The sequence below is a fragment of the Phascolarctos cinereus genome, unplaced genomic scaffold, assembly GCF_003287225.1.
Source record: "Phascolarctos cinereus isolate Bilbo 61053 unplaced genomic scaffold, phaCin_HiC Scaffold_9;HRSCAF=440, whole genome shotgun sequence".
NCBI lineage: Eukaryota > Metazoa > Chordata > Mammalia > Diprotodontia > Phascolarctidae > Phascolarctos > Phascolarctos cinereus.
The window spans coordinates 194,223,316-194,367,494 of NW_027556402.1; the positions used below are offsets into that span (position 1 = coordinate 194,223,316).

The 144,179-nt window shown below is 40.4% G+C and overlaps 2 protein-coding genes across 2 annotated transcripts; both read left to right on the forward strand.

Moving 5' to 3' along the window:
- The first annotated feature begins 21,101 nt into the window (after positions 1-21,101).
- On the forward strand, positions 21,102-32,975 carry GPR78 (G protein-coupled receptor 78). Its single transcript, XM_020992059.1, is given in 4 exon segments — positions 21,102-21,735; positions 21,738-22,161; positions 23,526-23,639; positions 29,734-32,975. Coding segments are annotated over 4 exon segments (1,017 nt in total). The 5' UTR covers positions 21,102-21,494; the 3' UTR covers positions 29,972-32,975.
- Positions 32,976-44,650: 11,675 nt separating this feature from the next.
- On the forward strand, positions 44,651-99,194 carry CPZ (carboxypeptidase Z). Its single transcript, XM_020992294.2, has 11 exons — positions 44,651-44,864; positions 54,499-54,531; positions 58,408-58,782; positions 60,559-60,771; positions 64,224-64,420; positions 69,452-69,613; positions 76,373-76,531; positions 90,357-90,492; positions 93,372-93,511; positions 97,198-97,297; positions 98,608-99,194. The coding sequence occupies exons 1-11, from the start codon at positions 44,768-44,770 to the stop codon at positions 98,967-98,969; spliced, it is 1,974 nt and encodes a 657-aa protein (XP_020847953.1). The 5' UTR covers positions 44,651-44,767; the 3' UTR covers positions 98,970-99,194.
- The last annotated feature ends 44,985 nt before the right edge of the window (positions 99,195-144,179 follow it).

The following is a 144,179-nucleotide window of genomic DNA, read 5'->3' on the forward strand; positions in this document are numbered from 1 at the left end:
TGGTACCCAGAGCATTGTGATAGGTCCTGAATATATAAACTCTGGTCTCAAGAAGCTTGCAGTCTAATTAGGTCTACATAAAACATACACATAAAAGAGCTCCTGGCAGTCTGGGCTGAGTGCCTTATGAAGAGCAGATAGTTAAGTGCTTTAGAATTTCCATGTAGGCAGGAATCTCAGCAAATAGATGAGATCAAGGAAGGCCTCCTAGAGGAGGTGGAATTTACAGTGAGCTTTAACAAGGATGCAGCCCTTATATCAGCTGCCTATGAAAGTGGCCCATTTCATTGTGGGACCACTCTAATTGTTAGAAAGTCCTTCCGTTAATTAAGCTCTCATCTGCCTTATTTTAATAAAGTTCTCCTTATCTGCTTCCGTCTCTTCCCCAGATATAAATATATGTATATATACATATATATATACATATATATATGTATATATATATATATACATATATATATGTATATATATATATATCATCATCACCACCATCATCATCATCATCTTTATCTTTATCCTGGACTCTCTTCTCTTACCTCAAGGATGAGATACAAACTTTTTTTTTTGGTTTAGCATTTAGGGCCCTTCACAATCTGTCTCCAACCCAGCCCTCCAGGGATGTCTTACATGATTCCCCTCCATGTACTCTTTTGTCCAGCCAAACTGGATTTTCTGTTTCTCTCTTTTTTTTTCTTTTTTTTTTTAATATAAATTTATTTATTTTTAGTTTTCAATATTTACTTCCACAAGATTTTGAGTTCCAAATTTTCACCCCATCTCACCCCTGCCTCCACCCCAAGATGGCATGCATTCTGAATACCCGTTCCTCTAGTCTGCCCTCTCTTCTATCTCTCCCCTCCTTCTCTTATCCCCTTCCCCTTCTATTTTCCTGTAGGGCAGGATTGACTTCTGTACCCCACTTCCTGTATTTCTTATTTCCCAGTTGTATGTGAAAACATTTTTTTTAAACATGTGTTTTTAAAACTTTGGGTTCCAAATTTTCTCCCTTCCTCCTTCCCCACCCACCCTCATTGGAAAGGCAAGCAACTCCATATGGGTTATACCTATGCAGTTAAATCATAATGCGAAAAACTAATTCTATTTCCCTTAATCCTATCCTGCCCCCCCATTTATTCTATTCTTTCTTTTGACCCTGTTCCTCCTCAGAAGTATTTACTTCTGATTACCCCCTTTCCCAATCTGCCCTCCTCTCTATCATCCTCCTGCTCTCTTGTCCCCTTCTCTCCATATTTTCCTGTAGGGTAAGACAGATTTTCATACTCAATTGAACGTGTATGTTATTCCCTCCTTAAGCCAAATCCTATGAGAATACGATTCCCTCATTCCCTCTCACCTTCCCCCATTTCCCCTCCACCCTAAGAGCCTTTTCTTTTCTGTTTTTTTTTTTGTGAGATAATTTACCCCATTCTACCTCTCCCTTTCTTCTTCTGGTATCATCCTCTCTCATCCCTTAATTTTATTCTCCAGATATGACCCCTTCATCTTCAACTCACCCTATGACCTCTATCTATCTATCTACATATAATTTTTCCCCTCCAACTACCCTAATACTGACAAAGGTCTCATGAGTTATAAATATTATCTTTCCATGTGGGAATGTAAACAGTTCAACCTTAATAAGTCTCTTATGATTTCTCTTTCCAGTTTACCTCTTCGTGTTCCACTTGAGTCTTGTATTTGAAAGTCAAATTTTCTATTCAGCTCTGGTCTTTTCATCAAGAATGCTCACCCACAACATTCCATCTCCCACCTCCACACCTTTGTACAGGCTGTCCCCCTTGCCTGGAATGCACTCCCTCTTTATCACTGTCTCTTAGAAGCTCTACTTTTCTTCAGAGTTCAGGTCCTACCACACATGATTAATGAGGCCTTGACTGAGCCTCTCACTCCCAGCTGCTAGCCCATCACCCCCGTCCAAAATCATGTCATCCTTAGTTTGTAAATATTCTTATGTGTACATGTCGTCTCCCCCAATAAAATTCAAACTCCTTGAGGGCAGAGATTGTTTTGGCTTTGTCTTTGTACCCACGATGCCTAGCACGGGTGCGTGGCACTTAACATATCAATGCTTACTGAGTGACTGATCAGTTTTACTCCATGAGAAAAAGTTAAAACCCACTGGGGATATGTTGACTGCCTTGGGTGCTTAGGATAATTAATTAGGGATTTATTAAATAGTAACAGAGATTAATCAAATTGCCATTTAGTCACTTACAGCTTCCTGTTGAGTTGGGAGACTCAGAGCCATATTGTTACGTTTCCAGAGATGTGCATCTGGCTTCTTGGGCTGTTGTACCAGTATCGTCTAAGACTTGGCCTGGATGCCAATTACGAGAGGAAGTCATCGAATTCTGGAACAAAGGGCATTATACTTGTAGTCTCCCTAAAACTATCCTCCTGCTTCTATCTCTCAGTCCTGAACTAACCAGCAACATGGGAACTCGTTTATTGATCTGTCTAGTGAGGGGAGCTGTTGTTTCTGTTGTTTCTGTTTTTCAGTCATATCCAATTCTTTGAGACCCTATGGGCAAGTCTGTGGGGTTTTCTTGGCAAAGATTCTGGAGTGATTTGTCATTTCCTTCTCCGGTGTGTCTCCATTTTACAGATGAAGAACTGAGGTAAATAGGAGTTAAATGACTTGCCCAGGGTCACATAGCTAGTAAGTTTCTAAGGCCAGATTTGAACTCAGATATTTCTGACTCCAGGTCCAGTACTCTATTCACTGCACCACCTAGCTGGAGGAAGTATGAAAGAGGCTAAATTCAAGGCCTAATGTTCTATTTTCTAAGGTCTAAGCTCTAAGTCAATACTCTTGTTCTAATGCTCTCTGTACTTATGTTCTTTCCAGCTCTGACATGTAAGTCTGTAAGCAGAGGAACTTACTGCCTGAATTACCCAGATGGGTAACTGTCTTCCAGCTGTGGAGAATAATCCCTCCTGAGCATGTCTAACCACTGAATAGGCACGCTCCTACTTAGGTACCATTCTTCTACTTTGAGGTCTCTGTTTTAAGATCTCCTTATTGTGGCTGCCTCCAATCTGCCATATGGTTTACGTCCCTGTTTTTCATCTACTACCTTTATTGATCCTTTGGGGCCTTCATATTCCTTGAATTCAGATCCAGGACTCTGATTGGATACCCAGAATGCTTATACTTAAAATCATAAGATCCTAAATGGGATTTTAGCCTTTTTTATGTCATGTGCCTCTTTGGCAATGTGATGAAGAATACGGATCCCTTTTCAGAATGAAATATTGTTTTTTTTTTAAATAATTAAAGGAAATGCTAAATTTCAGGTAGGGGTTAGTGAAACGAAAGATGCCATTTTTTTTCATCTGAGTTCATGAATCCCCTGATTCTATCCATGGACCCATTGGGAGTCCTTGAATCCCAGGTTAAGAACCTTTGATCTCGAGTTTAGAGGGATCACAAAAATATAGATTTAGAGCTGGAAAGTGCCCTGTAGATGATTGAGTAAACACATAACTTTTACAGAGTAGGGAAATGGGCTTAGAGATGAGACATGACTTATCCAAGATCATGTTGTGACTGAGTATTCAAACCCATATCTTCTAACTTTAAACCCAGTATTCTTAAACCTCTACATGATGCTGCCTTTTTTATTTTAATCGATCAACAAGCATTTATTAGACATTTATCATGTGCCAGGTACTGGGGTACAAAGATAAAAGAGAAACAATCTCTGACCTGGAGGACCCTACATTCTACTGAGAAGAGACAATAGATGTCTCTATCTATATAAAATATTTCATCTCTATCTGTTAATTTATCTATCAAAAATAATTTTCTATCATATGTATCATCTATCTCTATCAGTCTATTATATCATCTATTTTTCCTCCTATCATCTATCTTTCTATCATGTACATCTCTATCTTTCATCTATCAATCTATATCTCTTTCTATCATATCTACTGCCTATCATATTTGTCATCTATCTCTGTTTGTCTACCTATACTCTATCATCTATGAATCCACCCATCCTTTCTCTCTATTTCTATGTGTGTATGTGTGTATATGTATATATGTATGTATGTAATACACAGACAATAAACACAAGGCAATTTAATTGGGGTGGGGGGAGGCACAAGTAGTAATGGAGATCAGAAAAAGCTTTATACAAGTAGCAGTACTTGAGCTGAATCTTGAAGGAAACTGGGAATTCTAAGAGGTGGCAATGAAGAGGGCATGCATTGTAGGCATGGGAGATATGCAGATGGAATTAAGGATGTGATATGAATGGGGTGTGGTAAGGACTAGAAGAGCGGTACCAATTAAAGTACTCTGGTGGTTCAGAGGAAGGAGTACTGTGATATCAGGAAAGGTTTCAAGGAGCTTGGACTAAAAGAAGGGCAGAATTGTGGTTGGTGGATATTGAGATCAGGGCAAGGATATTTTAGGAAGGGAGAATTGTTTGAGTGGAAGAATGGAAAGGGGAGAACAATGGGACATATTCTGGAGAAAGAAAGTAGTTAGATTTGACTAGATTGTAGAGGAATTATAAGGTAGTAGGATAAGGTAATGGTGGAAAACTAGGTGGGGCAAGACTGTGCAGGGTTTTTAAGATCAGGTCAATAATAATAGCTCATTTTTCTATGGCATTTTAAGCCATAGGTAGGTGATGTAAAAACTATTATTCTTTCCATCTGGGAGGTGAGAAAAGTGAGATTTAGATAGATGAAATCATTTGCTAATGGTCACACAGCCAGTATTTACTCGTTATAAGTGACTATGAACCCAAGTCTCCTGACTCCATGTCTTGCACTTTCACTTCTTCTGCTCCACTCATTTGGCCTTTACTCTACAGGTGATGGAGGGCCATTGAAGATTCTTTTTTTTTTGACATCAGACTACAAACATTTACTATATTTTTGGTTTTTTAAAATACATATTTACTTTAACAAGGTAGTAATGATGTCATACTGTTTATTCCTGAATACCTTCCTAAACTTTTCAAAAATTAATTTATTTTTCAACAATCACTTCCACGAGCTTTTGAGTTTTAAATTTTTCTCCCGCTCACTCCCAACCTCCCTCTCCAAGACAGCATGCAATCTGATATAGGCTCTACGTTTACATTGCTATTAACCATAATTTCATATTAGTCATGTTGTAAGGAAGAATTAGAACCAATAGGAGGAACCACAAGAAAGAGGAAACAAAATGAAACAGAAGGAAAAAAAGAGCAAATAGTATGCTTCGATCTGCATTCAAACTCCATAGTTCTTTCTTTGGATGTGAATAGAATTTTCTATCCTGAGACTTTTGGAGATGTCTTAGATTCTTGCATTGTTGAGAAGAGCTAAGTCTATTAAAGTGAGTCATTGCACAACACAGCTGTTACTATGTACAATGTTCTCCTAGTTCTGCTCAATTTACTCAGCATCAATCCATGCAAGTATTTCCATGTTTTTCTGAAGTCTGCTTGCTCACCATTTCTTATACCACAATAGTATTCCATTACCTCCATATACCATAACTTGTTCAGCCATTCCCCAATTGATGGGCATCCCCTCAATTTCCAATTCTTTGCCGCCACAGAAAGAGTTGCTATAAATATTTTGTACATGTGGGTCCACTGAAGATTCTTGAGCAGAGAAATGTCATCCTCAAAGGAGTGAATAGAAGCTTTGCTTGTAACAACTCAAGTTCATCAATCTGGATATTCCAAGATGGATAGCAGCAGAATCTCTGAAGATGGTAGGGCTATCAGAAGCAGGAAGGACGGAAGCCCTAAGGATTCCCAGAAACAAATGCATGGGAGGTCATGTAGCTGGGGAGAGTTGAGAAACACCTGCCCCCCAGCAGACCATCCTAGGGAAGAGAGACAGTGAGCTATTGAATGTGTTCCAATCTATGGCTTCTGGTCTCCTAAGAGTTCTAGCAATTTAACTACAAAGAGCTCCAGGCTTCTCTGACATCAGCTACAATGAAAATACAGACTTCATATATATTCTGGAATACACTTCTTTTTCTCTCTGACCTTCCAATGAAGGCTGGATGATTGCTCCTCAGGGATGTTGTAGAGGGAAATCCTGATTAGATGGGGGAATCAATGTAATTCAACATACATTAAGTGACTACTATATGCAAGACTGGGGACACAAAGACAGAAACAGTCCCTGCTCTCAAGGAGCTTTCCTTGACTTGAGTGGGAATGGGAATAAAATAGGTATACAGAAAAGAAAATAAAAAGAATGTGAAATAATTTCAAGAAGAGATAGAACTAACGGTGGAGCAAGGCATCAAGAAAAGTTTTGTATAGGTAAGAGGTAGCACCTGATATGGGCTTTGAAGGAATGAGGGATTTGGAGAAGTGGAGAGGAGAAGAAAATATATTTTGAACATGACCTTGACCTATGCCAGAAAAATGCAGTCAAAATATGGAATGTCCAATATGGGAACAGCAATCTGGCCAGTTTCATAGGAAAGTGGATGCATGAAAAAGAATACAATTGGAAAATTGGATGTGAACATATTGTAGAAGGATTTAAGTGCTACGTTGAAGATTTTCTATTTTATCTTAGAGGAAATGAGAGCCACTAAAGATTTTTGAGGAGGAAAGTGATATGGTGAGATTTATGTTTTAGAAATATCATTTTGGTAGCTGTATGGAGGATGAATTGGTAAAGGGAGAGACTAGAACCGTAAGACTAATTAAGGAGTTATTGCAGTACTTTAATTGAGAAGCAATTCCCCTTAAAGTCCTTACCAGCTCTGGGAGTCTATCAATTAATTATATTAAATATTAATCATCATAACTTTTGATAAATTAGATGTCCCTGTTGGTTTATAAAAGACATTTCCCTCCAAATCAACACTCCTTCCATGTCCTTGTGGACAAATGATTGAAGTTTGTATCAAGAGCCCAGTATTATTATTATTTCTTCTTCTTCTTCTTCTTCTTCTTCTTCTTCTTCTTCTTCTTCTTCTTCTTCTTCTTCTTCTTCTTCTTCTTCTTCTTCTTCTTCTTCTTCTTCTCCTCAAGGCAATCAGAGTTAAATAATGTGTCCAGGGTCACACAGCTAGTAAGTGTCTGAGGCCAGATTTGAATTAAGGTCCTCCTGACTCCAGGGCTGGCACTCTTATCTACTGAGCCACTTAACTGCTCCAGGAGCCCTGTATTTCGAATCTTAGTTTGTTGTATGATGGTAGGCAGCTTTTCCCCCTCTCTGACCTTCAGTTTCTTCATCTGTTAAAAGGAGATCCAAATAATTTCCCTGCCATTTTCATGGACTTGTAAGGATTATTAATACAAAGTGGGTGGTATGTGGGGAAAAAACCCACTGCATTTGGAGACAGGATGGGGTCAAGGTCCTGCTTTGTTTTGTTACTTACTTGCTGTGTGACCTGAGGCAAGTTACCTCTGGACCTCCGTTTTCTCACCTGTAAAATGAGTGATTGGATTAGACAATCTCTAAGGTTCCTTCCAGATCTAAGTACAACAATCACATAAGATGGTGTGTGTGAAAGTGATTTGGAAAATTAAAAGTACTAGGGGAAAAAAAAGAAAATTAAAAGTACTATTGGAAGGTTTGGAGTCATATTGTTTTCTGGGGAATTTATTTCCCCATGTGAGAAATAAGTCTGTTTGGCTTATTCCTTCATTGGTCTAACACTGACATATGGCCAGAAAGAGTAAGATTGATCAGCTGAAATGCCCCCTTCTTCAGGAAGTCTTCCCTCATCCCCTAAGGCCTGAAATGACCTCTTCCTCCCCTGAACTTCCATTGTACTTGGTCTGTCTTCTTCTGCTTGGAAAGAGTTTGGTGTAGAACAGTAAGCAATGGGAATGAGTCAATGAGGCCTGCACAGGACTGCAGGCCATGTTGATGCCAAAGGGGAGGCAGCCAACACAGACGGTTTGGCTTGGCTGCAAACAAGAGGTGGGGATCCAAGGAACTTTATTTTCCCAAATGCAGCATATTCAGCTATTAGCAGGAAAATGTCAGAGCAAGCTTTGCAATGAGAGTAGGCTCAGAAGACTTGGGTTTAAATCCAAGTTCCATCATATGCTAGCTGTGTAGCAGAGTGGTTACAGACAAGAAGCCTCTGTCTCCCCTCTTGTCAAATAGCTATCATCTTACTTGAACTGCTACCTTTGTGGGATGGTTGTGAGAAAAGGGCTTGGTAATCCACAAAGCTCTACAGATAGGTGAGCCATTACTATTATTGCTGAAAGCAATAAGAATGATATTAACCATTTTATTTTCTGACGCTAAAATCTTTGTACCTCTCCTTCTTGGGCAACTGAAAAGCTGGTCATAGCTCATGTTTCTATAGCATTTTAAAGCTTGTCATAGACCTTTCCCCCCAATAACCCTGTCAGGTAGGTCATAAAGTTTTAAGCTATTAAGATTTTAGGACACCCGTATGATGATCCCCATTTTATAGCTGAGAAGACCAAGGGCCATAAAGGATAAAACTAACTCAAGGTCAAAATGCCAATAAGTAGGAGGAATCTGTGATATAATAATAGCTAATATGAATATATCATTATGGTTTGCAAGTTGCTATACATATCTCATTTGACAGATGAAGAAACTGAGGCAGACAGAGGTTAAGTGACTTGCCCAGGGTCTCTCCAGTCCAAGTCAGGATTCCAACTCATGTATTCTTGACTCAATATAACAACTCTCCATTCACTATATTCAAGCTTCTCAAAGCACTGGGCTTGGTGTCAGAAGACCTGAGCTAAATCCTGGCTCTGGTATTTATTATTTTTGGTGTTGGGACAAGGAATAATAGGATTATAGCTATAGACTTGGATGGTATTTTAGCAGTCAACTAATCCAATGCCCTTATTTTTTACACATGAAGAAACTAAGTCCCAGAGAAATGAAATGCTTCACCTAATATCACACAGATTGTAAGTGGCAAAGCCTGGTTATTAACCTAAATTCTCTGATTTCAAATTCCACATTATTTCTACTATGCTGCGTTGATTCCTCTTAACCCCTTAGAGCCTCAGTTTTGTCATCTATAAAATGGCAATCATAGAATCCCAAATCTAGAAGGGATATCCATACCATATCTGAGTAACAAGTTCCTTCTACAACATATCTGACAAGTGATCATCTGGCTTAATGGCCTCTAAGGTGGAGCGCAGCCCATTCACATTGTTTATGGTTACCATAGTTCAGAAGGTTTTCCTCACCACAAGCCTAAATCTGTCTTTCTGCAGCTCCCACACGTTGTTCCTAGTAGTTCCCTTCAGGGCCAGGCAGAGAAAATCTAATCCCTCCTCCATGATATTCTTTCCAAATGCTTGAAGGTAGCTATCATGTTCCTCCCAAATCTTCTCTTCCACAATATCTCAACATCTCCACTTCTTCCAACCAATATTCACATGGCATAGACTCAGCATCCTCTGGATGCTCTCCAGCTTATCAATAAATATCCTTCCTAAAATGGAGTGTCCAGAACTGAGCACAATAGTCTAGATGTGGTCTGACCACCACAGAATACACATGAGCAAGCAGCTCCCTAGACCTAGGTATTCTGCCTCTCTTAACGCTAGCTAAAACTTTATAGATTTTTGGGCTATGATATAGCAAAATGGAAACTGATCTGTATACTTTTGATCAATGGAGTAGAGTTGCTATAAGGTTACAAATGGGTAAATGGATCTAAAGGTCTTCAAAAGCTTTAAAACACCATTTAAGTACCAACTATAGTTAATGAAGTCGAGAAGACCTGAGTTCAAATCTGCTCCACTTTCCATCTGCTGCCCTGCCTGTTTTTAACTCCACTCAACAATACGCCCCTTCAAAGATAAACTCATCACTTCTCAACTCATAACCATGCTGTTAATTTAAGCTTTGTCAGAGTCAAGATTTGAATTCAGGTTTTCTAGTGTTCTTTCTGCTCTATCATGATTTTTCAGGGTCAAAAGTATCCTGAATAGTCTATTGGTCATAGTATACAAGTCCTTCTCTCTTTTTAAATTTTTTAAATAGTATTTCATTTTTCCTAATTACATATCAAGACAATTTTTAACCTTCATTTTTAAAAGATTTTAAGTTCCAAGTTTTTCTCTCTCCCCTCCCCTTTTCCCAAAATAGTAGGCAATATGGTGTAGGTTATACATGGGTTATCACGTAAAACACATTTCCATATTAGTTATAGTTGTGAAAGAAGAAGTAGACCAAAAGGAAAAAAATCCATGAAAAAGAATAATGTAAGTGAAAAAATATGCTTTGATCTGCATTCAGAGTCCATCAGTTTTTATCTGGGTATGGATAACATTTTCCTTCATGAGTCTTTGTACTTGTCTTGGATTATCGTGTTGCTGAGAAGAGCTGAGTCATTCATAGTCGGTCATCATACAGTGCTGTTGATACTGTGTACAATGTTTTCCTGGTTCTGCTCACTTCACTCAGCATAAGTTCATACAAGTCTTTCCAGGTTTTTTCCTCAAATCTGCCTGTTTATCATTTCTCATTGCACAATAGTATTCCATTACATCCATACACTACAACTTGTTCAGCCATTCCCCAATTGTTGGCCATTCCCTCAGTTTCCAACATTTTGCTACCATGAAAAGGGCTGCTATAAATATTGTTGCATATGTGAGTCCTTTTCCCTTTTGTATGATCTCTTTGGGATACAGACCTAATAGTGGTATTGCTGGGTCAAAGGGTATGCACAGTTTGGTTACCCTTTGGGCATGGTTATCTATTGGTCATATTGAGCATGTCAAGTTAGAATGAGAGGGGTTTTACAAGGGTCTGCCTGAATAAACTTTTCATTCATACTCCCACCAGCCTGCTCAGGCCTGCTTGGTGTCTGAAATTCTACACTTAGACATTTCTTCAAGGCAGTGTGTGCCATAGCATGTAGAGATCCGGCCTCCAATCCAAGAAGACCTGGGTTCAGTTTCTATCTCTGACATGTTCTGGTGTAATTTATCTTCACAGTGCTTTGCAATTCTCTGAGCCTATAAACTGCAGAGAAAGTGCCAATCTGCATAGATACAGAGTGAGAGTTCCCTATACTATTGAAATCCCAGGTCAGCTATCCTATCCTAGTCACTTCTCTGGGTGAAGATAATGCAGGTTTTTGTTAAAATGCTATTAGAACAGTTAAGTTTCTTTATGCTGTTAACTACCTCAAATCCTCTGACTTCACAGTTCTTGAGTATCTCCAGATCCCATAACTCGCTCCTCCATTCCACCTCAGCTATTCACAACAGTGTTCAAACCCTGAATCTCACCATTACCCTCCAGCATTTCGTTTCCTGATCGAAAAACCTGACATTCTTCTTTCTGACCATAAGCTCCTATCATACACCTCACTGCTCTTAAAACTATTTTTTCTGACCTTCAAACCCTCCACCCTTTAGTATTTGCCAGATCATTACTCCTGTCCTGAGACTTCTTCCTTCCTTCCTAATCTTAACCCTATAGCAAGGGTTCTTTATATGGAATCACTGAATTTAAGAAAAAAACCTTGAAAACTGGATTTCATTATAATTGATTTCCTTTTTAATCCCATACATTTTGTTTATTTTAAAAGATTTGGAGGAGTTCATTGGCTTCACCAAACTGCCATGGAACTTGATACAAAAAATGTTAGGAATCCCAATCTAAACCACAAGGGTAATCTTGAATGAGGAGAATGTGATTCTAATATAAAGAAGAGCTAGAATCAGCAGCAAGGTGACATAGAACATCATGACTATGACCAGATAGTCAAAAGACCCTGTCTTAGTCGTAGTTCTGCCGTTCGATAGTTCTTTGACCTTGGGCAAATCATTTCAGTTTACTGAACTTCAGTTTCTTCTTCTGTAAAATGGACATCCTTAACCTACCTCTTTCATACTATAGTTCAAATGAGAGATGTATAAGATTTCTTCAATATCTCAAAGACCTGTAATTTCACTGGGTTGTCCCAGGTCTCAACAGTCTTTTGTATTCTTAAGAGCAGCCTATTAATGTTTATAATCCTCACTAGAGTGATTGTCATAGAGGGAGGAAGTTTTTCGTCACAGAAACTCTCAAAAGAACATCTAACAGTTATAGACAGAATGTAATCTGTGCCTGTGGAAGGAATGCCCATACAGAGGAAATCACAGATATCTGAAATACTGAACTGTTACCACAATTGCAACTTATATAGGTCAGCTACATATATGTATGTGTATAAATTATGACTATAGCCATGATTCTGACAGTCCTGATCTCCATTTCCAAACATTTTGCATTTATTTTGTAACTCTAGTTACTATATACTTATACATGCAGTATTGTATCCTCTAGTGAGACTGGAAGATCCCTGAAGGCAGGGACTATTTCACTTTTGATTTTGTCCTCCATGGCTATTAAAGTACCTGGGACATAGTAGGTGCTCTGTAAATGCTTATTGATTAATGGACATAATATTTTAATATTTACAAAGGGCTTTCACCAAAATAACCCTATGAGGTAGATGGGACCAGGATTATTATCCCCATTTTACAGGTAAGCAAACTGAAGTTTAGAAAGGTTAAGTATTTTTCCAATAATCACAAAGCTGACAAGTGTCAAAGCCAATATTTTAATCTAATCCAAAGTTAGGGCTCTTTTCATTGCCTCACATTGTAGAAACTTATTCTAGAAACCTGCATTACTGCACACTGCAAGTCTACCACCACAAGCAGAGAATTCGTCATTCCCTATCTTTCCATTTTAGAGTCTTCCTGTCTACCTGATGAGCAAAACAAAACTATCCTGGGATCGTGCTTAAGAACAGTAATACTTCTTTATGGTATCAAGGTTTGTGGCTGTGATATTTATTATGGAGCTCATGAGTCATCTATCGCCACATTACAGAGCTCACTTAATTTGACTCATTCATTTAAATCCTAGGCCTTAAATAATCCTCTCATTTTCTATCTGTCTTGCTGTTCACAGGTCACCTAAGGCAATTCCCATTAAATCTTTCTTGAGGATGGATACTTTTTTGGCATTCTGGAAAAAAATGATCAGATCTGGTCCTTGACCAATTTGATTTTAAAAGAAGGATCAACTAAGACTGATGATCATGAAATATGGGACAGCCTATGTCAGTGTAAAGATATAAGGAAATCTGAGTAATTCTATAGCCATTCCTACTCAATACAATTAATCCAACTGAAATAAATCCACATTTTTAGCCCTTCATAGTTGACCACTTACTTATTCAATGCTGTATATTTATAAAGACCTTTGGATTTCATTGCTAAATCTTAGTGGTATTTCATAGAAGGACCAGAAGAGCCAGTCATTGCTGAGAGCAGTAGGTCATTCTATATATCAAATTTAAGGGAAAGCCACACAGTTTAACCAAATGTACCACTGAAGGGGAGGCAGAGGCAACAACAGCAGGGCGTTAAAGCAGTATCTAAACCCCCCCATCAAAGTGGGCCAGCCCATCAACCCTAAGAACTAGGGCTAGGACTGACATTTCCAAAACAAGGAAAACATTCACCCAGGGATATTGCCACACTTGTTCTGCAAGTACAATGGTCTTCATGAGGAAGAAATTGATGAATTTGAGAGAGTCTGCTGCCAAGACTTGATGAATCATTAAACCAAACCTTCACTCAGTTTTCTGGGTGCATGTTGGCATGCATAAGGGCAACTCAAGCATTAGGGCAGCTCAGCTGTTTTATAGGAAGGAGAGAGGTTTTACTCAATGGTTCCCACCTACGAGGTCACAGACAAACAAGTCTCAATCATCTAAGAAACTTGGGAGATTCCCAAGCATGAAAAATTCCATAAATGGGAGTGGGCAAAGTGGATGGTTCCAGAGAAGGCATTATTTATTGTCTAGACTTGATGTCTTCTGCAGCATTAAGCACTCTGCATACAGTTGGGTCATAGGATCCTATACCTAGAATTGAAAGATCCCTCAGACTTCATCTAATCCAATGTTCTTATTTTACAAATGAGGAAACTGAGGTTCAAGGAGGTTGCATAACTTGCATGAGGTCACACAAGTACTAAGAGATAGAAACAGTCTTTGAACCCAGGTCTTCTGACTCCAAATCCATCCCCCTTTATATATTATATTGTAGTATAATATTCCCACCAAACCCTAAGCAGAACCTTCATATTAACTAAGTTATGAACTAAAGGCTTTCTAGGGAAAACAAAAAAGGAGAATCTAGTGAAATGAAGCAGTGAGACCATTACAATCACAGAACATTTTCCCAGTGACTGAACCAGAGAAAAACAAGGATGTTCCAATATTCTCTGAATCTCTCTGAAATTATAGGACATTCAATTCCATGCCCTGGTTTTCATACAATCTGGCCTCCATTTATTGAAATCTACTCAGCTACAATAGCTGAGGCTATAGAGAGCTGTTTGGGGGTATTTTATAATGTCCTGACCTTTACAGGAGGAGTTACATCTTGAATTTGTTTCCTTTGCAGAATGAGGTGACTCACATATGCACCTCTTTGGTTAAGCTTGAGGAAGGAGAAAAGTCAACACATTTACCTTTTCAACTCCTTTTCCACAACTAGTGGGGACTGTAGTCCTTAAGGGGACGCTTAGAAGAGAATTAGCAGGGGGTACTGAGAAGAACAATGGACTAAGAAAAGAATTGAGTGACCTGGGTTCCAAACCCAGTTCTATCTAATCTCACGTTATTCACCTTAGCAGATCTTCTTTGTACTCAAACTAGATTGTTAGCTGTTCCTTCAACTCAGTATTCCATATCTCACCTGCACATTTGTATGAGCTACTCCATCTAGCTCTATGCCTTGAATGCATTCCCTCCTCATCTCTGCCTCATGCAATCCTTATTTAATTTCAAAGTCCAGCTCAGATGCCATATCTGCCAGGAAACTTTCACTAATATCTCTAGTTGTTAGTACTGATCAGTTAACAATTCAACTGGCCAACATGTATTGCGAACTTACAATGTGTAAGGCACTGAGTTAGGTGAGGGATATAGAAAAATAAACGCTAAACATCCCCCTCCTCCTCGTAAAGAATTTACCTTCTTCTGAGGTATACAAATGTATACAAATAAAAATGAGATCATCTCTAAAGCTCCTTCCAACTTCAACACTCTACACCATTTCTTTTCTATTCTCACATTCTATGTTTCTTTTAGTTCTAATATTCTCATTCTATTTTTAAAAAAACCCAACACAACACACCAAAAACACTCAAATTTTCCATTAAGTGGAATACAAGGTCAGGTCTATTTATTTTCCAATCTTTGAGCACACAGCACTCTCTTCTCATATTATTATCCAAAGCATGGAGGATACTTGAAGTATTAAGATATTTTTATCTGAGATTTAAATAGGTTTTCATCAATTTTGTAAAAAGCATTCAACAGTTCTACCATATGAGTCCTGCAAAAGAAGCTCATGTCAATAGTATGGTCATGCTACAAATAAACAGAATTGGTATACTGTGTTCTTGAGGATGAATGTCAAAGAAAGATGCAGGCCCCAGCTGTGTGACTTGCAAATGAAAATAATTTATGATAATAGTACTCTGGAAAGTTGTGTTTAAATGTGATTTGTGCTTTTCTGTAAATCTCAACACTTAGCATACTGATTTGCACATGGTGGCACAGTGGATAGAGTGCTGAGCCTAAAGTCAGGAAGACTCATCTTCCTGAGTTCAAATCCGACCTTAGACACTTACTAGTTAAGTGATCCTGGGCAAGTAAATTAACCCTATTTGCCTCCGTTTTTTATCTATTAAATGAGCTGGAGAAGCCAATGACACTCCACTCCAGTATCTTTGCCAAGAAAACCCCAAATGGTGTCACAAATAATTGGACACAACTGGAATGACTGAACAACAACAATAAAATAATACTGAATTTTCATTCATTCAATCAATCATTCTTCATTCTTTCAAGAAAAGATCTGTGGAGGGTTATTTCAATACCTTAGTAGACCTGTAATGCTACAGTGATGTGGACCATAATTCATCTGTGCCTGTCCAACCTGTATATTACTTGTCAAGATCTTCCCATAAACCATCCATAGGAGGCTCATTTAACATATTGGGGCCTTCTCCCACATTGTGTCTACACCACTGGAACATGTGCCTCAGTAATCACTTACAGTCACTAAGTAACTAGCCCATCTTTTTTTTTGTGTGGTCATACATCTCTCTGATGACATACCTTTTGCCACAGGTATCAAACACATTGCCAGTAGCCTGCATGCCACCACTCCTGAGTATGGCTTGAAACAGATCAAAATGTAATTGGGAACTATTTAGCAAAATAAATAAAAATATAGTAGGATATAAAAATATTAATGCATTTATCCAAGTCAATTTGAAGCCTGCAGGGATCCTCATGTATGGTATAGTGGCCCACATTTCTATTTGAGTTTGATATCACTGTTTTATAATACTTGTCTCATAGAATTTCTCATTGATAATGTGTTGTTGACAGCTCATGTCTACTATTTACTTCCCCTTTGCCCTGTGAGTGACCCTAAACTTGACTTCTTCAGACCTTATGTCTTCCTATCAAGAAAGCTGTATATTCCATACCCTACTTTCTCTAGGGTTGTTCACCTCCACCCTCAAGATTCTATTCATCTTTAGAATACTCAGAGGCTTCCAGAATAGAATTGCTATGATGAGCTAGGATGAATCCAAAAATTCTCTCCTTGAAGACCACTTGGAGGTTTCTCCTGATTTAGAAGGCATCAGCCTAGCTATGGGTCACAGAGCGCACACCACACACTCCATAGTTGAATTGACTGCCCATTTGTTCTCAGGTTGTAAACTACATGTAGATCAGCTAATCCAGTCACAAAGAATGGAAAAGACAAAAGTTCTGGTATTTTCTATAAGAACACTTTATTTGGAATAAGAATTTTGAATCTGGATCTGTTAGTAATAGCTATTTAACTGTCATTTCATTGGATCAAAGATTTAGAGCTGGAAGAGACCATCTAGTTCAACTCTCATTTGATATATGAGAAACTGAGGCCTAGAGGGGTTAATCAACCTGCCAAAGTTTACAAAGTTAGTGAGTAGCAGAGCCAGGATTTGAAGTAAGATACTTTGAATTCAAAGTCAGCATGTGTTCCACTCTACCAAGATAGCTTCAGCAAGTTGATCCCTTTAATTAGATGTTTATTTTATTTTCTCAAATTTCTTTTTTATTTTTAGGTACACACACAGACATAACACATAATAATATATACCCAAATATATATCCAAAAGATATACCACATATAAACATGTAATATAATATATACATACATATGTAATATATGTGACAATACACATGCATGATATACTCATATATGTAATATATAGACATATAACACAGGCAATATGTACATATGTCACATGTATGTAATATGTGTATTTGTGTGTGTGTATATTTTGGTTGTATAGCCTGTGGATTAAGAGTAGATGATGACTAATTGGATTGAGTTTACTATGGCAGTCAAAAAAGATATGATCCCAAGCTACATTTACAGTGGCATTGTTTCCAGAAACATGGAAGTGATAGTACTATTGTTCTTTACCCTGGTCATGGCCCATTTGGAAAATTTTATTCAGTTTACACTTTACAATGGAAATTGATAAGTAGGTGTGTCCAGAGAAGGGCAAACAGGATGATGAAGGGCTTTGAGTCCATGCCATATGGGAGCTGGTTTGGGAAACTAAGGGTATTTAGCTCAGAGAAAAGGGGGAACATGGTAGCTTCCTTTCATTTTTCTAAAATCTGAGGATAACTGAATCCGGATGAGATTAGTATTTCCATATACAAAATAGATAAAAAAGAGTTAGCATGAAACTGTGAATCTATACTTCGAACAGTTTTTTAAAAGTGTATAACAATTTCAACATGTTATTTTCTTTTTGTAATTTTCAGTGCCAGATTTTCTCCCTCCCCCACCTCTCCTCCCACCCACTGAGAAGGCAAGAACTACAAACCCATTACAAATATCAAGTAATGCAAAACAAATTTCTCCATTAGCCATGTTATGGGGAGAAAACAAGAAAAAAAAAGAAAGAAAGAAAACTATGCTTTAATCTGCACTTTGAGTCTGTCAGTTCTCTATCTGGAGTGAATAGTATTTTTCATCATGAGTCTTTTGGAACCATAGTAGGCCACTGTGTTAATCAGAGTCACTAAGTCTTTCTCAGTTGATTATCTTTACAATACTGCTATTTCTTTGTAAATTGTTCTCCTGGTTCTACTCATTTCATTTTGCATCAGTTGGTGTCTTACCAGATTTTTCTGGATCTATCTTCTTCATCATTTCTTATAGCACAATAATATTCCATGATATTCACATACTATAACTTGTTCAGCTATTCCTTAATTTGGTGAGCATTCCCTCAGTTTCCAATTCTTTGCCACCACAAAAAGAGCTGCTATAAACATTTTGGTACATTTTTCTTTAATGTCTTTGGGGTGTTGACCTAGTAGTGGTAATGCTGGGTCAAAGGGTACCCATAATCTAATAGCTTTTGGGGCATAGTTCCAAATTGCTTTCCAGAATGGTTGGCCTAGTTCACAGCACCACCAACAGTGCACTGGTGTATTTACTTTCCCATTTTCTTTCTAGAATTTGTCATTTTTCTTTTCTGTCATCGTAGCCAATCTAATGGGTATGAGGTGGTACCTCAGAGTTGTTTTAATTTGCATTTCCCTAATTATTAGTGATTTAGAACACTTTATATAACTATTGATAGGTTTGAGTTCTTCCTCTGAAAACTATTTATTCATATCCCAATGATCATTTGTTAATTAGGGAATGGCTCTTATTCTTATGAATTTGGATCAGTTCCCTACATATCAACACATTAATTTCAAAACTGTTCTGCTTGTCTGTGTTTCCTACTGACCTTTTTTCTGTTCTCTTCTAGGTATTTAAAAACATACTTCAATGTCTCTCTTTTCTTACTTCTTTTTTTAATGTGGTATCCTCATTATTAATCTCATAATTAATTAATTACTAATTAATAAAAGAAAAAGAAAATTATTTTAAAAAATCAGATGTCTATCATCAGACAAAACAAAGCCCTTCACCATCCTACTTGCCCTTCTCTGAAAATAACACTGTATGTCTCATTTCACACCTTCAGTCCATCACCTTTTAGCCAGAGGGTATGTAATATGTCATCACCAATCCTTTATGGTTGGCCATTGCAGCCATGTCTTTCTAAGTTGTTTTCCCCCCCCATTTACCATGTTATTGTTATTGTACACATTGTTCTTTAGATTCTGCTTGTTTCACTTTGTTGTCTTCAAATATTTGAAAGGTTCTAACTTAGAAGTATTAGATGTGCTCTCTTCAGCCTCAGCTGGCAATGAGGGGAATTCTTACAAAGGCAAATTTAGGTTTAGTGAAAGGAGAAAACAATGTTGTGATAATAAAAGATTCTTTAAGTGGGATATGTTATCTCAAAGAGGGATGAGATCCCTTTCTTTGGATGTCTTCAAGCAAAGATTGGATGATCACTGGTCAAATATGTTGCAATGGGCATTATTTTTCAGGTATTAGTTGCAATAGATGGCCACTGAAGTCCCTTCCAATTCTGAAATTATGTAATTTTATGGTTCTGAAGGGTTGTAAATATAGATTTCTATTTTATCTGTCTGTCTCTCTCTGCCTTTCTCCGTCTCTCTGTCTCTGCCTCTGTCTCTGTCTCTCCTCCCTTCCCCTGCCCCCTTTTCCCTCTCTCTTTTCTTTTGCCCCTCCCTTGACTCCTCCCCCTTCTCTCTCCCTGTCTTGGAAGCAACTATAAAGATCAGAGTTCAACGTTTTAATTTTTCGGAGGAGCAAGTGAATTGAATTAGAAGCAGAGCCCATTCAGGTCTTTCTGTTCTTTCTATATCCCACAATGTGTGACTTTCCTATATGTATATGGAATAATATGTTTGTGGGGTATGGTATCAATGACTAAGATATAACTGAAATGTTAAAGACACAGACCTTACCCTCAAAGAACTTAGAGTCTGGCTTCAATAATAAGAGGAACACAAATAATTTTCCATCAAAAAGTGATACGTGCCATAATAGAGATATAAGCAAAGGGCTATGGAGGTTCAGAAGAAGGAAAATTCACTTTTTTGGTGGTAGTGGTGTTGGATTAGGAAGGAGGAAGGCATAGGTGACACTTTTGTTTATTTTATCTATTTACGTTTGTCCAATGAAAATATGCAAACACGTTTCCCCAGAGAGACAAGTTTAATCCTTTGGCATTTTTCTCCTGATTTGTCTTGCAAACTGGAAGTTTGAAAGATATAATGCTTTTAGCCAAGCAGAAGGATCAAATTATGTGTGCTCTCAATAAGCATCCCCTCCTCCACTATTAAAACCCTCAACAAATATCTGATATCTCCACTTCTCTATCCCCTCTACCTATCTGAGGAGAGTAATAGTGGTACTATTTACTATAATAAACAAATAAAATAGAAAGGAAAAATTCTATAAACTCAAAGAATCATCACAGAAAAGTCATGTTTTAACTAACTTAAAAGAACCCACCAATGTATTGTTTCATCTTCTATAGCATTTGAGTTGATCATGCCCTATCCTACCCTCCTCTTTCTCTCCCCAACCTCTCTTTCTCAATTGAGAATTATAGAATTTTAGATATGGATGAGACCTTAGGGATCAGCTCTCTCTCTGACCCCCCCCTTATTTTACATTTCTCTCTGTCTCTGTCTGTCTGTCTCTCTCCTTCTACTTCTCTTTTCTCCCATTCTCCTCTATTCCTTATTTCTCTTTCATGCTTTATGTATTTTTTGCTCCCCCCCACTATTTTTTTCCCTCTTCTCTTCCACTTTCTTTCTCTGTTTATCTTTCTGCTTCTCTCTCTCTCTCTCTCTCTCTCTCTCTCTCTCTCTCTCTCTCTCTCTCTCTCTCTCTCTCTCTCTGTATCTGTCTGTGTCTCTCCCTTCCTGTATCCTTCTTTGCCTGTCTCCCTCCTTCTCTCCCTCCCTCCATCCCACCCTCCCACTTTTTTTTTCTTTTGGTTGTTGCCCCAACCAGGGAAGTGGGTTCTTTGCTATATAGCTTGCACTAGGTCTCTCTTCCAATCTCTTCTGCGCATGAGTCACCGCTGGCAGCCTCAGTGAAGGTGTGACAGTTTCTGGGGACCCAACTGGCTGAGGAAGATGCGCTCAGCACCCTCAGGCGAGTGAGCAGAGGTACGACTCCCTATTTCATTTGTGCCCTGAAACGTACAGAGGAGAGAAAAGGGATTCAGCTCCAGAGACTACGAGGTGATTTGGATACGGGGAGGCAGTCGGAGTTCTAGTGGGTTCTGCTGAAGAAGATGATTTGTCCAGTGGGATCCAGTGTCCAGGCGGTAGAGAGGTACCTTTCAGCACCCTGGACAGCGTGCGCATTGCCTCCTCTTTCTGTTCCCAGAACCTAAAGCGAGCTTGAGCTCTGCTAGCTCAGACCCGAACCGCTTACAACCTTATCTCCTCCTGGCCATGGGGCCCAGGGTAAGTCCGTAGAGCAATGGACTTGGCTGAAGCCCTCCTGGCGCTCCTTCTCGGCTCAGTTCTAGTCGTCTCGCTTCTGTCCAACCTGCTGGTGCTATTATGTTTCCTCTCCAGCTCCGAGCTCCGCCAGCAGGTACCTGGACTCTTCCTGGTCAACCTGTCTCTGTGCAACCTGCTGCTGACCCTCCTGAACATGCCCTTTACTCTTTTGGGTCTCCTGTGGCGCCAGCAGCCCGTGGGGGACTGCGCTTGCCAGGCGCGGGCTTCTTGGAAACTTTGCTGGCGTCCAACGCCATGCTGAGCATGGCCGCGCTCAGCCTGGACAAGTGGGTGGCCGTGGTGTTCCCGCTGAGCTATGCGAGCAAGGTGCGTGGCCGCGATGCTGCGCTCCTGCTGGCCTACGCGTGGCTGCACTCTCTCGCCTTCCCGTTGGCCGCACTTGCCTGCTCCTGGATCGGATACAGCGGTACCTACGCCTCCTGCACTCTGTACCTGCGGGTCGAGGCGGAGAGGAGGCGCTTTGCCGCCTTCACGGTGGCCTTCCACGCCGCCAGCTTTGCGCTCTCGCTCGTGGTGCTCTGCTTCACCTATCTGAAGGTGCTGCGAGTGGCCCGCTTCCATTGCCGGAGGATCGACGTCATCACCATGCAGACCCTCGTTCTGCTGGTGGATATTCATCCCAGGTAAATAGCGGGGCTGACGGAAGGAAGGGGTACACGACACTCCCCGTGAGTCACCTTGCTCAAATCACTTCCCCTCACCGGGCCTCAGCATTGTCTTCTGTAAAATAAGAGGCTGAACAAGTTTGGGATTTCTAAGATCTCCTACGGTTCTGACACTCTTCTATATTAAAGTCCTACTCACTTACAGACAGGAATGCTGTCTGTGGGAAGCAGCCTGTGATGAAAAAGACTTCAGGCTTTAGAGTTAGAGGCTCTGGGTTTGTTCAGATACCTGATCTTGTATACACTACAGTGACCCCGAGCAAGTTATTTCCACTGTACAGGTCTCAGTTTTCTCATTTGTAAAGTGTGGATAATAATCCCTGATCAGTTTAACCCCTAAGGGTGGGAAATGGCTCAAACTCTACTTCCTTTTTAAGTTTTTATTTCTTTTTCCTGGAGAGAGCAAGAAGGAGGACTCCCAGTTGGCGTTCAGGCGGGGCCAAATTCAACGTTGTTGCTTATATCCTCGGCGCATTCACATACATGCACGCACAGTACAATGCTCTCCTTTCAACTCTCATTTTTGTGCAGAGAAATGGTTGCCAGAAACTAAGTGGGTACTAGCCCAAGCTCTGCATGAGTGTGTGTAAGAGGTGGTGTGTATGTGTGTGTGACTGTGTTTCTAATAGTGAATTTGTGTGTTTGAATGTATTAAATGGGTTTACGGGTAAATGTGAATTGTCTCTGTGTGCTTTTTTTGGTGTTACTGGGGCGGGGGGTCTGTGAGGGTGAATGAGTATGTCTGAATTTACCAGAATCTGTATATCTTCGTGTATGTGTATGAGTGAATCTGTGTTCATGATTGACTGTATGTACGTAAGAGAGTGTTTGCATATGTTTGGGCATGAGTTTATGTCTTTGTGTATGTAAACGTGCGTCTTTGGGCAGCGGTGGTCCATACGCTAAGGGATTGATGCGTGGGCGGTCCTCGCCATCCATCTGGCTTTTAAGATTTCGGGATTTTGGGGCAGGTTGCAAGCGCCACCCTTAGGGACCTGGTTGACTCACTTGGTAATCCCAGGACCCCTAGCGAGGGACGCCACGGGGGACCCTGAAGCCTGACTTTGTGGCGGATAACCTGAGGTTATCGCTCCGCCATACCCATCCCCCTTCCTTTGCTAAATTCCCTAGAGGGCTTCAGGAAAGGGAATGAATGAAGTTAGTGGGGGAGCAAAGAAGAGTAAGAATCCTAAATTTTTCTTCGGCTTACTTCCTGCCTTTTCACTCTCAGCCTAAGTCCCACTATCCCAGGCTTTCCAAATTCCCCTCTCTCAGACCCGCATTCTGAACATAACAATGGAACTTTGCCCTTTGCCTTGCAGCGTGAGACAGCGCTGCCTTAATGAGCAGAAGCGGCGGCGGCAGAGGGCCACCAAGAAGATCAGCATCTTTATTGGCTCCTTCGTCCTCTGCTTCGCTCCTTATGTCATTACCAGGTGAGGTTTCGCGGACTGCTTGCGGCGCGGAGAGCATGGCTTAGCACAGCTCCCCTGAGCTCTGAAACCTGGACATAACCCTCGGCCGGGGATGGCTGCCAGTCACACAATGTTACAGCTTCCTTGAAGTGAACAAACTTGTAAGATAACAAGCACTGGTTTGCAGAATGTTGGGGGTGGAAGGGAACTAAGAACATAAAATGTTAGTCTGGGAGGCACTTTGAGACTCAGAACATAGAATCTCGGCTTCAAGAGCCTTTAGAAAAGAGGCTGTTAGAATTGTAAAGGACCTCAGTACACATCACGGAGAGTCTAAGTACATTTAGGGACCTTAGGACACAGAGCATAGACTGCAAAAGCTAGAAGAAATTTTAAATATTAGAGGCTAGAAATCTTTTATTCTAATCCCCTCATTAGATGGATGAGAAAACTACGTTCCAGAGACCAGAAGTATATTGTCGGTGATCGCTGTTTCCCTTTTATAAGTGAGGAAATTGAGGCTCAGAGATGATTTGTGATGACAGTGAATGAAATGACTTGATTATGGTCATCACTCAACTTATAGACTAAACCAACCCTGAGCAAGAATCACCTCAGTGTTATCTCCATCGAAGGCTTGTCCAACCTCTGTTTGAAAGACCAGGGATAGAGGAGGCATGATCCATTCCACTTTGGGATAGCTCTAATTGTTTACAAGATTTTCCTAATATCAAATGGAGAGCTGTCAATACAATTTCTATCCATTATACCTAGTTCTAGAAGGGAATATTTACCCAGAGATCTGTGGAGAGATTTCAGGGGGTCCATTAATTTGGATGGAAAAAAAGTACACGTTTATTTCAGTATATTTTATTTCAGTTGCAATCCCATATATTTATGTATTTAAAAACTATTCAGAGAAAAGATCCATAGACTTCAACAAATGAAGCCCACTACCCCCAAAAGATTTAAGAATCCCTTATTATAGAGCAAATATAATTGGTCTTCTGCTTGACAGCTATCCTTCAAATATTTGAAAAACAGGAATCATGTTCCCTCCCTTAGTTTTTTCTTCTCAAGGTTATTCAACATCTTTAGCTGGGTAAATCTATGCTTCAATGGCATGCTTTCCAAATGCCTCTATCATTTGGATACTTTCTACCTTATCAAAGTTCTTCTTAAAATGTGGCACTGAGAACTAAAGAAAATCCTTCAGATGTGGTCTAACCAGAGCAGAGGTCAAAAGGATTAGTGCCTTCATCATTGATTTCTTCTACTCTGCTTTGTACTTTATTCCCTTGGGGACTATAGGGAGATAAACTTAAAATAGGGAGAATTTTTCATAGCTCCCTTACTGAGTGGGTGAGTCCATTCCTCTCCCACCTTCTAAAGTAGGTCCCTTTATGGGGTTGTATAAGATCAAATGTTAACTAATCAATATTCTGCACATGAAGGGCCTGTGAGTCACTTTTGGGCGTCTGTTAATTACCATATGCCATCAAGATACAGATCTGTGTTTCTCCTCATAGTGTGAGTCTGCAGCCTTTTTCACATGCATCAGGAATGCAAAAAAATCTCCTTTTTTGACTAATAGGAACAGAGAAAACTGTAAGGTCCTTTTCTCATGGATACTTGGGCAGAATAATATTATTTCTGTGCTCTGGACATGTTTGAACTAATCAATAAATAATGAATGAGCTTTGTTTATTGTTTAACTCTTTATGTTTAGTTCTTTTAGAATATGCTTATATTCAAATATGGGAAAATATGACTAACATATTTATAAAATGTACATGTATGGTGTGACTATGATGTCCTTCTTAAAAAAAAACACAAAATCAGACACTCCTAAATGACTTATCTCCTTCAAAGTGATCACCTCAGAATTTTTTATATATATTCCAGTATTGCTGGCGCTGCTCAAAAAATAATGACAATAATTTACATTTGCATAGCACCTTTCTAGCTTGTAAGACATTTAATTCAAGCAAATAATTTATTAACTTCCAAATCCATGAAGTAGGCAGTCCAGTTAGTATGATACATCCCTCTTTGTGAAGTGAATGGCCTATAGGGATGATATGATTTGCCACGTGTAGCAGAGCAAAGATTCAACTATAAGCCTTCTTTGAGTTCGATTTATGTCTCAAGTTAGAAGAAACTGATTAATTTTATATTTTAATTTTCTTTGTAGGAATAAAAGGAAATCACTGCAGTATGACTTTGACTAGGAGTTGGCTCCTTATATTCTTCTGTGCAGACACCCCCTTCTGCATCAACACACACAGTGAGATTGTTCAATGACCAGAAAACTTTTGTCCAAAAAAAAAAAATATGTTGCAAGGTCAGCATAGTGCCGGCTGAGAGATAATTTAGGGAAGATGCTCAGCTTTGCTTGAAATTGAGTGATATGTTTTCTTTCGGGCTTTCCCTAGATTAGAGAAATGCTACTTTGAACATTAAAGTTTCAAAAGGAGCATCACTCAGCATGATGGAGTGAGAAAAGCACTGGTTATAAAGTTAGAAGGCCTAGCTCTGCTACTTAGAATCCATGTGACCTTGGGCCAGTCACTTCCTGTTTCTGAGGCTCAGCTTCCTCATCTGTAATAATATTAATAATTGACCATTTATATAGAAAGTTAGGGTTTGAAAAGTGCTTTGTACGTTAGAGGGACAGCTAGGTGGTGCAGTGGACAGAGCACCGGGACTGGAGTCAGGAAGACCTGAATTCAAATCTAGCCTCAGATATGTGCTAGCTGTGTGATCCTGGGTAAGTCACTTAACTACTGTTTGCCTCAGTTCCTCATCTGTAAAATAGGGGCACATATGAGAATGAAATAACAAGCCATCCTAGCCAAGAAAACCCCCTTGGATCAGTCCATGGGGTCACAAAGAGTTGGACACAACTGAAGAACAATGTATGCATTAACTCATTTAATATTCACAATTCTGTGAGGTAGACAGTAGGAGAATTATTTTCCCCATTTTGTAAGTGGGAAATTTAAGCCTCAGAGAAGTTAAGTTTCTTCTGATTCCAGGCCTAGGTTTCTTTCTAATATCCCACACTTAGCTGGACTAAATGATTTCTAGGATCCCTTACAGATCTATAGCTTTTAAACTATGACATCATCACCCTCATTATAGCAATAACAACAGCTAGCATTTATATAGCACTTTAAGGTTGAAAAAGCACTTTATAAATATTATATGATTTGATCCTCACAGCCACCTTGGAATGCTATTAGTGTTCCCATTTTGCAGATGAGGAAACTAAGGCAGATGAAGGTGAAGTGATTTGTCCAATTTCACATAGCTAGTAAGTGTCTGAGGCAGGATTTGAACTCAGATCTTCCCCACTCCAGGTCCTGTCCTCTACCTACTGCTTAATCTAAGAATGCACAAAAATTTCTTCATTTTTTTCCTGGCTTAACAATCATTCAGATACACTAGTGGAGAAACAAAGTAGTAGAAAGAGCATTGGACTAGAAGTCAGAAGTTGCTCAGTGGTTAGAGCGCTGGGCCTGAGGTCAGGAAGATCTGAGATCAAATCCAATTCCAGATACTTCCTAGCTGGGTGATTGGGGGCAAGTCACATAACTCCTATTTGCCTCTGTTTAATCATCTGTAAAATGGGGACAATAATAGTACCTACCTCTCAAGATTATTGTGAGGATCAAATAACATACTATTTGTAATGTGCTTAGCGCAGTGCCTGGCATAGTGAGCCCTGTATAAATGTCAGTGATTTCTGTCCCCGTTTCTGCCATCTACTAGCCTTGTGATTTTGGACAGCTCCATTTCTCTCTCTCAGCTTCAGTTTCTGCTCTCTAAAATCTTGGGGTATTGATGAGATAATGACCCAAGGTCTTTTACAACTTTAAGATTTTGTATTTTAAGTTTGAAGTTCTTTTCTAAGCCTAAAATTCTGTACTCTCTATTCTTAAATTCCACATTCTAAGGTTCCTTCCAGCTGTAACATTTCATGTTCTATGTGCTAATATTCTATGTCCTAAGAATCCACTGTCATTTTATGAAATTCTGGGAGAATAATTCTAGGTATTTTCTGATGATTAAATGAGTGAAATGCATACTCAGTGCTATTCAACCTTCTCTCTTTAAGGAGACTTTGATTTCTATTAAAATCTTATTCCTCACTGCCCTCCCCATTCCTCATGACAAGCCATGGCTCACCAAAACCCCATTATCAACTCCAACTTATCAGTGTTCAACATTCTGAAAATGTCACGGATTTACAAATTATTATGCCCTTAAGACTTAAAAGAGGGATTTGGCAGTATTAAGTTATGGAAATTACCAATTGGTTTCTCTGTGACTAAAATGAGGATAATGATACTTGCCTCCTCCCTTAGCAAGGGGATGTTGTGTCTGTATGGGTTTCATTAAGCTCCTTGGAGGGACACATTTTTACCACGGTTATGATCACGCTTGATTTCTCTTTGCTTCAAGCTGAGGAATGACTTTAGAAGTCAATTTCCATAGCCATCCGTGTACGTAGAGCACATTGTCAGAGCTGAGAAGAATCTTGGTGATAACTGAATTAAATCTCTTCATTTTACAGATGAAGAAACTGAGGCCCAGTGAGAAGAAGGCATTTGCTCAGTCACTCAGTGATTTAGTGAGGGGATGAGGACTAGAATCTTGATGTTCTGATTCTAATACTTATGCCTATACCAAGCTTTTGTTTTGGCACTCTACCTAAATTCTACCTGTCTTGGGCAGTTATCAGTCCTCTGAAATGCCCGCATTTCAGCAAAACTCCCATTTCCTCAACTCCCTAAGCAAAGAATCTTGATGGAGGAAAAAAATGTGATGAACCTATTTCTACCAAGATATGATTCTTAACAGGCATATTTTGGGCCAAGGAGATCTGGCTGACATTGTAGCTTAGTGAGGCTAGCTTGTCTCTTCTCAGAGCTTTAGTTACCAGTCATTTCTTAATATTTAAAAGTACTAACCTCCCAGGGGAAAACTATAGGTCTGAGGTCTTAAAACCTTAATTTTTAAAAAAGGAATATGATAACATTTTGATGAGATCATAAATGGAGCCTATTTGGAAATAATGCTTGGGATAGGAAAAAGAGAAGGAAGTGGAGGAGGCAGTGGAGAAGAACTAGGTGAAAATATGAGGTAATATAAAGAGGACTAGACAGCTAGACAGAGTCACAAGGTCAGAAGATGTAGGTTTGAGTTTTGGCTCTGCTATTTTCTGGCTATGTGACCTTGCCTGAATCTTTCATACTGCTTCAGAGCCTCATTAACCTCAGCTGTAAAATAGAGATAATAATTTCTGCCTAATTCATAAGGTTGTGGTAAGGAATCAAACAAGGTGAGTGTTTGGGAAGCTATGAAATGCCCTATCAATGTGGAGTATTGTTGGTGTTGTTATGGTTTGCACATTAATTATCCATCCTCCCCCTTCTACTCTCCACATGATGCCACTAACACAATTCTGATCACTTCCATGCCCAAACCACTAGCCCTATTGGGAAGAGATTGGTGAAAGAAGTGGGGGGAGGGGGGAAAGGAAGAAGTCAAAAGGATGGAAGGAAGTGGGTTACATCATCACCTGGGAATATACATAGACTACTAAAAATTATCACAATGGATTTAGGATCCCAGGAAGAATGGCAGAATGTGATTCAAGGGGAAGACTAGTGTGTGATAAACTTCAGTTCTGCCAGTGTATGACCTTGGGGGGAAAATAATTTCACCTTTTTGAAACTCAGTTTTCTCATCTGTAAAATGAGTTCTTAGGAGACACTAATACGTAGACTGCCTACCTCATAGGTTTGTTCTGAGAAGCAAATGAGATCCTGGGTGTGAAAGCACTTTGATAGTAACAACTCATATTCCTAGAAGACTTTATGATTAATAAACTGCTTTCATCACAACCCTGCAAGGTAGACAGAATATTATCTCCATTTAACAGATGAGTAAACTGAGGCTCATATTTGTGTTTTATCACACTAAGTGGCAGAGCTGAACTGAGTTCTCCCAATGACTCAAGGTTTACTATCGATCTAAGATATTTGGAGGGTGAGCACTTTAAATGAGTTTGATTATCATACCAGACTGTTCAATTTCTTTGCAACAGGCTGGTGGAACTCCTTCCATTCATTACAATCAACAACTACTGGGGAATAATAAGCAAGTGCCTCACCTACAGTAAGGCTGCCTTGGACCCTTTCGTGTATTCACTGCTGCGGCAACAGTACAAGAAGGTGGTGATCAACATTGTCAATCGGCTACTGAGACGAGATTTATACCCATCATCTGGCTACAACAGCTCTCTTGACACAGAGAATGATTACTGCCTCCATCGGCCAAACTGAACTCCACTATTAGGGTTTGGGGACTGAGAAGGAGCAGACTTTTAAATGCCCCAGCCAATTTTCAGCAAGCCTCTTATATGATGGGCTGATAGCTGTGATGGGAACCCGAGTCACCTCAGAGTCAGAGAGAGAATTCCAACTCTCTTTGGGGGGCAGCATTGAGCTCAGTAGCAGGACTTCAGTCAAAGCTAAGACAAGGGAAAGGACAAAAGGGGTGGATTTTCTTTTCTTGCTGCTAAACTGGAATTTGGAGTTTTCTCTCCAAGCTCTTAGGGCTCAATAATCAATTTTCTTATGCGATGTATTGAGGCATCTTGGAGGAGTTGGTAAAGCATTGGTTTTGGAGTCAGGAGACCTAGACTAGAATCACTGCTCTGATACATGTTGCCTATAGGACCTTGGTCTTCACTCCCTTGGGCTTCATCTTAATGGAGAGAATTAGACTAGCTGATCTCTACGATGCCTTCTAGCTCTAGATCTTATAATGAATTAGAGGAAAGCTGTGGCAGTGAGAAAGGAAGCACAGCAGGAAGATGTGGAGAGCCTTCAGAATCCTTGTCTGCCATTACTCCAGGGCTGCCTCTGTCCCTTCATCATCTGAAGAATGCCAAGGCATTGTTATATTGAAGTGGCAGCATTATGGAGCAGGAAAGGAGCTAGATTTGTGGTCAAAGTACTTAGGCACAAATCTCAGCTCTGCTGCTTACCACCTATGTGACCTTGGGCAAGTCACTTTCCATCTCTGCCTCAGTTTCCTCATCTGTAAAATGAGAGGGGTTAGACTTTATGGCCACTAAGGTCCTTTTAGCTCTATATCTATGATTTAATTCAATATATATCTTCTTATCTCCTTCTTCCCCCCTCCAAAGAGTTTGGCTTGGTCTATAGGTAAATTAATAAATTTTAGATTTGTCTACTTACTTTTACTTTGATGCCATGCCAGTCCAGCATTTCCATTTGGAAGGGTAGCCTAGAATGGTCAATGAAACAGCAGCTTTATTGCTGAAATCTTTGTCACCCTTTACTTCTGGATGTGATGTATTAGTGAAGGGTTTCATTTGGAGCAGGGGAGAGTTTTTCACTACAAATCAAGAGAGCTAAGAGTACAGTGTGTACAATAAAACAGAATGGTTATGAACTGGATCTTAGCTTCCCCATACCGTGAGTAGTGTATTTTTTAAAAAAAAATTTAAACAAGCTTTGAACCACAAGGCCTGATATTTTGATTTCCACTGTCAACTCACCCCCACCATAGTACCTCATTTGTCAAAGTATCAATGGAATAAGAGTCTGATTTGTCGTCAAACTTCTAATATCCAATGCAGCATTGATGAAGGGGGATGGGGAAAGAAGACTTGGAGTGCCAAATGTTCACAGAATCTTTTATTTGACAACATTTAGGTCTTAAATGATTATCTATAGCCTGATATGAAGATCACCCTTAACTACCAGATTAAGATGCATTGGGATACTACCATTTTCTCTCCTGTGTAAACCATGTGTCCAAGAAAAGGACTGGAAAATCCAAACCTGGATTTTCAGTTATTCCCAAAGACTTAGCTCTTCAAAAGAGTTCGACGTTAATGTGCATCACTATATACCAACTCAACTGTTTGACATTTGGGTTGCTAACAGAATGTTTCATATTTGACCCACTTTGGTAGGTTATCACCTAACTCATCCATCATTTTATTGAATTTACCTTGATTTGTTTTCAGACTATTTGCATATGTGGGTCCATTGCCAAGCCAGTCAAATATCTGTTTGGTAGCAGTGTGATGGGGTGGATAAAACAATGTTCTAGGAGTTGAGAAAACTGGATTCTGGGTCCAACTCTGCTGCTAGTCAGCTGTGAAATCTTGAGCAAGCCTCTTTACCTCTGTGAGCCTCAGTTTCCTGGTTTGTCATAACAAAGGTGTTGAATTAAACTCTCTAAGATTCATTCTAGCTCCAATATTTTGTGATTCTGGCTTTCATTAAATAAATTACAGTGATTTTGATTGCGTTATTATAAATCTAAGTTATGTTGACTGAGTGCCCACTGGGTCTAAAAAAGAAAAAGCCCAAGCCTCAAACCAAATGTGTCCAGCTAAATGGGCCACATTTGCAAAATGGAGGGAAATGGATTTTCATAAAAGAAATTACTGCAAGAATCCAAGTTGGTGAATAAAATGTGAGTGTTGGGAAAGACCTTTGAGATTATTCCCTCATTTTACAGATTCTGGAAACAGGTCAATCTTAGAGAAATGAATCATTCAAGGCTGGTAGAAGGTAGCAGAGTGAGGATTCGTACCCTGGTCTTCTCATTCTGAATTCAGTGTTTTTCTACCACACAATGATGCCTCCTTTGTTAATGAAACCAGAACTCAGTCTGAAGCTTAGGGTAGAATTAATTATTTTCAGTGATCCCTTCCCAACCCCTAATGGTGAAACCTGCTCCAGAAAACCCTCCTATAGCATGTGAGTCATGTAGGCCTCAATGCAGTAAAAATAATTCTGCTTATTTTAAATTAGAATGTGCTGTCCTGTTTTGTCCCTTCAGTAAAGTGTTTGTTCCTTGTATGTCTGTGCAAATATAATATTTAGGGGATGGGAAAAGCATTTGTGTGAAAAATATGTTGCCTGTTTTGTCACAGATTTCCCACTTACTCCCTTGGTACTTTAGGAAAAAAGTTTCTTAAGGAAGTCTGTCATCACTGTGAAATAGTCAGCAATCTTTCTTTGTGGAGGAATCCAAAAGATTTGTATTTGTTTTAGGTGAAATTGCTTTTTAAAAAATAAGTATTTTGATATAGACTGAATTTTCTCTTGACCACTGGATGTCAAACTCAGTGGATGGGATGCTCACACTGAATGTACTGTTTCTTTAGCCTTTCTTGGTCTTGATTTTGTTCTTTAGTGCTGTGAATATTGAGAAAAATCTTTCACATGTCCTTCAGTGTATCATGAAGCTATGTGGTTTTCCAAGTGATTTCCAAGCCAATAAAAGTTTCATTTAAGTGTTTGCCATTTCTTTGGTTGAAAATTAATCTAACCATACACTGTACCTATAGAGTCAATTATTGATCCAGCAGAAAGCATGGATGTATATGGAACAGCTTTGGATAAGAAGAATGATGACTCCCATCTCTAGAGGGCTATACAGTTTGCGAAGCAATTTTCCTTACAATGGCCAATTAAGACAGGTACTGCCAAGTCCTGATCAGTTCAAATAATGAATCCTGAGAACTTGTTGTATTATTTGAATTTTCACTGCACATTTCCATGGATTAGAATGAATTACTATGTAATTATAACTTTAATTGTACAAATTCCCATATTAAACACGAGACTCAGAGGCATAACTTGCTTAAGACCACTTGGCTAATAATTGGCAGAGACGATATTTGAGCTCAGGTCTTTCATGTCTAGTTACCAAGTCAAGTGTTCTTTTCAATACATCATGTGCCCTGTAATGGGTAAGAACTTGAACTGAGTCATCGGTCTAGATATTCCCACCTCCAAAACCATACAGAATATATCCTTAACCCCAACTAATGAACTTTCAAATGCAAAAGTGAGAGCTTTCAAAGTACCTGGCATACAGTAAGTTCTGTTCTTTTCTTCTCTTTTCTTCTTTCTTTTCTCTTCCTTTTTCCTATCCTCTCTCCTTCTTTCCCTTCCCTTGTCCTTCCCTTTTCTTGTAATATTTAGTTTATTGGACTACATAGCACCAGTTCATCATGTAATTCTTTAAGTCTGAGTCACACAATTGCATATAGTTTACAACAACAACATATTTTGTGTTTATGCATATAACCAGGTTTTAGATCATGTCTTCATGGACTTATGGGAAATATAGGGCTATGATCTAGAGGTAAAAAACTGCAAGACTCAGGAAGGAAAACACTGAACTGAAATGGCTAACCGTAAAGTTCATTGTAGTTTGAGAAAAGAGTAAATTGATATTTTCAATGGATGCTAACACTGGAGAAAGGGGAAAGGCATCAATATTGATAAAGTCCTACTTACCACTCCATCTAGTCAAAATCCAAAGAACAGGTGAAAGGCTTCAATGGACCAAATCTGCTGGCTGTTATTGTTCCTTAAGATCAGCAAAAATATAGTAATCAATGTTTAACTCCTCTCCCCCTACCACTTCCTCTGTGTTTTCAGTTAGTCTTCATTTCCTTTTTTTAAATTTGGTTTTTAATTTATTTCAATTAACAAAAAATTGTTTTATCTCCCTTTCATCCTCCTTTGCAAAAAAAAAAAAACTTTGAGTCCATCATGTCTCTATCAAAAGGTGGATCCACAGAAGGCATTTCTTTCATTTTCCAACACATACCACGTACTTAATAAATGATAGTTGATTGACTGACATGATTCCTCTATTTATTTAAGCTGTTTCTAATTCCTGATTTTGTCTTATAAATTTATGATCAGTTATAAACTTTCTGTGACTTATGTCTATTAACTATGCACAAAGGGATTGAGATGGAAGGAGCCAGTGAATAGCTGTAAATACACAGAATTAAAAAAAGTCTTACAATAGCTAGGGTTTCATTACAGATTTGGGAGTTTTGAGATAAGAGATTTTTATGAATATCTTTTTAATTAACTCATACCTTAAAGTTAATTTTATTCACTTTCGTTCATCTTTTTAGTAACTCATAATCTGCTAAATGATAGAGATACACAAACCACATGATTTGGAACCAATTACCCTATGACTATAGAGTTTCAGTTTGCATGGAGTGGTAGGTATCTTAAGAAAGTTTCTGGCTATCCAGAGTGAAGAGTAGAATAAAGGCATGGACCAAGGCATGGACAACCCCTGGGTCACCTAGTGACTGAATAAAGATGTGGTTTGGGAGGAGTGGCTAAACCCCAAATCCCAAAGTGAGGGTTATTCCTTCATCTATGTAGCTAATCTTACCTGTCAGTGCCACCTGCTGGTTACACATATTATACTGGTTATATAATATTATTATAGTTATATTATATATGCATAGGTAGCTAACTGTGTAATACGTGTATGAATTTCAATCAGTCAGTAAACATTTATTAATCAGTTACTGTATCCCAGGCATCATGCTAACTGCTGGGAATACAAATAAGAAAAAGAAATATAGTTCCTGCCCTCAAAAAGCTTACAATCTAATGGAGGAAGAATATACTTGGCAAGGAGTGTAGTCAAAATAATGAACCTGATGAAAAATGAAGAGTTGGCTGGTCTGGGAGTCCACATTAAATGTAGGCTTTGGGAGTTCTTTGATCATCTCTCCAATCAGAGGGTCAGTGAGTACTGAGGCTACCAGTGAGGTATGAGCACCAAAAGTGATGTTATCTCACAGGATGATGAGTTTCCTGGTGAGGGGTTTTTGTGGTGACATGATCATGGTGGAATCTAGTCCCAGGAGTGCAGATGCATTGCAGGGCCAGAATGTCTTTTCTATTGTGCTATTTTGTTGCTTTTTCTGGGTGTAATGGCTCTGTTGGGCAAGTTCAACAGTCCATAAAGTAAATTCTTAATAGATGCTTTATCTATCACATCACATCATATCTATCTATCTATCTATCTATCTATCTATCTATCTATCTATCTATTAATGAGAGATATAGTCTGTTTTGGTACTAGATTTGATACAAGAAAACCAAGTCTCAATCCAAACCCTGCCATTAACTTAGTCAGTGATCTAATAATCCAAATTACTTTTCATCTCTGATCCTCAGTTTTCTTATCTGTCAAATAAAAATAATATCCATTACTCTTCTATATATCTCATGAGTTCAAAGAGAAGATGAAGGTAGAAGTTGTGAAATCACTTTGAAAATTACAATGGCCTAGAAACTGGATGTTGCTAGAAGAGCTCTGATCTAGGAGTTAGGAAACTTGAGTTCTGATCCCATTCTTCCTACCTTCTAGAATTATAGAATCTCAGAGTTGGAAGGGTCATCTAGTTCAACTCACACCTAAACAATAATGCCTACTAATAATCCAGGACAAATCAGCCTTTGCTAGATACCTCCAGAATGCAGTCCATTTCATTTTTGTACAGTTCTAACTATCAAGAAGTTTTAAAAATTATATTAAGTCAAAATCTGCCTCCCTGTCACTTTTATTGATTGTCTACCTTCTGAGATTAAGCAGAAGAAATCTAATCCCTCTTTCATATGTTTGTTGTTGTTTTTTCAGTCATGTCCAACTCTTTGTGACCCCATTTGGGGTTTTCTTGGCAAAGAAACTGGAGTGCCTTTCCATTTCCTTCTCTAGCTCATTTTTCAGATGAGGAAACTGAAGCAGAGTTAAGTGACTTACTGAGGGTTACACAGCTAGTAAGTGTCTGGAGGCCAGATTTGAACTCAGAAAGATGAATCTTCCTGACTCCAAGCCCAGCACTGTACCACCTAGCTGCCCTTCTTCTGTATGAGACACCTTCAAATACTTAAAGAGAGCTAACATTTCCCTCCTCATCTTTTATGCAGGTCAAACATTTCCACTTCCTTCAACTGATGTGCCTATAAGATCAACATGAACCTTCCTAGTTGTCTTGCCTTCAACAGTCTCTCGCTTATCAATGTCTTTTCGAAAATTTGGTTCTAAGAATGAAATACGAGGCCTGAGCAGAGCAGAGTACTAGACACAATGCCTCTCTTAAATAAATGTAGGCTAAGATTATAATATTTTCTTCCAGTTGTCACATGACACCATTGACTTCTTTTAAACTTGTAGTCCATTAAGACTCCTCTCAGATGTTTTTTTAGATAAATTTCTATGTAGTCATGCTTCTTCCATCTTATATTTTGAAACTTATGTTTTGAACTCAAATGTAGGACTCAGATATATCACTTCCCTTTTCTGGGCCTCAGTTTACTCATCTGTAAAATGAAGAGCCTGTCCTAGATGATCTCCACTGTCCCTTCCATATTTGATGTTCCAGGGTTCTATTAGGAATCACCCTAAGTGTGGATTTCCCCAGGGCTCTGTCTTTAGATCCCTTCTCTTTGCTCTATACTTTTACTTAATGATCCTATCATTCACTTCAGTTAAAACTTTTGTACAGATAACTCATAAATATGTATGTATATAAGTATATATCCATCCATCCAATCCATCCATCCAATCCATCCATTCATCCATACATCTATGTATCTATGTATCTATCTATGTATCTGTGCATCTATCTGTCTATGTATCTATCTAAGTATCTATCTATCTTCCCAATCACTCCCTTGATGTGCACTTATACATTTCTAGCTGCCTACTAGTAAACTTCACCTGATGGTCTCTTTAGTACTTCGAACTAAGTATTTCTAAATCTCATCATGATTTTCCTGTCTAAAGTTGTCCCTCTTCCCAACTTTCTTACTTTGGATGGTGATAGTATCATCCTCCTTTTAGTCACCTAGGCTTGGAACTTAGAAGTCATCCTTGACTCTTCCCTCTAGCTCACTTTCTAAATCTAAACAGTAGCCAAATCCTTTCAATTCTACCTCCATGATATCTCTGACATCCTTCCCCTCTTCTATACTTGTATGATTAATACCCTTGATAAAGTCTAGTGGGTAGTGAGCTAAACTTGGAGTCAGGAACAACTGAAATCAAATCCTATTTGACTTACTAGATGTGTGACCCTGAATTAGTCATGCAACCTCTTTCAGTCTCAGTTTCCTGATCTGTAAACTGGAGATAACAATTAGCTTCTATCAGAGTTTTTGTGAAGAGAAAATATATCATATGATACATATAGTTCATATTTGTATATCACATATAATTGTATATATATGTGTATTAATATATGCATGTTCTTGCAATCTTTAAAACACTATGTAAATGCCACCTATTATTGCCTGAGTTATTGTATTAGCCTCTTTATTGCTAGCTCTGCTTTGAGGCTTGTTTCTCTCCATTCCATCCTTCACACAGACATCCAAGTGTTACGCTCCCATCTTCAGTGTCTTGCTGCTACCTACATAATATAATGCAAACTTCTGATCCTATCATTTAAGAACCTCACCAGTCTGGCACCAATGTATACCTCTCCAGACCTAATTCATACTACTCCATTTTATCAACTCAATATTCCAGCCAAGTTTTATTACACTCCATTTCTCAATTCTCATGTCTTTGCTGTTCTCCATGCCATTGTATTTCCCTTGAAAAGCTTGTTTATTGATCTGCATACTGTTCTATTTCTGAGATTCCCTTCTCTCTATCACTATCCTCCTTAAAATCTGTCTCTTCCATCAAAGTTCAATTTATATACTAATTATTCATGAATCCTGATTTCCTGCATTTTGAGGAGATCCATTTTTCCCCATTATCTCTTTGCTCTCTTGCTCATATTTTTCTCATCCTCACTTTTATTATTAGTTACTTGTAGACATGTCTTACTCCCTACTAAACTGCAAAGTCTTTGAGAGCAGAGACTATGTTTTTTTTTTTTTTGTTGTTGTTTTTGTATTCTTAGTTCCAAGTCTAAGGTCATTCAGTTAGTCAAACAATAAACATGTATCAAGTGCCTATTGTGTGCCAAGAATTGAACTAAATATTGGAGATGCAAGGGTTAAAAACTAGTCCCAGCTCTCAGGGATCTCAGTCTAGTGGGGAGAAAATATGCCAACAATTTTATACAAACAAGCTAATATAGGGTAAATTAGAAATAATCAATAGAAGGAAGGAACTAGAATGAAGGGGGTTATACATAGTAGGTACTTAATAAGTTTGCTGAATTGAAATGAAATAACTAAACATTTATTGATCACACGATGTGGATCCACACTGTGCTAGGTTCTGTGGATACAAAGAGGTATAAGAATGATCCCTGTTCCAAAGGAGTGTAAAATCCAGATGGCAGTATAGAAATATACAGGTGTCCCAAAAGGTTTGGTGCAGGAACTCTGCATTAAGAGAGGCAGCCTGTAATAATGGCTAGTAAGCCAATTTCAGAGCCAGGAAGATCTGGGTTCAAGTCCTGCTTCTGACACATTGATCCTGTGACCCTGGGCACATCAATGTCTGGGTCTTCGTCTTCTTCTCCATGAACCAAGGGGGTTAGAATGAATGGCAGCTAAGGTCCCTTCCAGATCAGAAATTAGATGTTCTAAGGTACTTCTGGATTTGGTATTTCACATCTACACAAGGTTCATGGAGAAGAAGACAAAGACCCAGGAAAGGGGGTTTTGTTCAAGGTCAGATAGCAGACTAGATGATACCTACAAAGTGTCTTTCAGCTCTGAATTGTATAATTCTTTAAGGCGTTCTTAACAAAAACTAATCTCTTTTCTTTTTTCCTCCTTTCAAAAGGAAAAAAAAAATCAACCATCTCTGTTCCTTCCCTTTAATTCCCTCTTCCATTTCCCACCTCACCTGGAGTTGGCATCATTTAACTCCTTTAGGTATTTATTTTAGGACAAGGTCTGTGATTAAGCATCTTCCCATGGAATTCTAAATAGGTCCTAGGAGAGCCTTCTAGGCCAGACTCATTATTGGCTTTGCTGTATAATTAAGTCTCTAGCTCAGACAGCAACCCACCACTGCTTATTACTGGCAAAAGCTTGAGGGAAGGGTTTGAAGAGGAAAGGAAGGGAAGAATCACATAGTCCATTGCTGACGCTTGGGGACCACCAGTAACCAGGCAGGGGAGATGTGGCTGAGTACCTGATCTGATTGCTTCTACTATCAAGTGGATAGATAAATGTTAATCACTATAGTGGGAGCATCTTTGGGCATAGCTAATTGAAGGAACTGCTTACATGACAGAGAAAAAAATATAATTTTGCACTCAAGTGGGTTTAAAATTTTTTTTTAATCCACCCAAAGCTGAGAGATTCCCCATTGAGTTGAGGATAAAACTTGATAAAGGTAATTATATAATGCTTTGAGGACTGTAAAGGGTTTTGCTTCAACTGTTGAGATCATAGGTAATTTGGGAATTTCATTCCCATTTTAAGGATCACTAAACATAGACCCAGAAAGTGGAGGCACCTGGCCTGGAGTCACACATCTAGTAAGTGACAGATCTTGGATCAGACATGAGGCCAGCCTTTAAGCAGATCTTTTCATTACAAGAGAGAATTTTTGCAAAGTAAGGCAGAAAAGAGGAAGGCAGGTCAAGTTTTGGCTGAAGGAATGAAACTGATTTTGGAGCAGATAGTGATCTGATTCGAAAGTATGGCAGACGGTGATGCAACCAGGACTTTATCTCAGGGTGCTGATATGGGGCAGGTGGTGTCCTTACTCCTGGACTTGGAGGCCACACCAGGCCTCCTATAGCTATAGTTGAACACCTTATTCCCTCACTGAACACTCCATGTCGGCAATGCTTTCCCTCCTCATCTATGCCTCTTGGCTTCCTTCAAGTCCCAGCTAAAATGCCACCTTGGACAGGAAGCTTTGTCCTATACCCTTTAATGATAGAATCTTCCCTCTGCTGATTATCCCCAGTTTATCCTGTATATATCTTGTTTGAACAGTTTTCTGCATGTTAGTGAGCTCTTGAAGAGTAGAGAGCATTCTTACAGGATTTTAGAGTTGAAAGGGACCCTGGATAGTGCAAGTTACTTGTGACTAGGTGAGAAAAATGAGGCCAGAGAGATATGGGGATTTGTTCAAGATCATAAAAGCAATAAGTAGTAGACCCTAAGATTTGAACATAGGTCTCCTGAAACACACACCCTATTCTCTCTACCATACCCCTCCCAAAGAACAAAGTGACTTGTTCACAGTCACATGGCCAGTAAGCTATTAGAGTTGGTATTCTTAAGATCGTGAATTGTTGTCGTTCTGTTGTTTCAGTCACATCTGACTTTTTTGTGACCCCATTTGGGGTTTTCTGGGCAAAGACATTAGAGTGGTTCGCCATTTCCTTCTCCAGCTCATTTTGCAGATGAGGAAACTGAGACAAACAGGGTGAAGTGACTTGCCCAGGATCACACAGCTAGTAAGTATCTGAGGCTGGATTTGAACTCAGAAAGATGAATCTTCCTGACTACAGGCCTGGAGCTCTTTCTATTTCTATTACCACCTAGCTGCCTAAGACCATAATTGGAGATCACCCAATCCAAGCCCCTTATTTTATAGAGGAGGAATTCATGGCCCAAATATGTTAATACAAGTGTCAAGGTCACACAGTGGGGGATTAATGGAATTGTATCATCAGGGCAGGGGACATATTACATAACCATGAGGGACAGTTGGAGCCTCTGGCTCTTTCTATGGAGCATCCAGCACAGATGTTTAGTATCTCTGCCAAATCCACTTGAGGGAACAGGCAACTGCTTTTGTCTCAAACCTTTTAACAGTGGCTTTTAAAGACCCTCTTTCTCCTTCCATGGGTACAACAGTGCAGGACTTTCAGAGTTTAGAGTCCTGGTTGCAGTGGAAGTTTACAGTTGCCTATCATGTGACAAAAAATCAAAGAACAGCAATAATTGCATTTACTTACCTTCTCTCATTTGAGCCTCAAAGTAACCCTGAGCATTAGTCATCTTCCTTTTATAGGTGAGCAAATTCAGGATCTTGGGGGAAGTGTCATATGGAAGAGAAGCTGGGACAAGAATCCATGGATCTAGGTCCAGAGCTTTTTCTGACTCAAAGTCCAGAGGTCTTTCTACCATATTACAGGATTAAAGAATGTCAAAGCTTGGATAACATAGACTGTCAGAGCTGGAAGGGGTCTTAGACTACCGGGGAGGGGAACCTTTTGCCTCGAGGCCACATGTGGTCCTCTCGGTCCTCAAGTGTGGCCCTTTGATAGAATCCAAACTCCACAGTGAAAGGATGGCTTCGCCGTGAAGTTTGGATTCCTTCAAAGAGCCCTACCTGAGGACTGAGAGGGACACATGTGGCCTTGAGGCTTCAGGTTCCCTATTCCACCATAAAATGTTTATGGGATCCAGGAGGGATCTTACTACATAGAACTTGGAGTGTTACAGCTGGAAAGGGACTTAGGACATAGACTGTCAAAATTAAAAGGGATCTCAGTACATGGAAGGAAGGAGTTGGAAGGAATCTTAGTATACACAACATAGTAGAGCTGGAAAGGACCTTAGAGAACATGTAATACAATCCCTTCATTTTCTAGATCTAGTAACAGGTAAGCATCTTTAGAGACTAGTGAACAAATAGACACATTGCCTACTATAATTTTAATATATACTCTAATCCACACCAAGTCACTAAAATATCCAGAAGATACTTGTTTGTAAGGGAAATGTACCCTTTTCAATGTCCTTCTTAACTAGAGGACACCTTACGGCTAGCACATAGTAGGTGCTTATAAACAGCTGCTTATTGAAATGAAAACAAATTGCACATTTGCTGGATATCTAACTGAAAGAAGGAGTAGTTTTTCCTGCAGCAGCAGAAAGAATATTAACACGAGAGGAAAGAGATTTATTCTCAAGTCTTAGCTTTGCTGCCCATTTACCTTGTGACCTTAGAAAAGTCACTTTCATTTTCTGGATCTCTGTTTCATCATCTGTAGAACTATGGATTCAATCAGTTGATCTCACAGTTCCCTTCCAAGTCTTCCATTTTTTGCTCTAAGACCTCTTCCAGATTTAACATTCCATGACTTAAGTTCCACCTCTTCCATTCTATTCATTCCATTCCATGTGTCTGGCATTAGGCTTGGCATTGAGGATACAAGGATGAAAAATGACCATTTCAGCTTTCAAGAAACAGTAATTCTAGTGGATGGTAGGGAAATAAATTTGATTCTCAGTAGAGTGTTCTAGGAACAAAGAAGAAAATGAGAGGAGTGAGAGAATACTTTCGTCTGGAGATGGGGAAGTCAGAGAAGGTCATATGGAAAAGGTGGCACTTGAGGATGAGCTTCAAAAGGAAGAGAATCATTTTACTAGGTAGAAATAAGGAGAGTACAATTCAGGTGGGTGGGGTACTACCTAAGAAGTGAGCAGGATGGTGAGTACAAGACAAGAGTGGGGAACATCTAATAGTTCAGTTTAGCTGAAAAACAGTGTGAAGTAACATTGGAAAGATAAGTTGGAGCCAGGCTATGAAGGGCTGTGAATGCCATACTGAGAAGTTTGTATTTTATTCTGGAAGAAATAGGGAGGCACTGAAGTAGGGGAATGGCATGCTTCCACCTGTGCCTTAGGGGGATGATGTGGGCAGCTAGCTAGCTGTATCAAGACAGATTGGAGGGGAAGGAGACAGAAGTTAGGAAGTGATTACAAGAACCTAGTCAAAAGGAAAGGAGGGTCTGAATGAGAGTAGTTAGAGCTGGAAACATATATAAGAGGGGAAGCTATTTTGAGGTAGAAATTATGAGATAGGAATTGGCAACCAATTGAAGGTAGAAGGTGAGGCAGAAGGAAGAGTCAAAGATCACTGGATCATAAAATTAGAGCTGGAATAGACCTTAGAGGTCATCTAGTCCAAAACTTTCATTTTTCAGATGAGGAAAATGAACTTCAATGCCTTTCCCAAGGGCACACAGGTAGTAAGTGGCAATGCCAGAATTCAAACGCAGGTCTAATGACTTCAAATTCTTCATTCTTTCCGCTGTACCTGGCTGCCTCTGAGGTTTCCATTCTAAGTGATTGGAAGGAAAAGTATTGCTATCAACAGAAAGAGAAAGTTGAAGCAGGGACAAGTTTAGAAGGATTGGAGGAGAGGATGATAATCCACTGGACATGATAAGTCTCAAATGCCAATGGAAAAGGAAAGTAGACTGACCAGTAGGCAACTGGAAACATAGAAGTGCAGTTGAGGAGAGGTTGGGGCTGGCTTTATGGGTATACACTCATCTCCATGGAATGGGTAACAGAAGCCATGGGAGTGGATGAGATTGTCAAGGGAGAGAATTTAGAGGCAGAAAAAAGGGATCTAGGCTTTGATGAATGCACATACTCAGGGGGTGGGAGGCGGATGATGGACCAGGAAAAAGAACTCACGCAATTAGAGAGACACTGGCATAGATTACAGTAAATGAAGACAAGGGAGTAGAAAGGTCAGCACAAGTTGGATGGTGGTCAACTGTGTGGTCAAGGAGGAAAGGCTGTGGGATCTCATAGCTGAGATCACTGGTGGCCCTTGACAGAATGAATTCACAGGGGAGGTGGCTTCCTGCATTTGAAGGAGCCCTGAATTTGGAATCAGAGGACTTGTATTCAAATTCCTCCAGGTGACTCTGGCTTAGTCAATTGACCCTTTGGGGGATGAATTGTGTCCTCTGTAAAAGAAGGCATTTGGACCCGGGGAACTTAAAGATCACTTTCAACTATGAGTATCTTTTCCTTCTCCTTTAAAGGTTTCTGATTCTCTCCTCGTGCTCCTTTCCAATCAAGACTTTCTGAGATGTCTTTTAGGGAGATTCCCAGAGGCTCACCCCCCATCCCCAAGTTTCTAACTCATTTAAAAGACTGAAGACAATGAAAGGAATGGGAGGAATGTTTATCTGTTTTCTCTTCTCTCCTCTTCCAGACCTATTTTTTTAAATACTACCCTCACCCCCACCCTTTTCCATTCTAAGAAGCAGGGGCGGTCGAACTGCCAACTGTAATCTGATTCTCAGTGCTAAGATCCCATAAAGTGCGAGCATCCGTCCGCCCGGCCCACTCTCTCTGGGCTTCTGGCCCCTGGCGCAGCGCGGTGCGGGGAGGGAAGGAGGGCAGGCAGGCGGAGGGTGGGGGTGGGGGTGGGAACAGAGGGGAGGGAGAAGAGGGGAGAGGAGGACGGGCTGGGCTAGGCTGCGGGGCTCCAAGAGGCTGCGAGGGGAGCTCAGTGCAGCCACTGCCACATCACAGCTTTCAGCTAAGGCTGAAGCGGACAAAGGGCGCCCCCCCATGTGGCCATCATTCCCGCTCCCGCTCCTGTTGCTCGGCTCCCTGACCGGGCTAACGGCAGCTGGCCCCCGCTGTAAGCCCGATCAGGACACCATCGGTAAGAGAGGGGCCACTGCCACGTCCTTTGGTCCCCGAGGGAGATGGGAGCCCAGAAGGAAGGAGGGAGCCACACATCAAGGGGCAGGAAGATAAGTTCCCTTAGCCCCATTAGGGATTTCTGCAGGGCTCAATCCGGGGAAAGGGGGATGTCTTTGGGGGTCTTTTAAGAAGAGACTGGACAGAGGTGTGTTGAGCTGAGAAGTTAATTGAGGGTGGGAGGTAAGGTTGAGGCTGCCCAGAACGCTCCCTAGCTTTGTGTAGTTAGGTCTTAGAGGTCATTTCACTGGGGTACCACTTCTGCTGGTTACATCAGGGCCCTCTGTGTAGCCACGTGGTGGGATAGGGGTGGGCTATGTACCGTGAAGGGGTGGCTCCTAGCCACGTATGGCTGGGACGCTGCCTATGCTGACTAGGTCAGGGCCATATGTCTTGTCTTTTGTATGTGTTTGGAAGGAGGGGAGATGGGTGCTGGGAAATTTCTGTTCCTTGCCTTTCCAGGAACACTGGTCAGCCTGGTATTGAGTCCGGGTGAACTTTTGATCCAGTAGGCAGAATGTAGGTACCTAAGATAACACTACTGTATATATATAGGGGAATGATGATGGAATACAGATTGAGATTGGCACTGGGGGGTGGGGAGGACTTAGTCTGAGGTGGGGGTTAGTGAGAGAATAGAGTCTTTTGGTGGTGGTTGTGGAGTCCAGCAGTGCTTTCCAGGGACTGGATATGAAGCTGAAAATCATACTGGAGGTTGACAGGGCCAGAAAATATGGGAAAGAGTCACTGCCCCCCAAGTTCTATTCAGATCTCTGTGTTGTCTATTCGTAGGATACATTTCCCCCCCCTTTCCTTTTTAGGCAATTGGGGTTAAGTGACTTGCCCAGGGTCACACAGCTAGTGAGTGTACAAAGCCAGATTTGAACTCAGGTCCTTCTGACTGCAGGACCAGTGCTCTATCCACTATGTCACCTAGCTGTCCCCTCTCTGTCGCCTATCCAGGCAAATGCTGGGGACTTATGTTACTCAGAATTAAACAAAGAAAAGTGCAGTGTAATAGAAGAAAATGAACTTCGTTGGGATTCAAAGGATCTAGGTTCTCCCTTCTCTACCACAAACTCTACCCTGTCTGTGGACCCAAGTTTCTTCACTATAAAATCTGGAATTTATGATCCTTTGTGCAAAAGTGGAATAAGAGGAAGGATGAAGTGGCTGGACAAGATAACATCTGATTAGGCACCCTTGCACCAGTAATAGTCTCTTCCTTCAAATTTCCTCTCAGCTCTAAAATTTTAGGTTCTAAGTCCCTTGTCTCTCTGACTTTCTACGTTCCCTCCCAGCCATGACATTCTAAGTTCTAATGCCTCTTTCAGCCTTGACATTCTAGGCACTAACATCCTTCCCAGCTTCTGCATTCTATGTTCTAAGATTCCTGGGAACTCTGACTTTCTATTTCCTAACTTCTTTTCCTGCTTCTTCCTTCAGCGATTCCACGGAGCTGTGATCTTATTGATATGGCTAATGATTCCATTGGCGCAGGATGTCACCCCCACCCATGCACTCAACTTATGGCATTCTTTTTCATGTACCTGTCTAAGTCAACCATAGTGGGGTCCAAACAGTATGTTTGGGGGAGGACTTCTAATTCTCTTGACCTGGTATGGAGACCAACATTGTATGGAAACCAATGAAGCTTAGAGACCATTCACCAGTTATCACTTTTTCTTGCCCCAAAGAAGGCTCACTTTATTTTTTGTCCATGATGTTCTCTATGAAACTCTTTACTTCATTGTTTCATGTTTCATGTTTCATCAATATAGATGGATAAAGATTCTACATCCTAACATTATATAGTCTATATTCTAATGTCCCTTCCCACTCTAGTACTCCATTATTATGAGTAATAACAAGTATAAAAATGCTATAGATTATCATAGAAATGCTACATTTTGTTGTATTTTTTCTTTGTGAGGCAGTTGGGATTAAGTGACTTGTCTGAGGCTTCTTGAGGTCCATTCCTCACAGAGATAGCCTCATAAAAGGCCCTCAATAAACACAAGTTGAATAATTGACAAGTTGATTGACACTGATCATTCATTCTTCCAGGAGACTGCTGTTTTATTTGATCCAGTGGATTATGCCATGTAGTGATCATTTATTGGCTGGATAATCTGCTTTCAGGCTGAAAACAGTTAACTTCATAACAGGGAGTGACCAACTCCGGGAAATCTTGGCTCTCTGTCAAATAACTGTTTATGATTGTGAAAGCCTACAGAATATTTTTTCTATTAATATAAAATTCAGCATATGATCAAAAAATGGGGATTTAGATTAGATTATCTCTAAGGTTCCTTTCAGCTCTGAAAACTATAATTATATGACAATCTACCTGGCCATCTGGGAGGAGAACTAGGATTGAGAAGTAATAACTACAAAGTGACAAATTTCAGCTCAATATTACTGTCTCATTAGAGCTGCCCAACAATGGAATGGACTATGAGGTAGTGATCTCTCCGTCACTGGAAACATTCAAGAGGAAGCAAGATTTCAACAGGTCCAATGCCAAGATTTTGATTTTTTTTTTTAAGAATTAACATAACTATGAACAAGCAGGAGTGTGTCCAGAAGAGAGTGTCCGGGATGGTGAGAGGCATGCAACCATATCATATCCAAGACTGAGTGAAAGCCCTGGGTATATTTCACCTAGAAAAGAGACTTGGGGGTGGGGGTAGAGGGAGCCATGAAAAAAAAAAACAGAAGAAGGAATTAGACATAAAAACATTACAGTGAAGGGCAATGATCCTGGAATAGGGGACTCTGGATTCTAGTTCCAGGTCTGTTCCTTGCTAACTATACAATCTTAGGCAAATCCCTTTATTTCTCAGGGTTTTTGGTTTTCCCATACATAAAATGATGAAGAGATGGAGAGATAACTACATTATCTCTTATCTTAGTGGGGGAAATCTATGATTTAATGACATTTTATTTGGTCAGAAAGAAAATAACTCAGACCAATGAATGCATGTTAAGAGACTTAATGATACAAAGGAAGAAATACTGCTATGGGGTGGGGGTGAATTCTAGCTCAGCCTCACAGTATGACGTTAGGCAAGTCACTTGGATCTCAGTTTCCTCATCTGTGAAAGGAAGATATTGGGATAGATGTTCTCTAAAGTTCCCTCCAGCTCTCAGTGCATGCATGATTCAATGATGCGTTAGTTACAGTCAGGCACGGTTCAGTTTTATATAACTATCAGATTAGAGCTGTCCAACAAGGCAATGGCTGTCCATAAACTTGTGACTGGAGTTGCTCAAGAGGAGGCTAGATAAACATTTGTTAGGAATGCTTTAGAGAGGATTCCAGCAGTTTGGAAGAGTGACTCAAGGTCCTTTCCAACTCTGAAGGTTTCTGGGTTTCAAAGCTTTTACAATTTTCGATATTTCAGATGAAATGGTGACCCTTAACTGCTAACAGCAGCGCCACCTGGTGTTCAGAGTGAAACACTTCAAAAAATCACAGAATCACAATGCCAGAGCTGAACCTCAGAGATTATCTATATCAGGTCTTCTTCACCATTTTTTTTTGCATGCGTTATGGGCCCCTTTGGCATCCTGGCGAACCTAAAGGCCCCTTCTCAGAAGAATGTTGTTAAATAGATGCAGGAAATGTCCCAACTAAGTTCATGGACTCCCTTCAATCTATCCATATACCCCTTGGGATCCAGGGAACCTAGGTTAGAAACCATTGATCTAACATAACTCCTTCTCATTAACAAATGTCATAAAATCATAGATTTTCAGAGGCATAAGAAGCCTCACAGGACTTATAGTCCAACTCCAACCCAGAGTGTGAATCTCCTCTACCAGATCCCCAAAACAGTCCATTCCACCCCTGGAGAGTTTTCATCAATAGGTAGTTATTTCATGTATTGAGCCTCTCTGTAACCCTCCGTAACTCATACATCTCTTTATTCTAGTTTTGTCCTTTGGGACCAAGCAAAACAACATGATAGCCCTTCAAATACTTGTGTCCTTAAATTCTTCTCCTTGCATGACTTGTTTTCAAATCACATTTCTGGTAACCTTCTTTCAGATGGTATTCCACTTGTCAATGGGCTTCTTAAAAATAAATATGGCATCCAGAGCTGAAAGTAGTATTGTATATCTAGATTTGTCTGATCAGGATGGAGGACAGCAGGAATGGCTAATTCCATTTTTTGAACCCCGTATCTAAATTAGTACAACCTTAATTAGCTAGAGGGGCAGCTAGGTAGAACAGTGGATAGAGCTCTGGTTATGGAGTCTGGAAGAATCATCTTCCTGAATTCAAATCTGGTCTCAGATATTTACTGGCAGTGTTACCCTGGGCAAGTAACTTAACCCTATTTGCTTCAGTTTCCTCATCTGTAAAATAAATTGGAGAAGTAAGTGATAAACTCACTTCAGTATGTTGGCCAAGAAAACCCCAAATTAGATCTTGAAGAGTCAGGCATGAATGAAAAACAACTGTCCAATGACATGTTAATTAAAAGATCCAGAGAAATGAAGAGTTAGAGATGATGAGCTTGAATCTCAGCCCTGCTATTTTGTGATACTGACTGGGAAAGCCACTTTTCATCTATTGGCCTCAGTTTCCTTTTCTATAAAAGGAGGGAACCGACAGGTTATCTCAACTCTTTATGAGCTCTAAATTTCATGATCTTAAGCCTATTTCTTATATTTTGGTACCTTGTATTAATGAAATAGTTGGATTGCTTTAGTTCTTATGGTCCAACTCAAGGCAAAAGACCAAAAATATGAGTCTTGAGACCCAAAGACTAAACTGAAGAGGAGCACATGACCTTGTCCTCAATAAATAGTTTATGTTCCTTTCAGAGGATTATTTTACAGTCGAGAAAACTGGCTCAGAAGAAGCTCCCTTGACTCCAAATTCAGGGGCTCGTTCACTGTCCTCTACTCAGAGATGACATGGTTTGCCTGAGCCACAAAAGTGGCAAATACATAGAATTTAGAGTTGGAAGGGTCCATAGAGACCCTGTAGACATATGGGGATTTTAACCTAGGTTTTCTGACTTTAAATCCATATTATTCTGGAATGTTAGAGCTGGATGGAACATTAGAACATGGAACCTCAGAACTGGAAAGGACTCACAGGCCCATCTTAACCAATAACAGGAGTCCAGAACATAGGAAGTGCTAGTCCTGCTGCTCTGTGGCCTGCTCAGACTGGGCTCTAGATGTGGCATGTTATGCTGATTTCTGGATACCATATTTTAGGAAGGGTACTGACAAGCAGAAGCATATCCAGAGGAGAATGAGCATCATAGTGAAAGGACTTAAGAATAGAACATACAACAAAAAAGTTGAAAGGAGTTGGGATATTTTGCCTCATAGAGAGAATATTTTGATAATTTCTGACCAAGAGTCCCCTCGACAACATCTTCAATAGGTGGTTTTCCAGTCTTTCCCTAAGGATTTCCAGTAAGAGAGAACCCACTCCCAAGCCTGCTTCTTCCACTTTTGGACAACTCAGATTGCTAGGCAGTTTTCCTTTGCATTAGATCCAGATCTTCCTCTTTGAAACTGCCAGAGCTGTGGAAGAGGTTCAAAGGTACAGAACAGAAAATGGTAGAACTGGGAGGGACCTCACTCAGAATATGGAATGTCAGATTCTTTATAACATCAGAGCTAGAAGTGACCTTAGAATGGGGCATGTCAAATTTCTTATAACATCAAAGCTGTTACAAGCAACCTTAGAAGATGTGATGTCAGATTCCTGAGAACATTAGAGCTGGAAAGGACTCTGAACATGAAATATCAGATTCCTTAGAACAGTAGATCTGGAAGAGACATTAAAACATGAAATATCAGATACCTTAGAATATCAGAGGGCAAAATAGGAGTCAAAGTGGATAGAGGACCAGTCCTGGAGTCAGGAGGACCTGTGTTCAAATCTGGCCTCAAAAACTCACTAACTGTGAGATCCTGGGCAAACCGTTTAACCTTGTTTGCCTCAATTTCCTCATCTGTAAAATGTGTTGGAGAAGGAGATGACAAACCACTCTATTATCTTTGTCAAGGAAACCTTAAATGGGCTCATGAAGAGTTGGACATGACTGAAAAATGACTGAACAACACAGAACTTCAGAACTAGAAGAGACTTTAGGACATGGAATATCAGAATCCTTAAAACATTGGAGCTGGAAGAGACATTAGAAGATGTAATGTTAGATTCCTTAGAAAATCAAAGCTGGAAGAGACTTCAGGACATAGAATGTCAGGTTCCTTAGAGCATTAGAGCTAGAAAGGACCTCTGAACGCAGAACATCAGATTCCTTAGAACATTAGGGACATTGGCACTAGTGTGGTCCAGGCACATTTGACAGATGCTAATTCTTCTTCACATTTTGCTCCCATAAGAGTGTTAAAGTCGGAAGCATGGGTACCACATGTAGTGTTGTTGTCCTTGTATATTCCTTTTCTGGTTCTTCTAAAGTATTGGTTTTTGTTCTATTATGTTCAAGTTCCAAATTAGACCATTGTAAGCATATGTCTGGCACTGTTTAATGTCCTAAGTGTCGGTGACTCATAGGCTAAAATAAGCTGATTTACCCAATAAATTTGTGCTTAACATATGCCTATGAGAACATTTATGTGAAATGGGTGGGAGCCGTGGAAATTGCCACCTCTCATTTGATTCACTAGATAATAACATGACAAGTGCAGCAATAACAATAATACTTGACCTTTCCAAGACACTTTGGGGGGAGGGGGGATTGGTGGTATTTTATATACATTAGCTCACTTGATCCTCACATTACATCATGGTAAGATCACATTTTTAAATTTTCCAATGATATCTTAATAACAGACTCCTGGTGTAGGGGGAGGGGAATGACTTGTTCACAGACATGCTGCTAGTTGGAGTCTAGAACTGGAACTCTGGTTTCCTGACTTTAAATACAATTTGCTTTTCATTTCACAAGTATGTCTCCCTCCCTCCCCAATCAATGTGTTATTAATGCATTCACTGAATTGAATCAAAAAAGCTGGAAAATGAGGTTATTCAATAACTCTGGGGTTATTAGTGTTTAGGCAAGAAAATGAAGTGTTTAATAATTCTGAGGTTAGTTGTATTTGGACATATTGTCAGTTTTAAATAGTTCACTTATATAGTGTCAAAGAAGTATCTTGAGATCTTTCAAACTACAAGGTGCTAATCTTAATTCAATTTAACAACCCATTAAGTGTCCACTATGTGCAAGGCACAGTGCTAGGGGCTGAGGACATAAAGGGAAAAATAAAATAATACCTGCCCTCAAGGAACCTACATTCTATTGGAGGGTGTAGCTTGAACACAAGCAAGTAAATACAAAGTTTATACAAAGTGATTTCACTGAGAAAGTACTAATAGCTGGAGGACCAAGGAAGGTCTCACAAAGAAGGTGGTGTTTTAGCTGGACTTTGAAGAAAGTTAGAAATTCTGCTAAGTGGAGGAGAGGAGGAAGTACTTTCTAGACATGGTGGACTATGTGTGCAAAAGTCTGGAGGTGGGAGATTGAATGTCATGTTTGGAGAACACCTAGCTGAACAATTTGACAGATATGAAGATTGTGGGAAGGGGAATGGAATGAAATAACACTGAAAAAGGTACTCATGTATTGCTTGTCACTAGTTCAATCATGTATTGAATTTGAATCCTGGCTCCACTATGTACCCTGTCTACTATTTGGTAAATCCCATTCCCTCTCTGGGCCTCAGTTTTTTTTGATCTTTAAAATGCAGGGCTTTGACTAAAGAAACTCTAAGATCCATTGCAGTCCTAAATTATATACATTTTTTAAAAATTCAATTTTCAAAATTGTTAATATCATTGGTTTCTACCACACCTCCAACTTCCAGTATATCTCTCCTCTCTGAGAAAGCCATCACTTGTAATATCTAATGTCCAAGAGTGAAAAAAAAAAACAGTTCAGGAAAACTAACCAATATATCAAACAAGTCTGATATTTTATGCAGTGTTCCATACCTATAGTCACATCTCTTTTGGCAGGCCACTCTTGGGTCCTTTGATTTCATGACATTTGATTTTTAAGTGTTTCATTGTTGTTCTTTGTTTATGTTGTTTTTCTGGTTCTGCTTACTTCTCTCTGTATCACTTTGTATAGGTCTTCCCATGCTTCTCTGCATTATAATCATCATCTCTTACCATGCAGTAAGTAATCAGTAAGCAAGCATGGGCAGCTAGGTGGTGCAACGGATAAGAGTGCTGAGCCTAGAGTCAGGAAGATTTATCCCCTTGAGTTGAAATCTGGCCTCCGACACTTCCTAGCTGTGTGACTCTGAGCAATTTGCTTAACCATTTTTGCCTCAGTTTCCTCATTTGTAAAATGAGCTGGAGAAGGAAATGGCAAACCACTCCAATATCTTTGCTAAGAAAACCCCAAGTGAGGCCATGAAGAGTTGGACACAAATGAACACGACTGAATGACTTATGCCAAGCATAGTGCTAGGCACTGGGGATTCAATACAGTCAATGAAGCAATCCTTGCTCTCTTCCATTACATTTACATACTACAATTTGTTCAGACGTTTTCCCAGCTGATGAATATTTGCCATTTTCCAGTTCTTCACTACTACAAAAAGTAGTGTTATAAATATTTTGTTGCGTATGGAGCCTCCTGCAGTAATATTACCATTGGATTTCTGGGTCAAAGGACATGGACATTTGGTCCCATTTTTGAGCATAATTCCAAAGCGATCCCCAGAATGGTTGGGCCAATTCACAGTTCCACCAAGACTGTACTTGGATGCCCGAAACACTTTAGTATTTCATGGATCCCTGATTTTATGTCAATGGGGAGATCCCTTTTCTAATGCTGATTGAAGCCTCTCTACATGGTAGCACTCTTCTTGAGGTCCTCTTGCTGCAGAAAGTCATCCCTTGGTGGCCAGCTCTCCAATGATGAGCATTTTTGTACCGACCTTGGCTCGTCCTTTGGCAGCAAATATAAAGCTCTCCAGTGGCTCCTATTTGGAGCCTTTTCATTTTGGTCAGACCTAGCAGAGTCTGTGATCCATTGACAGCTTTTGAGAAGTGCAGTCATCTGCACACCACAAGGAGGCAGCCAAAGAGCAGCAATCTCAGGGCTTGAGTACTAGAACTGGAAGAGTGGAGACTTTGATCTGATGAGAAACCTTGAGTAACAGTGCAGCAGGGAAAATCTCCAGCAACTCAGGACCTGCTAAGCATGTCAAGGACTCATGAGCTCATAGATTTGGAGGGGGAAGGGACATCAGAAGCCATCTAGTCAAACCCTCTCATTTTACAGATGAGGCTGTCAGGCACCTCAGAAGGGTTGAGTAACTTTGTGAGCCTCACAAAGCTAGTGAGAGTCTGAGGAGGAATTTGAACCCGCTTCTTCTTGACTTTGAGTCCAGTGCTCTGTTCACTTCTTGGAATTGATTGATTGGTTGATTCCCATGGCTTCACACTGAGTTAGGAGCAAAATAAGGACTAGGATCAAAGTCCCCAACCTATTTCTCTTCCTTTGTATATTCAGTAATGTTTGTTATGCATGAATGGATTAAAATATTGAATGAATCATTAATTTCCCTATTTCCTTTGTTTTCAGGAGAATGCCACAGCCCCCCAACTGCAGAAAATGGTACAGTATGCATACATAAGCGTGTGTGTGTGTGTGTGTGTGTGTGTGTGTGTGTGTGTGTGTAGATCTTAGATTTTAGAGCATCAAAGGAACTAGAGATCTGGAACAGCACCCTTATATTAGAGAGGTAGAGCTGGGGTGTACAGAAGTGAAGGGACTTGACCAAGGTGACACAGGTAGTTCTATAAATACAAAGGCAGGATTTGAATCCCAATTCTTTGTCTCCAAATGTTTGTCGATTAATAAATTGTTTGATGTGGCTGAGAATGTGTTGTAAAGCAAGAAAGACAGGGGAGCGTCAGGTTGTGGAGGCCTCAAATGCCAGGAGCGATATGACACAGATCTGTGCATAAGAAAATGTATCCTGGTAGCAACATGCAAGTAGATAGAAGGTGAGTGCAGGGATGGCTAAATATGGGAAAACATTTGGGGGCAACTTGCAATGGTCCAAATGGCGATCAATGTGGGTGTGTAGGGAGTAATAGTGAGGTTACAGAGGAGAGGATAAATGTAAGAGATGTTATATGTTCATAATTCCCAGAATTTAATAACTGATGGCTGGGACAGGTGAGGGGAAAGAAAATTTTCCCCTCATAATTCTACAGTTATGAACTTGAGAGACTGGGTGAGTGGCAGTATCCCAGAGTGAAGGGCTGCCAGAGGTCTATGAGTCCTTCCCCCTGGGTCTCAGAGTGAATTCATTTAGCTCAGCTGCCCAATTTCACCCCTTATTCCTGTTTTGCTGATGGGATTAATAGCAGGAGTCATGCTAAGCTAACTGATATGGCTGTTTCCAGGGGGGACTATATTTATTTTGTATGTCTATATAATTTCTCTTCCTTCCTTCCTTCTTTCCTTCCTCCCTTCCTCCCTCCTTTCCTCTCTCACTTCTTTCTTTCTTTTCACTCTCTCTCTCTTTCTTTCTTTCTTTCTTTCTTTCTTTCTTTCTTTCTTTCTCTCTTCTCTCTCTCTCTTCTCTCTCTCTCTCTTCTCTCTCTCTCTCCTCTCTTCTCTCTCTCCTCCTTCCTCCCTCTCTCCTTTTCCTTCCTGTCTCTCTCTCTCTTTCTGTCTGTCTGCCTGTCTCTAACAAGAGGCAGTGTGGTACAGTGGATATTGAGATGGCCTCAGAACCAGGAAGATCTTGGTTTAAGCCCCATTTCTGACACATATTGATTGTGGGACCCTGGGCAAGTTGTTTAATATCTCTGTGCTCTAGGCAATTCTGTAAGACTATGAGGTTTCAGAGAAGGTGCCAACCTGATTTAATAATGTTTTCTCAAGGAGTTCCCTATACCAGTGAAATCCTAAGTATTTCTCCTATTCAATATCACTAATAGGCTCTTTATCTCTCTCAATCTCCAGCTATATCTATCTATGTTTCTTCCTCCTCTTTCCCCTCCTCCCCACTTCAGGAGATATTTTGATATCCAGAGCCTTCAGAACCTAGGAGAATTGGAGGTTACAGGATGTACTGAGTCAGACATTCAACTTAGCCTGCTTATTCTGCTTACCACACAGTCCTGTTATTTTCTAAAGAGAAATAATTAGTAGCTATGCCCAGTAATCAAATCTAATTCTCTTCTTAGTCTAGAGAGAAAACAAGCAAACAAATCATTGTGTTTTTTTTTCTGATGTTAATCTTGTAACTATATAAAGAAGCTGTTGGTTTTTCCAAATTTAGCCTGCCAGAGAAGGTGATGTGATTCAGGAAATTTATCACCATATTTGATCTGAGCCTTTGAAAGAATTCAAAGCAAATGTGTTTTGAAATGAAGAAAATTATTTGACAAAAGGCAGCTCAGCTTAATGAGCTTACAAGAAATGTATTGGAGGTTATTAAACACATGGTATTTGTGAATAGATGTGCTTCTTGGAAGATCTACCAGAAAGAGCTTGCTCAATGGAGACTGGGGCTCATTTGGTCCAACATTCATCTTATATTTGAAGAGACTGTGGTCCAGAGAGGGAAAATAACCATCATAGACTCTCACTGTCTCTTGTCTTCATTATTTGCAATAGCCTCCTAATGAATCCTCCTTCCTTACTTCCTCTCTCCTATCTCTATTATAAACCATCTCTCACACTACTACTAGAATGACCTTCCTCAGGTATAGATCTGTCACTGTTATATTTCAGATTCTTCACTGGGTTCCCTATTATTTTCAGTAATTTAAACTTTTTTTTGCCTGGCATTCAAGGTTCCCTGACTGCCTCAATCTGGCACTAACTTACCTTTTCAGCCTAATCTAATGCTATTCCCCATCACTCACTTTGGGTTCTAGTCAAGATGGAACATTCTCAGATACCTAAAGCAGTCCCACATTTTTTCTTGGTAGATGTCTTTGCTTGTGCTGTTTCTATGTAGGGAATGTCCTTCCTCCATCACTATGGGAGATTCCTACCAACCTTGTAAAGCTTTGTTCAAATGCAACCTCCTTCAAAAGCTTTGCTTGATTCTACCAGACATTAAAAACCCCTCCTTCTCTGACTTCCCATAAAACCTGTTCCCAGCCTTCTGATAGACTCATGCAATATAGCATGTATTTATCTGTATATAGGCTTGTACATCTGATACCCTTAGGCACTATAAGATAAAGTTGTCTGTGTTTGTACATTTTCTCCCTATTAAACTGTAAACTCCATAAGAGCAGAGACCATGTGCTATCTAAACTTTACACTTCTCCCCACACTTGGCATAGTGCTCTGTATATTTGGGAGTTGTTGTTCAATCATCTCTGACTCTTCATGACATCATTTGATACTGGAATAGTTTGCCATTTCCTTCTCTAGCTCATTTTACAGATGAGGAAACTGAGGCAAATATAGCTAAGTGACTTGCCCAGGATCACACAGGTAGTAAGTGTCTGAGGATAGATTTGAACTCAGGAAAATGAGTCTTCCTCACTCCAGGTCCAGTGCGCACTATCCACTGTACCATCTCTCTGTGCTTCGTTTGCAGTTGGTGTTTAATAAATATTTGTTAAATCAAATTGAATTGCTTGACATTAATGGGCAAGATCATAATAAAACAAAAGGTGAATTTATACTCTAATTTGGTGGGAGTTTTTTTCCTATTTCTAAATTAAATAAAATTACTTTTTTAAAAAATTTTATATTTTGACCAGATCAATCCAATCATTCATTCATTCCTTCATTCTTTCATCTATTCAGTTCTTCAGTTAGGTGCTTTCTATATCTATAAAACTGTATAAGATGATGGACAAAATAAACATTTTTGATTAAAAGCAATCTTTGCTCTCAAAAAGTTTATAGTCATAATATTATAGACTCCTCAGGTTTGACCACTGCTACTTGTTACCTGTATGACCTTCAGAAAAATCACTCAGTCTCCTTGGGCCACAATATTTTCCCTTGTGAAAAGAGGGGATTGGATCAAAAGGCCTCTAAGATCCCTTCTAGCTCTGACATTCTATAGTTCAAGGTTCTTTTCGGGTCTCTGTTCTAGGTTCTAAGGTCTCTTCCATCTCTGAAATTCTACACACAATGTGTTAATGTCCTTTTCATCCAAGGGTATACTAGAGACGACTCAAACTAGCTGTCTAGGACTGGTTGCTAAATTTTCATTGTGAGCATTTACACCTTGGAAATCAGAAAGTCCTACAAATCAAGCCTTGATTTTCTAGTTCTGCTGACCATCTACGCTTAAAAAAAAGTGATGGAGAAATGTTAATGCAGATTAAAAAGTATATTGTATATACATTTTTTTTTCAGAGACCTGGTTGTTAAACATTTACCGGCATATCACTGCTTTTATCCCTGATATTCTTTATTCTAAGGTTCTTTCTAGCTCTAACATTCTGTGATGTTATGAGGATTGGTCTTCCACCCACTAATCATATTTTGTTGTTTCTGCAGCCAAATGTGTGGACCTCGATCTTCTCTATTGCAATGACTTATCCTACAACAAGACTTCCTATCCCAACCTGCTGGATCAGAAGTCCCGGGAGGTGGTGGAGTTCAGCTCAGAGTACATCCTCCTGAGTGTGATTCATAACTTGCTCCAAGGAGAATGTAACCCGGACCTGCGGTTCCTGGGCTGCTCCATCCTGGCTCCTAGATGTGACGGAGGTAGAATCATGAGGCCCTGCCGGCACATCTGTGAGAGCCTGAGGAAAAGTTGCCAACCTGCTTTTGATGGGATCGACATGGCCTGGCCCTACTTTCTGGACTGTGATCGCTTCTTTGTCAGTGAAGAGGAAGGATGCTACAATCCTTTAGAAAAATTGAGAGGTGAGTACATAGGCCCAGAGTCACAAAGTCACTTTAACTCATGTCTAGGAAGTTGCAATGTATCAAATGGGAAAAGTAGGCCCAGAGCTGTCTTCTGCCCTGCCTTAATGGGTGGCCAAGAGAAGTTATTTCTGGAAAATGGGATCATTAGACAAGATCAGGGTTCTTAACCTGGGATCCATGGCCCACCAAGTCTGTGGATAGATTTCAGGGGGGTCCATGAATTTGGATGGTGAAAAAAATGCATCTTTACTTCAACATAATTAGTTTTGTAATCCTGTCCATTTTATTTTATACATTTTATACATTTAAAAAACTTATTCTGAAAAGGGTCCATAGGCTTTTCCAAACTGCCAAGGGGGCAGATGACATGAAAGAGACTAAGAACCCTTGCACTAGGTAACCTCTAAGGTCCTTCTCGATTCTATGACCAGGGAGTTTCCAAGGTCTCTTTAAATTCTAAACTTCTATGATCCCCAAGCACCTGCTTTATTCATTCTTCTTAGCTATCAATAAAAATAAATGTTTTGATCCCTTTTTTGTGTTTGTCTTTAAGGCAGAAGAGATGAAATTAGGTACGAATGGGCTTGTTTTGGATCAATGGTTTAATTCAGCATCTCTGGGCTCTGTGTAAATAAATAGTGGATGTCGGGCCAGGGATATGCGGTATAGCAGGTAGCTTTGTAAAATATGGTGTTAGACTTGAACCAAGCTCTGCATTTATTATCCGTTAACCAATATTGTATTTACTGAGGACACAAATGGTATATATTTAATACCAAGCACTGCATCTACATAGAACCAAGTATTTTATTGACCTAGTACCAAGTTTTGCATTTATTAGTGGCCTCTAGGTGGTGCAGTGGATAGAGTGGTGGGCCCGGAGTCAGGAAGACTACTCTTCCTGAGTTCAAACCTGGCTTCATACACTTACTTGCTGTGTGACCCTGGGCAAGTCAAGTCACTTAGCCCTGTTTGTTTCAGTTTCCTCTTCTGTAAAATGGGGATCACAACAGCACCTACTTTGAAAAGTTATTGTGAGGTGGAAAAAATGTGATAGAAGATTTCTTTCAGTGCACTGAGGGTGGAGGGTGGGGAGTAGATGAGAAGTAAGTAGGTTTGTCTGAATCCTGCCACCAATATCAGATAAGGACCACCTGCCAAGAGTGGGGGGAAGCAATTATTTGCACCAATGTTGTGGACCCATAAAATATCAGAGCCAGAGGGATCTTAGAGACTTTTAAAACTTGACCATTTTAGAGCTGAGAAAAATGGCAGAGATTAAGCCACAGATGGAGGGCCACACATCTATTGTAAGTGTCTGAGGCTGTATTTGAATCTAGGCCTATCCACTGTGTCACTTAGCTGCCTCTAAGAACATAGAACACACACTATCAGAGTTGGAAAGTGATCTCAGAAAATAGAATGTGGAATAGAAGCCGGAAGGGGCCTCAGAATAGAGAATGTCAGAGCTGGAAAGGAACTTAGAACAGAGAATGTTAGCAAAGAAAGGGACCTTAGAACAGAGAATATTGGAGATGGAAGAGACCTGAGAACATAGAATGTCAGAGCTGGAAGGGACTTTAGAACAGAGACTGTCAGAGATGGAAGGGACCTTAGAACAGAGAATATCGGAGAGCTGTAGAACACAGAGCACCTGACAAGGACTTTCTTTCCTAACCCCTTCATTTTGCAGAGGAGAAAAATGGGGCTCAGAAAGCTGAAGGTGACTTGCCCATGCTCACAGAGGATGTAACATTCCTTCTCTTTTCACAGGAAGCCTAGATGAGAATGAAGAGCTGCCCTCCAACATGCCTTCCACATTCATCCAGTTTAAGCACCACTCGTACCCACAGATGGTGAGGGTGCTGAAGAAGACAGCTTCCCGATGCTCTCACATTGCCAAGACCTACAGCATTGGCCGCAGCTTTGACGGGAAGGATCTTCTTGTGATTGAGTTCTCAAATCGACCAGGCCAACATGAATTACGTAAGCAGGAGAGCATTTTTCACAGATAAACAAGTTCTGGTATAGAAGGGGCTTGAGAATGCTGTATGTCTTAATGGAAAAGGAGATTCATATAATTATAATGATGGCACACATTTGTAAGATATGCAATGTAACTTCTTCATCAAAGTAACTTCACAGGGAAGCAGAGATTAAAACCTTATTATTCTCATTTTACAGATGAGAACATTTAGTTCCTATGAGTTAAGGGACTATCTTGTGGTCCACAACTATTAGATGGAAAAGCCAGGATTTAAAACCAGGTCTTCAAACCCATTGCTCTTTCCACATATCATATCATCTCTTAAATAGCCATAGAATCATGGATATAGAGTTCAAAGGGACCTCAAGGGCCATTTAATCCAAGCCCTTCATGTTACAGAAGAAGAAGGTCTGAGAAAGTTAAATGCCTTCACCGAGATCATCCATTTAATAAGTTACAAAACCAGGATTTGAACCTAGCTGCTCTGACTCAGATTCTGATGTTCTTTCTACTGGACCACACTGTCTATGCCAATGCTCAGGACTTTATCCTTATAATGTGTTGATGGGGCTACTGCCCTACCTTAAAACATTTCTGAATTGAAGCACCTTATTAAGACCTTTAAAGTACAAAGTCAAATGAAAGTTTGATATTTGTGCCTGATGCAATCATTGCTCCTGTCTGAAACAGCCGATGTGGTATGGTGTGGTGGAAAGAGCCCCAACTCAGCATTGGGAGATCTCTGTTTGAGTCCTGTTTCCACTATACTTGCTATTAAGGATGGATTACCACGTGATAATGACATTATAGAGGGGTTTTTAGAAAAATCAGTTTTATTTTCTTAAATCCATTAATATCTACTTCGTTTCTCTCTTCCCTCCCCCTATTGGGAAAAGAAGAAAAATTAAACCTCTGTTATAAATGTGTAGAGCCAAGCAAAACACATGGCTCCATTGGCCATGCCATGTGCTTGTACGTATGTATGTACACATATATATACACACACATATATGAAGTAGAGTCAGGGTGAAGATTAAGGCACATATTTTACAATATATTGTACGTATGTATACATGATATACTATGATATGATATAAGACATATCTTAATCTTCACTCTGAATCCATCACCTCTCTGTCAGGAAGTGAGCAGCATGTTTCATCATGAGTCCTCTGGAATTGTGGTTGATCATTGAATTGATTAGAGTTCCTAAGCCTTTCAAAAGGTTGGGTTTTTTTGTTTTGTTTTGTTTTTTTTTTTTTGGTCTTAGCAATGTTATTGTTACTGCATAACCTGGTCTCCTGATTTTGCTCGATTCTCTGTCAGTCAGTTCATACAGACCTTCCTAGCTCTCTCTGAAATCATTCCCTTCATCACGTCTTACAGCAAAATAGCTTTCCTCACATTCATATACCAGCCATTCTTAACTAGTGGGCACACCCTCAGTTTCCCATTCTTTGCCAACACGAAAAAGAGCTGCTATAAATATTTGTGTACAAATGAATCCTCTTTCTTTTTCTTTGATCTCTTTAGGAGTATAGATTCACTGGGTCAAGGGGTGTGCATGGTTTAATAACTTTTGGGGCATAGTTCGAAATTGCTTTCCAGAATGTCTGGACCATTTTACAGCTCTAACAACAGTGTATTGATGTACCTATTTCACGGAAGCCCTAGGGAGAATCCTTTTTCAGGTAGGAGTTGACCTAGGTCATCTCTGAGATCCCTTATAACTGAGATTCTGTGAAGTACTTTGTAAGCTACATATACCCATAAGGGGGTTATTGTTACTAATATAAGGTATTGTTACATATTGTTATTATTTTATTTTAGCTTTACTTAGCCTAAATTTTTCATTTGGGACATATTGATCACATTAAATGGATAACTGTCAAATCTCTACTTCATGTTAAGTAGACATTGTTTTAAAAACCTAATTGTAATCAGTAAGTAACAAGAAATTGCATTTTCTGAAATCATTCTATTTGCTTAATCATAGCATAGTAGATAGAGTACTAGACCAGGAGTCAAGATGGCCTGGGTTTGAATCTTTGCTCAGACACTTGCTGTGTGTGTTTCTAGGCAAGTTACTTAGCATCTTTGTGCCTCAGTTTCTTCCTGCATAAAACAGAAATACTAGTAGTACCTCTTCATAGGTTGTGAGAATGAAATAGGACAATGTATGTACAGTTCTTTACAAACCTTAGAGCGCTAGAAAATTTGAGCTGGTATGATAAGCATTTATTTCTACCTAGTTTCAATGAGTTTTTCAGGACTAATTGACATGGAGAACAGGAAAAGTGAGTAGACCATCATCACGTGAACAATCATTCATTGTTATTAGGTAGATCTGAATTTTCAAGGTCTGACACAGGCAAGGAGTAGAGCATTTATTTAGTTATGAAATTTAGTTGTTCTCACTGATGTTGCTTGAGTGCTGAGGTTTTATAGGAAAAAATGTGAAATTATGTTGTGAATGTATAAACTCTTTTTTTCCCTTTTTTTCTTTCTTTCTTTTTTCTTTCTTTCTTTTTTCTTTTTTTTTTTTTTTTTTTTTTTTTTACTATTTTGCCTTTTGCTCAGCATGGATCTCAAATAGGTGAGTTTCATGTTTGGTTCAGATGCTTTTGCTTTCACATAACACTTACTACCTATGTGACCCTGGGCAAGTCACTTAACTCCATTGCCTAGCCAAAATAAATAAAATAAAATAAAAAGTCAAAAATAGATGCTTTTGCTTGATCAGATTTCTTTAGCTTTCCCTGGCTGGGTCTTGCTGTTTATACAGCAGCATAGGAGTTGATGGATAAATGTTTTTTGTGTATTGCTTTTAAAGCTTTAAATCCATTTCAAGTCATCCTTTTAAATTGTGAATATATTGCAGAGAAAGACTCATTTTTGATTTCTAAGACATTCCTGTTTATAGTGACTTGTGAAACTTTCAGCAGATATTCTCCAGATGCTAACCTGATTTCGGTGGATGTCAAACAGCCCTAGAGTCAGCTCCCCTGTGGTAAAGAAGCTGCCCCAGCCTTGATCTTGGCCAAGTGCTTTAGATGCCTCTGGTCTTAATGTTCACCTTTGCCAAGTGGGGCTAATTTGAGGTCCTCCTTCATAGGATCATAGATTCAGAACTAGAAGGGACATTAAAGGCCATCTATCTGTTTGACCAAGAGTGAGTCCCATTACTTCCCTGAGACTGACTTTCCTCACTTGTAAAATGAAGAGATTGGACTTGAAGTCCAGGCTCTTTCCCATTGTTAAATCTACCATCCCATGCATTTCCCATAACTAGAGGTATTCAAGTAAAGGCTGAAATTCCAGTGCCTCTGATAGATATCTCAACAGACGTATTTGTGCTAAATGATCACCAATCACTTTAGTGACTCAGTGGCCAGCCAGCTGCATATCTGGCTTTCTAAATGATGCTCCCTCTCAATGCCTCTTTCCACAGTTGAACCAGAATTTAAATACATCGGCAACATACATGGAAATGAAGTGACTGGGAAGGAGATGCTCATCTACCTTGCTCAGTATCTGTGCTCGGAGTACCTGCAGGGCAATCCGCGAATCCAGAGCCTGATTAATACCACCCGGATTCACCTGCTACCTTCCATGAACCCTGATGGCTACGATGTGGCAGCAGCAGAGGTGAAAGCCTGGTCTGTTACTCCTTGGGACATAGGGGTAGAATGGAGCCTTATGCCTAATGTGTGGCTCAGTGGAAATAGCGCTGGATTAGGGGCTGGAGGTCCTGGGTTCGGAGTAGGTCTTGCCATTTATTAGCCTGAGTTACCTCAGGCAAATCATTCAGTTTTTGAATTTCCTTGAAGCTAGATAGTGCAGTGAATAGGACACTGGGTTTGGAATCAAGAAAACTTATCTTCCTGAGTTCAAATCTGGCCTCAGACACTTACTAGCTATGTGATCCTGAGCAAGTCCCTGAACCATGTTTACCTTAGTTTCCTCATCTGTAAAATGAGGTGGAGAAGGAAATGGCAAAGCATGACAGTATCTTTGCCAAGAAAACCCCAAAGAGGGCTACAAAGAGTTGTTCACAACTGAGAATGACTACCTAACAACAAAGTGTCCTCATCGATAACTGATGGAATTGGACAGTGATTCAAATCAATAAGCATTTGTTAAGTGTTTACTGTGTGCCTGGCACTGTGCTAAACACTCGAATACAAATATGAACACAGAAAAAGAGAGGCAGCTTCTGCCCTCAAGAAGTTTGTGCTCTAATGGGGAAAGACAGCGCTCATCAAATGAATTGGAAGAGCTTCACTTAGTGAATTTTTAAATAGTCATACAGGAGGGATTCTTAGTATAATTACACAAGACACTAGGTTTTATATCTGGAAAGGACCATAGAGATTGGTGCAAAACCCTTATTTGATAAATGAGAAGACTGAGATGTATAAAAGTGAAACGACTTAACCAAGGTCATACAAGTAGTAAGTAGCCGAGCTGTGCTCCCTGCTGGCCTTTGGATGCATATCTGATGTGGCCTTTGGATGCATATCTGATGGTTTTTTTTTTCCTGCCCTGAGGTTCTGTGATTCTAAAGCAGTTATTTGGGAGGGTAATGGTGAGATGCCATTTGCATGAATGTCTTCTTTAATTATACATCTTTGGCTTTATGTATAGGCAAGGGCTATGATGCATAGGATCAAGATTTGGAATGGGAAGAAACCTTGGAGGCCATTGAGTTCAATCCCCTCAATTCACAGGAGCTAAGTGGTGCCATAGTGCAGAGAGCGCTAGACCTGAAATCATAAAGACCTCAGTTCAAATCCTTCCTCAGACATTCACCAGCCATGTGATCTTGGGAAAGTCACTTAACTTCTTTCTGCCTCAGTTTCCTGATCTGTAAAATAAGGATAATAATAGTACCTATTTCTCACAATTGCTGTGACAATAAAATGACATATTTGTAAAGTGTTTTGCCAAACTTAAACCATTATATAAATGCTAATTGTATTGTTATTATTATCATAGATGAGGAAACATGGCACACGGAAGTCTCACATTCTCATAACTAGTGCTTTTTTAGGTAGGATTCAAACTCAGTTTTTCCTGACTCCAAGTCCTAAAACTCTATCCACTATGAATAACCCAAATTTTTTGATATGGTGGGAAGTCCATAAGATATGAGAGGATCTTCTGTTGAATTTTGAGACATCATTAATAAGACTAATTTCTAGGAAAGAGAGGAAAGGATGGTCAATCTCAATTACAGAGAATAAGCCAAGAGTTCTTGAATCCAAGCAGGAAAAGTTTTCTACTTTGGAGCATTCATCTTTCTTCATGGAAAAGCTTGGATTATGATCTGGCCTTGGAGGATAGATCAGAAGATATCAGCTGGGGCTGATAGGATGGGGTGAGCAGGGTGCTGAAGCTTTCCAGGAATAAGGTATAATGTAAGCAAAGGCATGGAGATTAGAAACTCCAGGTGTATTTTTTGGGAGGAAGGATGTGTTAGAGTATGGAGTTTGTAAAGGGAAGCAGTGAAAGATTAGCTTGGGAAAGTATGTTGAAACACAATTATAAAGGGCTTTTAATGCCTCAGGTTAAGGAATAAGAACTTTATCCTATAGGTAATAGAGAGCTATTGAGGGTTGTGAACCAAAGAGAGATAGAAACAAAGAAGTATATTAAGATTATTTTGGATGGATCAGAATGAGAGAGAATGTCTCATAGAGCCATGGGTTTAGAACTGGAAAAGACTGTAGTAGAATGCAGTCTTGTAATTTTATAGATGAAGTAATTGAAGCCAGGAGTGGTCAATGACCTATCCATGGCTCTATGGCTAGTTAGAATAGAAAACATGAACCAAACAAGTCTTTCTGACTCCAAGTCTAAAATTTTAGCCACTAGGCCACATAATTTCATGGAGGCATGAAGCCCGTTCCAGAGGTTATTGCAACTGTCCAGGCAAGACTTGGTAAAGCCTGGGCTTAGATGATGGAAATAGAAATAGAGAGCAAGGGACAAATGGGAGAAGTGTTGAAATTGAGGTAACAGATGACATCCTTGGGGGTCAGAGCTATCCAAAGATGGAGGCTTCCTGCAGGGCTGGCCTGAAGAGGATGAACTTGAGAATGGAAGGGATGATTCAGTCCTGAGCTGCTGGCCCGGTCTGGCCTAAGGGGCCTGTCTCGTACACAGCATGATACGGAGTCAGCCCTCACTTACTCCCTGTGGCGAATGAGAAGACCAGTACATTTTTCTCAAGAGTAGGCCTATGGGTTCACCCCTTGAGCTCTGGCCAAATCCCACTGAAAGTAATTATGGCCCATGCAGCTCTCTATTCCTCCATGTTTGTGAGTTTCTGAAGCTTTTATCCTCTTATGTCCCACTGGGCGGGTAAGCTTTCAATAGTCATCGCCAGGACACATTAGAGAGGGCAGCACATCAGGAGGGAGAGGCCCCCGTCTGATGTAGACTTTGCATCCCTGAGGATGGCTTCATTATATACTCTATTAAACAAAGGGACAAAGAACCAGTTCATTGATGCTTGCCAATGAGCCTTAGAATCATGGCATATTGGAACTGGATGGGGCTTGGCATGTAGGTCATAGAATGTCGGAAGTGGAAGGGACCTTAGAATATGCAATGCTTTAGAAGTGGAAGATTGTTAGGACGTGGAATATAATAACAAGACTAGCATATTTATAGCACTTTATGATTTGCATAGATTATCCAAGTATAGGTAACTGGTAGTTCAGTGGATAGAGTGCTCAGGCAGGAAGACCTGAGTTCATGTTCTGCCTCAAACATTTATTAGTTATGTGACTTTTGGCAAGTCACAACTTCTTTTTGCCTCAGTTTCTTCAACTTTAAAATGGGGATAATACTAGCACCTACCTCCCAGGGTTGTTGTGAGAATAAGATGAAATAAATTTGTAAAATACCTAGCACAGTCCCTGGCACATAGTAGATGCTATATAATTGCTAGCTGTTATATTATCTCCTTGGATCCTTGAAACAACACTGTGAAGTAAGTGCCATTGTTATCTTCATTTTATGGATGGGGAAACTGAGGCTGAGAGAGTTTAAGTCACTTGCCCACAGTCACATAGGCAGCAAATGTCTATGACAGGCTATGTTGGTCTTCCTGACTTCAGGTCCAGCACTCTACCTACTATGCCACTGGGCTGCCTAAAGTAGAATGTTAATGACGGAAGGACCCTTAGAACACAAAACCTTAGAGCAAAGAGCATAGCATGGAAGAAATGGAAAAAACTTTAAAACATAGAATGGAAAAGATGGAAGGACCTTTAGAACCTGGAAATGAAAGGCATCTTAAAACACTGAACTTAGGATGTCGTACACGGAAAGGAGAGAATCTTAGTGTCAGAGACGGAAAAAACCTGGGAGATTATCAAGTACAACCCCTAGAGAAACAAAAATACCCTCTGCAACATCTCTGATAAGTGGATTTTGAATTACTAGTCTTTGATTTAATACCCTTCCTGATATGCAGAACTCGCAACCTAATGAAGTAGTCAGTTCCAATGTGAGATAACCTACTAGTCAGGTTATATTAAGATGAAATATTCCTTTCCAAAGTGGACTCAGTCAAAAGGCCGCACTCAAGGCCACATGTGGCTTCGAGGCTGCAGGTTCCCCACCCCTCATTCTTGATTGTCCCACACTAGACCAACCTTAGCTTGTAGCATCCTTTCTAAAATGAGATGACCAGTACTAAACAGAGTATTTACTTAAGATTTTGTCTGACTAGGGCAAGACAATCAACATCTGAACTTTTTTTCCTTTAAAAATTTATTTATTTACCATTCATTCATAATCTGTCCCTCCTACTGTCTTTTCTCCATCCCCCTCCCCATTTAATAACCAATTATCTCCAGTGAAACCCTTATCATAAACATATCTGTCTGTCTATTTATCTATCTATCCGTCTATCTATCTATCTATCTGTCTATCCATAGGTCTTCTATACCCATTCCAGCAAAAGCAATTTTAATATTGTCCATGCCTGAAAACATCTCTCTCTGCATTTTAAGTTCATCATCTCCCTGGCTGGAGTTAAGTGGCATGCTTTATTTTCAGTGTTTTTGGACTTTGCATTGATCAGAGTACCAAAATCTTTTAGCTGTTTTTTCGCTTTTGATGTTTTTGTCATTATATAAATTTATTTTTTGGTTCTGCTCATTTTGCTCATCAGTCCATAGGGGTCTTTCCAGTCTCCACTGAAACTCTCCATTTCATCATTTCTGATAGCACAACAATATGACAGTGTATTCATATACCACAGTTTGGTTAGCAACATCTGGACTTTATGCATCTATTCAAGCAAAAAATGAATGATGTAACTGGCATGGTAGAACTGGCTTAGAGATTATCTAGTTAAAATTCCTCAATTTGTATAAGAAAAACAAGGTCTAAAGAAAAGAAGGTCCTTGTCTGAAGTCAGATAAGGATTTGGTGACAGGAGCTAGAACTAGAACCTGGCACTTTGCACAGTGTTCACTTGGTGCATAATAGATGCTTAATAAGTGTTGATTGACTGATTAATTGATAGACCTGAGTTTCCTGACTCTCAGCCCACTCCTCTTACCCCTTCACCACACTGCCTCATCCTCTTCACGTTTGCCTTGTCTGGGAGTTGGAAAGTAGCTGATGTATTGAACTGACTTAAACACTGACCGATTTTAGGGTGCAGAATATAATGGATGGACAAGTGGCCGGCAAAACTCTCAGCATCTGGACCTCAACCGCAACTTCCCTGACCTGACTTCAGAATATTATCGGCTAGCAAATACCCGAGGAGTTCGAACTGACCATATTCCCATTCCACAGTACTACTGGTGGGGTAAGGTATGAATTACACATCTTTTACCAACTCCATCTCAATAAGTTGTTTTCTTTTAACCACAAAGTGGGACATAGGGGTATATGTACTCAGATGATTTCAGATAATCCAATTCAACCCAATCCAATGCAGTCCAATCCAATCACAATTACATTTATAAGTGCCTATTATGTTTAGAGCCCTATGCTTAGCTCTGGGAAAGGTGTATAAGACTTTGACCTCTGTGGAGATCAAAACCTGGAAGGGGAATAAGGTGTTAACATATAATACTATAATACACAATGCTACCTCAGTGCATTTTAGGAGTATGACACAAAGGACTAGGAGAAGGCCAGGAGGTTGGAAGGTCATCATGGACAGTGTCCCTCAGCTTCAAAGATGCTATTCTCCAATTTATTTAAATTAACAGGCCTTTATCAAATATCAAATAAATTTGATCTATCTATAGATAGATAGATAAATAGATATGAGATATCTACTGCATGCTGATCCTGGCCCTGTGCTAGGTACTGTGGAATTATGAAAGAAATATGGAATATTTTGTACATTTCTTTCAGAGGTTCTGGTCCTAGCATCATTGTGTATAAGCCATCTAACACTGTCTACCACTCACCTGAATGGATTGTCTTCTCCATTAGAATATATGCTCCTTGAGGGCAGGAACTGTTCTACATGCTTGTATTTGTATTTCCAAACTCTTAACATAGTGCCTGGTACAAAGCAATTAATGATCCTCCCTCCCTCTCTCTCCTCCACCCTTCTATTCTTCCTTCCTTCCTTCCTTCCTTCCTTCCTTCCTTCCTTCCTTCCTTCCTTCCTTCCTTCCTTCCTTCCTTCTTTCCTTCCTTCCTTCTTCCCTCCCTTTCCTCTCCCTCCCTCCTTCATTCCTTCTTTCTTTTCTTTGTTCATTCATTCCTTCTTTCCTTCCTTAGCACTCTGTTAGTAGAAAAAATGAAAAAAAAAATGATTCTTCCTTGCCATCAAAGTACTTACAATTTCAATTAATGTTATTCTTCATGAAACATTGAAGGTGAAAGTAGAAGTGAATAAAAGAGGACCTAGTGTTGATTATAGACCCTAATAGCTGTGCAACCTTAGGCAAGTTGTATAATCACTCTCTGAGCTTCAGTCCCTTTATCTGTAAAACAGGGATAATAATGTCATACCTCACCCTGGACCATGGTAGTCAGGGTGAGTATTAAATGGGATGAGAATGTGCTTTGTAACCATAAAGTGATGAGTTGGTGGAAACAGCCCTGGGTCAGAGTCAGAGAAACTGGGTCCCAGTTCCTGGATCTGCTGTGACCTTGAGCGAGTCACCTTACTTCTGGGGCACCAGTTTTCTCCTGTAGGAAATGAGAAGCACGGACTAGATGACCTCCAAGTGCCAGATCTAAGTCAGTAATAATATGAAAGGCTCAATAAGTCCATCTTTTTCTCACTCTCAGTGCAGATCCATGTATTCATCTGATGAGATAATGTATGAAAAATATGTGTCAATCTTAAAGCCATGTGTACAGTTCAGCAAATAAACATCAGGGATTACTACAATTTTTCTGTAGAGTGTTCTTGGACCAAGCCAGTGGGAACATGAGGGACTCTTCTAGGATCCTAGAGCAAATATAAAGTTCTACAACTCAAAATCTTATCAGAGTGAATGCTGAAAACCATCTTTACATGTAACTGGAAAAAAATAGAATCCTATTAAGTGGGAAGAATACAAATACAATATTCATTTTCCATCTTGACGTCTCTCACCAACAATCAATCTGTCATTTGGTGGGCTTTTGGTACCTGGGTACTCAGCACCAAAGCCATGTGATCTGTATCTCCCGAGGCTGCCCTCTAGGAAAGAGCTCTGGAGATGGTGCTGGAGGGTTTGGATGGGATCCCTAGCTCTCTTCTCCTCTGCAAAAAGAGAGGGTTGAGCTGGTGCCTTTCTCTAACTTTCTGAAGACTCTTATAGGTCATGGGAAGGTTAGGGCTGAAAGGGATCTTCCAGTATAAGAAATTAAAATAAGAAAGAACTTTGACAATCATCTAATTCAACCCTATCATTTTGCAAAAGAAGAAATTGAAGCTTAAAGAGTAATTTACCTAAGGTCACACAGCTAGTAAATGCAGATTCAGCACTTGAACCCAGGCCTTCTGGCACAAAGCCCAGGGTGCTTTCGCCTACATCATGCTTTGTTCCCCCCTCTCCCTACCCCAGTGATATGGGAGTTGTTGTCTCAAACAATCACATGCTAAGTTAGTGGTGAAGACAAGCAGAGCCCCAGAACCTTCGGTCTAAAACAAGCATTTATTTATGGCCTCCCATGTGCTAGGCACTGTGTTAAGTGTTGGGGCTACAAAGAAAGGCAAAAATCAGTCCTTGTTCCCAGGAGCTCAAAGCCTAATGGTGGTTACTTTAGAAATCTACTAGTCAGTCAACAGTCAACATGCATTTATTAAGGACTTACTATGTGCCAGGCATTGTGCTGAGTGCTGGGGATATACAGAAAGGGAAAATACAGTCTCTGCCACCAAGGAGCTCATATTCTAGAAACACATAAGATATACACAGAGTAGGTAGAAGATAATCTGACTCCTAGAAAGGCCTCTTGAAGAAAATGGGGCTTCAGCAGAGGTTTGAAAGGAAGCCAAGGGACCCAGGAGGTGATATGTGTATGTGTGTGTATATGTCTGCACACAAGTATGTGCGTGTATGCGTGAGCACATGCACATATGTATATGCATGTGTATTTGTGTGTGTGTGTGTGTGTGTGTGTGTGTGTGTGTGTGTGTGTGTGTGCATGGTGGGGTGGGCCTATGCTGAGTTAGCTGGTGGCCAAGGCAGGACCAGCACCATAATCCTATAGTCTCTACACCTGGGGAATGGAGGTGGGAATTGGAATGGGTTTGAAGACTTCTCAGCCAGTGTCCTTTCCACTTATCCTTCCCATTTGTCCTCACTCTATGGGCCTAGGAGGTTGAACTAAATCTATGCCAATCCTAGGACATCCCTTGGAATTTTGTTTTACTGAATAAACCCCTCATGTCAGCATGTTGTCCGTCATTCGCCTCTTTCTCCCCAAAGGGGGCGGGTGAACCCCTGGGAGTTGCAGCTGTAGCCGCCATCTCTGCTGCTCTTCCCCAGGCCTCTTTGCATCCAGCTTTGAAAGCCTTCATTAAAACCTGCCCTGCTGAGTGTGCTCGGCCAGCAGCATGTCTGAAATGTCCGTGCGAAGCAGAGTCAACTAACATGCTCTATGTGAAGTCTTTGTGAGAAACTCAAAAACTTTGGGATAGTTTGAGAAAAAAAAAAGTGTTTGCAATAATTGTGTGTGTTTCTTTCCTTCCAGAAAAATAGATCCTATAACTATAGACATACTCTCTTAGAATGGGAAGAGAGACTTGAGGTGTGGTAGTCCAATCTTAACAGATGAGGAAACCAATGCCCAAAGATGGTAAATGACTTACCCAAGGTCACAGTAAGCTAATTAGAGGATGAACCAGAAGTAGAATTGTGAGACCAGAGTTTTTGCAACAGCAGGTAGGGATTGTACCCGTAGCACAAGTCTGGAGTCAGGGAGACACAAATTCAAATCTAGCCTTAGACCCAGCCTGGCTGTTTGACCCTGGGCAAGTCAGTTAACTCTATCTCAGTTTCCTCACCTGTAAAATTAGTTGGAGAGGGAAATGACAAACCACTCCAGTATTTTTGCCAAGAAAACCCTAAATGAAGTCATGAAGACTAAATGGCTAAAGTAACAATTTGATTTTTAATATTTTTTTTGGCAATCGGGGTTAAGTGACTTGCCCAGGGTCACACAGCTAGTACATGTCAAATATTTGGTCTAAGGCTGGATTTGAACTCAGGTTCTCCTGACTCCAGGGCCAGTATGCTATCCACTGCCCCCTAATTTTTAATTTTTGATGTAGCTTAGTGACTCATTGTCTAGAGTGCTGGGTCTGGAGTCAGGAAGACTTGAGTTCAAATTCAGCCTCAGACACTTGATAGCTGTGTGACCTTGGGCAAGGCACTTAAACCTCTTTTTGCCTCAGTTTTTTCAGCTTTACCTCTTAGGATTATTGTGAAGATAAAATGAGATGATATTTGTAAAAAAAAAGTGTTTATCACAGTGCCTTGCACATAATAGGTTTTAACAAATATTTATTCCTTTCTCTTTACAATCCTCCTTTATATCCCTAGTGCTTAGCACAATGCCTGCTTAGCACTTTTTAAAAACATTCATTTTTTTAAAATTTTGAGTTCCAAATTCTCTCTCTCCCTCCCTCACCCATTGAGAAAACAAGCAGTAGGATACCCATATAATAAGCACTTAATACATGCCTGTTGATTGGTTAATTGATAGTCAGACCTCCCAGGAAATCATAAGAGGCGAATATGAAAGAGATCAGGTGGTGGTCTCAAACGCCGTGGCCACCTCACAGGTCACAAAGCCTGTTCTGCTTGGTCCCAAGGGGCCAAGTGAGGAGTAATGAGGAGAGACTGCAGGGAGGTAGATTTCAGCCCCATGCATGGAAGTCTGTTCACATTACCAAAGCTGGCTGTTACCTAATTGTGGTGTTGTGTCAATGGCTAAAAATGGTCTAATGCAACATAGTATGGGATGTACAGTGACCCCAGGTGGCCAAGGGAACATCTGGGCATGAGCAGATCCAGTTATAATTCATAGGTTCCAAAGTGAAAAAGGCTTTAGAGATCAGTCAGCCCAATCCCCTCTTTTTACAGATTTGGCAACAGAGGCCTAAAATTAAGCGACTTACCCATTGGCGTCCAATGGTAGGTAGCGGAGCTGGGATCTGAACCCAGGTCTTCTGAATCCAAATGTAGTCCACTATACTATACTGATTCTCACGTATCTAGAGGGAAGTATGGAGGATTATATGCCAAGAAAACCTGAAGCAAAGCAAAACCAAACCAAACCCTTAACCCTTTGCAAGGGCATTTTCCCATTTCCCGACAGAGGTCTGGTACAATGTATTTGGACCTGAAGATAATAATCTTTCCTTTATCTATAGAACTCTTCTCACAATAGTGCTGTGAGTCTGGAAATGATAGAATCACGCCCATTTTACAGATGAAGTACCTGAGGCTTAGAAAGGGGGAAGGGATGACTTGGCCTTATAGCCAACAAGTAGTGGAGTTGGCACTCAGTAAATTCCAAGAGTAGGCAGGGTCTTCACCACCCAAGCTGATGATGCTCCACATACGATTTCGTCAGAACGCCAACACAGAGAGTTTCAAACTGACTTGTCGAGCCATCTGCTTCCCCTAAAAATGGGTGAGGGAGAAATAACTTGGTTTGCCCTTCAGTTAGCCCAGGTATTAAGACCCAAAGCCCCAGCCTCATCAATATTAACTGCAACCAAACTGAGGCACCAGGCCCCGTCACGGTCTTCATGTCTTCATGTCACACGTCCTTGAAACACAACGGCATTTATGGGCAGGCTAGCTGGTACCTCTCCAGCTACTTACTCTGCCCCTCCCAAGTTCATAATGACCTTTTCCCAAGACCTCATTTAACATTTTGCATCTCTTCTTATGTAAGGCAACATAGCTTAATGAAGAGAGAAATGGCTCTGAAACCAGGAAGATTTGGGTTCAAGTCTTGCCTCTGATACGTACTGCCGAATGACCCTAGACAAGTCACTTTATTTTTCAGGGCGTTTTATTGTTAATCAGTCATTTCAATCATGTTCCACTCTTCATGGCCCTAGTTGGGGTTTTCTTGGCAAGGATACTAGAGTGGGTTTGTTATTTCCTTCTTCAGCTCATTTTACAGAAAAGGAAACTGAGGCAAGCAGGGTTAAATGACTTGTCTAGGGTCACACAGCTAGTAAATGTCTGAGGCTGCATTTGAACTCAGACCTTCCTGAATCCAGACCTGGTGCTCTACTGCACCCCCCTAGCTACCCTTTTAGGATTATGCTGCATTAATAGAGGAAATTCCTCCCTTTTTCAATGAAATCACAAATCTAGTACCTCTCTTTTGACATGCTCTATTACTGTGCATTAGAGTTAGCCCTTTATGTGTGTCCTGCCTGCTAGTAGACTGTAAGCTGCTTGAGGACAGGAACTAAATGGCCTAAACTTTGAATCTCTAGTTCCCAGAGTAGTGCTCCCTATGTAGGCAGTGACTTACATTATTCCTTGCTTACAACCTCCATCCCAGGCTGTTATTCTTTGAGATCAAAGCCTGTAGTGCTTAATAAGTGATTGCTGACTTGGTTTTGGCTTTTCACTTTTACTGAATAGGAAATTCGAGTCTGTTGGGGATCAAGTGTGGAATGAATGTCAACAGTCTAATCTGGAAAGTATTTATTAAGTACCTATTGTGTGCAAAATACTATTCTAGGTGCTAGGGATGCAAAGACAAGATAAAATTAAAACATTCTCTAAGCTTTAGTTCTATGGTGGATGAGGTGGGCGGACAATACAACATGTAAATAGATTAGCACATGCATCATAATTTGAGGAGGTAGAGAACGCTAATTAATACTTAGGGAAATCAGGAAAGACTTCTTGTAAGTGGTGAGCTGAGCCTTGAAAGAAACAAGGTGATAGGTTAGGAAACAGGCTAGGTTTTGGAATAAAAGGGATTTAAATCTCTTTTATTTTACTGACTTTTATTTTACTGCGTGACCTTGGGCAAGTCACTCTTCCCTTTCTGGTCTTCCGTTTCCTCATTTGCAAGAGAAACCACTGAGCTGAGCGATCCCTAAGGTCCTTTCCAGTCCTTGTTCTCTTTATTCAGGTGGCTCCAGAGACCAAGGCCATCATGAAGTGGATGAGGACCATCCCCTTTGTGCTGTCGGCCAGTCTCCACGGCGGCGACTTGGTGGTTTCATATCCTTTTGACTTCTCAAAGCATCCCTTCGAAGAAAAAATGTTCTCCCCCACTCCTGATGAGAAGGTAATACAAACTTTTATGGTAAGTCAAAGCATTTTCCTCATGGAAACTCCATGGTTTTCTTTTGGGGGTGACAGTGTTATACTTGCCAAAGGAAGCTAGTGAGAGCTTCCTTGAGACTTGGAGTTAGAAGACCTAGTTTCCAACATATCTGTTCTTTACTACTTGTATAACATTAGGCCTCTCTTGGTCTTAGTTTGAAAGCTGAACTAGATGACCTCAGCGGTCTCTTTCAGAGCTGTATCTTATGATCCTATGAAAGAAGAGTCAGAAAACCTGGGTTCTGTTCCCACCTGAACCACTTTCTTGGCATGTGATCCTGGGCAAAGTACTTAGCTCTTCTGAGGTTCAGTTTCCTCTTTGTTAAATGGGATGGATAGATAGTATCATGAGAGCAATAACCATGAGCTTTGGGAAATAGTGGAGGATGGAAGGGCCTGGAGTGCTGTGGCCTATGGTGCTATGAAGAGTTGGACACCACTGAATGACTGAAAAATACACCTACCTCACAGGGTTATTTTGAAGATCAAGTGAGATAATGTGTGTATAGATCTTTATTGTAATCTGCTAAATTGTTTAATGCATTTATTATATTTGCTTCTATAGGGCCAGGGACCAGATCTGTGATCTCACTGGTACAGGAAATTCCTGGGTGAGGACACTCTCTACCAATGCATCTCATAGTTTCAGAGAGTAGCCTAAAATACTAATAGATACTTAGCTAGGGTCACGCAAGTATATTTCAAAGGGAGTACTTGAACCCAGATCTTCTTGGCTTTCAGGCCAGTTTTCTATGATACTAAGAGAAAACTTTACCTTTTGGTTGGTAAAATTAAAAATGTGGCTGTGTGTGTGCATGCGTGTGTGTGTGTGTGTGTGCATGCGTGTGCACAAGCACAATCACAGTCTTAAATACTCATAAGAATAGAGCTTGGTTTGGATGGGATGATTTTAATAGTTGCCAGAACGGACATGTACTACTCAACTTTTATTCTGCTCCTGGTTTCTCTTGAGAAAATAGAAATAATTTGGACTTGGGCTTAGACTTCTCCCCTCCTCACCTCCATACTTCCTTCATCCTCCATTCTCTACTCCTTGGCTTCAGTCTTTAAGGAGATGACTTTTCTCCTGGTGAAGTCCAATCCCTCTCCTCATGACCTTGATCTCATATCATCGATGAACTTGGCCCTGTGATCATTCAATTTAATTCAACAAATGATTATTAAGTACTGTGCCAGGGGATAGGAAAACAAAAGTGATGTTGATAAAAACAAAACATTACCTCCTCTCAGGGAGATTCATAGCCTACATTTCATTGTCCCATAGTCATTCTTGCCTTATTGATACACTGCCTCCTTCTCTGCTGCCTCCAAGTGTGCCTAGGTATCCACCATCTTTTTTAAAAAAAAATCTTTACTTGACCCTCGTATCCCCTTAAACTATTATACTATATTCTCTCAATCTCAGTCCAACTCTCAGAAGTCGTATAATATACTTTTGACCTGTGTTTCCGCACCTCCCACGTGTTCCTTAACTCCTTGGAATCTTGTTTTTATCCCCATCACTTGATTGAAACTGCTATCTCCAAGATTATAATGACTTCTGATTACTAAGCCTTTTCTCAGTGCTCATTCTACTTGTCCCCCTCTGCAGCTTTGACACGTTAACTTGTTAACCACATCTTTTCTCCTGGGTAATCTACTCCCTTACCTTCCATGACTCTACCATCTTCAGATTTTCTTCCTATCTCTCTAACCACCCCTTCTTAGTCCCCTTTACTGAGGCATCATCCATCTCCCTCCACTAAGTCCAGATGTTCCTTCAGGTCTTGGGTTCTCTCCAGTTTCTCTTCCCTCTCTCTCTTGATGGTTCTATTAGCTGCTGTGGGTTCAATTATCTATTCACAAATGACTACCAAATTTATATTTGTTCAGTCATTCAGTCATGTCCAACTCTTTGTGATCCCATGAACCATAGTACACTAATGCTATCCATGGGGTTTTCTTTGCCAAGAAGAAATGGTGTGCCATTTCCTTCTCCAGTAGATTAAGACAAACAAGTCAAATAACTTGCTCAGGGTTAAATTACTTGCTCAGTCTGGATTTGAACTCAGGACTTCTTTATTCCAGGATCAGCACTCTATCCACTGAGCCACCTGGCTGCCTCTCCAAGTGTATATAGCTAACCCTAGTCTTTTTGCTGAACTCTAGTCCCATCAAACATTTCCACTTGGATGTCCCATCAGCATCTCAATCTCCTCATGTCCAAATTGGAACTCATCCCCACTAAAACTCACTCCACCTTTCACACTTTCCTATTGTCATTGAGGGCGCAATCATCCCCCTAGACACCCCATTTGCCACCTTGGAACCATCCTCAACTCTTCCCTCCTCCTTACCCCCATCTCTAATCAGCTGCTAAATGTTGCCTTTTGTCTGGAATAAAATACCAGCTTCTCAGATTAGCCTTGAAAGTGCATTACAATCTGGCTTTGCCCCCCTTCAGACTCATATCCCATTACTTCCCTTCATTCCCTCTGTTCCAACCAAAGAAGCCTCCTTGCCATTTCCCAAACTTGTCTCCTGTCCCTGTGTCTTTGTATGGGCTATTCCCCCATGCTGATGCTACATCCTGTCTTCACCTCTACCTCTTGGAAATTCTAAGCTTCCTTCAAGTCTCAGCTCATTGGCCATGTCTTACCTGAAGCTTTTCTCCAGCTGGTAGTGTTTCTGGAGAACGGGACTGGTAGGGCCCATATTCTGCCCCTGTTTTCAAACAAGTCATGAAAATAGAGTCTGCTAACTACTGGACAAGGAGCTGGAGTTTGCTTCTTGGGAGAATTCTAGTATGAATTATGAAAGGGATGGTTAGTTAGCATCAAGAAAAGGAAACTGTGCCCACAAGAAGCCAGCATGTCCAGGAAGCTCATAACATGCCAGGATAGCCTCATTTCCTTTTTTGACAGGGTTACTAAACTGTGAGATCAGGGGAATGATCCAGATATAGTTTACCCAGATTTCAGCATTGCAATTGATTAAATATTTCATATTTTTCTCATGCATAAATTGGAGAGATATGGCCTAGATGATAGTACAGTGAGAGAGCATAGGAACTGGCGAGTAGTCCTCCTCAGAGCAGTCATTAATAGTTCAATGTTAACTTGTCAGGATTGTTCCAGGAATCTATGTTATTTAATTTTTTTATTTTTGTTTATCCAAGCCATAGGCCTTGGATAAAAGCATAAGTAATATTTTTCTATCAAATATGCAAATGACACAAAACTGGGAGGGATGTGAGTCAGGCTTTAAAAAAGCCTTGACAGTCTGGAACATCGAGTTCAGGTAATCAGATGAAATTCAATAAGGATAAAGGTGGAGCTTCACACTTGGCCTCCAAGAAAAGACTTCCCAAGTTGGAGGAGGTATGGTTGGACAACAGTTTCTTTGAAAAACATGTGAGGGTTTAGTGCAAAGCAAGCTCATATGAGTTAATAGTGTGATATGGTGGTAAAACAACAAACTAATGAAATCTGGGGCTGCATTAACAGAGGCATAGCTAATAGGAATAAGCAGGTGACAGTCCCTCTACCTTCTCCCCAAGCAGATCCAGGCTGGAGAATTTTGTTCAGTCCCGGGTGTCACAGTCTAGGAAGGGCATTGATAAGCAGGGATGTGTCCACGGGAAGGTAACACACAGGATGAAGGGCTTTGAGCACGAGCCATATGAGTAACAGTGGAAGGAGCCAGAGGTATTTAGTCTGGGAAGAGGATTCCAGGGAGGTGAGGTAGCTATCTCAAAGGATTAGAACTGTCCTGTTTTCAGAGGGCAGAACCAGGAGCAGAGGGTTGAAGTTACCAAGAGGCAAATTTATACTTAATATTTTGGAAAACTGTCTAATAGAATTATCCTAAAGTAAAAGGGGGCAGTTAGATGAGGTAGAGAATAGAGCGCCAGGCCTAGGGTCAGGAAGACCTGAGTTCAAATCTGGTCTCAAACACTTACTAACTATGTGACCCTGGGCAAGTCACTTAACTTTTTGCCTCAGTTTCCTCATCTGTAAAATGAGCTGGAGAAGGAAGTGGCAAACCACTCCAGTGTCTTCACCAAGAAAATCCCAGATGGGGTCACAAAGAGTTGGACACAATCGAGTGACTGAGCAATAGCAAAGTGAAAGGAGCTGCCTGGAAAAGAATGTGTTACATCTCCTTGGAGTCTTCAAGCAGCAGCCAGACCAGGGGTGGGGAATCTGCAGCCTCAAGGCCACTTGTGGCCCTCTAGGTCCTCAAGTGAGGCCCTTTGACTGAATCCAAACTTAACAGAACAAATCCCCTTAATAAAAGGATTTGTTCTGTAAAACTTGTACTCAGTCAAAAGCTGCCCCCAAGGACCTAGAGGTCCACATGTGGCCTCGAGGCCGCAGGCTCCCCACCCCTGCTCTAGACAATCTCTGGCTGTACATGTTGTAGAGAGGATGAGCTAGATATGGGTTCTTACCCTGAAAAAATTTCAGGGGGTCTCTAAGTTTATATGGGGGGAAGAGTTACACTTTTATTTTCATTACCCTCAAACTGAAATTTAACATTTCCTTCAATTATGAATATAGGCAAAAGGCATTGTTCTGAGAAGGAGTCTACAGGCTTTACCACACTGCCAAAGCAGACTATGACACAGAAAAAGGTTAAGGACCCTTGGACTAGATAGATGGCTGCTGAGAGATCCTGGCCCAATCTGAAACCTTATTGTGTGATTCTGACATACAGAGAAGGGCCACTAGAGGGCAGTGTTGCAACAGGAATCACTCACCTAGCTGTATATCCAGAGTAGAGGCTATGTCTGGTACCTTCCCCAGTGTTGGTTTCAATTTGCTTTTGTATATCCAGCCTATTGTCCATGCTTGCTCTTGCCTTTATTAATGCTTGGTCACTGCAACCTATGATTCTAGAGCACTCATTATGGAATATGCTATCCACCTCCAGAAAGAGAGGGCATGAACTCAGAGTGCAGACTGAAGCAGATAGGTAGGTAGGTAGGTAGGTAGGTAGGTAGGTAGATAGATAGATAGATAGATAGATAGATAGATAGATAGACAGACAGATAAATAGGTAGACAGATAGCTAGATAGAAGTGTGGATGGATGGGTGGGTGGGTGGATGGATGGATGGATGGATGGATGGATGGATGGATGGACGGACGGACAGACAGACAGACAGACAGACAGACAGACAGACAGACAGACAGATAGATAGATAGATAGATAGATAGATAGATAGATAGATAGATAGACGGATAAATGGAAAAACTCAAAGTCATGATGGATATGGTTTAGGACAGTGAGGTTTTGGCCCCAGTTCTGTTACCAACTTATGATCTCAAAAAAAGAGGCTTTCCTTCTCTGGGCCTCAGTCTCCTCATTTATAGAATTAGACCTTGAACTAAGTGATCAATGAAGTCTCTTCCAACTTTAATAGTCCATATTCTAATTCTGGTGTCTCTTCTAGCTCTAAAAGTTTCTGTTCTGTGGTCTAAGGTCCCTTCCAACTTTAGCAATCTGTGTTCTAAGCTCCTTTCCAACTATTAAATCCTATGTTCTAAAATCCCTTCCAGCTCTAACAGTCAAAGTTCCAAGTTCTACCTTAGAACAACTCTAGTGGTCTGTGTTCTATGTTCTAAGGTGCATTCTATTTCTGCCCTTCGATGGACTGTCTGATATAAACCATATAGTAGTTTTTCCTTACTTAGCCACTGAGTGTCACCCTTCATCTCTGAAACTCAATGATGATGATGATGATGGTGATGATGAGATATGTATGTATGTGTGTGTGTCTACATGTGTGCATGCATGTCTATATTTATCTATCTAACTATATCTATATTTATCTATATCTACATAACATATAAGAAAAAATAAATTTTCAAATGGCTCCTTCAGTGATTGCAGTTTTCTCAGCTCTGATGTGCAGTTAAATCTCCAGGGAGAAAATCGTTAGCTCTAATAATCCAAGATGGTGGTTAAATCAGTTCCTCGGTGCCTTATTCTACCCCCTAATCTCTGAGCTGCTGCTTCTTGACTTTGGGGTGGCTAGTGGCCATGCCTGGTGCTTCACAACTGACCTGGCAAGAAAAGAATCCAGCTGTTTGGAATAAGTTGCTATTTTTCTCTGTGCCTCAGCTCCCTTGCCTCTAAAATGAGGGGATTGAATTGGATGAATCTCTTGTAACGCTACCATTCTGATCTGTAGTTGGAACAGCAGACTGTATTGGGGGAAGAATGATGAGATCCTCGACATTTGACAAACCCATTAATAATGAGGAGAAGGAGGAGGAGGAGAAGAAGAAGAAAGAGAAGGAGAAAAAGAAGAAAGAAGAAAGAAAAAGAAGAAGAAAAAAAGAAGAAGAAGAAAAAAAAAAAAAGAGGAGAGGAAAAAAAAAAAAAGAGAGGAGAAAAAGAAGAAAGAGGAGAAGGAAGAAGAGAAGAAGAAGAAAGAGAAGGAAGAGGAGAAGGAGAAAAAGAAAAAGAGGGAGAGGAGGAGGAGGAGAAAAAGAAAAAAGAGGAGAAGGAGGAGAAGGAAAAGAAGAAGAAAGAGGAGGTAGAGGAGGGTGAGAAAAAGGAGAAGGAAAAAGAAGAGAAATACAATCCACATTCCTATAAAATCTTATTATTTACAAAGCTCTTTCCTTATAACCACTGAGTGAAATTAATAGGGCAAATAGTCTTCCTCTTACAGATGAGAAAACTCAGATTGAAAGAGGGTAAGGTCATTGTTCAGGGTTACACGGTTAGTAAGTGTCAGAGCCAAGATTTGAATCTAAGACCAATAGGAATTCCTAGTCAATTATAAGAACTGTTCTTCAAGAAGGTGATTTTCTTTCTTGAAAAGTCAAGCATTCATAGGGTCATAGAGTTACAGCTGGAAGGGACTTTAGAGGTGGATTAGTTTAATTCCAATTCACTTAAAACTGAATATAAAATTGAATTCAAGAAACATTTATTGGAGGTGTTTTGTGCATAGCGGATTATGAGGATACGTATGTAGAGAGGCAAAGCTGAGATAAGATGTGATATCAGCCCTAATAGAGTTGATGGGGGTATGAAACATGTATTATGTGGTAAATGTGTAAAAGTGATATGTAAAATGTTTTGTGAGAGATCTGAGGAGGGAAAGCTATTAACCAAAAGGAGCTGGTGTTCAGAAAAGTCATGCAAGTTTATAAAAATTCATAAAAGTCTTTGAAGGAGTGGTATTTAAGATGGAGTTTGAAAATGTATAGATATTCAGTAGTGCTAGATGGGAAAGTGAATTCTAGGTATAGAGAACAAACCCGAGCAAAGACATGGAGGTGGGGAAACTGTGGGATACTTATGGGAAATAGGCAGTTTGGTGGTGCAGTTGATTAAGTGCTGCACCTGGAGTCAGGAAGACTCATCTTCCTCAGTTCAAATCTGATCTTATATACTTCCTAGCTGTGTGACCCTGGGCAAGTCACTTAACCCTGTTTACTTCAGTTTCCTCATCGGTAAAATGAGCCAGAGGAGTAAATGGCAAACCATTCCAGTATCTTTGTCAAGAAGACCTCAAATGGGACCAAGAAGAATCAGATAAGACAGAAAAATGGCTGAACAAAATATGGGAAATAGCAATTTGCTCAGTTTAGCTAGAAACTAGAAACCAGAAAATAGGCCATGTGGAAAGTTATTTGAAATTAGGCTAGAGTAGTAGTATAGCACTTCATTATGGAAGATCTTGTATGTCAGGAAGAGCGGGTTTTTTTTTTCTTTTTGGTGAGGCAGTTGGGGGTTAAGTGACTTGGCCAGGGTCACACAGCTAGTAAGTGTTATATGTCTGAGGCCATAGTTGAACTCAGGTCCTCCTGACACCAAGGTCTGGGCTCTATTCACCAGGCCACCTAGCTGCCCCCAAGGAAGAGCCGTTTTAATGGTTAGATAAACAATATGGTGTCACTGAAGGATTTTAGAAAAGTGATAGAACCAGACCTATGTGCAAATGGGATGTGACCAGGGCAATTGGAAGAGACTAGGCTCTGTTTTGTCTTACCACTCTGTTGCATATGCATAAGAAAGTCTGGCAACACTATGAAGCATTGATTGGAAGGGGAGGGAATGGAGGCAGGCGGTCTTTTGCAGTATCTCCAATGGCATGGTACTGAGCATCTCTACTAGGGTGATAGGGGTAATTGATGGATTAGAGAGATGTCGCAAAGGTAGCATTGATGGGACTTGGTAATGAATTGGTTATGGGAGATCCACAGCTTTAGATTTCCCTACAGCCCTCCTAGATTCTCCCTAAAATCATGGTATCTATTTTATACTTAGAAAAATACATCATATGGAAAATGTTATCTATTCCCAGAGAAAGAACTGATGGTGTCTGAATACAGACTGAAGCACACTTTTTTTTACTTTATTTTTCTTGAGTTTTTTTCCATGTTTTCTTTCATATCATGACTATTACAGATGTGTTTTGCATTTCTACGGGTGTAGCTCGAACTGCTTGCCTTTTCAATAAAGGGATTGGGGAGGGAGGAAGGAAGAAAGAGAATTTGGAATTCAAGGTTTTGTTTGTTTGGTTGTTTGTGTGTTTGTTTGTTTTGGCAATTGGGGTTAAGTGACTTGCCCAGGGTCACACCGCTAGGAAGTGTGAAGTGTTTTGTCTGAGGCCGGATTTGAACTCAGGTCCTCCTGACTTCAGGGCCGGTTCTCTATCCATTGCACCACCTAGCTGCCCCTGGAATTCAAGGTTTTAAAAAAACTAATGTTAAAAGTTGTTTTTACATGTAACTGAGGAAAAATAAAAAGAAAATACTGAAAAAAAGAAACATACATCATAGACATACATGATCTTTCTTGGCTAGCTTCAGGTTAGCCACTGTTTTTATTTTTATCTTTGTAGCCCCAGCAGCAAGTAAAGTACCTCAAACACAGGAGGCTTCTTAGTAAATCCTTGTTGATTAACCAACTGATTGATTGAAGAGTCAAAGATTGTCCTCAGTTCTTCAAATGGGGAATTCAACCAGCAGATGAACGGTTTTGAAAGAGAGGCCATGATTGAAATGATCCCCTACATTCCTACAAGGTGTTAAACTTATGGAGCTGTTTTGCAGCTTTTATCTTCTTTAAAACCACAAATGTCCTGTGAGGTAGGCAGGGCAGGTGTATTACAACACCTTTTGAGCAGATCAGAGAGTGAAGTGGCATATAGTTGACAGAATATTGGACTAGAGGGTCAAGAAGCTTGGACTTGAGTGCTGACTGCCACTAAATCATTCTGCAACCTTTGGCTAGTGACTTGACTCCACTAGTCCTCAGTTTCCTCATCTCCAAAATGGGCAGGTTGAACAATATGGAGAACTGGTAAGACCTAGGCATCTTCATTTCTCAAACTCTTACTTGCTGTGTGATTCTGGGCAAGTCCCTTTATTTCTCTCCTCCTCAGGTCATCTTCTGTTAAAAATGAAGAGTTATGGACTCATCATTTTCCAAGGTCCCTTGCAGCTCAAAATCTATCACCTTATGATCCTATGAGTAGGTGGTCTATAAGATGTTTCCCTGTTGAAGCATTCTATGATACTCAAATAAATAATAGCATTGATGGGGCACTTTATGTAGAACTTGAAGGTTTGCAAAACGTTTTACAACTATTTCTCATTTGATGCTCACAATAACTCGGAGAGGTAGGTGCTATTATTATCCCCGTTTTACAGATGAGAAGACTGGGGCAGATGGAGGTAAATGTGACTTGCCCAGGCTCGTCTGTCCAGGATAATAAGTGTCTAAAGCAGGATTTGAATTCAGGTCTCCCTGGCTCCAAGTTTGATGATCCACTGAGGCTCCTAGCTGTCCAAGATTGCATAGCTAGTGACTGAACTAGGACTTGGGCCTCCTAAACTTGAGTTCAATGTGCCTTCCACAGCACCCTGGTGTTTCTTCAAACGTAAGATAATGAAACCAGAGAGGTCCTTGAGAGGTAGCATATTTCAGTGGGAAGAACAGTATGTGACCTTGGGTGAGTGACCTTCCTTAGTTTTCTTGTCCATAAAGCAAAGCTGTTGGCACAGTCAGGATACCACCTACCTTTCAAGGCTCTTTTCATTTTATTCCTCTTCAAACCTTTTCCAATCAAGTCAAACTGACCTGTTGGATATTCCCTGTTCCATGACAGTCCTTCTCTCTTTCCCTCTGCTATTTGGAATTCGGAGCTTCTTCAAGGGTCTTCTCAATTGCCACAGATTATGTGAGGTCTTCCCTGTTATCCTCCCTTCTCAACTAGCTATTAGTGCTGTCTACCTCTTTGAATAATTTCATACATATTTTTATTTATTTACCTAGATACATGCTATATCCCCCTAACAGAATGTAAGTTGCTTGAGGACAGGTAATTTTCCTTCCTTCCTCTCTCCCTTCTTCACTTCCTTCCTTTCTCCTTTCTTTCTTTCCTCCTTCCTTCCTTTCTTGCTCCCCTTCTTTCTTCCTTCTCTCCTTCTTTCTCTCTCTTCTTTCTTCCTCCCTCCCTCCTTCCTTCCTTCCTCCCTTCCTTCCTTCCTCCTCTTTCCTTCCTCCTCCTCCCTCCCTCCCTCCTCCCTTCCTTCCTTCCTTCCTTCCTTCCTTCCTTCCTCCCTTCCTCCTCTCTCCCTCCCTCCTTCCTCCCTCCTTCCTTCCTCTCTCCCTCCTTCCTTCCTTCCTTCCTTCCTTCCTTCCTTCCTTCCTTTCTTCCTTCCTTCCTTCCTCCCTTCCTCCCTCTCTCCCTCCCTCCTTCCTCCCTCCTTCCTTCCCTTTCTCCCTCCTTCCTTCCTTCCTTCCTTCCTTCCTTCCTTCCTTCCTTCCTTCCTTCCTTCCTTCCTTCCTTCCTTCCTTCCTTCCTTTCTTCCTCCCTGTCTCCCTTCCTTCCTTTCTTTTCTCCTTCCTTCCTTTCTTTTCTCCTTCCTTCCTTTCTTCCTTCTCCTTAGCAGTGTCCTGCCCATAACAGATACTCAATAATAAATGTTGTATTGAATTTAATTGAACAATCTGGGTGATCTCTTAGGTCCCTTCCAAATGTGACAACTTATGACTTAGAGATCAATTGATTTGGCCCTCTCCCTGTAGAATAGGACATTTTTTCAATGCAAAAGTGTCCGGGAGGAAGAATACTGGACCAGGGATTAGGAATCTCTTTGACTCTTGCCTTTGCCACTTTACTAGCTTTTGTGATAAGGGCTCTTCATCTTTAGGTCTCAGTTCTCTCTCCTGTAAAATGAAACCACATCAAAATAATTTGCCTGTGTTATATGTGACCTAGCATCCGATCAACTCCCTTTCTACGAAATAGAATCTTGGCAGCACCATAGTTTGGAAGAATTTGAGAGGTTTCTTCATGTTTGGAACATTATTTGATTGTTACAACCACCTTGTGGACTGGACAGTTTTCATTAGTCTCACTTTACAGGGGGGGAAACAAAATGACTTGCCCATGGACGTCAAGTCCAACATATTTTCTACTGCATCACATTATCCCAACCCCTAGACTAAAGTATATGCTGCTAAGAAGTTAATGAGTTCTTAGGATAAATAAGAGGGAATTGGAGAGCATCTAATCCAACTCCTTCATTTTGCAAAGAAAGGAACTCAGTTCTGGAGGAGTTAAGTGACCCAGGCAAGAAGAAGGAGAGTTGGGATTAGGGCAGGGCCTGCTCAGGACTCCCCTGTGGTGGGAGGGCTCCTCAGTGCCCTGAGTCCATTTGCCTCTTCTTCGAAGGGAGTTGCCTGGGCACAGTCTTAGACACCAGGGAGCTGCCAGAGGAAGTGCATTAATGATCAGGGCTATTTATTCAATGCACTAATAAGTAATAAGCCTGACTCTTTTGGGTACCATCTCCTACCAAGCATAAACAAGGATGAGTAAAAGAGTCTCCGTGGGCGGGCGGTTTGCCTAAGTGAGTCCCAGAAGACAAATTGGAAAGAAGAAAAAATACCATCTCACCTCGGCAATAAATCAGCAATCTATATTGGCCCCTCAACAAACACAGGTCTCCATGGAAACCCAGAGTCTTTTGGGAAATGGATGCTGTGGGTGAGCTTATGGCCGTAGTTTAGGGAAAGGTGGCGTTATTATGGAGTAGTGTGATGGAAAAAGATAGCATTGGGGCCAAGAGACCTGGGCTTCATTCTCAGCTTCAGCACCCACTAACCTTGCAACCCCAGGCAAAGGAATTTAGTCTCCCTAGACCTTAGTTTCTACACCTGTGAAATACCGATTTTATTATTTTCAGTCATTTTCAGTTGAGTCCAACTTTTTGTGACCCCATTTGGGGTTTTCTTGGCAAAGACACTGGAGTGGTCTGCCATTTCCTTCTCCAACTCATTTTACAGATGAAGAACTGAGGTAAAAAGGTTAAGTGACTTGCCCAAGGTCATGCAACTAGGAAGTGTCTGAGGCTGGATTTGAACTCAGGAAGATGAGCCTTCCTGACTCCAGGCTTGGTGTTCTATCCACTGTGCCACCTCACAGCCCTGAAATTCAAATAGTGTTATTTAAACTACCCACCTCAGAGGATTGTCATGAGGAAAGCATTTTATAAAACTCAAAGATTATATAAAGAAAGGTTTTATATAATTATATAGTTATATATATATTACATAATTATATAAAGATAAGCTCCATAAAGAGCATTGTGCTCGACCTTGGGGGTGATGTTAAGTTTAGATGAGACAGGTGCCTGCTATGGTAGAACTTCAGATCTGGTACTAAGTATCTATTGATATTAGCCTGAATTTAAGTAGTGCTTTATAATTTGCAAAATGATCCCTATGGGATAGGGGTGGTGAGCATTTTTTTCCTCATTCTATGGATGAGCTAAATGAAGCTCAGGGAGGGCGTGTGTCCTGCCCAGGTCATAGTAGAGAGTTGGATTTGTTGTTTTTTTTTTTTTAGGTACCTGGGTTTAAATTCTAGCTCTGCCATTTTCTACCCATGTGACTTTGGGCAAATTCATATACTTTTCTCTGTAAAAAAGGGACTTCTAAGTAAGTCAGCATAGTATGACAGAAAGGTCATTGGACCTGGAGTCAGAAAGACTGTGCTCCAGTCTAACTCTGTCCTTTACTAGCCCTGGACAAGTCAAGAATGTATGAAATGCTTACCATAGTGTGCTAAGTGTGGTGGCAAAGCCAGTCCCTGCCCCCAAGGAGCTTGCATTTTAATAGGGAAGACAACATGTGATGTAGTAGATAGATACAAGATATAAGCAGAGTAGCCGGAAGAGATTCTGAGAAGCGAAGGCATCAGTGGCTGAGCAGACAGGCAAAGCCTCTTAGAGTATGGGGCATTGAACTGAGTCTTGAAGCAAGTCTGAGAATGTAAAAGTGATGAAGAGGGAGAGCATTCCAGGTAGGCAAGTTCCTTTACCTTTCCAAGCCTCAATTTCCTCATTTGTAAAATGAAGGGATAATATTTAAGATATTGTTATTATTGATATGTTGTTGTTATTCAGAATCGTAAGATATTAGCATTGGAAGGGACACCAAGGGAGATCAAGATTAATCACTTTCATTTTGAATTTAGGGAAACTGAGGCCCACAGAAATTAGCTGACTTGTCCAAAGCTACGATGGTACTAATTAAGTAGCATAATTGGACTTTGAACTCAAGAATTTGTGTATGTGTGTGTGTTAAATCCCAAATCTACTGCTGTTCAGTTTCTGCTTAATCCTGAGTGAATGGGGAAATCCAATCCTAGTTCTGACATTCTCTGTTCTACCATAGTTTGGCCTCCCCGTTTCCTGAGCATTCTGGTCTTTGTTGGAGAAATATGTACGTTTCATATCTTCTTTGCAGATGTTCAGGTTACTGTCCAGGGCCTATGCCAATGTTCACCCCATGATGATGGACAAATCACAGAATAGATGTGGTGGCAACTTTCTGAATAGGGGCAGTATTATCAACGGTGCTGACTGGTATAGCTTTACAGGAGGTAAGTCTCCCTATGGTATAGCTTCAGGGGAGGAAAAGTCAGGGTTAGCAGGGCTTCAGGGGATATTTGAGAGGGATTGCAGGATGAAAACAGCCATACCATTCATTCCTTTCAGAAATACCTCCTGAATGCATACTTAATAATAATGTTCATGGCGCGGCTAGGTGGCGCAGTGGATAGAGTCAGGAGGACCTGAGTTCAAATCCAACCTCAGACACGTAACACTTACTAGCTGTGTGACTCTGGGCAAGTCACTCAACCTTAATTGCCTAACCGAAAAAGAGAAAAAAAAGTAATGTTCAGTACCTAAAAGCCACATGAAATGTTTTTTCCACTACAACCTACTGCACAAGTATTCATATATCCATTTTACAGATGAGGAAACTGAGGCTCAGAGAAATTCTTTTCTTTTTAATGGCATATGTATTTGGAGAAATCTGTGATCTTATTATAAATGTCAGGGGCTCCCTCTCTAGTGTATCACAATTGTCTATTTTTTACATATGTCTTATAAAAACATCTCTCTAAGCAGTGTGGTGCAGATGGAAAGCTTGCTGGAGTAAGAAGGGACTTGAGTTTGAATCCCACCTCTGGCACTCACTGTGTGACCTTGATCAAGTTGTTTAATTTATGAGCCTTCGTTTCTTCTAGCAGTTAGATGACCCAGGGCGCTGGGCCTGGACTTGGAAAGATTCATCTTCATGAATTCAAACCTGGCCTCAGACACTTACCAGCTGTGGGACCCTGAGCAAGTCACTTCCCCTGCTTACCTCAGTTTCCTCATCTGTAACATGAGCTGGAGAAGGAAATGGCAGACCACCCCAGTATCTCTGCCAAGGAAACCCCAAATGGGGTCATGGAGAGTCAGACATGACTGACAAATAACTCAAGAGCAACAAGAATGGGAATGATCACACCTGGAGCATGTAGCTCACAGAGATGGAGAGAATCATAGGAAAGCACATGTGTAAAGTGCTCTATCATGCTTAGCTGTTCAGAAGACTTCCCAATCATGCCGGGGGCATCCCTTTGGGTCTTTTCATTTCCCAGACAAACCTATGGAACCTGATTGGAATGTCTGAAGCAGCAAAGAGCTTTGGACTTGACCTCCATTCCTTTGTTCATACCTCTCTGGATAGCCTTAATGAAGCTCAACATAGAGTCATAGATAGAAGAGACTTTAGAGGTCAGCTGGTCCTACCTGATCAGATGAGGAAACTGACACCCAAAGTCACACATGGCTGGTCAAGTGGTGGTGCAGAGATTTGAACCCAGGTCCTCTACCTTCGCCCATAAAACTCTTTCCACTGTACGATTATTTCCTCCCAAACCTCACATCTTCTAACCTTTCTTATCTGTTGCATCCTTCCTACAAAATTTGCAACAATGGAATTAGTCTTGACTCGTCATTCTTTCTCACACCCTGCCTGTACCTTCTAGTCAGCAGCCAAGTCTTAGCATGCTCCCTGCACCAAATCTCTCACCCCATTTGCATCTTCCCCATCCTGGTTCAGACAATTATCACCTGTCATCCTGACTATGGCAGTAGCGTTTTAACTGATTACCCTGTTCCTGATCCCCCTCTCTTCCAATCCATTCTTCACAAAGCTGCCAAACTGAGTTTCCTGAAGCAAGTGTCTAACCATGTGGCTCTCCTGCTTACGAGTCTTCAATAGCTCCCCGTGGCATCTAAAGACCTCCCTCAGCTTGACATTTAAAGCCCTTTCTAGACTTATATCACGTTATTCCTCTACATGTTCTCTGTGTCCCAGCCTACCTGGTCTATTTTTCTGTTCCTTCAACTTGGCATCCCTCCTCCTGTTTCTGAGCCCATCTCTCAATGTCTAGAACACACTCCTTCCTCTCCTCCCCTCTGCAACCCCTAGCTTCCTTCACGGCTCACCTTAGATGCTCTCTGCTATGAGAAACCATTCCTGATCCATCTAATTGTTGGTACTAGCTCCCTCCTTAAATTATCCTGTGTTAACTAACTGTATGAATCTTGTAGCTTCCTATAGAACATCAACTCCATAGGAGCAGGGACTTTAAAAATGTTTTTGTCTGTTTCCCCAGTGCCCACGTAATCAATGGTAGTTGTTGCTGTTATCCCCATTTTATGGATAATGAAACTGAGGCTTGGAGAGACTAGATGACTTCTTGCCCAGGATCCCATACCCTCGAACATAAGGAGATGGTCAATCAATAACTGTTGTTGCTATTATCCCCATTAGAGCCATACCATGAAATGTTCACCCAGGGCTCTTGGGAGGTCGAGTTCCACAATTGGCTTTGTTTCAATGAAAACATCTGTTTTCCCTCCCACAGTTAGAATGATTTTCACCCTTTCAGAATGGACATTTAAAAATGTTCCATCTAGGGGAAGTGAGGTGGTGCAGTGGATAGAGCACTGGCCCTGAAGTCAGGAGGACCTGAGTTCAAATCCGGCCTCAGACAAAACACTTGACACTTACTAGCTGTGTGACCCTGGGCAAGTCACTTAACCTTGATTGCCTAAAAAAAAAAAGCGGGCCTCAGATCAAACACTTGACGCTTACTAGCTGTGTGACCCTGAGCAAGTCACTCAACCCCTATTGCCTAAAAAAAAATGTTCAATCTACTTTTTGAACTTTAGAGTAGCTATGGAATTGTAAGAGCAGTCATTCAGTGAATCAACACACATTTATTAAGCACCTGCTATGTTCCAGGCATTGTGTTAAGTGCTGAGGATACAAAGGAATGCAAAGAAAAAAAAATGAATATCAGAATCCTGGCCACACTTTTGGCTCTTGGCACCAAACTTGCTAATCTTTGTGCATCCTGCTTGTTTACTGAGCACAGATCATTTCTAACGTCTCTTTTTCCCCCTTGTCTACATGTAGGTATGTCAGATTTCAATTATCTTCACACCAACTGCTTTGAAATCACTGTGGAGTTGGGCTGTATGAAGTTTCCCCCAGAGGAAGCCCTCTACACACTCTGGCAACACAACAAAGAATCACTCCTGAATTTTATGGAAATGGTATTGTATTGTTTGCCCTGGTGGATTTGTTTCCTGATTTCCCCTTCACTGAAATTCTGCCCAAAATATTGGATTTGCAGACTTGGGCTATTTGTGTGATCTTGGAATCCTAGATTGTCAGAGGTGGGAAGGACCTTAGAACAAGGAATATCCAAGCTGAGAGGGCCCTTAGAGCTTAGAACACGTCAGAACTCAAAGGGACCTTAGAACACAGAATATTAGAGCTGGATTGAACTTGAGAGATCATCTTTCATTTGTTAGAAAAATATGAGGCTTAGAGAGGGCAGATGAGTTGTCCTGCATTACATAGCTAGCCATTGGCAGCAGCAGGATAGGACCCAGGCCTCTTGACTTCCAATCCAATTCTTTGCTTGACACTCGTATGGAAGCTTTTGCCATATTTTTCTCACCGTGGTTTATTATAGACCAGGCCTCCTGTAATCTTAAAGAAGGGTGGGAATCAACAAAGGATTCTGAGTGCACCCAAATGATCCCCTTCAATGAATGAAAAGAGGCCTTTCTGGGTCCTGCCTCAGCTCAGACTTCACTGGCCACAGTAGCAGAAAGACTGGAGTATAATATAAAGTTACTGGCATTGTTTTGCTTTCCTTGTTTATGGGTTTTGCCAGTGACCTCCTGCATCTCTCAGCAAAGCAGTGCCATAAAATAATGACAGGTCATCCAGACTTCCAAGCTCATTTCATTTTACGGCTGTCTAGTGAAATGAGTTTTACAGAATCCAAATGGGGCTGGATATGCTCTGTCCCTATTGTGCCTGAAGGTTGGGCATAAAAAGATACTAATGGGCAGATACTGTAAAAGTCTATGCTGTAGCATCTTTGGAAGAAACACAGACCCAGGCCCGAAAGCACCCCCTCAGCCCCCCAGATAAGACTGAGCAAATTATTTCTGATAAAGAATAAGTCTGCCATAGCCAATTGAAGCCCCTTCCCTGTTGACGTTGGCCAGATTTTCATATTGGGCTCGTAAATATCCCCTGGCAACCCTATGGAAACACATCTTCAGGTCCATGCTGAAAGGCCCTAATTGTCTTTTCTTTTTGAAGATTTCATTTCATCTGGAGATGATGAGGAAAAAACCCAAGCTCAGATGAACATGCTCCACCTAGTTCTCACAGAAGGCAGTGGTAGAAGTCCTAGAGCCCATAGACCTGGATTCAAGGAGCAGCCCTGGTGCTGCCTCTTTGACCAATCACTTAGCGTCAGTTTCTTCATTTGTAAAGGAGTGACACTAAAATGTGTACTATATCCCTCCTAGGATTGTTCTGGGGAAAACACTGTATGAATCTTAAAATATTGTGGAAATATATTGTTGTAATTATTAGAAACTGAATCTGTCCAGTGGGTAAAATGCTTTTTTTTTTTTGTAAGACAACTTTGTTCATTCATTCAAACAGGTATTCTAAAGCCCTTTAAGAAATCCTGCAAATGAATTATTTCTAAAATTTATTCATTAGCAAAAAATATTTTTGTGTCTCCTACACATACTATGTAATCTTGTACATAATATTCAGTCATTTTTCAGTCTGACTGTCCATGACCCCATTTGGGGTTCTCTTGGCAGAGATACTGGCATGGTTTGCCATTTCCTTCTCCAGCTCATTTTACAGATGAGAAAACTGAGGCAAACAGGATAAAGTGACTCATCCAGGGTCACCCAGCTGGTAAGTGTCTGAGGCCGGATTTGAACTCATGAAGATGAGTCTTCCTGACTTCAGGTCTGGTGCTCTATGCACTATGGCGCCACCTAGCTGCCCAAAATAGAGACCTGTCAGGAGTGGGGTGCACTCCTGGACTTAGTTCTCACTCAGCCAATAGTTAGTTGAATTGAGGGCGATAGAGATTGTGGTGACATTAACTTGGATGGAAGTCTCTAGTCAAGTGCCTCAGGGTTCTGTCCTCCATCCTGTTTGCTCAATGGTTTTTTGTTGTTCTTGTTCTACGTCCTTTGTTCTTGAAGAGAACCAGTGAGGAAGGTGATGTCTTACCTTGTAAGTGAATTGGATTTAAGTGAGGCAGGGCCGTACAAAGTCATCAGCCTCGCTCTCTCTTCCAGAGTCCGGTGGCAAGACATAAGTCAGGACAACTGGTGATGACCCTGGATAAAGTGGGAGCCTTTGGCCTTTATAAGCTAGGTCTTTCCCAGGTCTCATTTTTGTTTGAGGCAACACCCAATCAGGGATTAAGGCTAGGTAAGAATTGAGGTAAAAGATGGCCTTGTTTACCTTCGCAAAAGAATCAGTCTGAGAGGGGAATGCCCTCAGAGCTTCAGGAGTTTTTGTCAAGCTATTGGATGAAAACTTGCAGGCTTTTAGCACTTAGCACAGTGCCTGGCACACAGTGGGTGCTTAATAAATGCTTATTAAATTGAATATTGAATTGAATTTTAAAATGTTGGATAACATGAAGTTTGGAAACATTTACCCAATCGTATTACAAAATAAGGATGTGAAATTATCTCAGTAGACTAGAATAAATGGCTAAAACTCATAATTAGTATAAATTCCTACACTTGGGTTGAAAAAAATAAACTAAATTAGTGTCAGGTAAGGGAAATGAGACTAGAAAGAAATGCAAGTGAAAAAAGATCTTTGGATTTTGTTGACTGAATGCACAATATTAGTTTTTTTTTCTCAAAATTCTAATAGCATTTTGTCTGGATCTCTTCACTGTCCTTATCCCAGTCTACCTTATATATTATTATCTGTATATGTGCACATGCCTTATTCTTTCCTCCCCATCAGATTTTAAGCTTCTTGAGGGAAGGAATGGTATCATTTTCCGCCTTTCATCTAGTACTGAGCACTGTGCCTTATATATACCTCAAGGAACTATAATTTCACCACTGTGGGAACTCCTTCCATTCATGTGGATAGATTGCGGCACCTTGATACTAGTCTTTGTGGGTTGCAGTTCAGGAAAATACATGAAGGGCTGCCATGGGGATGAATGATTGAATCTGTTCTGCTTGGCCCCACAGGAGAGGGAGAAATGAGTCCAAGTTTCAGAAAGGCAGATTTCGGTATGTCTATACCCAAATGTCTGTTTTAACATCTTTCATCTTTTTGTCACCAAGGGTAATTGTATAGTAGAAAAACATCCCTGGATTACAGAGGATTTGGGTTTGAATGCTGACTTGGCCACTGACTGCCTGGGAGAGCATGGGCTAATCACTCAAACTCTCTGGGCCTCAGTTTCCCTCTTTGTAAAATAAAGTGGTTGGACTAGATGTGTTTTCGTATCTCTCTAGCTCTCCCAACTTTAAATCCAATTAATCTAATTCTTCCTGATTCTGAGGAAACATCAGTTAGGATTAGATTATTTTTTCATAGCATATGCTTTTCCATGCTTCCAAATGGATGCATGCAAAGCAACATAGCATTGTGGTTAGGGCACTGGACACAGAATCAGGAAGATCTGAATTCAGATTCTGCCTCAGACATTTAGTGGTTGTGTGGCCCTGGACAAGTCATTTAACTCTTCTGGGGCTCAGTTTCCTCATCTGTAAAATGAGGGGTTTGGATTTGATGACCCCTGAGGTCCCATATAGGTCTATGATTCTGCACTATTCCCATGTGTGGGAAGGGGAGCAGATAGATGGAAGATTGCACAGAGTTTGGCCATCCTACCATCTGAAGATCATTTCTTTACTTTATGCCTTTTCAGGTACACCGAGGAATTAAAGGTACAGTAACAGATAAATTTGGAAAACCTATTAAAAACGCACGCATTCTGGTCAGAGGAATCCGCCATGATGTTACTACAGGTATGTTTCTCTAAATTCTAAACCAAGTGTGTGTTTCAATTTAGTTATTATCAATAATAACAATATTGGATTCTTAATATAATCAGACACATCACAACCCTATAACACCTCTCTAGGCAGTTGTGAAAGTGTAACACTACATACACATGTCCATCTGATGATGGGTCAGGTTAGTGGGCATTTATGCTAGCTTCTAAGGGCATTTTAAAGGTATGGCTTCACTTGTGTCTCCCAAAGTTTGACCATGTGGTGCAATGGAGTGTCCTCAGTTGGGATTCAGAAGACCTGCTTCTGTCATTTACTAGCTGTGTGACTTTGAGCAAGTCCCCCCCTCCCCTAAGTTTGTCTGGGTCTCTTCAGTTTCCTCTTTGGTAAAATGAGGATACTGGATGTGAGAACTGCTAAGCTTCTTTCCTGGTCTCAAATCTATGATCAAAAGAACTTTGAGAAGGAAGGGAGACAATTATTCTCATGTTACAGACGCAGGTTTTCTTCAGCTTTAGGTTGTTAGATGACTTGTCCAGAATCATACAGGTAACATCAGTTAGTGGCAGCACTAGCATTTCCTAATTCCCAGATTTACAGGTCTTTTTCACTATATCACACTGTCTCTCCATTATCTCAGGAAGGAAATAAATATAACCTACTATGTGCCAGGTACTGTACTAAGTACTTTAAAAATATTGTCTCATGTGACCCCAAGAACTCTGGGCGGTAGGTGCTATTATAATTCTCATTTTACAATTGAGGAAACTGAGGCAGAGGTTAAGTGACTTGCTCAGGGTCACCCAGCTAGTCACAGTCTGAGGCTGGGTGTAAACTGAGGTCTTTCTGGCTGCAGGCCCAGTGCTCTATCCACTGAACTACCTAGCTATTCCATCTTACCGCCATGTTCCCTCATCATCATCTGGGGTGCCAGGAAAATGCTGAAGTTCCCCAAATCATAATATTAATAATAGATCCTATCTCTATTGTTCTTAATAATTTACAAAGCACTTTCTTCACAGAAATCTGTGAGGAAGGTCTTATAAATGTGATCATCTCCATTTTACAAAGTGAGAAATATGCTCAAAATGGGGCAGTGATTTGCCTGTGATCATAGAGGGAGGTACTTAGTGTTGGAATAAAGATTTGAACTCAGGTCGTCTGATCCCCAAGTCAGTACCTTTTCTAGAACACCACAATGCCTGTGGCCAGTTTGTTGTGTTGATGCAGTCACTTTCTCCTAAAAGTCTCCATTTGTCCATATTGCCAAAGGTGTGTCCTTTGACCTATGATCTCACAATGGCTCCCATTTTCTATTTCCTCAGCTGCTGATGGTGATTACTGGAGGCTATTGCCCCCAGGCACTCATATTGTCATCGCCCAAGCCCCAGGTTACACCAAGATGATCAAGAGAGTTACCATCCCCCTTAGGATGAAAAGGGCTGGCAGGGTAGACTTCATCCTTCATCCTTTAGATCTGCGTCCTAAGAGGTTCATGAAAGGGCTGCGGAGAAACGGCTACATGCACCATGACCCGCTAGAGGATTTCGATCCCCATGCAGAAAACAATGGAGACTTCTTAGGTGAAAGACGGAAACCTTCACAGGATGGAAGCAAGCCATGGTGGTGGTCCTATTTCACCTCTCTAAATCATCACAAGCCCACCTGGCTCCTCAAATATCATTAGACTCATCACCTCCCTTTTCTTATTATTCTTGTCTCACAAAATGATCCCTTTACCAGCCTGCAAGGTGGGGGCATCATCTCAACGATCATCTCAAGAATTAAACAATTGCAAATAGGAAAACCCAAATACCAATTTCTCTATTTTTTTCCCTGTATTATATTTTTGGTATTTTTCTGGCCCTCATTGGATTGACTTTCATTAAAAATGGTTGTATCTGCCACCAACTATGATGAAGTTCTCCTTGACTCTGCTGTTGTACATTTAATGATGATGATACTTCAAAGTATCTGTGGTTTTATAGGTGAGTCTTTCGCGTTAGTCACCCACACAACCTCCCTCATAGGGTTGATGTAAGGCTTGCATTAGTAAGAACTATAGAGTTCCAGAGTTGGACAGGACCCAAGAGGACATCAGGGTTAGTGAAATTAAACATTTTATAACCAGAAAATACTATCTGAAAATAAGCAACCACAATGTTTATTATCATCTGGGCTCCACTAAGGTCCTTCTCTTATGTGTCAATGTGGAGGCAACCCTGGGTCCTCAGTGGGTCTACCAGGGGAATGCAAGCTCTGACCAGAGCTTTGGACTTTTGAAGACTTCTAGTACAGATTCAAGCAATAGTCTATGTGTTTATCATTCAACAGCCAGCCTAGCTAAGTTAAGAGAGACTAATTTTTTTTTTTGTCAGTCACAGGCACTCATATGAAGGGCCACTTACTAAAAAGTATGGAGAGGTTTTAATCTATATGAGTTAAGTGAATATATAAACCTGCAAAATCAGAAATTTTGAAGAATTTAAATATCATCATCATTGAATGTATTAGTAGCAGCAGCACTGCCACTGTGGGAACTCCTGCCACCGTGAAAACAACCCTTTAATGACTAAAGTCTTAGGTGTCTCCAAGAATAAGAGATTAAGTGACTTGTCCATGGTCACATGGCTAGTAAATGTCAGAGGTGGGATTCAAACTCATTTGAGCTTCAAAATAACCCTGGGAGGTAAGTACCTTAGAACATAAAACGTGAATGCTAGAAAAGACTTCTTATGCTGAATTTTTGAGTAGAGAGATTAGAATCTTAGACAAAGTGCAGACTATTGGATCTGGAAGGGTATTGAGAGATCATTGACGTTTTAGCCCAACCTTCCACCTGAAGTGAGAATCCTTTTCATTACTTCCCTGACAAATGATCATTCAGCTTCTGATCAAACATCAGTAAAAGGGAGCTTATTATTTAAGGAGTTAACCATTCCATTATTGTGCAGTTCTAATGACCTGTCCTCCTGTAACTTCTGTTAGTATTAGTTCTACCTATGGCCAGGCAGAAAAGTCTCATCCTCCCTGTAGCGTTCACTTGGTTTTCAGTCCTGTCTGACTCTCTATTACCCCATTTGGGGTTTTCTTGACAAAGATACTAGAAGGTTTCACCATTTCCTTCTCTAGCTCATTTTACAGGTGAGGAAACCAAGACAAATGGAGTTAAGTGACTTGCCAATGGTCACACAACCAGTGAGTGTCTGAGGCTAGGTTTGGACTTACAAAAATGAGCTCCTGATTCCAAACCTAGTGCTCTATCCACTGTGCCACCTCTTAGTTATTTGAAGACTGCTATCACAGCCTGTTCCCTGAACACACCCCTCCAACCAAATCTTTTCTTCCCCCAGCTAAATATCCATGTCTCTTTTTCTTTTCTTCCTACAGGCACTCCCAGAGAGAGAGAGAGATTGGTTGGAATACCAGTGTGCCTTTTTGTAGCTAGATGCTGCTTTTAAATTGTAAAAAATCCCTGGTATTTTTTATGAGGACAAATTCTCCCCACCTCCTCTTGGCTGCAAATCTAATATTTGGAGAGCTTGTTCTCTTCTAACTCACGCATTATGGGCTTTCACCAATAATATTATACGATCAATTACTCAAATGTAATTGATTAGTTGACAGCCCCATATTTTTCTGTTCTGCTTAACCACCTAATTCCACATGAAGAGAAGCAATTGCTGTTGGTTGTGGGTCCTCAGCTGCTTACTGCACTTTTTATCTATAGACTCTAGTTTAGATTAAATTTTGATCCAATTTATGGTCCCCTTTCTAATGTGGTTCCCAGATAATTTTGAAAGGATATTTTATGTCTTAGCCCCTCCCATGATCCACTGCAGATGATATATGTCAAGGAAATGATAAGCTGGAAACCAGTTTGATTAAGGACATGAATTGGCTTCAGACCTCTACTTTGTATTTATTTGCCTTTAATTGGGGATGAAGATAATTTTTTTGTCATCAGAAAGGAGTTTCCATAAATCCCCAATCACCCTATTAAGAAGTAAAGTGAATTGTTCTCTCTCTCTCTCTCTCTCTCTCTCTCTCTCTCTCTCTCTCTCTCTCTCTCTCCCTCTGTCTCTGTCTCTGTCTCTGTTTCTTTCTCTCTGTCTCTCTCTCTCTCTGTCTTTGTCTGTCTCTCTCTTTCTCTCTCTCAGAACCCACATCTCAATTTAAGACCAAAAAAGATGAGGGTGCCTTAGAAAACAAAACAAGCAAATAAGCAAAACCCAAAGTTATGTAAGTGGGAGATAGCTCTAAAATACAATCTATAACCTTTTCCCACCAGATGGGCAGGGCTGGTAGAGGGACAGATTTTAATTCAATACAAGAAAGAACTTGCTAATAGCTTAAGCTGTCCCAAAGTGGAATGAATTGTTCTACAAGAGAAGATTATTTACTATTTTCAGGTGAATGTTGGATGAAGAGACTTATGAAGTCCTTTTAAATACCAAGATTCTGTGACTGTTTTTGTTTTCTTCATGTCTCTCAACAGAACTACTATCTTCCTAATCACTTACTCCCTCTATCTTGATTTCCACATTCATTCAGTGAGCAAGTCCCATTGATTCAACCATCACAGCATTTCTCTCATCTGCTCTCTGCTCTGCATTTTTACTTCTAGTAAACAAATCTAAACTAAAAGGTCTTATGACCTCAACTTCTACCATCCTACATTTCAGCTTGCCACGCACATTTTGCACAATTCTAAATCTTAGGCCAAGTTAGAATAGAAATCCAACTTTTTTGATCCAATAATACCTTGCATTTGAATACCTTAAAAACAATCTCAAAGCCTTTTACCTTAACCTCTGTCTACCTGTGTGACCTTAGTAAGTCCTTTGCCTTACTATGAGCCTCAGTTTCATAATCCATAAAATAAAGAGGTTAGATAATCCCTGAGGATCAACTGTCTTAGTTCTGACCTTCTGTTTGCTAAAGTTAGTTTCCGTTCATCTCTGAAATTCATTGTTCTGTGTTTTAAAGTCCTTTTCACCTCTCACTTTTTGTATTCAGATTCCTCCCATTCTTTAGCTTTTTCTGCATGGTCATGTGGCTCTTGTTATTTCTGCTCCAGCACCACCCCCCTACATGAGGATTTTCCTGATGCCTCTTCATTCCAGTACCTTCTACTCTACTTCCAAATCATCCCGTATTAATTTTTGATATGCTTTACTCCTGAAGCTAGAGTATAAGGTCTTTGAGGGCAGGTCCTGTTTTAACTTTTGTCTTTGTATTTCTAGCCCTTAGCACATTGCCTGGCACATTGCAGGTACTTAATAATTGTGCGGTTTGATGGACTGGTTGCCTACAGAACAGTCGCAGAGAGTTAATACCCTGATGAATTTGAGTAAATATGTGTTTTGGTGGTATGACCCAGATCTTGTTCAAGCCACAGAAGGGAGGCAAGTTGACCTTTCCAGGGACCTTTCATCCAGTGGAGACCAGCACTAAGACTCTTCATGCAATTATTTCTGCAGGGCCAAGCTTTGCCAAAATCACTAAGCAGGCAAAACTTGTTGGCCTTCCTGTCCTTTGACCTTTCCTCTCCTCCTTTTGGGGTGTCCCCTGCCTGATGTGCCCAGCACTTTTCTGTTCTCACCTACACCCTTCCTCCTGTCATTCAAAGAATACTCTCAGAAGGGGTCTGAAGCATTTACATGGTTGTGTCAATAACCAAGAACCACTTAAAGGTTCTTGAATTAAAGGGATTTGGCATTTTAGAAGAATCTTAAGGTTATGATTAGTCACTGAAAAGACATAGGAGATCACTGAGAGACAAACCCCCTCATTTCACAGATGAGAGAACTGAGGTCTAGAGAGGAGAAAATGATTAGCCCAAAGTGACACAGGTATAGTAAAAAGCAGAGCTGAAATTCAAACCCAAGTCCAGACTCCAAATCTAGTAATCAACTCCACTATACCAGTAACAAACTATTGCTTTAAAAGGATACAGTTCTCAAGATAGAATTTCAGGCATCATCTAATAGGTGAGGGTGGTTTTTAAGGAAAGCCCCACCAAAGCCTTTCGGTGGCAGTGTTATTACATATCCTGAATTAAATACATTCTAAAGCCAACTCTTTCTGAGTGGGTGCTGCTTCCTGAGGCTGGGATAGTCTATGAACCCTTCTCTCAGTATTCGCCCTCCAAGTGACAACTTCATTGTTTTTGAGAGAATTTTTCTCGGGAGGGCAATTCCATTGGCTCCTATGAAAACTATTTCCCCTTCAGCCTGCTTAAAATATATCTAGGGTCCCAATTATCAGTGACTAGGGGATTTTTGAAAGCGGGGAACCAAAACACCAGGGTTAATGAAATAGTTACAAATGTTGATGACATAGTTCCCATTTATGTAGCTTTCTAACGCTTACAAAACAAGTACCTACAAAGCCCTAAAGGGCTGTATAAATAGCAGCTACCGTAGGTGATGCAAGTATTCGCCACTTTACAAATGAGAAAATTCAGGCTCACAGAGGTTTGATCTAAGCAGTTGAAGAGGAAATGCCCAGAGAGAAGGGAAGAGACAGAGAGTCACGATAAATCTAATCAGAAACCAGAGAAACCACTAGATATATATACGTAGTATGGCCAGCTGTGGGGCTTAAGCCTGGGCTGAAATGCTATGGTATGTTTCTTTGTTCAATTTCTTTTTTGTTAGCACAGCAGAGAAGGCAGAACCACAGGCAGAGGAAGGGAGCAGAGGCACCCTCTGGACTGAGAGAATGATTTAATGGTTTTGCCCTTGCTAGAGTTGAGCAAAAATATTGAAGGAGGCAGAGGAAATGCACAATGCTGATGTATCTGGGAAAAGCCCTTGGTATACAGCACAGGTTAAGCACTGTGCTGCCTCCTCCCCTCACTTCTTAGAATCCTCCCCTTCCCTTAAGTCCCTTCATGTGAAACACCTCCTTCTCCGATCCTTCCCTGATTTCCAGTCTTTCTAGTGTTCTCTCATTTTTACCTCAGCTTTATTTAATCTCACAATTACCTTGTATTTATCTCTGTACAAATTGTATCCCTTTGGTAGGATGAAAGCTCCTTGAGGTCAAGGAATGTGCTACAATTTTGTCTTTTGTGTTCCTAGTTCCTGGCTCCATGTCCCACGCATGGGAGATGCTTAGTAAAGGTTTCTTGAAGTGAACTAGGCAAATGTGACCAGAGAGAAGTCAGCATGGGGGAGTGGAAAGAACTCTGGAATTGGGCTACAGAAGGCCTAGGCTTTAGCACTAGTTTGTACATTTACTATATGACAGCAGGGAAATCATTTCTCTGAAAGAATTCAGTTCCTTTGTCTGTAAAATAAAGATATTCCTGGGAGGGTGATGACAATGAGAACTTTGTATTCCAATAAGTGTTATGAACACTGTACCTGCTCAGAGATTTTCACAGCAGGTTCCTGGGTAGTACCAAAAAAAATTGGAAATAACTTATGTCCACTTATAGGGGAATGGTTCGGATTGGGGGGGTGCATTTGTATTTTGTATGGAGTACAAAGAAACCTGGAAAGAGCTTTGAAATAATGCAAAGTGACAAACCCAGAGAAGAATGGATTATCTATGGCCATATGGGAGGAAAAGTGAATGAAACTGAGTGGACAAAGCATTTTGAAGACTTTGAATAAGTGCCTAATTTTTTTATGATACTTTATACACTGAAATTAATTAAAATGTGAATAGCTACTAGGCAAGTTTAGGTGGGCTTGTTGAACTGAAATGTTTGGCAAAGAAAATGCCGTAAGGGATCTGGGGCCGACACTAGAGAGTGAAACAATATATTATTTACATTTACAAGCACTAATAAGACCTAATAGGAGCCTCTTAATCAGGTTGTGATAAATGGTTGGACTGATTCCCTGGGACAGTTGCCTGGTGTAAAATCCAGTACAGGGTAATTGAAGACTAATGGATTAAGTCATTCCACAGCCCTCTGACTTATGGGAAAGGCAGTGGGGTGGAGTGGAATGGAAGGAACCCTGGTTTTGGAGTCAGGAGCTCTGAGGGTGAGTCCTGGCTCTTCCATTTTGTGGCTGAATGACCTTGGGGCCTATCATGTGACCATTTCTAAGCTGCAGCTTCCCCATATGCTAAATGAGGTTGTTTGGGAGGCCTGAAGATCCAGGAGAAGGAATATTAGGCCCAGAAGACATAGGGTTTGGAGTCCCAAGTCCGATGTGCATCCCTCATTTTCTTCATTTGAAGAAAAAATGCACTAGGTGTGGGACCCTGGGCAAGTTACTGAACCCTGATTGCCTCAAAAAAAAAATCACTTGCAGTAGCTACCTAGAAAAGCCCTGTCCCTGAACCATCCTCCTCATTGCTTTCTTCTCAATGCAATATAAACTCTTTTCAGACAGGGATGAGCTGGTTTTTAGTCTTTGTGTCCCTAGCAGAGAGTGGGTGCTTTCTTAATGTTTGTTGAATGAATGAATGAATGAATGAATGAATGACTTCCCCTTAAGACCCTAAATGGCATTTTGCTTCTCTGATGATTCTATCAATGCATATTATAGCTACCTGTGTTGCTGTATTATTGATTTCTCATCCTCTAGTAGACGGTCAGCTCCATCTAAACATTGTATCTTCTCTGGGGCCTGCCACAGGCCTCCGTTCGTGATACACACTTAATGAACGCATCCTGTGTTGTTTAGGTTTATATGAAATGCAGGGTGTCCTGAAGTCTTATTAAATCCATTTACAATGTGTGTCCCAAAGTCTATTAAATCTTAATAGCTTTTTTAAAAAAGTAATTTATTTTGATTTATCAACAAAATCTTAATAGCTTTTAAAGAAAAAAAAAGCTATGAAAGCTTTAAGCTGCACTAAGATTTTTGGGACACCTTGTCTATTTGAGGTAGCCTAGAGAGTGGGTAGGTCACTGGAGCTGGAGTAAAGAGTATATCGGAAGACCAGCTCCCAGGAGCAGCTAGCTGGATCTTAATGATTGTACTAGAGCTGAATTTTGGAGAAAATGAACTTGGAAGTTATGTTTCAATACCTTGACAGTAATGTCTTTTTGCCCGCTCCAGCCCTGAGGGGGTCATTTTTCAAAAAGACATGTGGGGGAGGGGGAAGCCCAACCCAACAACTTCTGATGCTTTAAGCTCAGCATCCCTAGAGTGACTTGAGCTCAATGGTGCATGGATAATTTGTTTGCTTTGCAATTCTTTTCCATCAGTGGAGACAAATTGATTTGTACATGAAAATGGGCTGTTGCTGGTAGCAACTGGCTCTTTAAACTGCCAGAAGATTTTTTTTTCTGGGTTGGAGGGGATGCTGGATTTCAAAAGTTCCCACATTGGGATTTCTGCATCGAAAAAAGTGAGATAAGAAGCTATAGGCAACCCTAGTACATTGCTTAGCTTCTTGTCTTTATAATGTGGCAATGCTGTCAATAAAAAACAGCGGGGTAGCCCCACACTCCTGCATCTGTGCACATCCACACAGGAGATGCTCACTACCAGCTGGGGGCCGGCTGCCACCGATTGCATTTCTGAGAATAACCAGGGCTGGGGTAGCCAAGGTAACTCTGGGAATCTTTGAGCTCTGGTTTGAGACCAGCCACTACATAGCAGACAATATCAAAACACTCTTCTGGTGCTTCTTGGAAATGATGATGGGGAATTGGATTTAGGGCAAACCTATAATGTACCTCTTGTTTAAATTATGTGACTTTGGTGAGTCCTGACTGTATACATTCTAGTGTCCCCATATTCCCTGTTGTTGTCTGAGTTGTTAATCAGTACCAGAACCCTCCGCTACAGTACTTTTTGCTATGTTCATGGATCTGTAGTATCCTAGGTATAGGCAGTCCCTTCAACAATGCAGGTTGCAGTCCATTCTAGTCTTCTCACCCTGAGTTTTGCTTCTCAACTTTACAAAAGTTTTATGAGAATGATCTGTATGGTATACAAGGTATATCTTATCATTAATCCTCCATAGAGGATCTGCTAATTCACTGATGACCTTCCTCTGGGCTTTGTAATATTTTGCAGCACTTGATATTTCCAAGTATTTATCCCTTACTGATGCTCCATGATCAACCCCTGAGTGCCTATAAACCTGAACATGCAGGCAGCCTCCAGCACCTTTCCCCACCCCCAACCAGCTCTAGCTGGAGGCCTTCACAAAAAAGCCTGGATAACCACTTGTCAGTTATACCATAGAAGAATTTCTTGTTCATGTGGCGTGTCAACTAGAATAGCCTCTTTGGTTCCTTCTAACTCTGAGCCTCTGTGATTAAAAAAATAAAGACAGAATTACCACTGCAAAAGTCAACCAGAAAGACATCCGTAATTACTGATCCAAATATCTTTTTTTCTCATCTTCACAAAAAAGAAAACAATGCACATAGTATGTAGAGCATCCTTGATGAAAACAAGGCTATGGGTAAGAGTTTGCAAATGTTCTCTATCAGACTACACCTTTATGATCATACAATTGACTAAAAAATACAGGGAATCCCAGATTCCACTGTTTTTGTTATCTATTGACTATTTTCTTTTCAAAATAAAAACTGATAGCATTGGGCAAAATTCAACTTGCTAGGCTTTCCCTAATAGATTCTCTCCCAGGAACATTAAGATCATGCAAGATTTCTGGATAAATGCCAACAATAGATGTCACTCTGTTCAACCCTTCTCTGATGATCAATGTCAAGTAATGACTGACAGAGGGACAGACATATGCCTGCCTGCCCCAGGCATTTGCCACCATCATGGAGGTTTCCCAAGCAGAGTCCAAATGGAAGAGGGATTCCCTGTGGATGGAGAGGTCCTCTAGACACTCCTATTTGGGGAGGACATCGTGCTGATTGCACCAGGCCCCAGGTCACAGCAGAGCCTCCTAAATGAGATCCATAACTATTTAAAAGAGCTTAGCCTAACAACCCATGCAAGAAAAACAAACACAAAACCCAAGAATGCCTATTGTCCACACAATGACACGGAGCTTGTGGGATAGTCCATTGAACTAGGCCATCAGCATAATATATCTTGGTCAGACGCTACAGATTGAAAATGTGCTAGGCCCAGAATTAAATGGGATGAAGAGAGTGGGCCAGATTACATTTGGAATACTTGGTAGCACTTTCATTGAACCCTGAAACAAAAACCTATCTTTCTAATGCCAATATTCTCCTGGGGCTAATAACAGCTGCCACTAATATAGCCCAGGAAGGTTGGCAAAGCACTTTACATACATAATTTTATTTGTTTCTCCCTCTGAGATAGATGCTGTGAGGCTTCATTGTCCTCATTTTTACAGATCAGAGAACTGAGAAAGTCCATGACTTGTCCATGGTCAGTGAGGAATCTCATATTGATGAGATTGTGCATGCATTCACTTATTGAAGAGGTCCTGCCTCCTGCTATTCCTAAAACTCACAGATGTTATTCACATTTTCCGGATGTGATGGAATGGAATGAGCACAGGCCTGGAGTGTGGGACACTTGATTCTGAGTTCTTGTTCTATTCTTAATGGGGTGATCTTGTGTGAGTCATGTCCTGTTCCCTTATCAGTAAAATGAGCTGATTGGACCAGATGATTTAGAAAGGTCCTTTCATCTCTGACATTCTATTCCCTAAGATCTTTTCTAGCTTTGATATGTACTGAGTTCTAAGGTCCCCTCCAGTTCTGATATCCTGTGTTCTAAGATTCCTTTCAGCTCTAATATCTAAGGTCTCCTCTAGCTCTAACATCCTATGTTCTAACATTCTTTTCAGCACTAATATCCTTTGTTCTAAGGTTCCTTTCAGCTCGAATATCCTATGTTCTAAGGTTCCTTTCAGCTCTAATCTCCTTGTGTTCTAAGGTCTCCTCTGGCTCTAACATCCTGTGTTCTAAGGTTCCTTTCAGCTCTAATATCCTATATTCTAAGGTTCCTTTCAGCTCTAATCTCCTTGTGTTCTAAGGTCTCCTCTAGCTCTAACATCCTGTGTTCTAAGGTTCCTTTCAGCTCTAATCTCCTTGTGTTCTAAGGTTCATTTCAGCTCTAATATTGTATTCTAAGGTCTCCTCTGGCTCTAACATCCTTGTGTTCTAAGGTATCCTCTAGTTCCAACATCCTATGTTCTAAGGTTCCTTTCAGTTCTAATATCGTATGTTCTAAGAGTCCTTTCAGCTTTAATATCCTTGTGTTCTAAGACTCATTTCAGCTCTAATATTGTATTCTAAGGTCTCCTCTGGCTCTAACATCCTTGTGTTCTAAGGTATCCTCTAGCTCTAACATCCTGTGTTCTAAGGTTCCTTTCAGTTCTAATATTGTATGTTCTAAGGTTCCTTTCAGTTCTAATATCGTATGTTCTAAGGTTCCTTTCAGCTCTAATCTCTTTGTGTTCTAAGATTCATTTCAGCTCCAATATTGTCTTCTAAGGTCTCCTCTAGCTCTAACATCCTTGTGTTCTTAGGTCTCCTCTGGCTCTGACATCCTTGTAATTCTAAGGTACCTTCCAGCTCTAACATCCTTTGTTCTAAGGTCCCCTTCAGATCTAACATCCTTTGTTCTTAGGTACCAGTGTCCTAAGGTCTCTTCCAGCTCTGACATCCTGTGTTCTAAGGTCTGACAATTTATGAATCAATTATTTTAACTCAAAGTCTAAAGCAGCAACATTATGAACTAACTTATACTGCTGCCCCCAATCCCCAACAAGGTCTAAGTGGCGAGAAGTTGACAGACTCAGAGGTAGCTGCTCTTTTCCCAAGTGAAAGGATGGGGGAAGAGAACACTCCCCCCCCCCCAAACTGATATTCTACAGTTCAAGCCCATCTGCCTGAGCTAATATGCAAGATAAACAAATCACTCCATGTACTGATCAAAGTGTAGTCTCTGGGGTCAAAGGCCTGACCTTTAGGTGTGAGAAAGAGTTGAGAGAGGAAGAGGGTCAACTGTTTGAAGTGCAGACAATCCAAGTTGGGGCTGACCTGGGGGCTTCCCTGGAGTAGGGCTCCCTGGCCACTCATGGGACATTATGTGGAGGGGAAGGGTCAAAGGCGACGATTTACTCAGGGAGGCTGAGAAAGTCATGGCAGCCTCTTTGAGCTGCCAGACCAAATCAGCGTCAGGCCCCTGAAGGGCTGCTCAAACGCCGAAGGCTTTGTTATAACTCACTGACTGGCTCCTGTGCCTGGCTCCTTCATGAGGGGCACGGAGGCACTGCTTGGCTGCCCTGCACAGCTGCTTACATCATTTCAAAGCTACATTCAATAGCATGCTGAACATTTGTGTTCTACCCCATGTAAAGCTAGTTCCTATAACATCCCTGGAAGGGGAGCTCATCCAGACTCGGCTTGAATATCTCTTGTGACAGGGATCTCGCCATCTATCATCAGTAGCTTTGGGCAGCTCTAATTATTAGGAGTGCCCGCCCTTCCCCACCACCTCGATATTGCATCAAAATATGCTTCCCTATAACTCTGTCCTCTCATCTTTCTCTGACTGGTGGATGCCTCTAATATTAAATAGTATTCATATTGTTCTTTAAGGTTTGGAAAGAACTTGAAACATATTCTCTCATTTTCCTCACAATAGTCTTGGGAGTGGAGTGCTATGATTATCTTCATTTTGCAGATGAGGAGACTGAGGCAGACAGAAGTTAAATGACTTGCCCAGGGTCACACAGGTAGGAAATATCTAAGGTAGGATTTGAACTCAGTTTTTGCTGAATCCAAGTCCAGGACTTTCTATCTACTGCTCTACCAGCTGCTTCTTTTTAAAAAAAAGAATAAAAATAATAAAGACATCATCATGATAATGTGGTATAGTGAAGAGAACTCTGAACTTAGAATTAGAAAACCTGAGTGCAAATTCCTCATCACTTGTGTGACATTGGGCGAGTCATATAAACTTCTTGGGGATTTAGTTTCTGTTTCCTTTACTGTAGAAATAAAATGTATTCTACATTTGATGACTTGTGAGATTGAATGCTTATGAGTGTAGCCTAGACTAATACATACAGAGGAGTACAGTGCCAGGAGCTTCTGGGTTCTGTATGAGTGGGGGCAATTCAGTGGGAAGAGTGAGACCAAGTTCCTTTGTGTCAGAAAACACAAAGACAGCTAGGTGGTACATTGGCTAGAGTGCTCAGCCTGGAGTCAGTAAGACTTACCTTCCTGAGTTCAAATCTAGCCTCAGACACATATTAACTGTATTGCTCTGGGCAAGTCACTTTACCTCTATTTGCCTCAGTTTCCTCACCAGTAAAATAGGGATAATAACAGTTGTTGACTCCAATTAGTCAATGTCTATCCTAAGTGCTTAGAGAAAAAGGCTACTAGTGCCTGTTTCTAAAGTACATTGCTTTACAGAACAATTTCCTCAGAATAACCCTGTGAGGGAGTTACTGCAAGCAGGAGTATTCTGATTTTACAGATGAAGAAACTGATCCTCAGAGAAATGAAAGGAATTGTCCAGGGTCACCCAGCTACTAAGTGCTAATGCTGATACTCAGGTCCATGTCTCTTGCCTTCAAGCCCAGTGTTATTTTCATGACGTTCTGTAGCCTTTCAACAGAAGTCGATGTGTAATATGTCCACCAAAAATGTTAATGTGATTTCACCCTGAAGGCCTCGAGAAGATTATTTATCCAGTTATCTGTGTGGCATATAGGAGATGGAAAACCTTGAACTAATGGCCTCTATGAGTTCTTTCCAACTTTGAGATTCTCTGATTATATTGCAGTATACATTCAATCTGCCGCACAACACCCACCGAAGAAGTGTCAGAAACTACACTAAAAAGGTCCCTGACCTCAGGGAATGTACTTTCTACTGGGAGGTAGAGAGAGGGAGGGCATGATGTGCACACAAAGAAGTAATGTGAAGTCATTTCAAGAGGGAGAGAGGGCTAATAACTGGAGGGATCATCCCCTCATGTAGGAGGCAGTCCCAGAGCTGTGCTGTAAAGGCAGCTAGGAGTGAGTGCATTCCACATATGGGGCCCAGTGTGGAGAGAGGAGGAAGGGAATTGTACAAAAGCTTAGAGGAAAGAGATGGGATGTTGTATATGGTAGAACAGCTGGCAGGTCAGTTTGAAAAAGGGAAGATTATTGGACTTGGGGTGAGAACATCTGGGTTTTAATCCTGGTTTTGCCATTAGCTTTACCATGTGAATTTGGGCAAGCCATTGCCCTATCTGAACATCAATTTTCTCTATAAAATGAATGAATTGTTCCAATTAGAGGTTTTCTAGAATCCCTTCTTGCTCTGACACTCTCTGATTCTAGGCAGGCCCCTCTTGGCTTTGAAAGGGTGAGAATTTAGCCCCTCTACTTGTCTGTTAAGGAGAGCATTAATTTGACATTCATTCCTGTGTGACTGGCATGAAAAATGACTTTCTTCACCTTTATTCTTCCCATCTATTTGACTAGCACATAGATCAAAGCTTCCTATTGTCAGTCCCCAAATTCAATACATGTGAAGTATTCTGAATACTGACCAGAAATTCTCTTTGGACTACTGATAGCATCCCATCACTGGAAAAATAAGAAGCAGACTTTCTTCCCGTCCTGCTGAAGATGCCTTAGACAAAACTGCAAAGGTTGGTGCTCAGTGAAAAGAAGATGAAATATAATCCAGGCAGCAGGAGAGAATTTGCCAAAGATTGAATAAAGTGCCCTGGTAGCCTAACACTTTACAGGACCTTGTGGCAACCATGGGAAAAGCAGAGTTTGAAATAAATACTTCTAATGTGGGGAGGAGGGAAGACTGTGTATTAGGAACAGAAAGGACAGGTTGATTCTGCTTCACAATCAGTCAACTTATTTATGAGATCCTATGGAAACAGGCATGGCCTGCCAAGTCAGAACAGAAGACGGAGGTTCGGTCTCTTGCTTCAGCGCCAGCTGATTGAGTGATCAGAGGTAATTCCTTTCTGAGCCTCCTTGGCTTCTCTTGAAAATGATGAAATGTTTGGATCTCTCCTTTGTCATATGAAATTTTACTTCAGGTAATATTCAACTGTGTCGTATCCTCCCCACCATTCGATGTTAGATGATAAGATTTTTGAGGACTAGGACTGTATCACTTTTCATTTGTATTTACACTTTTTGTTAGAGGCTTCATCATCATCATCATCATCTTCATCATCTTCATCATTGTTAGTATTGATGTAGGGCTTATGATGTGTCAGACACTGCAATAATTCTTGATTCTTACAACAACCCTGAGAGAGGGTACTGTTATTATCCCTATTTTACTGGTGAGGAAACTGAGGCAAATAGAGGTAAAGTGACTTGCCCAGAGCAATACAGTTAATATGTGTCTGAGGCTAGATTTGAACTCAGGAAGGTAAGTCTTACTGACTCCAGGCTGGGCATTCTAGCCAATGCACCACCTAGCTGCCTGTGTGTTTTCTGACACAAAAGAACTTGGTCTCACTTTTCCTGCTTATTTGCCCCACTCATACAGGACCCAGAAGCTCCTGGCACTGTACTCCTCTGTATGCATTAATCTAGGCTACGCTCATAAGCATTCAATCTCACAAGTCATCAAATGTAGAATACATTTTATTTCTACAGTAAAGGAAACAGAAAGTACTTTTGTTAGATTCCAGTCTAAATCTTATTCCATGTGACAATCCTATAAAGACTTGGGGTTTAGATTTGGGAAGGACATCAGAGGTACTTTTTAAAAAAACTATAAGGTTATTAACTGAGTTTAAATTTGCCTATTAGAGAATAAATTAAAACTTATCATTGAAAAAATTAAATTTAAATTTTAAACTCATCAAAATGAGAATTCACATTTCTATATTGACTTACTGTTTACAAAACACTTCACCTTCATGATCATCTTTAAGTCTCAACAATAACAACTATAATTAATGTAGTCACTGCCATCACATAGACAAGGAATGAGAATCAGAGAGATGAAAAGACTTGCCCAAAACCACACCAATCGCCAATAAGTGAGTAATCTTAGAATTCAAACTAAGATCTTCTAACACTTAAGTTCAGGGACTTTTTTTTTTTTTACTATACTGCATTGAATGAAATAAAATGGTCCCTACGCTCAAGTTGATATTTCTTCTAGATCAGGAATGGGGAACCTGTTGTCTGCTCTAGATTTTTGATCAACCAAAAGTGTCTAGAGGCAAGTATTAGCTGAATATATCTGAAATATTTATCTAAATAAATTTTGCTTACTTGCTTTTAGCAAAGAAATCAGTGCCCTCCCCTTTAAAAATGGTTCTGTATATGGGATTCAAAAGGTATTTGTCTTGGAAGACAAGAGAATCATAGCAATAATTTGTAAGTTGCACTCCTCACCTAAACTCTTGTTCCCCTCCCCACCAAAAAAGTTTGCTTTTCTGGCTGGATTTTTTTAATGGCAAGTGATACTATGATGCAAAAAGTATTTGTGCTATATATATATATATATATATATATATATATATACATATATATATGTATATATATATATGTATATATATAATATGCTTGTATATGTATATATTCTTTTTTAACTTCTATGGCATGGAATAGTGGTAGGAATACTGGAGTGGAAGTCAAGAGACTTGTACCCAAAACCTGTTTTTGTCATGAACTTTCTGTCATGAACTTTTGTCATGAACATATGAGTGTTAACTTGGGCAAATCACTTCTATCTGAGCCTCACCTTCCTTCTCTTTAAATAGGGGGGGGTTATACTAGGTGCCTTCTGAGGTCTTTTATGACTCTTAAGTTCTGTGTTCTTCATTTTTAGTTCCCCTAAATAATCGTGGGTCTCAGTGAGAACATTGGAATGGTCCTGATCCAATCCACACAGGACCATCTATCTGGAAGCTCCCACTTCCATTCAAACCCTGTACAGGATTTAGTCCATGCCCTTTTCCATTATTACTCAAATAAGGTTAGCCCAACAATCCACACAAAAATCTTAAGTGGATGAACAATGTCCATTTTCCAACCTAGAACATTCAGTTTTATAGCTAACCTATTGAGTTACAGTATTGACTGTGTAGATCTATGGCAGGAATGTCTGATGGACAATGAGTTGAGCCCAAAATGGAATAGAATTACGTTTGAGAAATTTACTGAAGAGAATTTCAGCTAGGAAGTTTTTCAGTGTTTTCAATGATCCCAAACTATTTCTTGGTACAAAAACCCCATATTTGAACTTAGGAAGATGTATTCCTGACTCCAGAACTGGCACTCTATCACAGTGCCGCCTAGCTGCCCAAAACAGAATCACAGCAATTCTATGATTAACAGTCTTACATTCACCCAAGGCATCACCCTCTTGATGTCAGTGATGTCATTGGCCTGCAATTGCCAAAAGCACAGAAGTTAAGTGACTTGGCCAGGGTCACACAGCCAGTGTGTGTCAGAGACAGTACTTGAACCCAGGTCTAGCTGGCTTCAAGGCCACCTTTCTCTTATCTCTACCACACCATGTAGTTTACCTTGAAAGGGGAAACAAAAGGCAGAATCTAATTTCCAATAAATTGTGCATCACAAAATGACCATTGCATTAATTCTGTGTAACCCATAAAGAGATTAGTGAGCTGGAAATATTGTCTGCCTTGAAATGAATATGAGTTGGGTGACTCTTGCTCCTCAAGTGACCCAGGCCAGATTTGCCAGACAGTAACAATGCCAATGATAATAATGCCTTGTATTTATTTCTATGGGTCCATTCATCAGGGCAGGTTATTAACAAACACCAGAACCACTCAGCAGGCAGGGACATGTAGAGAGGCCCAGGGGAGAAGTGAGAGGTGCTTATCTTACCTCTCCTATTATTTCTGGGAAACCACACTATCCCGATATGTTTCCTATCTTTCATTCCTGGATGGTGCTGTCATCCTTTCTACCGCAGAATCACAGATTTTGACAGTTGGAAGGAATCTTAGCTTCGATCTAGTACAATACATATGCAAAAAAGAATTTCTGTTAGATTTCGTAAATTTAAATTGCTTGGAAACCTCTGAGGAGGGAGAACCCATCATTTCTCAGGGTGATCATGACATTACACTTTTGGTTTTTTTTTCTTTCTTTCTTTCTTTTTTTTTGGTGAGGCAATCAGGGTTAAGTGACTTGCCCAGGGTTGCACAGCTAGCGATTATCATGTGTCTGAGACCAGATTTGAACTCAGGTGCTCCTGACTGCAGGGCCAGTGTTCTATCCACAGCACCACCTAGCTGCCCCTCAATCATTACACTTGTGGACAAATTTCAGGAGAAGTAATGTGGACAGTGCCCTGAATTTCAGTGTCTGGAGATCTGTGGCTCTTCAGACCAGGAGTAACCAGTCTAACTATGAAAGACAAGACTTAGAATCACCAGTCAGAGTTTTAAGACACCTCAAAGGTCATTTAGGCTAACCCTTATTCAAAGCATGAATCCCTTCAACAGTATCTGACTGACCTGGCTACTGTCTGAGAATATCTACAAATGAAGAAGTTTCCCATCTCCTGAAGCAGTTCATTTTGTTGTTGAATGGCTCTGTTCAGAAAGTTTCCCTTATATAGCCAAGACTTTCTTTTCTGTAATTTAATAATAATAGCTCTACTTTATATACAAATGTTTTCCTTAAGATAATTTCATGCAATAGGTAGTAAAAACAGTATTATTCCTTCTCCTGGCTTTGGTTTGTAAATCTGAGTTGAGTTAGATTAGATGGCATGTCTCTTTTCACTCTAACATTCTATGCTCTATTTTCTAAGGTCCCTCCCAGTTCTGACATTTTTGACATTTTGTGTTCTAAGGTCCCTTCTAGCTCTAACATTCAATGCTTTAAGATACCTTCTAGCTCTGATATTCTATGCTTCAAGTACTTTCCAGATCCAACAACCTTTTATGCTCAAAGGTCCCTCCCAGCCCTGACATTATATCCTTTAATACCTCAAGTACCTATGATTCAGGCACCATGAATAATCTTTTCCCAGATACAGATCAAAACAGTTTTATGATTTCATAGATGACCTCTGAGCATTACTGAAAAAAAAGTTATTATCTTGCTGGTGGTGACTCTTCCCACTTTAGTAAGGCTGCTCCTGAAACCACAGAAATATTTCTTATAACCAGGCCCATGCTCAAAATATTTTTAGCTTGGTAGGGCCTTCCAGAGCTTGGGACTTCATTAGCATTGCCTAAGAAAACCCAGGTCACCTTCATTCCATAATGAGGCACCATGACAAGTTTTGGTGAAGGGAATTTGCCTATATACAGATAGGGAGAAAAATCTGACTGATCATTTTAGTTGGAAATGTCCCCTTCTTTTGTTAGATGTGATAATATTCATTCATTCATTCACTCACTCACTCACTCACTTGAGTATTCAACAAACATTTACTCACTGCCCACAACAAACTAGGCCCTGTACTTAGTACTGTGGGGATTCCACTCAAGGAACTTGTAGCTTAGTAGAACAGAAAATACACATACAAAAATCTCAATATAGGTATGATATGGGGAGCACACAAGAATGGTCTGTAGTAAGTACGATGAGCGTTCAGAAGAAGAAGAGTTTATTTCTATCTGGTGTGATTGGTGACGTCTGTATGGAGGCAGTAGCTTCTTCACTAAGCCTCAACATGGAGACAAGTAGGGGTGAAAAAGTGGCAGTCTAGATGGAGGGGGAAAGATGACAGATGTGTAGAAATAGAAATTTTTAAAAAGATAATGAATGGTTACATTTGTTTAGAGCTTAAGAAAGGTGAAGTAAGGGAGTGGGGCATAAGTTTTCAAAGGTAGATTAAGGTTGGAGTTTGGACTGCAGTCAGTATGCCATATGGAATCAATGAAGAATTTTCATTCATTCATCATTTAGCAAACATTTGCTAATTGCCTTCTGTATACAGAGTATTGTGGTGAGTGATGAGGAAGATGGAAAGTTTAGATAAGAAAAAATCCTTGTCTTGATGGAACTCACAGACAAGCAGGAGGCTAATACAGAAACACAATTAAGTATAACATACAAACCTGATCCCAGGGAGGTGGCCCCAGTACTGGGAGGCACTTGTGTGGTAGAACAGACCCTGGCCCTTGAGTCAGGAAAGACACAGGTTCAAGTCTCACCTTCTGCATTTATTCCACATGTGATTGTAAGCAAGTTGTATGATTTCCCTGAGCTTCATTTCATTCATCTATAAAATGAGATAATATAAATAGATACAAATAATGAGATAATCAGAGGTGTGCTGCAGCCAGCTTAGATTGGCACACAAGTTGACTGTTAAAATTTTAATATCAACATTTGCACCTCAGAAATACAAAAGCTACAGATCAGAACAAAATTTATTGTCTTGTTGATTGCCTAAACATGAAATGATGGAGAAAATGTTAATAATACAGATTAAAAGCATACCATGCATGTGTCTTTTTCTGGAGATCCAGTTGTTAATGTGATTTGTCCTTCATTCTCGAAGAGGGCCATGACATCAGGAAGATGATACCATGACTTGCAAGTGAATTGATTTTAAGTGAGGGAGGGCTGTGCAAAGTTACCAGCCTGACTTTCTCCTCCAAAGCCATCTGGGTCCAGTGGCCAGATATAGGTCAGGACAACTGGAGATGGCCCAGCAGATCCAATTGTTAAACATTCGCCAGCATACTCTTTGTGGTAATAATGCCTACAGTAACTATCTTACATGGGTAATTGTGAGAATTGCATGGCATCTGGTATGTACAGCTCTTTGTAAGACTCAAGGTACTGTATGTATATATGCCAGCTATCATTCAATGCATTAGAGAGGTAGAAAATAAAGTATGATGTAAAGTCCAAGGGAAAGTCATTTATGGACATCAAGTAAAGCTACGTGGAGAAGTGAGCATTTGGATTTGGCTTTAAGGGAAGTGTGGTGTTTAAAAAGGTTCAAGAGACATAATTTCTGGGTAATTTAATCATTTTATTAATAATGCCAGCATGTTTATTAATAAAAGGATGGTCATTTGGCTATCTTTCTCTTAGACCAAAGACAATTACGGGGGTGGGCTCATGGCTTATATGCCAAGAGGGGTATTCTGAGGGTGGCAATCAACTCTGATTGGTTAACAATTAATGAGAGAAGGAATATTACAGTGAGGGGCTGGACCTGAATTTTATTATATCATTTACTTCTTGTTACCCCTAGCCTTGGGCAATCTATTTGAAGAACTTAGCCCCACCCAAACCTGAACAGAACACAATGGCTACCCCACCTGGGTGGGGTCTGGATAGAAGAGAAGATTTGCTCCACCTTCTGAGACTGAGGTCTTGAAATGAAGATAAATGAAAAAAGGGAGAAATCTGAACCTCTCCAAATCATTGGTTATTAATAATAATTTCTCTCAGAAGCATTAAAGCTCAACACATGGAGAAGACAGATGCCAGTCCAGGTATAGGGAATGGCACAAATCAAATTGTGGAGGTGGATGGGGACCCCTGCGTGGAAGAGTCAGAGGAAAGAATGTAGACTGATTTGACTGAAGTGTAAAATGAGGCTGGAAAGGAAGGGTGATATCAAATTGTGTGTGATGTGAAATAACAGACAAAGGAATCAACTTTGGTCAAATAATGGAGAGCCAATGGAGAGCCAAAGAGCAACATAACTTGTCCTATACAGAAGTCATATTATATTCCATATGATGAATGGCCTTTGAACAGAGACAGAGACAGAGAGACTGAGAGAGAGAGAGATTGAGAGACTGGATGCAAGAAAATCAATGAGTGGAATTTTGGAACAGTTGAGTCAGGTTGTAATGAGAGCCTGTACTAATATGTGTGGTAGCAGGAGGACAGAAGGGATTTGGAAATATTGTTGGGATAGACTTAGTAAGATGTAGAGCAGAACCATGATGTGATTAGATCCGTATATTATAGGAAGTTTAATCTCTCAGTGCTTGTAGGATGGACTGTTTCAGATCATTCTGGTTTCTATGTCCAGCTAGGAAACTTCAGGTCTGTGCCATGTCAGCCATTTTAATTCTCTCTTTCCTGGGTGATGTAGCAACACAAGAAGTTTTTGTCAAGGGAGAAGGGGCATCAGTGCCCCCTTTTTCAGATCCCCACATAGCTCATTTTTTTTGGGGCTTCCAATCCGGGAAACAAAAACGGTTCCTGGGAGAGAGATGGCGGCGGCGGTGGCGGCGGCACATGACAGCAGAATAATGTTGCCACTGGACTCCATTATCCTTCTTCACCAAATCAATATCAAAACAGTCCAAGTCTAGACACATAAATGTCAGACTATTTAACAAGAAGCAGTTAGTGCAGAAAAAAACACTGAAGTATCAATTGAGGGAGTCTGATGGGTCTTAAAGTAGCTTACTAGGATTTATGGAAGATAAAAACAGTTTAACTAAGCATGGACAACCAGGCCTGAGGCGGAGGGTGGAAAGCAGCATCAGAGGAGTATCTCAGCTTTTCATCTTACCTGTCATATTGTAGCATTGACCTGTTTCATCAAAGACAGGGACCTTTGCATCTCACTGGCTAATTCCTTTCTTAAAGAGTTTGATTTACTTCTTTAGTTTTGTGATCTTGAGTGAGTGACTTCTCTTTGCTGATGCTCAGTTTCCCTTTCTGTAAATCCGGAATGATAATAATGCTTCACTTAGTACCTTAAGATTTACAAGGCATTTTCTACAAAATAAAATTGTGAAGTGGGATATGCACGCACCATTACTCCTATTGGGTGGGTGAGTAGAGAATAGTGAGTCTGGGTAGGAATTCTTATTGTGGAAACTCTCTTAATAGTTGTAGGTTGGCAATTTCTCTCTACCACTGGTTCCTGGGGGCACTGAATGGTTAAGATGATACAGCTAGTATTCATCAGAGGCAAGACCTGAACTCAGGTCTTAATGACAACGCAAGAAAGCCTACTTGCTACCTTTGCATTGTGCTGCTTGTCATCTCCAACTTATACTTAGGAAACTGAGCCTCAGAGAACTCTAGTGACTAGCCTATGGTCACACAGGTAGTTTATGTTAGAGATGTGAGTTCAACCCACTTCTGCAGACTCCAGGATGACCGTTCTTTCCACTACAGCTCTTCCTCCTTCATGGAGCTATGAGGAGGGTCAAAGGAGAGAACATGTGGAAGCACTTTGTTACCACCAAGGCAGTAATTATTAATTTGGATGATTAATGTTGTTCATTGATAGCCTTATACTTTATTTTTCTTTCACTTCAAGCATCTATAATTTAATTGGTGTGTATGTGTACATGTGTGTATGTATGTGAGGATACTCCATCTTCAACCCCTCTCTGACTTTATAGATGCTTTTCAGGCATTGCTATATCTGGGGAAACAACAACCAGCCTAGAAGAGATCCTTCATAATTATTAGTGCCTAACTTCTTGGCTAAATGTTTACAAAACTTGGTATTGTTTCTCATCTTTGGACCCAAAGTAGTTGGTAAAAGTTTTGTCTGACATTTGAAGCTCTCCACAATCTGACATCAACCTGAAGCTCCATTCTTATGCTATCATTCTCCTTTCTTCCTTCTCTGCTCCAGTCAGACTGGTCACTTAGGTGTGCATCTGTGTACTCCATCTTGTGTTTCTGGAATGCACGTCCTTCATATCAATGTCCAGCTGTGGAGGAAATATTGATCACAGGAACAAACTTATTGGAGATGCTTGAGATATTTTCAAATTTCTATCTAAGCCTGATTTCTCCTTAGGTCCATTTAAGTTAATTTACTGAAGGCTTTGTTTCGTCCAGTTCCAACTCAGGTGTCACGTCCTCCATGAAGCCTTCCCTGATGCCACCAGTTAAAAGTGATATCTCCCTTCTCCCAACATAAATAAGTAAACAAACAAATAAACAAAGAAGCAGATGAATGAATAAGCAAATAAGCAAATAAATAAATATATAAATAAATGAGCAGATGAATACATGGGTTCTAGAGCCCTTTGTCTAGATCTGTCCCCCCTTTGCTTTTACTGTGGTCTATGTTGCATTGTATTATTTGCAGTTACATTATACTCCTCTTAGGAGATTGTAAGCCCTTAGAGGACAGGGACTATGGTGTTTTTCATCTTTGTTCTTCCCTTTATTGGAACAAGTTTTGGTCAAACCCTAGGGAGACTGTGGTATGCTAGGACTTTGGGAATGGGAGTTGAAAGCCCCAACCTTATAATGGTGATAAAAGACCCTCTAGTTGCCTGGAACAATTAAACCACTTCTATGACTATCTAATGACTTAATATTAGCAAGTGACTTCAAATACAGAAATTGAATAGGATAATGGGGTAATGGGTAATGGGCAGAAGTGACTTTTGGAATCATTCAGCACCACCCCTTTCCTTTACAGATGAGCTGAGACACACGAAGGTGAAATAATTGACCCTAGGTCACATAGCTACTAAAAGGTAGAACTAGGATTCAAATTCAGGTGTGATTACTTCAAATCTAGGGCTCTTTATGACAATAAAGGTCAATACTGGGTTAGCTAGGTGGTACAGTCAATAGAGTGCCAGGCCTGGAGTCAAGAAGACTCATCTTCCTGAGTTCAAATCCAGCCTCTGACACTTACTAGCTGTGTGACCCTGGGCAAGTCACTTAACCCTATTTGCCTCAGTTTCCTCATCTGTAAAATGAGCTGGAGAAGGAAATGACAAACCACTCTAGTATCTTTGCCAAGAAAACCCCAAATGGGGTCACAGACAGTTGGACACAATGGAAAAAAGACTGAACAACAACAAAAGTCTACCAGAAGGCAACTCACTGTTTTGTGAGAAATCTCTAAGTATGAGTATTTCTATATATCAAGGATATGTTGTCTTTCGGTAACTCTCCCACTTCATTCTTCCCTCTTCTCTCCGAGATCAAGGAGAAATAAGGTAGGTTTTACTTATGGTAGAATACTCTGCAGGCTTCCTGACAAGTGGTCATCCAGGCTTTGCTTGAATGAAATCTAGAGGGAAGTTTGTTCTACCTAAAGACAGTTATTTTGGGAAGTACTTCCTTATATTAAGCAGAAATCTTCCTCTATATAACTGCCACCAACCAATCCCTTTAAATGTGGAATTTAATATTTTGTCACATGAATTTTCTGATAGAATCATTCTGCTTGGGCCTCAGTTTCTTTGTCTGTAAAAGTCAGGGTGGCATTAGTTTATAGGATTGTGAAATCACAGATTTAGGCTGGCATGGATCTTGGAGGCCTCCTAGTTCAACACTCTCATTTTACAGGTGAAGAAACTGAACCTGGGTCAAATCCTGTCTCTACCATTTCCTACTTAAGGGTAGCTAGGTGACCGAGTAGATAGAACGCTGGGCCTGAAAAATCAGGAAGACCTGAGTTCAAATCCAGGCTCAGACACTTATTGCTGTATGACCCTGGGCATGTCACTTAACCTCTGTTTGCCTCAATTTCCTCAACTGTAAGATTGGGGATAATAATAGCACCATGAGGACCAAATAAAATAATAACTTTAAAGTACTTAGCACAGTGCCTGGCATATGTAAATGTCCTATGTACTATATAAATGTTAGCTATTATTAACCACCTTGGATAAAGCATGATCTCTTTGGATTTCATTTTCTTTAACTGTACAATGAGAAGGTAGAAATAGATTACCTCAAAGGTCCCTTCTAGGTGTAAATCTCTGATTCTATGGTCTGACGAAGCCCAGAGAGGCTAAATTACCTGCCCAAGATCCCCCAAGTAGAAAGTGTTGGAGCCAGCATAAACTCTAAGATACCTTCTAGCTCTGACGTTCTGTGTTCTTTGTTCTCAGGGACCTTCAGTACAGTATTGGAACTGGCATATCTGGAGACCTGAGTTCACATTCTGGCTCTGGCACTTAATACCTGTGTGATTGCAGGCAAAAACTAATCTTTTGACCTCAGTTATCTCCTCTCTAGAATGGAGATAATGATGTTTGCAATATCTTCTTTTGGTATGGGATGAGTGCTTTAAAAAGAAATGTGAGGCTTGAAGGTCTCTTCCAAACATGTACTGCATAAAGGAAGGTCCACCTGTAGAGGAAATATTGATCACAGGAACAAACTAATTGGAGACACTTGAGATATTTTCAAATTTCAATCCAATCCTGATTTCTCCTTAGGTTCGTTTAAGTTAATTTACTGACCCCTGTTAAGCAATAGAACAATTAGAAGGGAATGGAGTCATTATGAACGATTAAGGACCACCATTGATCCTCTGTAAACTGCAAATGGGCAGTTTATAGGCATTTGAGAAGGCCTCTCTTTGACTATAAATCACCCTAGACTGGAGTAAATTTGGTGATTTAAGGGCCCAGTGGGCAAATGTTATTGACAGTAGTAAACCGGAAATAGGTGAGTGGCCGGTCACTGCAGGGAGTAAGAGGCCAAATGGTGCCTACTAAAAAAGAGGATTTTTCTGGCAGACCCACTCCAATGGAATGTATAACCGCTGGCGCTATCAGAGGCAATCTGTCCAAGATTAGGCCTGCCGCCATGATTAAAAGCCTCAGAAGATGATAAAATGGCCTTTGTAGGTCAGGCAAGAATCGGTTAAAGATTTCAGTTATCTACCTCATTGTAATGGGACATTGTTTTGAGGTATAATTACAGACCATAGAATGCTAGCACTGGACAAGCCTTAGCACGCAACATATGGGAGATTGGAACTGGAAGTGATCTTAGAATATAGGACGTAGAATTTGGAAGAAACCTTAGAATATATAAATATAGAATATGAGATCTGGTAGGGACCTAAGAACATAAGAACCTAAGAAAGTTGGTTTTGATAGGGACATTTGATAGGGCATAGAACACAGCATGTCAGAGCTGTAAAGAACAGTGGAAGTCAGTTAATCCTTTCTTTTTTTAAATTAAATTGTATTTACTTTTGGTTATCAAGTATTTGTTTCTCTTCTTTCCCATATATCCCACTACCTAAAAATAAAAAAAAAGGAAGAGAAAAAAAATCTTTGTAACACAGATGCATAGTCTTTTTTGACTTTTTATTTTTTGATTTTTTTTTTTGGCTAGGCAACAGGGTTAAGTGACTTGCCCAGGGTCACACAGGTAATAAGTGTTATTTTTCTGAGGTTGGATTTGAACTCAGGTCCTCCTGAATCCAGGGCCGGTACTCTATCCACTGTGCCACCTAGCTGCCCCCACAGGTGCATTGTCAAGTAAAAAAAAAAATTCCCATATTGGCTATGTCTGCAAATGTATGTCTCATTCTGCCTAGTTAGTTTTTTACTTCTCTGTCAGGTTGCATTCTTCATGGCTGATCCTTGGGAATCATGAATGGCCATTGCATTGATCAGAGTTCTTAAGTCTTCCAAAATTGTTTGTTAGAACATTCTTGTTATTGTATAAATTGTTCCCCTGATTCTGCTCACTTCATTCTGCAGTGGTTCATATAAGTCTTCTAAGGTTTATCAGAAACTGCCCCTTTTCTCATTTCCTATAGCACAATAATATTCTATTATGTTCATCTACCATAAATTGTTTAGCCATTCCATTCTCTATTTGAAGGGTGATCCCTTAGTTTCCAGTGCTTTGCCAAACACACAAAAAAGAGCTGATATAAATATTTTTGCACGTGTAGGGTCTTTTCCTCTATGATCTCTTTGGATTTTAGGCATATTAGTGGTATCACTGGGTTAAAAGGTTGTTTAAAGACTTTTATGTATGGTTCCAAATTGCTTTCCAGAATGGCAAGACCACTTCACAGCAATGTATCTGTTTCCTGCAGCCCCTCTGACATTTTTCATTTTTCTTTCTTTTTCAACTTTGCCAATTTTATGAGTATTTGGTAGATCCTCAGAACTGCTTTAATTTGCATTTCTCTATTAGTGAAATAGAACATTTTTTCATAGCCTGAGTTTCTTCTCTTTTTTTTTTTTTGTGAGGGCAATTGGGGTTAGGTGACTTGCCCAGAGTCACACAGCTAGTGAGTGTTATGTGTCTGAGGCTGGATTTGAACTCAAATCCTCCCGACTCCATGGCCGGTACTCTATCCATTGTGCCACCTAGCTGCCCCATGAGTTTCTTCTCTTGAGAAATGCCTGTTCATATCTACTGACCATTGATTAATGGTTTTTATTCTTATACATTTGAATAAATTCCTTAGATATCTTAGAAATTGGATGATTGTAAGAGAAATTTATTGTGAAGAGTTTTCCCCCAGTTAACTATTTTCCTTCTGACATTAGCTGCATCAATTAATCCCCTAGTGAGGATTGAAACTTAAAGAAGGGCATTCACTTGCCTAGGTGACATCACTAGCACCATCAAAATCAAATAAGGGTGTGGGAAGACCAGAGAAGACAGAGGGAGAATGAGGATGGTTTAGACTTTCACTGTCCTTTTGCTTTCCTCAAAAGTTTGAATAGACAGATTGGCAATCAGGGAAGAGCTCTAGCCACATTAATAACCCATTTTTTGTCACCATTCAAAGTGTCCAGTGGAACATTTCTGTTTCTCTGATTGGCAGATTGTAGCCCATCATTACACTATCACTGCTCAATCGCTTTCAACTGGCACCAAATCTCCCACCAAGCTCCCTCACTCAGTGTCCTCCCCATAAGCTCTTGGTGCTCATGTTGTCAATTGCAGTACAGGAGGTTCCACTCTGACCCGTTGAATTTCTTGTTATGCATTTCCTCATATCCCAGAGGCATTTGAGTTATATTTAAATAATGATTATATATTCTCTCTCTTCCTTGCCTTCTCCCCACTCTGTTGGGGTTGTTGTGAAGAATCAAGTGAGATTGCATGTGAGACTATTATTTTTAATAATATTTTATTTTTTATCCCAGTTACATGTAAAGACAATTTTGAACATTTATTTTTTTAAATTCTGAGTTTCAAATTTTCTCTCTTCTCTCATTTCCTCCTTCTTGAGACAGTAAGCAATATAATATAGGTTATACATGTTCAATCATGAAAACGTATTACCGTGTTAGTCATGTTGTGTAAAAAGACTAGACCCAAAGAAGAAAAACATGGAAAAAATATAGAAAGTGAAAAATAGTGTGCTTCAATCTGTATTCAGACTCCATTAGTTCTTTCTTTGGAGGGGGATAGCATTTTTCACCATGAGAGCCTTGGAATCATCTTGGATCATTGTATTGCTGAGAAGAGCCAAGCCATGGATGAGACCATTGTTAAAGGAGATTCTCTCCTAATTTGCCATTTGCCTCTCCTGGTCTTTGAAATGGTCTGCTATTTTATATAAAGTCCACAGGGTGTGACTGAGTTTCTTCAGCCAATCAAAACACACTTTATGTGACTTTATCCACTGGCCTTCATTCTTTCCAAATTGATCAAGGAGCTTTTTGCACCTTGTTAAAGGAGCTTTGATTTATTGATTGCTTCAACAAGGATATCTAGGTTTTGTTCACATCTAATTCATGCTTCTGATTGATCAATTTCTATAATTACTGAATTAGGAATAGGATAATCTTCATAGTACCATTCCCAGAGGGACTGTATGGTACAATGGAATAGAGAATATCTTGATGTTTAAGGTTTAAACTGAATCTCTTATACTTAGAACCTGTATGACCTTGGCCAAGTCACGTCTCTTCCATAGGGTTAAAATCAACATAATTGCTATACGTATAAAATAAAGGTACTGTTAAGGAAAAGATTGTAAACCCTTCAAGTATATTACTTTTAGGAGCTATAAATGTGAGACAGACATTCTATTAACAGAAGTGTGTCCAGAAGAGATGACCTAGTTGATGAATGGACTGAAAACCATGTCATAGCGGAGTTAATGGGGTTTTAGTCTGGAGAAGAGAAGACTTTGGGTGGAGTAGGGGCAGGGGGCAGAAGAGATCACTATGATCATTATCTTTAAATATTTGATAGGCTGTTATATGAAAAAGAGTTTAGCTTTGTTCTGTTTGGACTGTGAGAAGGGCTACAAGAAGGCCGATTTGGGCTGGATCCGAAGAAGTACCTCCCAATATGGAGAACTATCCCAAGGTAGGAAGTTAGAAAATAAGGGGCTTTCCTTCACCAGAACAAAAAACAGATAGATAGATAGATAGATAGATAGATAGATAGATAGATAGATAGATGGATGGATGGATGGATAGATAGACAGACAATAGACAGATAGAAGATAGATCAGTGGATAGACAGACAGAAGCTAGCTAGCTAGCTAAATAGATAGATAGATAGGTAAATAGATGGATAGATAGATGAGGGATAGATGGATAGATAAATGGATAGATGGATAATGAATAAATGGGTAGATTGCTAAATAAACAAATGAATAAGTAAATGAGTTAAAATGAATAAATGAATGGATGGATAAATAATTGAATGAAGATTAACATTTATACAGTACTTTAAGATGTACAAAGCACTGTAAATATCTTGACTAAATTGATTTTTACAATGACCCCATGAAGCAGATGCTATTATAATTCCCATTTTACAATTGAGAAAACTAAGACAGAGGTTCAGTGACTTGCCTAGGGTCACATAGCTAGTGTCTGAGGAAAGATTAAAACTCAGGCTTTCCTGATTCCAAGATTGTGCTCTATCCACTGGGCCAACTAGCTGGGTGATCTCTTGTTGGAATGGGAGGGGAAGAGATTCCTGCTTCTCTCTTCCACTACGTCTTCTCAATCCTCTCTTCCACTCTACCCAGCAAGTGATCAGCCAGCTAGTTGGTACATATTATAATAGTAATCCCTTCTCCAACCTCTCCTAAAAGAGATCACCCAGCTAGATGGCCCAGCGGATAGAGCACAGTCCTTGGAATTAGAACAACTGAGTTAGTCTAGAAGAGCCTCTGAGATTCCTTCTAATTCTGAAATTGTGAGACATTCGAAGCACTATCAAAGAAGTAGCGAAAAGGGCTTGAGTGCAGGTATACTTTCTAGATATGTGAGTGTTGACAAATGACTTCAACTCTCTGAACTACTATAAAATGATCAGGACAGTTACAATAACCTCCTCTTTAACAGGTTATGAGAAAAGCTTTTTGAGCAATGTTTAATAAATATAAGTTTTCATTCCTAATAATAATGAACCTTTTTGTTTGCTTGTTTGGATAAAGGCATATTTTGGTTTCAGAATAGGAAGGTAAAAAAATCAGTTTGGTTCCTCTGAAGGCAAATCCTCTCAATGAGGTAACAGTCTCACCCCCCTTGAAAACACCAGTTCTCCTCCTGCCACTTTCCATACCCCTTGACAATTTCCTCTCCTATTGTCAGCATCTTCAGGGTAGACAATTTATCTCCATCACTGGGCAGATAGCTCAGCTCTCAGCCTTCAGCTCTCTCTTTAATCTATTATTTTAGATCTATTGTTTTCCATTTAAGTTTGGTTTCTGTGCAGGCAAAACTTGAGGATGAATCACTGAACTATCCAACAGCCTTCTTTTCCAGGTCCAAGATGGCTTGGGAGCTGACAGTCCAAAAGGAAGGAATTTGGTCTGTGGTCCAGATGTGCTGCTATCCTGACCACAGACCCTGGGCCCTGAGGCCCCAGGGTGGAAAGATACACAGGCTGGGAATGTGCATCTCTTCCATTGCTCCCTCTTGCACCTTCTTAGTGGATTCCTTGGGAGCTGTCAGGAGGTTTTCACACACCTCATTGAAACTTGGGAAACGGGGCATCTTTTCAGGATCCTAGCCAAGTGAGAGTGATCTGGTGAAGTCTTGATAGAAATGGGATGAGGGTAGGGGTGGAAAGAATAAAATTATGGGAAGGAGTCCATGAACTGCTGCCCTTTTTGAACCTGATCTTTTTGGAACTTTTCAAATGTCAAAAAGTTTGATTTCCCTTTATCTGGTTCTTGGTCAGGGTTGGGAATGCAAACAAGATTCAGTTGCAACCAGAAGCATACAAGCATACCTTGGAGATATTGCAGGTTCAGTTCTAGACCACTGCAATAAAGTGAATATTGCTATAAAATGAATCATATGAATTTTTGGCTTCCCAGTGCTTTTAAAGTTTTATTTATACTGTATTGTAGTCTAATAAGTGTGCAATAGTATCCCATCTAAAAGAAAGTTATATGCCTTAATTTAAAAATAAGTATTGCTAAAAAAAAATAAGCTAAAATGATTAATTCTGAGCCTTCAATAAGTCATAATCTTTTTGCTTGGTGTTGATGGCTGCTGACTGATCAAGGTGGTGGTTGCTAAAGGTTAGGGTGACTCGCAATTTTTAAAGACAAGAATGAAGTTTGCTGCGTTGCTTGACTCTTCCTTCACCAGGACACTTACAGACCATTGTAGGGTTATTAATTGGCCTAATTTTGCTATTGCTGTGTCTCATGGAATAGGGAGGGCAGAGGAGAGGGAGAGAGACAGGGGAATGGCTGGTTGGTGGAGCAGTCAGGACACATACCACATTTATTGATTAAGTTCACCATCTTATATGGGCATGGTTCATGGTGCCCTCAAACAATTACAATACTTAGATAAAAAATCCCTGATTACAGGTCACCATAACAGATATAATAATAAGTTCAAAATATTGCAAGAATTATCAAAATGTGACACAAAGACATGATGTGAGCACATGTTGCTGGAAAAATGGGGCTGATAGACTTGCTTGATTCAGAGTTGCCACAAATCTACAATGTAAAAAAACACAATATGTGCAAAGTAAATTGCAATAAAACAAAGTATGCCTGTATGCAACATCGATCTCGGAGTGGCTTCTTAGAACATTGGAGCAGTAGAGAATTGTAATCAAAAGATCAGGGTTTGGGTTTAGGCTTAGTATATCTAGCTTAATCCTTCCTCAGTAGAACTCTCTTCTACAACAATCATTAAAAATGGTCATTCAGGCTCTACTTGAAGGCCTTCTGTGATGGAGAACTCAATATCTACCAAAGAAGTCCATTCCAACTTATGACAGCTCTAATTGTTTAGGAAGATTTACTTGAAATTTCCTCTCTGAGAGTACAGTGTTCTTAGTTCTTCGTTCCTGGGCCTAACAACACTAGTCTTTCACATACTTGAAGGTACCTACTATTCCTTCTCCCCTCCACCCCCAACTTCATAGCCCATCCCGGTTCTTTTTCAGGCCAAACATCTTCAATTCTAGCAAATGATCCCTTCATTGTCCTGGACATTTTGCCTGCGCCTGCTTCAATTCACCAATGTCCCTCCTAAAATATAGTGTCTGTAACAGCACAGTATTTCATATATGTCCTATTGATCAAAGAATACATCAGGGCCATGATCTCTCTGGACTCTCTGTTTCTGCAAAAAGGTGAGAGTAACAATTAAAGAACTCCTTGGCCAATTTAATGAACTCCTTAATCAATCTGATGGACTTTTTAGGATACAACACTTTGCCTGTGGTCCCTAAGTTTCCTCTTCCACCATGCCCCAGAATCCTCTTCATCCTAAAGCCTCACTACTACTCTGGAATGTATACATTTGGAAGTATGCTCTGCCTCTTTGGCGTCACCTTCTGATTGGATAGCTCCTCCCAGAACTTTTATTTAGAGAGGGTGCCAATGCTATCCATGTCTCATTCTCCTCCAGGTTGCACTGTGGACTTCCTCTGCCATACTCTAGAGTTGGGGTCAGCACCAAACCCTGTCCATTTTCAGGTTCCTTTCATGTGCTGTATTCCCCCATTAGAATGTAAGCTCCTTGAGGGTAGATATTGTCTTTCTTTTTACTTGTATTTATGTTTCTGACTGCTTAGCATTGTGCCTGGCACATAGCAAACACTTAATGAATGCTTGTTGAGAGACTGACTGACTGACCTCCCCATGGAGGAGGGTATGTTCATGTCCATTGGTATGTTGTTTAGAGGACAGAGTTGAGTCCTAATTGGTTTTCAGTGATGGGGGCTGCCTCTAAGATGATTGGCTGACTGGGACTCAAAACAATAGAGTTCTGTTGGAGAAACTAGCTCTAAGGACTCTAAAAAGAATGACAAAGTGCTCTTGGCCTTTCAGTTTTTGCCTTCTTAAAAAAATCCTGTCCCTCTGTGTGTGTGTGTGTGTGTGTGTGTGTGTGTGTGTGTGCACGCGCGCGCGTGCGTGCCGCACATGCGCTACTATGTATTTCCTCAGGAGTACAATAGACAGTGGGGAAAGGGGAAATCTAGACTTCCAGGATTAGGTGATGGAAACTCAAGGTAGATTCACATGGCAGAGGTAGGCATGTCCTTGTGGATCCAGACAATTCCCTAGAACGGTTATTACCAGTCTAAGACATTGTAACAGCTGGCAGGAGATAGCTTTGCTAGAGTTCCTGCAGAAGCACAAGGCAGGAGCACACATATGTCTACCCACTCAGTCCCCATGAGTTCATGGACAATGTTCCAGCACCCTAACCTTCTGTGTAAATCAAGGGTAATTTTTATTTCCTGGGCAGGAATAAGGGTGAATTAGAGTGGCCTCAGTGAGATAGATGATAGATAGATAGACAGATGATGTTTTTTATTAAGTGCTTACTGTGTTTCAGGAACTCTGCCAACCATCAGGAATATAAATTCAACAAGCAAGATAATCTTTGCCCTCAATGAGCTTACATTCTAATGGGGAATGACCATACATGAAGAGAAGCTGGAAAATGGGAGGGCTGGCATCATGGTGTGAAGACAAAGTAAGGTGAAAGTTCACCAATCAGAGCTGGGGGACCCAGAGGAGGAGTTCATGTTTGTGGTTTCAGCGAGGTGAGGCTGATGGTCAGAGGGAGGGCTGCATGGTCAAGAGATGGACAGGGACTTAGATACAAGAGGTAACCTGAGGTCAAATTGACAGGACTTGGAAATTGAATGGCTATATTGAGGAAGAAGATAGAGCCGAGGTGACTTTCAGATTTCAAGCTTGGGTAACTTGGAGAATGAGCATATCAAAAACAGATGTGAAGAAATTAGAGAGAGGCCGATTTCTGGGAAGATAATGAAGTTATGTGAAGTCTTGATTGGTTTACGATATCACTGGGTTATTTAAGTAGTGATACCCAGCCATATCTTTAAATATGATACTAGGCCTCTAGGGAAAAATTGTGGGGTGGAGATATCAGTTTGGGAGATATCTGCATAGAGGTTAAAATAGAATCCATGGGAGGTTATGGAGTCACCAAGGGACAAAGGTGGAGAGGAAGAGTAGGGGGAGGTCAAGGACAGGATATTGTGGGGAGGTGGCAATCACATTTAAAGGGTTGAAGGAAGAAGAGGAGGAGCCAGAAAAAGAGTCACTGATAAAAAAGATTTAAATATATGAGTCTAATAGATAACATTTATAGTTATAGAAAGTATATGTCTCATTCATACTCCTAAGAACCCTGAGATATAGGTATTATCATCATCCCCTTTATACAGATGGGGAAGTTAAGGTTGAGAGGATGAGAGGTGGTCTATGGTCTAACAATGAGTAAGTATCTGAAGCAATATCTGAACTTAGTTCTTCCTGATTCTAAGTCAGGTGCTCTATCTCCTGTACCACCTAGTTGCCTCCCAAAACTTGGTCTTTGCTATGGACCAAGGCCAGTGAGCCCTCATTGGAGATGTTCTTTCAAGACAACATAGGTCTATTAATCAGAGTTTGAAACTAATTCAAAGGCTCTCTGATTATACTACCATTTAGGCACACAATCCTCCTTTTGCCCACAAGAATTGCATGAGAAATTCTGTTCAATGCTTTGCAGCTATGGAGACATACTCGGTCTACAGCAGAGTTAAGGCTCTCCAAATAGAAAATTGCCTACTTTGGACTTAGTAAGATTTTCTTTTGAATTTCCTTTTCAGTTTCCTACCAGCATCAGGATTACAAACTTGGGCATTTCAGCTGATTCACACACAATCCAAAGTGTGAGTGGTGTCAGTTGTATGAACAATGTGCCTGCTTCTTAGACTCATCTTGTGGGTCTTGTGATTTTACAGAAGGAATTGTAGAAATTAGGGATTAAAGAATTGACTTTGTTAGATGGCTTTGTCTCTACCCTCAACAAACAGACACTTTTCATCTTTAGCTTAATCTCCATGTGGCTACCATGCTAACAACTTTGATGTACCACCCAATGATTGCCTTGATTTATTTCCTCTGACTGAATTGAGTCTTTTGTGGAATATTAAGAAGTGTAAAAAACAGTTCCTTAAAAGAAAGGATTTATGATTGCTTAGATCACAGAAAAATAGGCAAGGCCAAGATTGGAATTATAGAGAGTTAGAACTGAAGGAAACTTAGAACATTGAATAAAATATTAGAACTAAAAAGGACCTTAGAATTTCAGAGCTGGTAGTGAACTTGGAACACCATGTAGAGAGAACTGAAAGGCAGCTTAGAACATAGACCATCAACTGTCACAGAGACCTACTTACACGGACTTTAGAACATTAATCGGAGGTTAAGTGACTTGCCCAGGTTCATGCAGCTAGTAAGTGTCAAGTGTCTGAGGCCAGATTTGAATTTAGGTCCTCCCGACTCCAGGGCCAGTGCTCTATCCACTGTGCCACATAGCTGCCCCTAACCTTAGAACTTTGGAGCTGAAAGGGAACTCAAACATAGAATGAAGGTGGTTAGAGCTGGAAGTCAAGAATCCTCCTGATATCTTGTGTCAGGAATGTTATACCTGAAACATGGAATGTTATACCTGAAACATGGAATGTTTTACCTGAAATGGTACCTTAAGGGCCCTTTAGTGTAGTCCTTTGAATTGTAGAGGCCTGGAGAGGTCTTACATCACTGACCCAGGGTTTACTGAGTACCTTTAGTTTGGTCTTCATTGAAACAACAGGTATTGAACTGTATTTAGATAGAATTGGTTTCCTTTGTAATCCCATGTATGTAATTTTATGTATTTATAAATATTCTAGGAAGGGATCCATAGACTTCACCTGACTGCCAAGGGGGTCCATGGTACAAAAAAGTTTAAGAACTCCTGTTCTGAGCTTTCTTCCCAGAAAATGTTCTAAATTTTAAGAAATAGCATTTTCTTAGCTGCTCTTTGGACAATTAAATAATAATTCTGGATGATGTTGCAATGGTGTGTGTGTGTGTGTGTGTGTGTGTGTGTGTGTGTGTGTGTATGTGTGTATGTGTATATGTAAGTTTGTAGGTGTAAATGTATGGGGGAGCTTGGGGCAGTGAAAAGGAGAACAGACAGGTAAACTCACTCTTCAAATTACACCCCAGCCCCAAATACTCAAGTACTATAAAGCATTTTTTCTCCATTTTCAGGAACAAATAGAGAAGGCATTTTCACTTTGCCACATGCCATAGAGCCAAAATTTCCATCACCTCAGGATGATGCAGGTTGGAAAGTCAGCATTCTTAGAAACTGGAAGGGATCTTAGGGCTTAGTCCCTCTGGTCCTCAGTTTCCTAATCTGAAAAATAGATCTCTAGTGTTGATATTCTATTCTTTGTTGACAGGTGGCATGATCTTGTTAGACCTGGAATCTGAAAGATCTCAGTTTGAATCCTTCCTCTGACATGTAAAAGCTATGCAAATACAAACAAGACTTACTTTTTCCAAAATTTTATTTCCTAACTTGTAGAATGGGGTGCCTAATATCTACAGCATGTGCTTCAGGAGATTATTGTAAGGCCCAAATGAGATAAAACATGGAAAGCTCTTGGCAAACTTTAACGTGTTTTATAAATACCAGTTATTGTTTGGGTTCCTCCCAGCTCTGACATTTTGTGCTCTGCATTTTAAGGCTCCTCCTTATTCTGGTGTCTTAATGTTCTATGTTCTGGATATCGTAGAAAGTTCTGAGTCCCTAACATGTCCATTTGCCCTTTGACTCAGATATTCCACTTCTGGGCTTATACCCCAAGGACAGAAAGGAAGGTTTACCCTATATAATAATATATTCATAATAACAACTTTTTTGTAGTAGCAAAAATTGGGGAAAAAGTCAATCAAAGTTGGAATAGAGTGATATGAAGTTAATAACCACAAAGAAGAGAGATGAGACTGTACCTCCCTCCCTTCTTTGCAGAGGAGGTGAACTATAGATTTTGAAAACTTCATTCAATATTGGACTTGGTCAATGATTAGGTTAGTTTGAGGGAACTTTTTTCCCCTGCATTTTTTGTTCTTTGTGGTCAGGGCAGGTTCTCTGGGTGGATGAATGGGTAAAGGCAGATTACATAAAAACAAGGAAAAAATTATGAAAGTATTTTTAAAAAGAAAAAAAAAAGCAGTGGTAGAAGAATGGAATAAACAATGACTACAACCATACAAGAGAAAAAGGAAAATGAGAATGAATGGATAAAGAACCCTGATGGGAATTTGGAGGGGGTGACTGAAAAACTATTACCATACTTTGTGTTGAAATGAATTAATTTAAATGTGAATAGTCATTAATTAGACTTAATAGTACTTGTGTTCACTGTTAATTTTTAATAAGACATTAAATAAAAAATACAATATAATAAATGCAGGGATTGAACTAGATGGTTTCTAATATCCTTTCCAGCTGCAGACTATGATTATTACTTAAGGCACTATAAGGGCCCAATGAGGGGGCATAGACAACGAAGACTGTAGGAGAAGAGGTAGGGAGAGATCTCTGGGGACACTGGGAGGAGGGGGTGTGTGGTGAGGGATCGGAAAAGTCTCAAGGAAGAGGGTTTTGAGCTGGACTTTGAAGGATGGAGAGGATTCCTACAGACTGAAATGGGCGTCGGTTTCTTCATGAGGGAACAGAAGGAGACAAGGCTGAAATTCTAATGGCAAATTGGGAAAGCAGAGAAAAGACGACCCACCTCAAGGCCCAGCGTAAGCAAAGAATCTCTCAACACCTACCGGAAACTGACCCAGGTTAGCGTCTATATCACTTGGGACTGCCTTCCTCTTTATGTTACGCCAAGAGATTGGACAATGAACAAGAAGGATACAAGACCAAGAATGGATGAGGCAGCTGGTGTCAGGGCCTGGAGATCAGGCAGCCTGAGAATCATCTGCCACACTGAGCCTCACCACTGATGCGATTTAAAGGGCTCGAGCTGTTTGCAATGGCCCCGTTCCTTCTCTTGAAAGAGTCCTTATCCAGACTTTACATTGCATGAAAGATGCTGTCCCCTAACATGCTTTATGCCCCCAGAGCAAAAATTGTTTTTAAGATTTTGATATTCATTTAAAAATTGAACACAGCTAATCAGAACCAATGTTGATCCCATCAAAGGCACTGGAGAAATACACCTTGAAGATTTGGCAAGCAAAAGAAAACCATGACTTCTCCTCTGTTTAGGAGAGCTCAGTCACTGATCATACACAGTTATGGAAGCTACTGTGTGCAGGGGGATCTGTGTATCTCTGAGTCTAGAACACAGGAGGTCAATCTGTGGTACACATGAAGTGATTTGGTAAGAAGCCACTGGAGGGCAGCAGAGAGCACAAACTCATTTTTGTATGTGGAAACTTGTAACTCCTAGTTCAAAACTCTTGACTAAATCAGGGGTGGGACATGTGGCCCTCTAGGTCCTCAAGTGAAGACATTTAGGTCCTCGAGCGTGACCCTTTGATTGAATCCAAACTTCACAATTTGTTCTGTGAAGTTTGGATTCAGTTAAAGGGCTGCACTTGAGGACCTAAAGGGCATAGAGGACCACAGGTGGCCTTGAGGCCACGGATTCTCCACCCCGATCTAGAGAATCCAGTTCCCATTAAGGAGTGGACATATTTAAGGAGATCGATCATTTTGTCATTAAGTTTGATGTATGCTGTCATCTGTTGATACCCATACCCCTGGCACTCCTCCCCTCTGCCCAGCCCCCTTCTTCTGTCAGTTTACAGAATCTGGCTGGGAGGAACAGGAGCAATGAGTATTTGTACTGGGCAGAGGATGAGTTTGGGGCACCAGTAAAATGGAATCATTGTGTGTATGAAAGGTGAGGTCTGAATCTCGGGTGGGATTCTATATGAGTGTAAGTATATGTTAAAGAGAGAAAGAAAGGATAGGGAAGTAAAAATAAAATGAATAATAATAATAGCTGGCACTTACATACCACTTTAAGGAATGCAGAGAGCTCTATAAATATCTCATTTGGTCTTCACAACATCCCTGGGAAGTAGGTGCTATTGTTATCCCCATCTTACAGCTGAGGAAACTGAGGAACAGAGAAGTTAAGTGACTTGTCCAGTGTCACACAAGCTAGTATCTGAGGCAGGAGGTGAACTGAGAACTTCCTCATTCCAACTCCAATGTTGCTGAATTATGTTCTGTATTCTAGGTCCTCCCCCCGCCCCCATGTACGAAATCAACGTAGGGAAACCTTGTTAACACAGATCCAGTCAAATTGTGGGCTAAATAGAATGTCTGAATGAGATGCAGTGGGTCATAGTAGAAAGAATTCTGGGTTTGGAGTCAGAGGATGCTGGTTCAAACCATGCCTTTGCCACTCACTATCTTTGAGACCTTGGGAAAATCACTTAACCTCTTCAATACATCAGTTTCCTCATCTGTAAAATGAAGGGATTGGATTAGAAAATCTCTAAGGTCCTTTAGCCCTCTATATCTGTGATCCTATGGCAAGTTCTTAGGTAGTCTCAGCACGGTAAAATAATGTTTGGAAGACCCAAGGAGACCAAGAACACAGACACATATGACCAGCTATAACAATAGAATATGAAATATCAGTAATAGCTGGCATTTTGATAGCTTAAGTTTTACAAGGTGCTTCACCAGTAATATTCATTTTGTCCTCACAACAACTCTAGGAGGCAGGAACTATTATTATCCCCATTTTACAGGTGAAGCAGAAGAGGTTACAGTGACTCACCCAGGGTCACACAAGCAGTAAATATCTGAGGCTGTATTAGAAATTGGGTTTACCTAACATAGGCAAAAGTTCTATCCACCTAGCTTCCTTTAGCGTATAGAGCATAAAGAGTTAGCACTAGAGAGGACTCTTCCAAAATCGATCAATTTTGTAGGAGGGGCCTTTAGAGATGACCTATTTTGGTCCTTTTAGGTGAGGAAAGTGATTTCCCTTCAGGGAGGAAAACGGCTTGTCAAAGATCGCACAACTGGTTGGCGAAAGAATGCAGACTAGAACTCGGTTCTTCTGACTTCCTGACAAGTATAGTTTTCTATCATGTTGTTGCTGCTTTCTCTTGTTTCCTCAGGTTCTGAGTAAGTTATACCCCCAAGGGAGCAGCCAAAGGGTCTGATGTTTAAAGATACTGTGCAAATACTGCACTTACCCAGCTGATTAGGATGCTTATCTATTATATTAGAACCACATGTTAACACTTTTCAAAGTTTCCTTAATATCTATTAGCTTGTTTTAACACTCTTGGAAATTTCCTTGACAAAGTCAGAGGTTGGCTTGAAGTTGATGGATTGCAGAGAGAGTGTGTGGTGTCGTAGGAAGAATGTTGGGATCAAGTCCCTAGGCATTTGCTAGTTCTCTGACCTTGGACAAGTGCCTTCTCATAGAGCAACCCAGAGGGACATAGACAGAGATAGACTGGGAAAGTCTGCGGGGAATCTGGACCCTACACTCTTCTTCCATGACAAGATGGCTCCTGATTCTCTCTTTCTGCTTCCGTCTGTGGCTCTGTTTCTCTTTCTCTCTGTGTCTCTGTTTCTCTGTCTCTGGCTCTCTGTTTGTCTTTGTGTCTCTACATCTCTCTGTCTCTCTGTTTCTCTGTGTCACTACCTGTCTCTATCACTTTCTGTCTCTGCCTATCTTTACCTCTCTTTGTCTGTTTCTCTTTCTCTGCCTCTCTGCCTCTCCATCTGTCTCTATCTCTGTTTCTATCTCTGCCTGTCTCTTTCTGGGTCTATCTCTCTGTGTCTGTCTGCCTCTATCTGTGTTTGCTCTCTGTCTCGGTCTGTCTCTCTATCTCTGTCTCTATCTCTCTAGCTCTGTCTACCTCTCTTTGTCTGCCTCTTTATCTCTGTTTGCTTTCTATGTCTCTGTCACTCAGTCTGTCTCCGTCTGTCTCTGTATCTCTTATCTGTCACTATGTCTCTATCTCTCTCAGTATGTTTCTCTGTCTCGGTGTGTCTCTCTGGCTCTGTCTCTCCAACTCTCTCCGTCTCTGTCTGTCTATCTGTCTCCCCAGTAAAATTCCTCAGATCTACAGCCCTAACGTAAGGGCCAATTTAGACAGCACCAGCCTAGAGTACTTGGCTCCCTCTACTTTTATCTGCTGCCTCTAACAGGAAAGAGATTGATGCCCTAATTAAGGCTATTAGCAGCATCTGCTGACCTCATGTTCACACAAATGAGCTTCCCTAACTCCCTAGTTGTGGTAATGTTGACTCCTAAAATAAAGAGAAATAGAAAGGTGATTTAGAAGAAAACATTTAGGATTTTTTTCAGGGGAGGGGACAACCATTTGAAAATTATTTCAATGCATGTAAGTAATAACCAAAGAGACACGTGGCTTTGTTTAGCCTTGGGTCAAGGTTGCCTTTCGTGTGGGATTTCGGCGCCTGTACTGTATGCAAGCACTGTGGCTAGAAATGGAAAAAGGCAAAACAAAATGGAAAAGAATTATTGCAATTCCTTATCTTTATTTCTCCCCCAACCTCCTGCCATTCTCCTTCCTCTCCCCAAGCCCCTGATCAATAATCTTTCTCCAAAAGCCCCATGTGATTTCAAGATTTTCTAGATATGAAACAGTATTCATAATATTTAATTGGGAAAGTATCTCAAGTGTCTCTGACAATCACCCTTAGAATCATAGGACATTAAAGTAGAAAGGGGGAAACTATGGAACTAGGAATATCAGAGCCAGAGCAGACCTGACAATGTAGAATATTGGATATTGGAGCTGAAGAAAGCCTTAGAACATAGAACATAGAATATCAGGTGGAAAGTCTTTCAGAGCTGACTTTTGCCTGGTCCCTCCCTCCCCTTTACACCGTCCTCTAGAATGTTCTAGTGGTCCCAGAGGCCAGTGCTCTCTTCTTCCTCAAATAACCTTGCATTATACCTATCATGTTTATACTGTGACCCTCTGCTGGTAGGGACTGATTTATTTTGTGCCTAGCACTGTGCTTTTGTTCATAGGGGGTGCTTAATAGATCGTAGGATCATATCAGAGACAGAGAACCAGAAGGAACTTAGAGGACATGGAGTCCAATCCCCTTCATTTGGGAGGTAAAGAGATTGCCTGGGGAGGTTAAGGGACTTGAATCTAGGTAACACAGGTAGCAGGCACAAAGTCATATTCAAATCCAGGTCCTCTGAAGATGGTAAGTAAGAGCATTGGAATTTGAATTCAGAAGCCATCTAGTCCAACATCTTCATTTTTCAGGTAAGGAAACTGAGGCCCAGCAGGACAACTTTCTTGATTTCACACAGGTAGTAAGCATCAGTGGTGAAATTTGAATCCAGGTTCTTTGACTCTAGAGCCAATGCTCTTTCTGTTCTAATGGATTCCTTTATGAATGTTCAAGATTAAAAGCTAGGAGTTCTTAACCTCTGTGAACTTTTCTTCTTTTTCTTTTTACATTTCAATAATTGTATATCTGTATTATTTGGTTCCCTTTCTAAAGCAGCTATATGGTGTGGTAGATGGAGCACTGGGCCTGGACTCAGGAAGATCTGAGTTCAAATCCAGCCTCAGATACTTATTAGCTGTGTGACTCTGGGCAAGTCATTTGCTTCAGTTTCCTCATCTGTAAAATGAGTTGGAGAAGGAAATGGCAAACTAATCCAGTATTTCTATCAAGAAAACCTCAAATGGGATCACAAAGAGTCAGGCACAAGCTGAAAATGACTGAACAACAACAAATTATAATCTTATGTCTTTTATTTCACACATTTAAAAATGTTCTTCTGAGAAAGAATCTATAGGCTTCACCAGATTTCCAAAGGGATCCATGACACATACTAAAAAAAAAAAAAAAGATTAAGTACCCCTGCTCTAGTCTAATCACCTTACTTTATAAATGAGGAAACTTTTAGCCAGGAAGGGAAAAAGGCTTTGCCAAGGTCACACAGTTAATATAAAAGATAAGACTACAGCCCAGGTCATCTTGTGGAACTTGCATCATCTTCGGTTTCTTCCTACTGAAGAACCAGCCCCCTCCTAAGGTCTCTTTGTCCTACATCACATTACTTCTGGCAAAGAGACTGCCATAGTTTGGCTCTGGTCATCCCTGCCACCTACTCACCTGCCAAAGTCACGAGCAGCCCATGATCCAAATCAGGAGAGACATTTATTCATTGACTAGTGGCAGTGGAAAAGAAGATCGTATTCAGCTTTATAGGAGGTGTCACAAGAATGACAGACACGGGGAGCTGGAAGGGACCTTAGAGGGCATATGGCCCAGCTTGAATCTGCACAGGGATTCTCTTGATAACATCTTTGACAAGGGCTCTGGCAGCTGCCACTTTAAGATGTGCCCATGAACCCGCAACATTCTCGGGCAGCCCATGCTGCTGATGGACAGCTTCAGCTGTTAAGATCACCCCCACATTTAGCCTAAAATCTTACCTTCCTGTCATTTCCATCCATTGTACTCTTTCTTAGGAGTCATGAAAAATGCTCATAGAATTCTAATCTCAGTCTCAGGATTGAAAGAGTCCATGATGTGTGTGTGTGTGTGTGTGTGTGTGTGTGTGTGTGTGTGTGTGTGTGTGTGAGAGAGAGAGAGAGAGAGAGAGAGAGAGAGAGAGAGAGAGATTGTACTCTTTCTTAGGAGTCATGAAAAATGCTCATAGAATTCTAATCTCAGTCTCAGGATTGAAAGAGTCCATGATGTGTGTGTGTGTGTGTGTGTGTGTGTGTGTGTGTGTGTGTGTGTGTGTGTGAGAGAGAGAGAGAGAGAGAGAGAGAGAGAGAGAGAGAGAGAAGTGACAGAGAAAGTGAGAGAGAGACAGAGAGAGAGAGAGAAGCTAATTCAACCCATACCTACTACTAATAGCATTTATAGAGCACCTACTATGTGCCAGGCACTGTGCTAAGCATTTTACAAATATTATCTTATTTGATCATCACAACAATCCTGGAAGATATGTGCTATTATTTTTCCCATTTTACAGTTGATGAAACTGAGGCAACCAAAGGACTTTCCCAAAGTACCATTGCTAGTAAATGTCTGAAGCTGAATTTGAACTCAGGACTTCCTAATTCCAGGTCCAGCACTCTATTACTGTACCACCAGCTGCCTAATACATGAGCAAGAATTCCTTTTGCAGCAGTCATGATTAGTGGTGGAATGACAACAGAACTGGATTTGGAGTGAGGACTCATGGTTGAACCTTAGCTCTTAAACTTGTATGACCTTGGGCAAATCATTCCCCCTCTCTGACTTTGTTTCCTCATCAGTAAAATGAGAGGTTTGAACCAGCTACTCTCTAAATTCCCCTTAAACTCTAAATCCCATTCTTTAGATACAGACTTTACATGATCACACCAGTGATGGGGATCTCACTTGACCACAAGGCAGCCAGATCATCCGTTAGTCTTCAAAGTCTGGAAGATCTTTCTTGTGTTGAGCTGTTATTTACCTACCTCTAACTTCCACATGTCGTTCCCGGTTCTGTTCTGGAGCAAGTCTTGCCTCCAAAGGTAATCACCTCTGTAGGGATTCTCAGAGCCAAGGATAGTTGTTAATGAACTTTACAGGCTCAGCATTCTCCTTAGGTTCTCTTGGGAGAACATGCCATGCTCTTTCATGGGTGAAATAATTATTTCTGTTTGCTTATTGGCCACAATGGTGTGAATGAGCATTCTGTCTATAGCAAAGAATGAACCTTACTTTGTAGGAAGAATGCCACTTTCACAGGGTTCTAGACAAAAACAAACAAACAAAAACAAACATAAAAACCTCTTTCCTTCTAGGTAAAATATGTTCATAAAGAAGATACAAAATACTACATGAGGTCAAGAAGGGGAAAAAAAATAACTGTTTGGAGCCAACTCAGTGCATGAATGGGAATGTTGGGAGCAGAATGAATGAGATCAGGATCACAGGTTGTGCTAATTCTTATAGCTCCATAAATCTTCATAGGATTTTTGAGCTGGAAGGGATCTTAGAGACCATCTTATCCAAGCCCCTCATCTTTTTTTAAAAAAATATTTTATTTTTCCCAATTACAGGTAAAGACATTCAAG

Excerpts from the sequence above, each read along its gene's own strand:
- CPZ (XM_020992294.2), top strand. The coding sequence starts at position 44,768 with ATGTGGCCATCATTCCCGCTCCCGCTCCTGTTGCTCGGCTCCCTGACC. Across the intron at positions 54,532-58,407 it reads CCCCCCAACTGCAGAAAATG|CCAAATGTGTGGACCTCGAT; the intron begins GTACAGTATGCA and ends TTGTTTCTGCAG. Across the intron at positions 60,772-64,223 it reads ACCAGGCCAACATGAATTAC|TTGAACCAGAATTTAAATAC; the intron begins GTAAGCAGGAGA and ends CTCTTTCCACAG.